The sequence below is a fragment of the Phoenix dactylifera genome, chromosome 4 (assembly GCF_009389715.1).
Source record: "Phoenix dactylifera cultivar Barhee BC4 chromosome 4, palm_55x_up_171113_PBpolish2nd_filt_p, whole genome shotgun sequence".
NCBI lineage: Eukaryota > Viridiplantae > Streptophyta > Magnoliopsida > Arecales > Arecaceae > Phoenix > Phoenix dactylifera.
In genome coordinates, this window is record NC_052395.1 from 9,479,700 (window position 1) to 9,600,803 (window position 121,104).

At 40.3% G+C, this 121,104-nt stretch overlaps 7 protein-coding genes, 1 long non-coding RNA gene and 1 other non-coding gene across 22 annotated transcripts; 4 read left to right on the forward strand and 5 right to left on the reverse strand.

The window, feature by feature from the left end:
• The first annotated feature begins 1,195 nt into the window (after positions 1 to 1,195).
• Positions 1,196 to 1,280, forward strand: TRNAY-GUA. Its single transcript is given in 2 exon segments — positions 1,196 to 1,232; positions 1,245 to 1,280. It is a non-coding gene; the product is annotated as a tRNA-Tyr (tRNA).
• A 3,696-nt stretch (positions 1,281 to 4,976) lies between these two features.
• LOC103706863 lies at positions 4,977 to 10,457 on the forward strand. 5 transcript variants are annotated; one of them, XM_039125501.1, is made up of 5 exons: positions 4,977 to 6,806; positions 6,940 to 6,996; positions 7,196 to 9,011; positions 9,352 to 9,481; positions 9,691 to 10,457. In XM_039125501.1, the coding sequence occupies exons 3-5, from the start codon at positions 7,350 to 7,352 to the stop codon at positions 10,344 to 10,346; spliced, it is 2,448 nt and encodes an 815-aa protein (XP_038981429.1). In that variant the 5' UTR covers positions 4,977 to 6,806; positions 6,940 to 6,996; positions 7,196 to 7,349; the 3' UTR covers positions 10,347 to 10,457. The 5 variants fall into 5 exon arrangements, with proteins under 5 accessions (XP_038981429.1, XP_008789339.2, XP_038981431.1 ...); XM_008791117.4 differs by having other exon boundaries at positions 4,977 to 6,706; XM_039125503.1 differs by having other exon boundaries at positions 4,977 to 6,706; positions 7,199 to 9,011.
• Positions 10,458 to 11,034: 577 nt separating this feature from the next.
• On the forward strand, positions 11,035 to 30,111 carry LOC103706904 (hydroxyphenylpyruvate reductase). Its single transcript, XM_039126188.1, is given in 7 exon segments — positions 11,035 to 11,212; positions 11,215 to 11,567; positions 29,308 to 29,474; positions 29,476 to 29,525; positions 29,528 to 29,700; positions 29,703 to 29,767; positions 29,769 to 30,111. Coding segments are annotated over 7 exon segments (1,068 nt in total). The 3' UTR covers positions 29,851 to 30,111.
• An 823-nt stretch (positions 30,112 to 30,934) lies between these two features.
• Positions 30,935 to 32,108, reverse strand: LOC120110461 (dynein light chain LC6, flagellar outer arm-like). The gene is made up of 2 exons (XM_039125505.1): positions 31,666 to 32,108; positions 30,935 to 31,476 (listed from the first exon to the last, which is right to left on the reverse strand). Exons 1-2 carry the CDS (start codon positions 31,801 to 31,803, stop codon positions 31,333 to 31,335), a joined length of 282 nt encoding a protein of 93 aa, XP_038981433.1. The 5' UTR covers positions 31,804 to 32,108; the 3' UTR covers positions 30,935 to 31,332.
• Positions 32,109 to 32,159: 51 nt separating this feature from the next.
• LOC120110462 lies at positions 32,160 to 35,624 on the forward strand. The gene is made up of 2 exons (XR_005511457.1): positions 32,160 to 32,326; positions 32,417 to 35,624. It is a non-coding gene; the product is annotated as an uncharacterized LOC120110462 (long non-coding RNA).
• LOC103706864 (shaggy-related protein kinase eta) lies at positions 35,339 to 43,803 on the reverse strand. 3 transcript variants are annotated; one of them, XM_008791118.4, is made up of 12 exons: positions 43,627 to 43,802; positions 42,293 to 42,379; positions 42,134 to 42,193; positions 41,771 to 42,043; positions 41,618 to 41,692; positions 41,464 to 41,520; positions 39,790 to 39,930; positions 39,616 to 39,666; positions 39,437 to 39,532; positions 38,207 to 38,290; positions 37,285 to 37,386; positions 35,339 to 35,903 (listed from the first exon to the last, which is right to left on the reverse strand). In XM_008791118.4, exons 1-12 carry the CDS (start codon positions 43,723 to 43,725, stop codon positions 35,808 to 35,810), a joined length of 1,221 nt encoding a protein of 406 aa, XP_008789340.2. In that variant the 5' UTR covers positions 43,726 to 43,802; the 3' UTR covers positions 35,339 to 35,807. The 3 variants fall into 3 exon arrangements, 2 of the variants coding, with proteins under 2 accessions (XP_008789340.2, XP_026660367.2); XR_604044.4 differs by having other exon boundaries at positions 35,366 to 35,903; positions 39,235 to 39,532; positions 43,627 to 43,803; XM_026804566.2 differs by lacking the exon at positions 37,285 to 37,386.
• A 7,628-nt stretch (positions 43,804 to 51,431) lies between these two features.
• Positions 51,432 to 55,478, reverse strand: LOC103706865 (probable serine/threonine-protein kinase PBL7). 2 transcript variants are annotated; one of them, XM_008791120.4, is made up of 6 exons: positions 55,187 to 55,478; positions 54,869 to 55,122; positions 54,621 to 54,756; positions 52,799 to 53,057; positions 52,513 to 52,645; positions 51,432 to 52,056 (listed from the first exon to the last, which is right to left on the reverse strand). In XM_008791120.4, exons 1-6 carry the CDS (start codon positions 55,332 to 55,334, stop codon positions 51,778 to 51,780), a joined length of 1,209 nt encoding a protein of 402 aa, XP_008789342.2. In that variant the 5' UTR covers positions 55,335 to 55,478; the 3' UTR covers positions 51,432 to 51,777. The 2 variants fall into 2 exon arrangements, with proteins under 2 accessions (XP_008789342.2, XP_008789341.2); XM_008791119.4 differs by having other exon boundaries at positions 54,869 to 55,125; positions 55,187 to 55,477.
• Positions 55,479 to 61,661: 6,183 nt separating this feature from the next.
• LOC103706866 (nucleobase-ascorbate transporter 2-like) lies at positions 61,662 to 87,199 on the reverse strand. 3 transcript variants are annotated; one of them, XM_008791121.4, is made up of 14 exons: positions 66,853 to 67,256; positions 66,655 to 66,752; positions 65,693 to 65,869; positions 65,446 to 65,546; positions 65,084 to 65,159; positions 63,887 to 63,946; positions 63,585 to 63,769; positions 63,397 to 63,493; positions 63,028 to 63,114; positions 62,874 to 62,932; positions 62,695 to 62,786; positions 62,523 to 62,600; positions 62,254 to 62,414; positions 61,662 to 62,039 (listed from the first exon to the last, which is right to left on the reverse strand). In XM_008791121.4, the coding sequence occupies exons 1-14, from the start codon at positions 66,941 to 66,943 to the stop codon at positions 61,827 to 61,829; spliced, it is 1,575 nt and encodes a 524-aa protein (XP_008789343.2). In that variant the 5' UTR covers positions 66,944 to 67,256; the 3' UTR covers positions 61,662 to 61,826. The 3 variants fall into 3 exon arrangements, with proteins under 3 accessions (XP_008789343.2, XP_026660370.2, XP_038981432.1); XM_039125504.1 differs by having other exon boundaries at positions 61,950 to 62,085; positions 66,853 to 67,260; XM_026804569.2 differs by lacking the exons at positions 66,655 to 66,752; positions 66,853 to 67,256 and adding an exon at positions 87,047 to 87,199.
• A 1,497-nt stretch (positions 87,200 to 88,696) lies between these two features.
• Positions 88,697 to 111,408, reverse strand: LOC103706867. Of its 5 annotated transcripts, none has more exons than XR_001879433.3 (9): positions 110,812 to 111,408; positions 110,516 to 110,576; positions 97,888 to 98,144; positions 96,477 to 96,687; positions 94,155 to 94,286; positions 93,905 to 94,001; positions 93,677 to 93,795; positions 89,771 to 89,864; positions 88,697 to 89,563 (listed from the first exon to the last, which is right to left on the reverse strand). XR_001879433.3 is itself a non-coding variant. In XM_008791124.4 (9 exons), exons 1-8 carry the CDS (start codon positions 111,268 to 111,270, stop codon positions 89,798 to 89,800), a joined length of 1,407 nt encoding a protein of 468 aa, XP_008789346.3. In that variant the 5' UTR covers positions 111,271 to 111,408; the 3' UTR covers positions 88,697 to 89,563; positions 89,771 to 89,797. The 5 variants fall into 5 exon arrangements, 2 of the variants coding, with proteins under 2 accessions (XP_008789346.3, XP_008789344.3); XM_008791124.4 differs by having other exon boundaries at positions 93,895 to 93,995; XM_008791122.4 differs by having other exon boundaries at positions 93,895 to 94,001.
• Between the last annotated feature and the right edge of the window lie 9,696 nt (positions 111,409 to 121,104).

The window sequence follows — 121,104 nt, forward strand, 5'->3', positions numbered from 1 at the left end:
TCAAATTTTGAATTTTGAATTTTGAATTCTAAATTTTAAATAGTAAAAATTTAAGATTGATCTTAGAGATCCAATTATTATTTCTGTCTATCTTTGTATCATCCTAGTTGTAATCTCTTGTACATTTTCAACTATAAATATATATGATGAGTACCTCATGAGGTACGTAGAAAAAGTTCTTCACAATATTTTTTTCTACATATTCTTATTTTTCTAAGGTTTGTAATGTAGCCAATAGCTTTGGTTAAATGTCATCATCTAATATCTCATATTTTTTTTTTATTTTTATTTTTGAGGAACTAATATCTCAAAACTTAGCTGGTTAATCCTTTCATTTTGGTGAAGAGGACAGCCGAGGCTCTGGTGGTTCCATCGGGTTAAATATTTAATGCTTCTTAAATTAAACGCTTAGTTGATTAAAAATTGGTGGATTCTTGATAGAACTTTGTTCTTTCACGTAATATATTGTTTCTCGACCGGAAAAGGATATTGAGAATGGCGGAATTCAGGATAGATATCTGAATCTAAAGTTTTTCTCAATCTTTGAGCTTAATGAATTCCTCCATCTGTGCCTCGGCATAAATCACATGTCAGTGGAGTTTAAAGAGAACTTTAGGGCTCGTTTGGTTCGCGGGAAAAGAAGGGGAGAAAGTGTGGTCAACGGAAAAGTAATGAGATGCCTCTTGTTTGGTTGGAGTTTTCAAAGGAGAGAGAAGGGAAAGTTGTATTCCCATGGGAATGTGATTCCCACATTTCATGGGAAAGTCTTTCCCATGAGAAATATGGGAAAGTTACTTTCCCATAAGGCGGGAATCACTCCATTTTTACTTTTTCCCAAAAAGTCCCTTCAGCATTAAAGAAGCATTAAAGAGGCATTAAAAACCTAATTTTTATTAAGGGCATAATAGGAATTATATATAACTTTCCTAGGAAAGTGGATGGCCAACCAAACATAAGCACCTTGGAAATTTGTCACTTTTCCATGGTCAACCAAACATGCCAAAAGTACTTTCCTAGGCATTCTCTTCCTAGAAATTTGTTTCCCAGGAATCATATTCCTAGAAATTTGTTTCCCAGATGCTTCCCGCGAGCCAAACGAGCCCTTAGTATTTTGAACAAAAAAAAGAAGGTAGAAGGCTTGGGATAGATTTGTAGCCATAGGCTTTATATTTTGCATTCTGTACCGAAATGTCAACCGACCTTAGCTCAGTTGGTAGAGCGGAGGACTGTAGTTGTGCAGATAAATCCTTAGGTCGCTGGTTCGAATCCGGCAGGTCGGAAATTTATTTTTTATTTTTTTTTTCTGGAATCTTAAAAAATAAACGACTTTCCAATTATATTGATATGAAGACTTCTTTTGCTCGCCAAACAGTAAAAACCTATGACTTTCCATAGCTCAGAATTTTTTTTTGATTTATGATACATAAATTATTTTCCATTCTGCTTGCATTGGTTATAGATTTTATTTCCTCCAATGAGTAAAAATCTATATTCTTAAAAAATAGATTACTTTCCATACTTGCGTTTTGTATTTTGGTATGCATAGGCCATGGAGATGTTCGTTATCCAAAAGTAAAAATCTTGTTTTCCTTTAAATAATTTAGTTGATAGAATACTTTTCTTTTCACTCCTTTTGTGCAAATAAAGTTTATTAAATGTTGCAGGTATTTTATCCTATGAAAGAATATTAGCACTCTCCAAGTTCTAGTTCTTAGGATTTTAGGTTTCTGAAGTTGTCTCATGAATATGGATTTATAGAGCTATGCTTGCTTGTTAAATGAATTTTTAGTAAGAAGAAGCTTGCTTATTGATTTTTTTAAAAAAATCAAGGACTAGGAGGGCCGAAAGGAAAATTTTCATTTAATTAGATTTTAAGAAAGCGAAAGGGAATGGAACTCATTCTTTGTGAAGGAAGAAAACATTGTTTTCTAGCTATCACAAAAGCACATTGCGCTTAATCTAATTGTAATCACTTGTACACAACCATTTATAACACAAGATGTCTATGAGGACTATTAATGGTAACATCGTCATTTTCAATCTCATTACAAAGCTTAGCATTATTCTTTTAGGGGCTTCAATTTTCATTGTAGTGTATGATGAATACAATACGGACTACCGAGTATTTCATGGTACGAAATATTTCTACAGAAATAAAGCTTTCACTGTAATTAAACCTAAATGGCTTAGTTTTATGCTGTCTCTTTTGGAGGTTTTGTCCTCTTGGTAACTTGGATGACCGTGGCAAGGTTTCAACAATATGATCATCTACTCCCTTCTATTTTTTTTTAATGGTTATAACGTCTATAATTTATATGAACATGGATTATTTTAGAATAAAATAATGACAATTATAAAGGCTATTTATTTCCATTATTAAAAGGAAAATGACAGTCTGCAATACAAATGGCTATATTTGCTGCCTAAATCATATTTGCCCAAATGAAAATAAAAATTTCAGCTAGTATCAAGAGTTGAGTCTAATTCATCTCTAATTAGTAATTCAACACCAGCTATTGAACCCTTTACCAATCCATCCAAATTTACCTTCAACATACCAAGGAGAGAAGGTAGCCAAGAAACTGCAAAAGGGTAATCTCCATGGTGACATAGTGCATCAGAACAGCTACTTTAGTGCCTTGTTCTAATGTAAAAAGATTTATTTCCTTGGACTTGAATTCATTGACATAGTCGGCAGCTCTTCATGATTAGTTGTTGCACAGACAACTATTTATTCTGAAAAAATCTCTCATTAAGACTATTAATCCATAGCATCCAATCTATATAAATCATAGCATAGTCTCCATCATTAATTGTTGTTGAAGAAAGATACTGCAGCAGCTGTGATAGCGAACTGAATTGACGATTAGATACATACTTGGTGTTTAAAGGCGCCCAAAAATCTTAAGCAAATCGACATCTTATCAAGACATGCTCAATGTTCTCTACTTCATAAAAACAAATCCCCCAAAAGTAGGATTCTTGAAAGCATAGACTTGCAAGGAACCTTCCCCAACTAAATTTTCACCTAAAGGTTTTCACTCTTAGTATTGCCCTGATTTTCTTGATCCAAGAAAAGCTTCCATTATTCTGTTGCTGGTATGCTGGATTAGAGATGATGTATACCTCCTTCAGACTTATATAGGTTGATTATTATGTCCCAACATAATTCATTGTTCCAATTCCCTTACAGAATAGGCACCTTAGAAAGTTTAGCATGGAACCACTATCAAAAACTGGAGGTGGTAGCCTGGTGGTATGGGGGCGATAATTCCATCCGAGTTGTCCGGTTTCAAAATGCGCAGATGTCAATTAAATTAGGGAGCCGGATACCCCACGTCCGGATGGCTCGGTGGCGGATATGCTTTCTTTCCATCTGTACCGAGATGGCACTAAGATGACGTACCCACACATGAGGCGGTGAGCCTAGTGGGGTGAACTCACGGGTCGGAAAAGGCACGCAAAACCTGCGACCTGTATCGAACATTCCCTGATGGAAGGGGGGCCCAGTAGTGGAGCTGCTATGCGGGTGGGCTGGTCCCTCCCCCTCCCCTCCTATTTTTTATCAAAAAAAAAAGGGAAAAAGGCCTAAGCAAAAAAAAAAAAAAAGCAGGCCTGATCTTAAAATCGGTTTGGATCTGAAACATTAAAAATAGGCCCAACCCAGCCCGGTCAAAATAATTATACAAATACTATATGTTAATAAATACACAACTCGTTTCTTTTCTATTGCTTAACCTGTTCAATCTATTTAAATTATTTGATTTATTAAAAACAAACATATATAAATACATACATAACCTGCTGCTTTCCGGGTCAATCCGACCTGCTGAATTTGTTCAACCTATTTAAATTTATTTAATTTATCAAAAATTCATATAACTTGTTTAATTTATTTAATTTGATTCCATCTATTTAATAAATAAATGGATGCGGATCACATCGAATTACTCATTGAATAAAGGCCGAGTTCGGATTTGAAATTTTAATCTTTTTGAGAAATAAATATTTTGATCCCAGCCTTATCCGGCCCGATCCAACAGGATCGGCCACCCCGGTCCGTCATAACGCACGCCAATGAACCGCATTACCATCATTTTTTGCCACGTCAATTTGGGGGCCAGGTTGATGATACATTTGGGGCCCATGAATAAGAATTACTACGGTGGCAGTTGGCCCGAAAGCTGTGTACGCTCGCATGAACCACAGTGCATGAAAGGCGTGGTATCCACGAAAGGTTAGCTAATACTTGTTGAAATGAAGCACATTTTGGAAATTAAGAGCTAAAATTAGGGGCTGAGGGAACCACGAATGGCTGCAATGCCCTTGCTAGGGCCTGCGATTAGCTTGTGTGGCCCCAAGCTTTTCTCGCACGCCACGCATTGCAAATTCAGATGTTATTCATGCTTACGTACCAGCCCTGACTACCATTGGTTCTATTAGAGATGCCCTGTGGTTGAGTTAGGTTCGGGTTTTATTGGACACAAATATGTACTCGTTAGAATTTTGGATCTAACTTTTTGTTCATGCCGATCGATTGAAGGATCAATTTGTGTCTATGTTAGGATAATAAATATAGATCGGATGGAGGTGGGCTTCGAAAACCTATCGAAAATCAAATGTTATATTTGAAGAGTTAATCAAGCTAAATAACCTATGCTTTACCACCAAGGTGGTAGCATAGTTGGAACGGAGCTTTGTTTCCAATGGAGTGACTGCGTTGATTAAATGTAGGAACCGGATACCCCCCGTCTGGTTTGCCCGTTGGAAGCGCACTGGTTCTTTAGTACTGAGGTGGTGCTGGAGTGATGTACTCATACGCAGGTTCGCTCGTGCTCATGGGGAGGGTATGAGAAATTTTCTAGCTGCATTGGACATTCTCTGGTGGAAGGAGGGCCAAATGGGGGCTGCTATGCGGGTGGGGTTAATCCCCCCCTCCCTTTCTTTTAGCAACCAAAAAAAAAAAAAAAACCTATGCTTTGAGAAATTTACAGACATCTAATACGAAAATAAATCATGGACAACAAGTATTTCATGGTTAACTATGTAATAAATTTTTTTTAAAAAGAAGAAAGATACTTTGCTTAAAATCAACTAGAAGGACCCGAAGATATTCTAATTATTTTTTTACTTTTTCAATTGAAAGAATACAAATAAATCATAGTACTCTAGTTTCAGCAACTTTTGCACTAAGTCGGATGAAAGGGGATGCAGCCTGATGAGAAGACTAATTAGCTTTAGTATTATATTTGCATAAGTTTTCTGATTTTTGTAAAACATAAGATGAAGAGAATGGCATGTTCAGGTTTCGAAGATCACTTGCAAATGGAGAAGCTGATTTTTTTTTCATAAAAAAAAAAAATACAAGACCGGTTGATTTCAAAAATTGACTGGTCAAATAAAAAAAAACTCTCATAAATTTTTTTTTTAAAAAAAATCAAGTCACATGATTTTCTTATTGTCTGGATGTTTTTTTGTCACTTCTTAAGAGTACCATATCGACATCCCTCTCATGCACAATGTTGAGAGGAAACATACGGTCCTTGGGGAATTCCACAAGAAAGACTTTTCATGGCAAAATGACATATTCCCATGGGGCTAACTTTTGCTAGGTCCTTTCCCTGGCAAGATGACATAATTCAGACATATCCAGCATTGAACTAGGTTGAAATTGGATAGAGAACTAAGATAGTGTTTGATTGCGAAGTAAGTCGGGGAATATCTCCGAGGAAGAGATATATCTCTCCGAATTCTTGCTGCACACCAAAAAAATTTGGGCTTAGATCATGATGCATGATATGATATTCCCTCACATGGTATAAACCTATCCCGGCAAAATGATAGAATAAACTTATATCACAACCATTTTATCCTTATCCACTTTATAAAAGAATACATTAATTGAATTTTGTGAGATAAAATCTCTTATGAAGGTAATTTGGTCTTTGAGATACAATCTATTACAAAGTTCAATATGCATTAAATGAAGCTTCTTCCCTTCATCTATTCCTTACGCTTATTTCTCCATCAAATAGCAAACCATGCCTACTGCAAAATAGAAAGATCCCTCCTACTTATTCTGCAACTAAACACCACTTAAGACTCAAAAGTCTGGACCCAAGGGTTTTGGTCTACCAGAAAGGAATATCTAAGTCGTGAGAACCCTAGAAGTTAGGTCCAGATTAACACAAATTAGACCACCTAACCAAACCATTCTGAGTCCAAGTTAACGATTCCTAAATTCTAAATTTCTAATTTATGAACTAAACCAAATGTGCTGTCTGAGCTCCGAGTACTATGGCCCACATGAAGGTTAGATAAAGAGCAAACAAACAAAAATCTACTGAGATCTGTTTTTTTTCATCATTCATGGCCTATTTGGCAGGGGGTTGTTGGCTTCCCCTGTGCGGTTTTACCCTTTCTTCTTGCCAAGATATACTGAGGGTGAGGTGTAGCAGTATTATATCTCATTGACCCACCAAATTAAATGAAGAGATTTGATGAGAGAAGACCAGCCAGGAAGCCAACCCTATTCGGTTCTCCTAGTGCACTGATTGCTGAAGAAGTCAATGCACCCCGTTTGTGGCTTCCTCACAGACTCCAAGGCATCCGGAATGGAGGTGAAGTCTTCAAGGGTGGAGGCGCAAAATTTTATTTGCCTTCTTGTTGCTCTCAAATCCTCTAGTTTTCTGCTTTAGAGTTGCAGGTAAGTCTCTTCTCCTTCAACTGATATTGATTGAAATATATCCTGTACTTTAATGCTGTCCAATGAGAGAATCAGGAAAAGTGTATTTTAATAAAGAAAGGTAGTGCAAAATTCCATTGCAGCATCTTTCATGAACAGTTCTTTCTTACTTCTCTCTTTTTTTTCTTTCCTTTTTTTAAAGTTTTGGCAGTAATTAACTCTTCAACTCCCTCTTCTTTCTTTATGTGAAGCAGATCCTCATGAGTAATCTCTTGTGAACCACGACTCTTCATGTGCTTTCGGAATTGCAGGTGAATCTGCTCTCCTCCACTGCGCTTTTGATGCTACTTGAAATGTATCTGTGCTCGAATGATGTTTAATTAAAGAAGCCTGGGAATGCATGTTGAGTCGAATATAATACTGAAATATTTAATCACATCCGGTAGTATTCTTCATCAGTATGTCACTTTTTATTTAGCTTTGACACCTAACTCTTTTCCTTTTCTGAAGGAGATCCTTGGGAGCAAAATCTCTTATGAAATCTGGCAACGAAGTTTTAGATTCCTGCAGTAGTGCTTTGTGAGTTCCAGAACCTGTACAGCTTTCATCCAGGACTAGCGCTTGGCTTGGGGAGTTGAATTTGACCTTGTAATTTTTTAAGGTCATGCTTTTGGACAATTTAAGATCAGTTGTTTCCAAATCTTTACGAAAGACTCTTCTGGTCGGCTGTGAGAATGGAAATGAAACAGTTGAATGTGGGATGACGAGAAAGTCCAAATCCACCTCTGCAGTTGCAGTGGATTGCCGAAGAGGCGATGAAGGCCTGGATCCGATCTCTTTTGGTGGCGGTACGGCGGCGGCCATGGCCTCCAAGAAAAGCACAGAATTGCAGTTACTGGAGGTATCCAGAGGAGCTCGTGAACTGACACAGATGATTGATTCATGGTCAAAGGTGCCGGATCTCGACAGGCGATCGAAAGAGATTGCAGAAGATATTGTGAGAGGTGCTTTGGATCTCCAGGAGTCGTTGATCATGCTTGAGAGAGTTGAAGAAGCCGCGAAGACGAAATCTCAGATAAAGGACAGAGGACGATCAGGCTTCATGGAAGAAAGAGGAGCTGTTGAAGAAGAAGAATTTCGCACTCAGTTAATGGGCTCCAGAAGATCTGAAATCGGCGGTTACAGCAACAGATTGCAGGAACAAAGACTCTGCTATGATCAGTCCTCGAGGAGTCTGGGTAACAAGTTAAAGAATGCGAGCAGAGACAGCATTTACGGACAAAATCTTCGGCCGATCTCTTCTGATGATGAAACAGCTTGTTCAAGTCGTTCATTGGGATACTCTGCAAGCAGCGGACTTGATGATGCTTGTTATGATGGAAGGGGAAAAGCAAAGAGCTCTCAGCCTGCGAAGGTGAAAGCACCAAACTTGATTGCAAAGCTTATGGGTTTGGATCAAGTTCCTTCAGCAGCTGTCCTTCCCATTAAGAGAGAAGATAAGAGTGACGAGAGCTCACTCTTAAATCCACCAAGACTTTCCTTCGATATCAAGGTGCCCAAGGCAGGGAGGGTGCCAATGATGGATCAGAATCCCAATCCAGAGAGAGAGACTCTACAGAATATCATCGAAACAGCGAAATCTAAAGAGCTCATGAAGAGTGATCATGACAAAGATTGCAGATTTCAATCGAGTTCTTCGAGTGCTTCGCAGTCGGAACTATATGGTGGAACTCCCTGCACACATGAACAAGTCCCGACAGTTATGATCATGAAACCTGTGCACTTGCCATGTCCGAAGAGAGGACAGGTTCAAAAGGATCCTCTTTCAGCTCCCATTTCTGTAAAGAAAGTAGCTCAATCGGTTAAGTTAGAACAACAAGAGATTGTTGCTGATAATGGTCCTCTTCTATCCAGAAAATCAGAAGGAAGCAAAGCAAGGAGATTAGAGAGGACAAAAGTGGGAGCATCTCAAAAGAGGAACACTCCGGCTTCTTTATGTCACAAGCAACAGAGAAGAGAACCAGTAAAAACACTCAAAAAAGCTTATGAGGGGCAAAAACCATGGTTAAATGGGATGCATGGTGGAGAGAAAAAGGATGTGAAAGCTATGGCGATTCCATTATCTCAGGCGAAAGCAACTACTAAAGCACCAATTAAGACCGATAAAAGACTGGCTGCCCCAAAGAATGCTTCGAGACCAGTAAATATACCAAGAAAGCCTACTATGGCATCCCCACAAAAACCCAAATCACAAAATTCCACTGCTCTTGCAACAGACGGCAAGACCACCAGAACAAAACCAGTCACGAACGGTATCAAGGCAATTGTGAGTATCTCCCTCTAGTTTTAAATGATTCTCGTCTCTACATTTCAGATACAACTACCTGCATGAGACCAAGAAGTGTTCAATGCTATACTTCAGTTAAATAATCAGAAGTTACAGATGGTTTGTTCCTAAAAAAGTAAAGCAATTCTACATGATGATTAATCTTTTGTTATATGAGCATGTGTATGCTCTAAAATTCTGAAAAATTGTTGTGTTTTTCAATTGCTGAATTAAACCTTGTAGCAAATAGCTAAGTAGTTTGTCAAATACTGAAACAGTTTCATCACTCTAGAAGATAATTAGCATAAATTGTGTGATGGCGTTATCTTGTTTTTTGTAGACTCCAAAGAGTAAAGCACATGATAAGGAAATCAATCCTTCCTACCGGTCGGATGATGCATCAACAAGGAGCAATTTGCCTGCTGATGACCCCCCTAAGCAGGAAGAGGAGACCAAGTCCTGCAGCAAAGGTAAACATCTGTCTAATTATGGACTCCTTTAGCGGATCGACTCCTGTTGGAATTAAGGGTTTCACACCCTTGCAAGACCTGATTAACCATTTCCATCTTGTAATCAACGTTTGTCATCAATGATATGCTTATTTCGAGCTTGGCAGTGGAAAATAACTAGAGGGAGTATCTTGGTGCTCTAAGACTTGATAATACTTGTTTGATTACAGATCACATAAGAAAAGACTGTAAAGTAATTTGTGAAGTCATGCCAAAAGCCAGCAAAGGTGGAAGAAGCTCTGGGACAACAGAAGCAGCAGCTATTCCGGTTTCCGATAACAAAACTGCTACCCAAAAAGCAGCTGGAATAGGAGATGAGCTGAAAAAATTTCTCCTGAGCAGCCGATCATTCCTTGTCCATGCAGAAGAACTCTTCGGTTTTGATGCTTATCGACCTTTATATGAACCAAGAAATGGCCTAGAAGATTTTGGGGCGAGAAATGAAAAGCTCTACTTTGGTTGTGCTGAGGAGCTAATGGCACGTAAAAGCAATCAGATAGAGCTCTCAAACCATCCAATGTCCAAGACCTGCTTATGTAGCCCTTCAGCGTATGCCTCTCTTGATCATTTGGTTGGGGACATCAGCAGTGGAATTGGCAAACTAAGTAAATATGGTGAAGTTGGCGATGATGTCACTTCCAAGGATGTTCTTTATATAAGATTGGAGAGAGATCTCAGATGCAAGGAATTGTTGTTAGATGCTATGTGGGATATTGGCTGGGGGAATAAGATTTGTCTGGAAGAGGCAGACCAAGTTGTAGTTCAAGTGGAGGAGCTCCTCTTAGATAGGCTTGTTGAGGAGGTTTCTGTGGATTTAGCATACTGAACTTCTTTAAATTTTTTTTCTCTCCTTTGTTTGTTTTTGTCCGGCAGACCAACCATGCCTAGGTGTATTGATGCATTGAAAATAAAATTGTTAATGATCAGCTCTGTAATAGCTACTGTCCTTCTGCTTTTTCGAATGTTTTATTTATTTTTAATTTTTTGGTATAACAGCTGCTCACTCTACCCTGATGTAGCAGCCAGCAGAATCAAGGGTGGCAATGTCACTCACTTTATTCTAAGATAATTAATATGTAATTTAACATGATCTTTGTAGGAAGACAAAACTTTTTTGAACACTTTCAATCTCTTTCTTTCATAGCCAATCCAAATGTATAATAGTTAAAAGTCATATTCACCCTAAGAAAATTTTCAATCTAATATAAGAATAGCATCACAATCTTATCCCAAAAAAATTGTATAGTAACATTATTGGTTTTTGCAAAAACTATTCTACCATATTGTATAACCCAAGTTTCAGCCTTCAAGTGGTGGCGGAGCTCTACACCCCCATGTTTTCATGTTCCTCCGGTCACATCTAATCCATGACTGCAAAATCGTAACCTTATTGAAGATCTTGTCCTGGAGAAATAATGCCCTAGATCTTGCCTGCCAGCTCAGCTACCCCAGCCTATAGATTCTATCTCCCGACCTACGCCGGCTTTACCCTCCATTTCGAGAAATCATTATCTATGCTAGATCTACCACATGGCAGCAATAATTTTTTTCTCTACTCGCAAGCACAGTTCAAAAAATTATTAGATGGATCGGATCGAGTGGGCACATGCACGGTGGATGGCGGAAAGAATTCTCACCGTAAACCTAAACCTAAGAGCTTGGTTCTGGGCGTCCTCCTGACACTCCCTATGAACCCTACCTGGAGTCGGAGCTCGACCGGCGGGGCCAACACTTCCGCCTCTGGGAGTCCCCACCGATCCTCTGGAAGGACTTCCTCCCGGCCAAGGCTCCGTCGATCCGGACGGTGGTGGGGAACGCAGCCGTCGGGACCGACGGAGAGACCATCGACGGGCTGCCGCGGCTGGAGATCATGGCCTCCTACAGCATCGGCCTCGACAAGGTGGACCTTGCCCGGTGCCGGGAGCAGGGGATCCGGGTGACATACAACCCCGATGTCCTCACCGACAACGCCGCCGACCTCGCCATCGGCCTCTCTGTCGCCTCCTTGAGGCGGCTCTGCGAGGCCGAACGCTACGTGGGCCTGGTCGTGGAAGGCCAAGGGGGGTTTACAAGCTCGCCTCTAGGGTTCGTAAAGACTCCGCCTTTCTTCAGTTCTTTAGTAGTTTTGATGCATTTTGCTTATTCTTTACGGCTCTCTCTTCCTTCTCTGTTCTCTGAGTTATTGATGCCCTGATTTAATTGTCTAAGATGTCCGTTGGTTGAATTATTGCAAGTTCTCAAGAAATTGTTGTTATTGTTTAGCATTCCAAAACGGGAACTTGTTATAATGTGTTATGAATTGGAACATAGGAGTATATATACTTTCGTTAATTTCTTCTTCTTCTGAGGAGTTTGCATATTCAGATTCTTCGTCAGAAGACGAATTCAACATTAGTTTTGCCAGTTGATTTTTCAACTGGTCATCAACTTGTAGCTTATTTATTTTCTTTCTCATTAAGCATCTATTAGCATAGTGCCCAAACCTACCATATTTATAACATTTTGGTTCATCTTTTATTACTCTTTTCTTCTTTTTCTTCTTGAGAGCATATTTCTCTCTTGGTTGTTGTTCAGTTCATAGCCTTGGGCCCAAGAGAGAGGCTACTGGTAGTACCTCGGGCCAGACTGTAGTAGGCAACTACTCTTTGTGAGGGTCATAGGCCAAGGCATAAGCGCTGGAGAAAGGTCTTGTTGAGCCAACCTCATGGGAGTAGGGAACTGAGCATAGCCATGGCTGGCTAAGCTGCTGGTGACAAAAGTATATGAAGGTATGATGTTCAGATCTTAAAAGTTTTTATTCTATGTTTTCTTTTCAATCATTAGACTAAAGATATTTAAAATGTCTTAAGCATCTCATCTCATGCCGATTATATGCTTTTAATGAGCAATGGTCCGTAGGAAGGCCGTGTTTGCCCGTTAATGCCGGACGGGCGAGAAAGAGCGTTTTAAGGCCGCTTCTGTGATGGACTTATTGATCAAAGGTCAGAGATAGCATTGTATTTGGCGAGATTGATAGGATCAAAAGACAACTCCTATGATAGGATAAGTATTTAGAGTCTAATGATTGGTAGATGATCATAAAATGAAAACATTTAAGATCAATAACATCATAACATCATATACTTAAGTCATCATTTAGCCAAACTCATGGAGACATCTTCCATAAGCTCTCGAGATAATAATCTTGTGAAAAATGCTCAATTAGTAGAATATCCGAAATCTACTGATGATACATATAATTGGACAATTCCAAAAATAATGCCTAATAAAATTTATCATATAAGATTTCTAGATTTCAGTTCTAAAATGGTTATAAAAACCATAGAATAGACGATCCAAATGGGTGGATCACCTCAAACTCTTAAATTATTAAGGAAAGAAGATATTGAAAAATATAAGAAAAAATATCAATTCTTACATATAGGAATGATTCAAGTAGCATTCAAGCCTTTAACTTTATTAGGGACAAATACTAGTCTCATGTCTATTATTAGAGATGGACGATGTAATGCTTTTAAGGAATCCCTAGCAGCAGTGGTAGAAACTAGTCTTTGCCAAAGACCAGTATATTTTAACTGTGTTCCAAACCTCAGTCTGTCATTAACAGACCAAAATTTGTATGAAGCATTAAAATTAAATGTAATCACTTCTAGATATGATTATATACCAGGATCCGAAGTTATAGCAGTAAGTTATAGAATACACTTCAAAGTTCTAAATACTTTAGCACTTAAAAATAGAATAGACACCCAAAAGGGTCAAACAACCTTGGTTTATACAAACCTAGGAACTACCTGTATTGCTACAAACAGATTAATTTCCTGGAATGAAATTAACTTTCCAGAGGTCTGGTCATTAGATAAAATTATCCCAACTCAGCCTATAATAAATAGGAATATAGACCAGATAATACAAATGACTGATGGATCAGTAGAAATCATGTTCAATAATTCCTCAAGAAAGGTAAAAATTTCTGAAATCACTAGATCACTATCAAGTAGAAACTTTGATAGATATGAAAACATTCCTAATACTAGGGCTTCAACTTCTAAAGAAAGAAGTAAAGAATTAAATGTGGTTGAAGAAATAAATATGAGTAAAAATAATATTCCATATGGAGTATACAAGGGTAAGGAATCTCCTACCTAATCAGATATGAGTTTTCATATTTAATGGATTATACACAAGGAAGTATAATCAGAAAAGCTCTTAACGAAGAGTTTCAGTCAGAAGGAAATAAATCTTTTAGTCTTTGGTATTATAATAAATTTTCTCTACTAGAGAAAATATATTATAAAGAAAAATATTATGAAGAACTAGAGGCATATTAAAAGATAGAATATTTTACCCCTTGGTTTTTAAAATTTTATGCAAATGAGAAAAATCAAGAAATATCAGTTATCCAGAAAACATGGACAACTGCACAGGATGAAATAATAAATTCACCCTTTCCTCTACAACAATTATTTAAACTCCAGACAACAGAATCAATGGCTTACTCTAATTTGAGTAAGATGGAACATGCTCATGTAACAATTAGAGAACTTAATACTCTAATTAGGGCACAAAATTACACGAATGCATACTTATACTGTGTAGGAACAAAATTAATGCAATTAGAGATAAAACTACTTGAGATGCATAATGACCTTGAAAGAGATATCCAGGCTTTGGCAAAAATTAGAGAAAAGCTTGAGGAAAAGAATAAAAAGACGGTAACTCCTGTTATTCAGCCCCCACCAGAAGTAAAAAACTTCAAATTAGAAAAACCTAATGAAAACTTCATAAAAAATTTAGAAGAAAAATTAAAAAGAATACATATCAGAGTAGTCAGTAGAAATTCTAGGACTAACCCTGATAGCAAAGAATTTGAGAAAAGTAGCTCATAAGACATACATGACATGGTTAAAACATTTAGTGAAAATCTTCAAATCGAATTTGATGATCAGAATAATAGAGAATCATCAGAAGAAGAAATACCAAACTTAGATAAGTTTGAAAGTCAATTAACAGAACTAAAAATCAATCCAATTAGGTATGAACCTAAACCATTAGAAAAATATTATTATAAAAGGCCTTCGTCATTAGATCTTCTGCATGAAGAAAAAGAACCTTTCCAGATTTCTTACTCTGGAAAACACATCTATGAATGGAACATATATGCAATGAGTGATAAACAAATCTTAGATGTGATACATAGAATGTTGATGTATTCAACTATATGCTATCAGAATGGTAATACTGATCATGAAATTGCCAAATTCATTACAATAGGTTTTGTAGGGCAATTAAGAGGTTGGTGTCAAGGTTATCTTAGTGATAATCAAACAAAAAAAATATTAGGTCACATAAAAATAATAAAATTAGAGCCGGATAGGCCAACCAGTAGTGGCGTCCCAGGAATAGACACTGAACAAGACGCAGTATATACACTGTGTGTTGCAATAATCCAACACTTTGTAGGAATAGAACTAAATAGAGGAGAAGAAATGAAAACCCTCCTCTTAAATTTAAGATGTCCAACTTTGACACATTTTGGATGGTATAAGGATACCTTCATGACCAGAGTAATGCAACTGGCAGATTCAAATAATGAAATATGGAAATCCAAATTTATAGGTGGACTGCCATATTTATTTGTTGAAAGAATTAGGAAAATCCTAAAGGATAGAAATGATGGAGTTTCTATCAATTATGATAATTTTACATATGGACAATTAATAGCAACATGTGTCCAAGAAGGTTTAACTTTATGTAATGATTTAAGGTTAAAAAGACAATTAAAGAAGCAAAGAATCACAGAAAAACACCAAGTAGGTGAATTCTGTCATCAATTTGCATATGATATGCAAGATAAGTCAGAAGGTTTAACTAAAAAGAAGAGAAAGTACAAAAAATATGTACACAAAACACCTATAAAAGAGTATAAATAATATAAAGATAAAAGATATCTACAAAGAAAATAACAACAAAGAGAGAAATATGCTCTCAAGAAGAAGAAGAAGAAGAAAAGAGTAATAAAAGATGGACCAAAATGTTATAAATGTGGTAGGTTTGGGCACTGTGCTAATAGATGCTCAATGAGAAAGAAAATAAATGAACTACAAGTTGATGACCAGTTGAAAAATCAATTGGCAAAACTAATGTTGAATTCGTCTTCTGAAGAAGAATCTGAATATGCAAACTCCTCCTCAGAAGAAGAAATTAATGAAATAGTTTCTTCAACTTCATCTGAATCTGAAACAGATCCAAGCCAGTGTCAATGCAACACTGCACAATGTAGTAAAGATTATTGAAAATCTTTAGTAAAAATGAAATCATTAAATGTCTTGACAACTAGTCAAGAAGAGAGATTAAAAATTTTAGACCATATTAGTGACAATCACATTAAAAAACAACTGTTAGAATTCTTAATAAAGAAGAACCCAAATAAATCATCTAGACTAATGCTACCTAGTCCAGGATATCAACTTAGTGAAGTAATAAATAGGTTTAAAATTCTTGAATAAAAGAGAAACCTGCTTCACTAACATATTTAAAATATGAAATAAATCAGTTAAAAATAGAAATATCAATGTTGAAACAACAAAATAGGCAATTTAGTGCTAGAATAACTAGCCTAGAAACTAGGAGAAAAGAGTCTAATGGATTTCATTTAGACCAAAAAGAAAAAGAAAAAAATCATAATCCAGGAAATAGATAGCTTTCCTGAATATCTGAATATATTAAACCAAGTAACATACCAAAAATGGTATATTGAAATCACCTTAGTAATAAATAAAATCTTTGTGCTATAAAATGCTATGGCACTAATAGACAGTGGTGCCGATTTAAATTGCATCCAAGAAGGGATAATCCCTACAACCTACTTTGAAAAAACAGTGCAGACATTAACAGTAGCTGGAGGTAATAAACTCACAATCAAATACAAAATACCAGAAGCATATATATGCAATCACGATGTTTGTATTAAAACATCTTTCATTCTAGTTAAAAATTTAACACAAAGTATCATTCTAGGAACTCCATTCCTTAATCATATAATGTCTATAACAAAAATAGATAATACTGAAATTTATTTAAGAAAACAAGAAAAACAATTAGTATTTCTATTCATAACAGACCCGCAGACAAAAATGATTAATGAAATTAAGGACATACTTATAAAATAGAAAAATCAATTAAACTTCTTAAAGAAGGAAGTAAACATCTATGATGTCAATGAAAAACTAAAGGAACCTCATAATCTAGAAAAGATAAGCTTATTTCAAACCAAAATAACGTTTTAGGACATTATATATCTCAAGGGAAAATAATTCCAATAGAAAGAATTATTGAATCTGCATCTAAATTTTTGGATGAAATAACAGATGCAAAACAACTTTAAAGATTTTTAGGAAGTTTAAACTATGTATCTGACTATTATAAAGACTTAGCAGAAGACACTACAATACTCTATGAGAGACTGAATAAAAATTCAGTTCCGTGGAGTAAACAGCACACCAATCAATCAAAGGTAAAATGCTTGCCTTGTCTATCATTAGCTAATTCTAATTGGTTTAAAATAGTCGAAACCGATGCATCAGACATTGGATTCGGAGGTATTTTAAAGCAATTGGACCCAGAACTCAATAAAGAGATTCTTGTGAGACATACTTCTGAAAAATGGAATCCCACTCAAAGGAAGTACTCATACTTTCAATAGTAAAATGCATTTTAAAATTTCAAACTGATTTGTTGAATCAGCAATTTCTGCTGAGCATTGACTATACTGCAGCAAAACAAATCATAGAAAAGGATGTTAAGAACTTAGTATCCAAGCAAATATTTGTTGGATGGCAAGCACAATTGTCTGTTTTTAATTTTAATATTGAATATCTTAAATATGAAGATAATTCTTTTTCTGATTTTCTAATTAGAGAATTTTTGCAGGGATGATTCCTCTAAGAGGAACATATGCTCGAGGAAGAAATTCTTCTCAAGAAATCAGGGGACGCAGTGCCAATGCACTTTCCATGAATACAACGAATTTGCTGTTTTATATGCAACAAGAAAGTTCACAAATGGTGGATCTTGCAACCCACCTCAATCAACAAAAACAAAAGGAGGTTGAACAACAACAAATTGCTGCAAGAGAAATCTTTGTTCATCATCATCATCGAAACTGACGATGAAAGAAGTGCTTTAAGAATCTACAATTGATACTTCATTCTTGCAAAATAGTTGCGAGCAAACAATTATGCACCTGGGTCAAAGTGACATTCAGCAAATGGATGATCCATGGTTCATACGTCAAAAATATTTTGACGAAAAAAGATATCCTTCAATGGATGGAAAGAATAGATAGATGATGGAGAAATTATTGCTCCTCTCTGATTTTGTGAAAATTAATCACAATTTTCATAATAATAATATGAATGATTATATTAATTATTGTAAAGTTACTATATGTAAGATCATTCAGCCGCATGAATGGAGACTCGACCCCAACAAGCCCAAGATGGTCAAAAAATATGATCACGTGGTCACAGCAACATACTGGGACTATGTGAATGCTTTCACTAACATGTTTTACTATAAAATCCCAAGAGAAAACACTCTTGGTTTCTGCAGGTACATCCAGACGTACTACTCAAGCCTGTTGCAGGCTGGTTCAACCAATGGTGGACATTCTTCGGCCCCGACATTAAAATATTACCAAAAGAATTAATTGATATGTTTGAAGAATAGGTGGACAATCATCCCACCATAAACAAAATGCTGGACGATCAGATATGTTCTAGCATGTATCCGATGTTCTACTTCATAGAGAACAGGATACCATGGATATGAAAGTGGACACTTTCCACTTGATTTGACAAGACTAATATTCTTGTGTTAAAAAGAAAAGCTCTCTACAAATGGTGGATTGGAATGCCGAAAGAAAAGTTAGATGGCATAATTATTACTATTAAGAATAATATTTCTTTTTACAAGGAGAAAAAAATATTTGGTTCTCCTCAGCAATCAAGCACCAGTGACGATAATTTCTTTGTCAGTAAACAAAAATTATACTGAAGATATCCAGATATCTCCGAAGAAGAAATTATGGCAAAATGCCTAGACAAGGTTAAGAAGGAATTCTTCGAAGCCTTTGAAGATCAGTCAATAAAAACTACTTCATCAAGACATTCATCTTCAAATACTCCTGAGGATGAAAGCAACAAATATGTATGTTTAGCCAGAGAATCCCAAGACCCATATGAACAAGAAATACAATCCACTCCAACAGAAGAAATGTGGCACACAGTTTTGGCCATGAGGCTCCGAAAAAGAGCAGTTAAATCTATTCTTGATAAGAAAAAAGGCAAGAAGCCAACAAGATCAGAGTAATCCACAAAGAATCTACTATTGCTGACAAGACACTTCACTTGCCAAAAGAAACTATAGCTGAAAAGAAAGCATTTACTTTTCATAATGGAGTTGTCTAATCATGCTGACAAAGAAAAGCATCAGAAGCAACTTCAGACTTCATCGGCAAGAAAGGAATCGCCTTTACAAAAGTGATGTCAAATCAAAACTTTATCAGCCAAAAGAATCTCCTTTCTACGAAGCAAAGCTGCTTTAAGTCATTTCAACTTTTATAAAGCATCTTTAGTCATTTCAACTTTTGTAAAAGTATTTTTAAGTTGTCTCATGACTGCCATTATGTTAGGCAGATAGTTTCGGACTTCAAAATGAATTGGAATCCAACTTATTATGTTTTGTCTATAAAAGGGAAGGACCTCACCCTTGTTGAGGCATCGGTTTTACATTTTGAGAAATAAACTCTTATATTTCTCCAATCTCTCAGCCTTAAGATCCTTATCTAGGTCCTCCGCAATTGCTGATTTGTTTTGCTGCAGTGCAGTCAATCCTCAGCAGAAATTGCTGATTCAACAAATCACTTTGAAATTTTAAAATACATTTTACTATTAAAAGCATTTCTTTTTTGATTGTTGAGTACTTCATTGAGTGGGATTCTATTTTCCTGAAGTATGTCTCACAAGAATCTCTTTATTAAGTTATGGGTCTAATTGCTTTAAAATACCTCCGAATCCAATGTCTGATGCATCAGTTTCGACTATTTTAAACCAATTAGAATTAGCTAATGATAGACAAGGCAAGCATTTTACCTTTGATCGGCCTTCGTACTCTTTATTCTGGCTTAGCTCAGTTCCCTACGCTCGTGAGGTTGGCTTAATAAGGCCTTTCCTCGGCGCTTATGCATTGGCCTATGACCCTCACAAAGAGTAGTTGCCTACTACAGTCTGGCTCGAGGTACTACCAACAGCTTAGCCAGCCATTCTGGCTTAGCTCAGTTCCCTACCCTCGTGAGGTTGGCCCAACAAGGCCCCAATTGCGGAGGACCTGGATAGACATCTTAAGGCGGAGAGATTGGAAAAATAGGAGAGTTTATTTCTCAAAATGTAAAATCAATGCCTCAACAAGGGTGAGGTTCTTCCCTTTTATAGACAAAACATAATAAGTTGGATTCCAATTTATTTTGGAGTCTGAAACTATCTGCCTAACATAGTGGCAGTCATGACATGACTTAAAGATACTTTTACAAAAGTTGAAATGACTAAAGATGCTTTACAAAAGTTGAAGTGACTTAAAGCAGCTTTGCATTGTAGAAAGAAGATTCTTTTGGCTGGTAAAGTTTTGATTTGACATCACTTTTGTGAAGGTGATTCCTTGCCGATGAATTCTGAAGTTGCTTCTGATGCTTTTCTTTGCCAGCATGATTAGACAACTCCTTTATGAAAAGTAGATGCTTTTTTTCTCGGCTGAGTTTTTTCTGGCAAGTGAACTGTCTTTTCAGCAATAGTAGATTCTTTGTGGATTACTCTGATCTTGTTGGCTCCTTGCCTTTTTTCTTATCAGGAATAGATTTAGTTGCTCCTTTTCGGGGCCTAGTGGCCAGAACTGTGTGCCACATTTCTTCTGTCGGAGTGGATTGTATTTCTTATTCATATGGATCTTGGAATTCTCCGGCTAAGCATAAATATTTGTTGCTTTCATCCTCAGGAGTATTTGAAGATGAATGTCTTGATGAAGTAGTTTTTATTGGCTGATCTTCAAAAGCTTCGAAGAATTTCTTGACCCTGTTTAGGCATTTTGCCATAATTTTTTCTTTAGAGATATTTAGTATCTTCTGCATAATTTTTGTTTACTGACATAAAGAAATTATCATCATTGGTGCTTGATTGCTAAGGAGAACCAAATACTTTTTTCTCCTTGTAGAGAGAAATATTATTCTTAATAGTAATAACTATGCCATCTAACTTTTCTTTTGGCATTCCAATCCACCATTTGTAGAGAGTTTTTCTTTTCAACACAGGAATATTATTCTTGTCAAATCCTGTGGAAAGTGTCTACTTCCATATCCATGGTATCTTGTTCTCTATGAAGTAGAACATCGGACACATGCTAAAACATATCTGATCGTCGAGCATTTTGTTTATGGTGGGAAGATTGTCCACCCATTCTTCAAACATATTAATTAATTTTTTTGGTAATATTTTAATGTCGGGGCTGAAGAATGTCCACCATTGGTTGAACCAGCCTGGAACAGGCTTGAGCAGTACGTCTGGATGTACCTGCAGAAATCAAGAGTGTCTTCTCTTGAGGTTTTCATAGTAAAACATGTTAGTGAAAGCATTCAAATAGTCCCAGTATGTTGCTGTGACCACGTGATCATATTTTTTGACCATCTTGGGCTTGTTGGGGTCGAGTCCCCATTCCTGCGGCTGAATGATCTTACATATAATACATTTACTATAATTAATGTAATCATTCATATTATTATTATGAAAATTGTGATTCTACAGAATTAGAGAGGAGCAATAATTTCACCATCATCTGTTTGTTGATCTTAGTTCTTTCCATCCATTGAAGGATATCCTTCTTCGTCAAAATATTTTTGACGTATGAATCATGGGTCATCCATTTGCTGAATGTCACTTGGACCCAGGTGCATAATTGTCTGCTCGTAACTATTTTGCAAGAATGAAGTGTCAATTGTAGATTCTTGAAGCATTTCTTTCATCGTCCGTTTCGATGATGATGATGAAGAGAGATTTTCTCTTGCAGCAATTTGCTGTTGTTCAAGCTCTTATTTTTGTTGATTGAGGTAGGTTGCAAGATCCATCATTTGTGGACTTTCTTGTTGTTGCATATAAAATAACAAATTCACTATATTCATGAAAAGTGCATTGGCACTGCATCCCCTGATTCCTCGAAAAGAATTTCTTCCTCGAGCATATGTTCCTCTTAGAGGAATCATTCCTGATTGGTGTGCTTTTTACTCCACGGAACTGGATTTTTATTCATTCTCTTATAGAGTATTGCAGTGTCTTCTGCTAGGTCTTTGTAATAGTTAGATACATAGTTTAAACTTCCTAAAAATTTTTGAAGTTGTTTTGTATTTGTTATTTCATCCGGAAATTTAGATGCAAATTCAATACTTCTTTCTATTGGAATTATTTTTCCTTGAGATATATAATGCCCTAAAAACCTTATTTTGGTTTTTGAAATAAGCCTATCTTTTCTAGATTATGAGGTTCCTTTAGTTTTTCATTGACATCATAGATGTTTACTTCTTTCTTTAAGAACTTTAATTGATTTTCCTTTTTTATGAGTATGTCCTAGATTTCATTAATCATTTTTGTCTACGGGTCTGTTATGAATAGGAATACTAATTGCTTTTCTTGTTTTCTTGAATAAATTCCAGTATTATCTATTTTTGTTATAGGCATTATATCATGAAGGATTGGAGTTCCTAGAATGATACTTTGTGTTAAATTTTTAACTAGGATGAAAGATGTTTTAATACAAACATCGTGATTGCATATATATGCTTCTGGTATTTTGTATTTGATTGTGAGTTTATTACCTCCGACTGCATTTAATGTCTATACTTTTTTTTTCAAAATAAGTTGTAGGGATTATTCCTTCTTGGATACAATTTAAGTCAGCACCACTATCTATTAGTGCCATAACATTTTCTAACACAAAGGTTTTATTTATTACTAAAGTGATTTCAATATACCATTTTTGGTACGTCACTTGGTTTAATATATTCAGATATTCAGGAAGGCTATCTGGTTCCTGAATTATATTTTTTTCTTTCTCTTTTTGATCTAAAGAAAATTCTTTAGACTCTTTTTTCCAAGTTTCTAGGCTAGTTATTCTAGCACTGAATTGCCTATTTTCTTGTTTTAACATTGATATTTCTATTTTTAATTGATTTATTTCGTATTTTAAATCTGTTACTGAACAGGTTTCTCTTTTATTCGAAAATTTTGAAACCTATTTATTACTTCACTAAGTTGATATCCTGGACTAGGCAGTACTAGTCTAGATGATTCCTTGTCATTTGGATTCTTTTCTAGTAAAAATTCTAATAGTTGTTTTTTGATATGATTGTCACTAACATGATCTAAAATTTTTAATATCTCTTCTTGACTAGTCGTCAAGACATTTAATGATTTAATTTTTACAAAAGATTTTCAGTAATCTTTACTACATTGTACAGTGTTGCATTGACACTGACTTGGATCTGTTTCAGATTCAGACGAAGTTGAAGAAACTATTTCATTAATTTCTTCTTCTGAGGAGGAGTTTGCATATTCAGATTCTTCTTCAGAAGACGAATTCAACATTAGGTTTGCCAATTGATTTTTCAACTGGTCATCAACTTGTAGTTCATTTATTTTCTTCCTTATTGAACATCTATTGGCATAGTGCCCAAACCTATCACATTTATAACATTTTGGTTCATTTTTAATTACTCTTTTCTTTTTCTTCTTTTTGAGAGCATACTTCTCTCTTTGCTGTTGTTTTCTTTGTAGATATCTTTTATCTTTATATTTTTATACTCTTTTCTAGGTTTTTTGTGTATATATTTTTCGTACTTTCTCTTCTTTTTAGTTAAACGTTCTGGTTTATCTTCATATCATATGCAAATTGATGACAAAATTCACCTCATTGGTGATTTTCTGTGATTCTTTGCTTCTTTAATTGTATTTTTAACCTTAAATCATTACATAAAGTTAAACCTTCTTGGACACATGTTGCTATTAATTGTCCATATGTAAAATTATCATAATTGATAGAAACTCCATCATTTCTATCCTTTAGGATTTTCCTAATTCTTTCAGCAAATAAATATGACAATCCATCTATAAATTTGGATTTTCATATTTCATTATTTGAATCTGCCAGTTGCATTACTCTGGTCATGAAGGTATCCTTATACCATCTAAAATGTATCGAAGTTGGACATCTTAAATTTAATAGGAGGGTTTTCATTCCTTCTCCTCTATTTAGTTCTATTCCTACAAAGTGTTGGATTATTGCAACACACAGTGTATATACTGCATCTTGTTCAGTGTCTATTCCTAGGACGCCACTACTAGTTGGCCTATCTGGCTCTACTTTTATTATTTTTTATGTGACCTAATATTTCTTTTCTTTGATTATCATTAAGATAACCTTGCCACCAATCTTTTAATTGCCCTACAAAATCTATGGCAATTTCATGATCAGTTTACCATTTTGATGGCATATAGTTGAATACATCAACATTCTGTGTATCACATCTAAAATTTGTTTATCATTCATTGCATCTATGTTCCATTCATAGATGTGTTTTCCAGAGTAAGAGTTCTGGAAAGGTTCTTTTTCTTCATGCAGAAGATCTAATGGCAAAGGCCTTTTATAATAATATTTTTCTAATGGTTTAGGTTCATACCTAATTGGATTGATTTTTAATTCTGTTAATTGACTTTCAAACTTATCTAAGCTTGGTATTTCTTCTTCTGATGATTCTCCATTATTCTGGTCATCAGATTCGATGAAGATTTTCACGAAATGTTTTAACCATTTCATATATGTCTTCTGAACTACTTTTCTTAGATTCTTCGCTATCCGGGTTAGTCCTAGAATTTCTACTGACTATGATATGTATTCCTTTTAAATTTTTTTCTAAAATTTTTATGAATTCTTCATTGGGTTTTTCTAATTTGAAGTTTTTGACTTCTGGTGGGGGTTGAATAACAGGAGTTATTATCTCTTTATTCTTTTTCTCGGGTTTTTCTCTAATTTTTGCTAAAGCCTGGATATCTCTTTCAAGGTCTTTATGCATTTCAAGTAATTTTATTTCTAATTGCATCAATTCTGTTCCTACACAGTATAAGTATGCATTTGTGTACTTTTGTGCCCTAATTAGAGTATTAAGTTCTCTATACATGAGCATGTTCCATCTTACTTAAATTAGAGTAAGCCATTGCTTCTATTGTCTGGAGTTTAAATAATTGTTGTGGAGGAAAGGGTGAATTTATTATTTCATCCTGTGCAGTTGTCCATGTTTTCTGGATAACCGATATTTCTTGTTTTTTCTCATTTGCATAAAATCTTAAAAACCAAGGGGTAAAATATTGTGTCTTCTGATATGCCTCTAGTTCTTCATAATATTTTTCTTTATAGTATTCTTTCTCTAGTGGAGAAAATTTATTATAATACCAAAGTCTAAAAGGTTTATTTCCTTCTGACTGAAACTCTTCATTAGGAGCTTTTCTGATTATACTTTCTTGTGTATAATCCATTAAATATGAAAACTCATATCTGATTGGGTAGGAGATTTCTTACCCTTGTATACTCCATATGGAATATTATTTTTACTCATATTTATTTCTTCAACCACATTTAATTCTTCACTTCTTTCTTTAGAAGTTGAAGCCCTAGTATTAGGAATGTTTTCATACCTATCAAAGTTTCTACTTTATAGTGATCTAGTGATTTTAGGGATTTTTACCTTTCTTGAGGAATTATTGAACATGATTTCTACCGACCCATCTGTCATTTGTATTATCTGGTCTATATTCCTATTTATTATAGGCTGAGTTGGGATAATTTCATCTAACGACCATACCTCTGGAAAGTTAATTTCATTCCATGAAATTAATCTATTTGTAGCAATACGGGTAGTTCCTAGGTTTGTATAAACCAAGGTTGTTTGACCCTTTTAGGTGTCTATTCTATTTTTAGGTGCTAAAGTATTTAGAACCTTGAAGTGTATTCCGTAGCTTATTGCTATAACTTCGGATCCTGGTATATAATCATATCCAGAAGTGATTACATTTAATTTTAATGCTTCATACAGATTTTGGTCTGTTAATGACAGACTAAGATTTGGACATAGTTAAAATATACTGGTCCTTGGCAGAGATTAGTTTTTACCACTACTGCTAGGAATTTCTTAAAAGCATTACATCATCCATCTCTAATAATAGACATGAGACTAGTATTTGTCCCTAATAAAGTTAAAGGCTTGAATGCTACTTGAATTATTCCTATACGTAGGAATTGATATTTTTTCTTATATTTTTCAATATCTTCTTTCCTTAATAATTTAAGAGTTTGAGGTGATCCATCCATTTGGATCATCTGTTCTATGGTGTTTATAACCATTTTAGAACTGAAATCTAGAAATCTTATATGATAAATTTGATTAAGCATTATTTTTGGAATTGTCCAATTATATGTATCATCAGTAGATTTCGGATATTCTACTAATTGAGCATTTTTTACAAGATTACTATCTCGAGAGCTTATGGAAGATGTCTCCATGAGTTTGGCTAAATGATGACTTAAGTATATGATGTTATGATGTTATTGATCTTAAATGTTTTCATTTTATGATCATCTACCAATCATTAGACTCTAAATACTTATCCTATCACAGGAGTTGTCTTTTGAGCCTATCAATCTCTGACCTTTGATCAATAAGTCCATCACAGAAGCGGCCTTAAAACGCTCTTTCTCGCCCTTCCGGCATTAACGGGCAAACACGGCCTTCCTACAGACCATTGCTCATTAAAAGCATATAATCGGCATGAGATGAGATGCTTAAGACATTTTAAATATCTTTAGTCTAATGATTGAAAAGAAAACATAGAATAAAAACTTTTAAGATCCGAACATCATACCTTCATATACTTTTGTCACCAGCAGCTTAGCCAGCCATTCTGGCTATGCTCAGTTCCCTACTCCCGTGAGGTCGGCTCAACAAGGCCTTTCTCCGGCACTTATGCCTTGGCCTATGACCCTCACAAAGAGTACTTGCCTACTACAGTCTGGCCCGAGGTACTACCAGTAGCCTCCCTCTTGGGTTCGGGGCTATGAACGGAACAACAACCACTTGGCTCTGATACCAATTGTGGAGAACCTGTATACCAATTGCAGGGACCCGTATACCAATTAAGATTATTTAGTAGCTCAACTGTATTCTGCCTCTGTGCTTAGGTTTTCTGCGCCCTGATTGAAGTGCTTTTCAGATGATTCTCTGTTATTTGCTTAAAAAAAATAGTTAGAAATTGATGATGGTCTTGACTCAGCTTTCCAAAATCATGACTTCTTGCTGGATCTCGTTGATTAGAGATTGATTGTAGCTTGAATGGGTTGCGAGTGCTGAACTTCTTGAATATGTTGCTCTTATTGCTGGAGCACATGTTTGTGTTGTCGTTACTGTGAGTCCTTGCTTGCCATCATGCGTCTTTACTATGTTCCTTTTCTTTCCTGGTCCTATCATTGTACAATTAAATGGCATGTTAACAACTACTGTTGAGTTTGTGAGCATATGGAAGTCTATGCGAATTGCATGGCATTTTTTTTCTGCTATCGTTGTCCTTATTAGGGTTTGCCACTGTATTGTTGATGGAAATTTAGATTTTCTGGAAAATATGATTGCCTAGAGAACATATTCCCAATTTTATTCTATAGTTCCATGGAAGTTCATGTCAGCTTCAGATGCTCCTATGACCTAGCAGGAGTAGTAGAGTTGATTTTGGTTGATCAAACTTGTTTGTGTTTACCAAATTGGCAAATTTTGCAATGACATACCAATTGAGCTTCTCTGGTGATGCATTTATGCCTAGGAATAGCTGAGGTTTATTGCAGTCATTATTATTGTTGTCAGTCAATATAATTAGTAGTAAGTTATTGCAATGGTGTTCTACATTAATAAGTTCCACAACGACTTTACATTGGTCATTGGAGTCTTAAGGGACAAGGTTTCCTTTGGCGTCCTTAACGGAGCTGTCTAACACACAGTGAGCCATGAGAATTGGAGGTAAAATGCTTTGAAACTTTTGAACCCACAAGATGGGGATGTGATTTTGGAAATTTAATATGAGAGACTAGAGAATGTAAAATGACTTAGAAAAAAGTCAAGAAGCATGAAACTTTATATCAGGATCTAGGTTATTGACAAAGGGACCAAGTCTAGATCCCCCTACCCCTTAAAAGAAAGAGGATTGGTTCAACATTATCAAAGTCTGCTTAGTCCAGTGGTAAGGTTTGAAAATAGAAAGTAATTAGCATGTTGATATCCTTGGATCATCTGAAAGTTGAGCACATAACATGGAGGTGGTTTATGGTGAGATTATGTGCAGATCTCTAGAACAATCATTTGGTTCTGCATTTCAGTAAACTGGGTTGGCTGATCTATTGTTCTAGAAAGGTATTTGTGCATCATTTAATCAAACAGAAAAACATCTCCAGCTCGTAGTTTAGTTATCCTAGATTTTGGTTTCTTTCAACCTTGTAGAAAAGTGATGATTCTATTGTTTTGATGTTTTTTTCCCTTTCTTCTTTGATTCATATTTTCTATTTTGATATTTTTGATTTTTATCAATACGTGGACCATTCTTCTGTAGTACCGTCGTTGTCTATTCGGTGTCTAAAATGGTAAGGGCAGATTAAATTATCTGTTTCTTGGTTGCATAGTAACAGAATAGTTTGCTTTATTTAACTCATAGATGAATCTTATGAAATTGAAAGGACTTTAGCTGCCTTATCAAATAAACTAAAAGCAGTTTCAAGGATGCCTCTGATCTATCTGAAGAGTTAATACTGATACAGTTAGATTCAAGTTTATCTTGTATAATTTCAATTATTTAATAAGAAACCATCCATTCATCTGATTCCAAGCAAATCTAGGAGAAATTCTCAGGATAAAAGAGGAACTTTTTTGATCTTTTTGCAGCTCTCCCTGGAGATATCCCTTGTATAAAACTATCAGAAGACATGCTGACTCATTTTGGCCCCCAGCAACCAACTTGTAGACATACTGACTCATTTTGTACGCAACATTCGAAAGATAAAGTTCTGGTTTCATTGATGAAAAAGAATAAAGAAGCCAATGTATGAAGAGGCTCAAATTCTTTGTTCATCACATACTAATTTGCTTCCCTCATATCGAAAGATCACAGTTGGCTTATGTACCAATGGGTGAAGAACCTTTAACAAAGTCTCTGAGAGCACAATGCTCAAGAGTCGTGGACGTCTTGAGCTTCAAATAAAATGTGGTTTTCAGAGAACAGATGGAAGTGGGGTACATAATCAAAGACTTCAGTGGTAGAAGTTTGTTGTATCCCCACATTAAGTAATACTACACGTTACTGGGATAACGTACATTTTTCATTTCTATGGTACCAGTTACAACTGGAAAATGTTGCGCAAATGCTGTTGGCTGGAGAATACATAGAAATCACAGCATGACTTCTTCCAGAAATATCTGGAGTCTCAGTATTTGGGTGTATATGGATTCTGGAGTTCACCTAAAATTGAAATTGCTGTTTCTGGAAATTATTACATGTCTGTAAGTTTTTGTTGATTTTATGCCTCTCCCCAAAACACGCAAAAGGGCAACTCCATGGCTGCAACTTTTTCTTTTCAAAATCTTTCGCCTTCCAGTTGGAGAGCTTGACAAGCTGATGATTTTTGGTTTTTCCTTGCATTTCAGTGGTAAAACTGTGGGCATTATTGGGCTTGGCAAGATTGGTGCAGCTGTCGCCGATAGGGCTGAAGCATTTGGCCGCCCTGTCTGCTACCACTCACGATCGAAAAAGCCAAACATAAACAAATACCACCCCCAGTGTTCTTGAGCTGGCAGCTGACTGCGATATTCTCGTTGTGGCTTGCCCACTGAGGAAACTCACCACATCATCAACCGCAAGGTGACCGATGCTTTGGGCCCCAAAGGCATGCTTGCAAACATTGGACGAGGTCCCCAGGTGTATGAGCCTGAGCTCATCTCAGCACTGGTTGAGGGCCGGCTCGGAGCAGCAGCTCTCAATGTATGCGGGCACGAGCCGCCCCGGTACCAGAGGAACTATTTGGGATGGAAAATGTGGTGTTGACACCTCATGTGGGAAGCACCACCTAAAGCAATGGCAGACTTGGTTCCAGGGAACTTGGAGGCGCATGTGCTGAATAAACCCTTGCTTCTAACTCCAGTCCTGTGATTCTATACAATGTAAGCGCAGAGAAATTGCTTTTGGTCATTACAAGATGGATTTTTCATCTGGATATCTGCAATATGGCAAGCCATTTATTTTCATGTCAATATCTTGTCAAATTTGTCTGTACATCTTCATTTCGTGAAATATCACTGTTCTTTTCTCAGTCAAATTGTCAATATGTATCCTTTTTTTTCATCACTTTTGGATTTGTGCAATGTTGACAAATTATTCATTTGGTGAAATATCAATTTTGCTTTCAATCAAGGTTTTGGTGCGTCCACTTCATTTAACTGAACTTGCCGTCTGCATCGTGATACTAAGAATGAAAATCACCCTTCAGCTAAAGCTTATGCAGAAGTTTTTCTTTACACTTAATGGATACTGACTGTAAAGAATTTTATTAGTAATAGTTACAAGTTATAAATGGATATAAACTGAAAGAGATGGAAGAGGAAAGAAGAAGACAGAGAAAGCATAACAGCATCTGCCCACTGAGCCAGATTACCTTGCCAACCTCGCTCTGCCCGAGCATGGCATTGACAGCGTCAGCCGGCTCCTTGACAAGGACCCTCCACGAAGCCGAGCTTCCTTCGTCCACTGCTTTCCTTCTCTTCTCCCTCCAAAGCTCCCTTGATTCCTTAGGAGTTGATGACTGAATCTTGAGCAAATGACCAATGTTTCCAAATGCCTTGCACTACCTTGCGAACAAGCAGCAAATGGCTCGCATTCTCCTCATTTTGAGCGCAGAAGACATATCTAGATGAGAGGCTCCAGTTACTATTCTCTAGCAACATCCGTAAAAGTCTCAGGCAACCTGATGCTACTTCGCAACAATGAAGGCGATCATCAAGGTTTTTCCTATTTTGTAACAAAGAAACTGAAAGAGCTATTAAATTTTGATGGACCCTAACCCAACCTTCGCCATTGGGAACAGCATTAAGCTAAAAACAACTTATTAGAACCACATTTCGCTAAAACTGCAGCATCCTAATTGCAAACAAACTGTTCGTCATACATAAAGATGATATGAACTCAAGCAGGACCCAAGGAGTCATACGATGTGCATTCAAATCAAGACCCTCTCAGCTGAATTGATTCGATCATTCTAAACATAGATTTGGAGTCCAGTAAATAGTAACAATGCCAGTTAAAACTGGGTCCGAAAAAGATGCAGATCAAATTACTTCATCGACAATAGCCAACATGGCTGACACAAACACTAGTACATACGACGGAAAGTTATCTACAAGTATGCGCGCAAGTTCCTTCCAACTTTTTACGAAAGACCGTATGGTATCCCGGTTCTTATTCTTCCATCTTCGTAGGCTCAAAAAAAATGCAGTTATTCACCTTCAGAAAAAGAAAGACGCAGCTGGTATGTGCTATATATGCTGCAACTCCTTTAAAGATGAGGAACTTGAGAGATTCCAAGCTGAAGTAGATGAAGGTCTTTTGCGCGTGGGTAAAGAAAGACCCAGGTATGTGCTATGCTGCAACTCCTTTAAAGATGAGGAACTTGAGAGATTCCAAGCTGAAGTAGATGAAGGTCCCTTGCGCGTGGGTAAAGAAGCAGCCGAAGCTTGATCCCACCACACACTGCCAGCAAGGCCCATATATCATGTCAAATTCCTGCAACCAAATATATATATATATATATATATATATATATATATATATATATATATATATATATATATATATATATATATATTGAGAAGAGAGAGGAATGCAACCGAGAAATTTGAAGGACATTAGGCATGAAGAGAAGAAGAAGATTGTAGATAAGAAGATGAATAAAAGGTGCTCATTATCTTATACCTTTTTGATGTGAGCCGCGATGCTTGTGCAGTCCGAGACATCGAAGAGGTCGAGAGCTTCCGAAGCGGAGGACATGGCTTGGAACTGCATCTCTATTGGCATATCGGTGTCTTGGATCGTTGCTTTCCCTTCTAACATCTTTTACCTTCTATTCTGTCTTGTATTCTTCTTTCTTTTCTTGCAGAGATATCAAAAGAATTTGGTGCCAGGAATTTTCTGAGTTGGAGCAGACTCATCTTTATAGCCGTTTCTTTTTCTTTTTCTTTTTCCATCCTCCACAAGGAGACAACAGTGTTGCGGATAATGGAGGTGAGGCAGGTATTAGTTGCCGGATCAGTTCAAGCAAACAAATAGATATTTCTAGATATTTCCTATTTATGGTACTTTGACTGCCTGGATACACTTCATCTTAAAAAAGGTTCTTCTGCCGTAAATCTAGGCAGGCCGCCCGACCTTAAATTCAAGCTCAAATCTAGCCAGCCCATGAGCACCAGGCCCATATTGACCTGGACCTCTCCACCCGAGTGCCTCCCAGCCGCATCCTTTTCATCTCTCTCTCTCGCTCACCTTCCCTGGCACCTTATCCCTTCTCTCTTCTCTTGCAATTCGCTCCTCTTTCTTTCATCTCTTCTCCTATTTCTTTTATATCCTGACATATTTGGTAAGCTAGATATCTCTTCTAACTCTCTCTTCCTCTCTTTTATGGTTTTGTTCCCATGAATCCAAGCCTCATATTAGTTTACATGAGCAGGGAGAAGAGAGCAGCACGCACTGGGCAAGAGAATTCGATTTCAAAGCTGGACATTACTCCTTCACTAGAATCACATCAACGCCGCCCAAACGTTGGTCGCCGACGCGTCCTCTTAATGGTTCAAGGGAGTTGTTTTTTTGGGTTCGTCCTCCCTGGATCAGATTCAGAGCATGCTTAGCCCAAGCATCTTCGTGGTACAGCCGTAAAAGAGAGAGAGAGAGAGAGAGAGAGATTAGACTATACGTTGGACTAAGTTATTCAATATATAAACATATATCTGTATACCTCGGCGAGAAAGAAACAAAGTCGTGGAAGCTACTATTCCTCCTATTAAAACCTCCCTAATGAGAAGTATGTTGGAAATGAATGCCATATTACGCGATGATTAACTAGAACACATGCATGAAACTAAAATAGGAAAATAACTAAAAAGAGTGCTAAAAAGTTGGATTTCCACAAACCAAACTCTAATACTATCAATTTAGTGCCTTATTGTAGATTTATGGTAGATTTGGGGAAAACCTAATTCTAGGTTTATGTTGCCATTACCTCTAGCGAGATTCTAATGATATAATTATATCCATGTAATATTCATATTATCATATAGCCTAAGATTTGGCCATAAGCAACGATAAATTAAAATATTTGCCACTAAGTTTCATAATTTTGGAAATTTATATGGTTGTTTATGATTTTTTGAGTCTTGCATGGAATTTTAAGGGTTAATTGGATTAAGGGAATAATGTGGATTTTAGTATGGTTTTTCGGCCTATTAAAGGGCTCTACGGGCTATGCTTTGATATTTGGACTGTTTGAGTTCACTAGGTGCTAAAGAGTATTGTGTTCGAGTAGAAAGAGTCTCTTGCTAGACTTCCTGTATTTGATAAGCAACCTAAACCTAACTAGAGTATTTTTAACTATATATTTCTAAAATATAAAATTATATTAATTTTATTGAAAAATATATTGGAAATGTATATTTTATTTTGTGAAATAGTTTTTTTGAGATAAATCGCATCTTTTTCAATTAAATGCTTAGATTTTCGGACCTTACTAATCCATATCATGCCAAGTTGGTATAGCATCAGAAAGGAGCATTGTTTGCACGAGATGTATGTCATCACTAGCACACATCCATGTCGACATTCTATGGTTGGCATGCGTTATGCTTAATATGACTCAGCACAATATTGTTAGCTTTTGGTAAATACAGAAACTAAAACTGTAACTTTTGTTCTGACCAAATATTCTTTGCATACATATAAAGATTAGATCTAACAAGAGAATATTATGATGTTGAAACTCCAGGATATCTTCAAAATTCATGCGCATGCATAGTTATAGTTTATTGTTATGTTTGCAAGGAAATAATACTGTTATTAGAAAACTTTGCACAAAGTCTTGAACTTTGTATTTTACTTTATAAATACTTTGAAAACTATGTATGTATGTCAAATGCATGTCAAATATCTGAAACTCTTTGGATTCTCGTTTATGATTTGATGATTTTATAAACTGTTGGAGCTATCATTGTAATTAGAAAATAAGAGGAAATTGTACTAATAAAATAATTTGATTTTGTATTTTTTTTTTGGACTCTCAGTTCGACTATGTTTACAGGACCTTCCGTTTACCCTTCTTTCTCCCTTTATCAGAGCACAAGGCATAGGAGATAATAGGTACTGATTGAGAGATGAGCCTAGAACAAGGTCCGAGACTTAGTTGGGCTCTAGATTCTGCTTCCATACTTCTGTTTTAGAATTATGGTTTTATAGAACTAGTTGGATCTCTTAAAAATGGTCATGCTGACTAATTTGTAGTTATATCATAAAGTTTACCTTGAGGTTATTTTGGGATGGGAGTGTAACCAATTCAAGTATCTAGTTAGTTTTGAAAAATTTTATCTTGCTTGTTTGACAGATTGTCGCCTTGCATGGTGGACCAGGTCCTACGCATGTCCGACGGGTTGCGACATGCCTTGGCACATGTTTTTCGGGTCAGAGGCGTGACATATAAAATCAAAATACAGCTCATTTTGACTCACCATCAAAGGATTACTGAAATATAGGTATGTCAGAGGTGGTTGTTTGTCTCTAAACAGTATGGTGATCATAACTCATGCTATTCTGGAAAAAAAAGAGCAGCATGTCTGGCTTTTCTGTGGTTGTTTGGTCAATGCATGCCTGTGACTGACCTTCCAAAATGTATGATGCCATTTCTGCATTTCTGTGTGATATATTCTCAAGTCATTTCTCTGAATACAGCTCCTTATCAAAACTTCAGACAATGCACATTTAATTTTAAAAACATCTGCTCCTTTCTATCCAACTTCAATCCCCATTTGCGAACAGTAGTTTTCGAGGAGCAGCCATCTGTGTTTGGGATGGTGAAAGGCAGCTTGAGACCTGTCAAAAACTACAAGCTTTGCAGCGCATCGAACATACAGGTGCTACTTTCCTAAACTACAAGACATGCAGTTTATGCGAGAAAAAAACTGAAACTTCTAGTCTTGATTGACATAATCTCTCTAGTGTTCCTGTATCAAAAAACAACAACACTGCTACCAGCGAGCAATAGTTTCACATTTTTTTCAGTACGATCTCCGACACAATGCTACCGCTACTGCTGTAAATTAGCATACAAAACTGCAGATGAAGCTTTATTAATCATGTTGATATGAAAGTCACCTATCACGTTGCTGCTGTTTCAGATGCCACAGGCTCAAGCTCAGAGCAGGTCTAGTTGCTTTAAATTTGGATTCCAAGACAATATTTTACAATCGCAGGAGTAACTACAACATAGTAGCCCATAAAACAGCAGTGGGCAGGCCAAAACCATGTATTATGTGGGAACGCAAATGTCCCACAAGAGACGCCGGTGCTAAATCGATTCCTCAGGTCATTCAAAGAGTCGGACAGTTCCATGAATTAGAGCATTACAGATAGTAAATTTCCAGCTCCATGGCTTCAAAACTCTGGATTTTGGTACATTACATGAAACAACAAGTTACAAGCCACATGCACTTACAACATGCACCAGCACTGAAAAATAAAATGAGAAACAAGACAATTGCTACAGTGTCCAACACAAACCAAACAACATTGCAAGGACTGCTCTCCTACCCCTCCACCATGCTTATCTCACTTCTGAACAGTCAGCATCAACAGTTAGCTTTCAGGTCACAACGACCCTTATACCATACAATATACAGAGCCTAAAACATTGGCTGGACGGTATGCTTAGAGCCACGCAAACAAACCAGCAACACTGCTTGTTTAGCTTCCATCTTGCGAACAATCTCACTTGCTAAACACTTTCCAGTGCATGAAAACCATTAAATCCCCCTCTTGCTTTTGATCATGGTATATAGTTCAAAATAGCTAAAAGCTTCTTATGTCCCTGCCGGGTGCAAGAAACTGAGACCTGATTGCCTCCTCACATGTTCCGGAATTAGCTTGTTAATGAGCTCGGGCGAGGAACCTGCCAACTGTAAACAAAGAAAAGGATATTGTTACTCCATTTTAGAACTTTGTTCTTCATTAATTTTTTTACCCATCTTAAATGGGAAAAAATTAGTGGAAAAAGAAACATAAGATGCCTTTTTACAATTATATTCTGGATGAAAAGCAGTGGATTTGGATGCTTTTGAACTATAATCGAATCAAAGTATGCTAACATAACATTAAAACTGTCCATTTCATAACACATTTTTTTTTCCTAGACAATTTACATGTTGCATACTCCTCTAATGCCTCCCTCTCTCGACCAAGCAGCCCCCATGAACCCTGCCACCCAGACTTTGCCACAGCCCTGCTCCTGATAGCCCCCCATCTTCCACAATCCTCGCCCAACAAGGCTCCTCCACCCTAATTCCATCCTCATCAAGCCCACATTCACCCATCTGCCATCAACGCCGCCACCCTGCCTTTGCTGCAGCTCCCCCATCCACCTCCATCCTAGCCCAGCAAGACCACCTCCACCCTGATTCCATCTTCACCCAGCCCACGTTCACCCCAACCGATCAGCTCCCTTCAACCTGCCACCCTGCCTTTGCTGCAGGCCCCACTCCTGACAGCCACCACATCAGCCTCAATCCTAGCCTTGTTAGACCTCCTCCACCCTTATCCCATCCTCACCAAGCCTACATCCAACCCAACCAATTGGTATAAAATCGACCCCTCCACCGGAACCCATCTTGGCCAAGCCCAATCACTACTTCCCAATCCACACCACCAACCTTATTCCCACCATCTTTCCCCATTGCTGCCACCTTCCCCTTCACCCTACTCCAATCCCCAAACCTGCCCAGAATGGCTCCACCCTCAGTTCTGCTATCATACCCTCCACCCAACCCAGCCCTATCCCCAAGCTACCAGAACCAACCCTAACTTTGAGAATCAGGTCAGGTATCTGGGCTGTGTTTGGGAAGCCATTGGCTGACCCAATAGGTTCTCAGGTCAGGTTGGGTCTGCTTAAAGAAAAAATGTCAAGTTAGGTTCAAATGGGATAACAAACCAACCTAATACCAACCACCACTCCGATTAGCTATTCCCTAAGTAACCATTTAGGCACTACAATAGGGTGAACTGTTGCCGTTTCTCCAAGCCAAACTAGTTGTTAGTCATACAGGGAGCAAAAGCACTTCCATAGTATCATCAATGTAAGTATAAATTTTAAAGACGAGTTCTGACCATAGCATATCAAAGGGCATAAACATTCACATGGAAAAGCAGATCTATGAACATAGCATTTATCAAAGGGAGAAAACATTCACGTGGAAAAGCAGATCCAAGACCATAGAATTTATCAAGGAGAGAAAACATCCACGAGGTAAAGCAGATCTTCTAAAAATTCAAAGAATGGCTTACTTCGTGTTTGAAGTTAAACAAAGGAGGAAGAGGGCGACCATTTGGCAATCGTGCATTAGGCTCTCGTAGTTCATCAAAGAAGGAATGGGCACATGCATCTAACTGCACACAAAAGAAAAAAAAAACAACAAAGGTGTGTAAAACAAAATTCAAAAATACATCTATAACAAAACACAAGCTTCACATATGTTCTTTTATAATGGCCATCCAAATACACGATCCAACAAAGTATCCAGGCCTCAAAGCCACCTGGCAATTCAACCAGCGAAGAGCAATCTCCTATCAAACTAGATCCACCAACCAAAAGCTACACCAAGAAAAACAGATGAAGCCCAAAATCTATCATGATTGCATGTCTAATTGTTAAGTAAAATTATTAATTGGAGAGAACAAAATGAAAGTAGAAATTACATCTTGGCCCCCATATTTTTGATGCTCCATTGAACCAATGACATCAGGTTTAGCACTCTCTAATTGCTGATTGTTTAAACATCAGAAGTATCATTAACACTAGTCCATTGGATTCATCCAGTCTATTCTAACCACCCCACCCCACCCCACTTCTCTCCCTCCATCCTCCATTTTGACCACAGCACAGCTGGCAGCAAAATTGGTATCATAGAGGAACATTTTGACTGCAAATATTGGGTGAAATTAACTGAGGTAAGCAGGCCAGATTCTTATATGTGAGGAGAAGAAAAGGTGTCAACCAACAAGAGACACATAACAAGTTATTGGCAAATAAAAAAAGCTCAAGGGCTTTTACAATTTGACTACATCTCACTACTGAATTGACAAGTATTAATACAGCATTGCTTATTCCGAATTGCTGAGTTCAAAACCAATTACACCTAGATAAGAAACTCGCTTGCTATAAGGTATCCACTAGATTGATCATTCAGGGAAGAGAGGGAAAACTTACTGCAGTGCAACGAAGACTTGGCGAGTATTGGAGAAGACGTGATGTAAGATCTATTGCTTCTGGAGGCATTCGCTTGTGGAATATCTGAAAAGCATACATTATTATAAAGATTCTGAACATACTCAAAAATTATATTTTGCATGAAACTAGAAGAGGCTATCTAAGCAAGTAGCACAAATGCCCATTAAAGAATCTCCTAAAAGAAATTTTAGGACAATACAGTCAGGATCTCAACAGAACAGGATCCCAAGCTACCCCTGCAAGTAGCCAGAATGCCAACTTATGCCCTCTGGTCAACATATCACTTATGAGTAGGTCACAAGCCAATGTTTCTATTCACTGAGCAAGGTTAATAGTTAAACTAGTAAATTTTCCCAATTGCATCTTGCCATACAGTCCAAAGGTACAGCATTCAAAGTTGATGGACTGAGGCCCTTTGGGTTTGCAAAAGAAAAGAGTCAGGCACAACAAATTTACTTCAGCCCACTAATTAAGGCCCATACCACTAGTTGGGCCGCAAATGGTGAGCCCTACATGGCATAAAGGTCAGGTCAGGTACCTGGATGTGCAAAGAAAATACTAACTAACTTGTAACATGCAACTATTCATGATCACAGTACAGTAGAAAAGAAAACAAGGCGTTTCATCAATGTTAAATTTACATGTTGTGACAGATTCTTGTGATTGGCTGTTTCTGTTATAGTTTTTATAAATTAGAGGCAATACCTCAAAGACAGAAATGTCGTTGTCAAGCAATTTAGTTATGAAACCAGAGATAGATGTATATGGACCCAATATTCCAGATTCAGCTTTGCATAAGTTAAACAATACAAGGATCTCACATGCCAAATTCCTTAGTTTATAGTTATCATATTTCAGAAGGAATGCAAAATCAATCTCTTTGGTTAGAACCTAAATGGAATTCTAGATGAACTATGCACATGACATCCACAGAATACAAGGGTTAATGGAGGTTCAATTATCTTAGACCTATCAACCAGGAATCAGAACCTTAACTTGTTGCATACCATGGTGGAATCACTCGCTGGTTACTTCAGGATGCTCCTTGAGAACAAGTCATCCAATAACACCCAGTATTAGTTATTCTCAGAATCAAATGATGATTATGGCGGTATGCCCAAGCACTCTATATATGTCATGAGCTCAAAATGATAAATCACATGAAAAATAAAAGTTACAACAAGACGAGATAAATCGAAAAAATTGGACCTTATGCCAGGGATGTGCTTTTATCTGTGGAAACCTAAACTCCGTGTAGTTAGGATTCATGCACCGAATCTCCTCCCGGGTTGGAGTTCCAAGAACCTGAAGAACAGCACTTTTGCTATAATAAAATATCAATTTTGCAAGATATACATATCAACTGACATGGACTGTAAAAGTAGTACCTTGATTATCTCAACAAGCTGATCAACAGCACTTTCTCCAGGAAACAATGGCTGGCAAACACATAGATGATGAGAAGGATAACTCTTGAATGTGAAAGATCACATCGAAGGTGTACTCAGGAACATTATCGAAGCATGAATATTGGTGAAATACAATGAAAAAAAACAACTGACCTGGCCAAGAAGTAACTCAGCAAGAACACAACCTGCTGACCATATATCAATTGATGTTGCGTATTCGGTTGCACCAAATATGAGCTCTGGAGCACGGTAATAACGAGAGCAGATGTATGATATGTTTGCTTCACCTTTAACCTGACATGAAAAATCAATTGGTAAAAATTAGGAAAAATATTAGAAACATGAGGAATGAGCTACAGAAAAGATGGAGGGAAAAAACAAAAAAGAAGATGTCAGAACTTCAGCAGAATATATACCACTTCTGCTGAAAAGGTAAGCAAACTTGCACCACATGATGCTTGCATGACCGAAAGAAACAAATATATGCAATAATGTCATGAAAAATCAAGATATTCATGCAATAATGTGCAGGTACTTTGACTAGAAAATCTATGTTTATCATCAATCAGTTTTTCTTGCTTGTTCATTTTCATTTATCTTTTCACTATTGTTTTTTATTCTTTGAGGCTCAAAATACCATATCATATTAATGCTTTTCTTATTGCTTTGAGGGAGGGAAGATGGTTCTGTAAAATAGACCCTTGGACTAGAAAATCTACGTTTATCATCAATCAGATTTTCTTGCTTGCCCATTTTCATTTATCTTTTCACCTTTGTTTCTTATTCTTTGAGGCTCAAAATACCATATCATATTAATGCTTTTCTTATTGCTTTGATGGAGGGAAGATGGTTCTGTAAAATAGACCCTCAGATTTCAAATCTTTGATAACATGTTGGATGCATTGATGCTGTATGGTACAACATGACACCGCCCAAGACCTCACACTACCAAATCATGAAGACATCCTCACGTGTCAGTATGCGGCGATTCATGAATAGGTGCCAGCCTAATGCCTTTTCCTTTTTTCTGGATGGATATCCATCATTCTGGTGCTACACAGTGCCAAATTTCCACATGCTTTTTATCACCAGATTTAACTTAACTTGAGTGCCAAATGTCCAAGCAACATTTCGCTGCAATAAAGGTTGGGCTAAGCCACAAAAATAAGGGAGGAATCCTAAGAAGACGTCTTTGCATATGGCATAATATCCATGCATTATAAAGCCATGGCCGTCACTTCAATTTTTCATGCTTGATTATATCCGTTTTCTTGGTAAAACATGGCTTGAATCAATGATTTGACTCATCAGCTTTCAATTAGGGTCCAATATGCATATGCATGAGTTAATTCTTTATACCATGCAGCCATGTTAAAGATCTCCATAATCTAATGGCCCGGTAATAGGTGGTTAAAAATTTTTCTCCCTCCACTTTCAGCTTAGGAATATTGCATACAATATAACAAACGATAAGTTGAGGCTTCTAAAACAAGAGTTGAAAAAAAAAATCTACAGGAACTACAATAACAATATCGAGCAAACTGGACCAAATGTTCAGTGGCAGTGATATCTTTATCTTCTATGGAGTAACATATATGACAATGTAACCAAACATGACAAAATACCAAAAGTAATTGGTCATTGTTACATAGCAATTATTGCACTACAAATTGATTATATTACCTAAGACTTTTAATATAATGAATTACAAGTACCACAAAAATTTGGACATGCCACAGAATAAAAAAAAGTTACAGGACTTGAAGTTACAGGTGTGGAGTAACGAATAAAACAAGTTACAGGTTTTATTTTAAGTCAACAATGTACCAGAACTTTTGCACTTCCAAAATCACAGAGCTTGACTTGGTGAGTAAGAGGATCCACCTGCACAGATGCCCACAGATGACAAGAGGGACTGGAAAGAAAAAAAATGCTTGACCAAGACAAGCGACTTCAGATATTGAGGTGATAAAAAGCATACCAACACATTTTGGGGCTTGACATCTCTGTGGCAAACTCCTGGAACAGTATGAATATAAGCTAAGCCCCTAAATAGCTGCAGAAGAATATCCAAGTAACTATCTCCATCTAGCCACCCAGACAAGATATAAAGAACAAAACCAACAAACAATACCTGATATGTATAAAGCTTCACATAGATGAGTGGCATCCTCTGGTTCACATTGCTATAGTGCCTCAGGACACGGTACAGGGTTTCTGGGACATATTCCATAACCAGATTGAGAAAGAGCTCATCTCTGCTCGTGGTGGAGAAGAAACAGTGCTTTAGAGATATCACGTTAGGATGATCCATTGCACGCATCAGTTGTAGCTCACGATTTTTGTATCTTCTGTCCTGTAAGACCTTCTTTATTGCAACTGTTTCCCCTGTTTCCAAGCATTTGGCCTGCCAGCAAGCAACCATACACATTAAGCCAGAGCATTAAATGATGCAATAATTCAAGAGGGAAACCCAACATCAAAGTTAGCATCAAACCTGAAAGACTATACCAAACGAACCAGTCCCCACAACCCGCTCTGCCATGTAACTAATGGTCTGCACCGGAAGTTGCAAAGACAACCATCTAATAGGTTAGAATATCTACTAGTATGCTCAGTTGACATTAACTTATACACCACTTCCATAATAGCCCACCTGCTTTGGTTCACCATTCTTGCCTCCAATGGTAGTGGAGATGATATGACCAGTTACTTGATCATTCCCCTCAACAACAGATGCTTGCTGCATCAAATAATTCACCAATAGTCTTATTTAAAGATGCTTATACTTCAATCTTAGAATGTAGGCAGACATACACAAGATGAGAGAAATTAGATATCTGTAACTAAAAATAGCAAGATCAGTGCAATCAAACTCCCACAACAGTACAAGTACAAACCATTGTACTGAAGTTAATTGCCAAAATCTAAGTGAAGCACTGATCAACAGTAGAATTGCTGGGTCACTGGTGTGCAGGGGGAGGAGAGCAGATGACCACCAAAAACTCGGATAAAATTGTCCAAAGAATCTGAAAAAAGAGGAAAGACATCCAAAGAAGGCATCAAATGCCTCGAGGGGTGCAGATCAGACAAGAAAAGAACAGATAAACGGTTAATAGAGAATAAAGTGCCGCCATCCTCATGAAGCAATTCAGAGATAGAGTGAACAGCAAGCAACGAGAGACATTTGATGTGAAAGGAAAGGGATCCAGAAGAAACCCTCGGAGAACATAAAAGAAGAATTTTTTGGCATTAGATCAAACATATAAAACTAGAATAATTACAGGACCAATGAAAGAAAGAGCCCTTAAGAACGATGGGAACCGAGATAAGCAGACACTCCCGAAACACAAGCTTAGACAATAGACGGATCCAGAAATTCCAAAATCTTACAAGCCCTAAAAGAAGCATTCGATGCAGTGCTTTAATAAAGGAGAATAAAAAGGGGAAATCAGAGCTTGATTATGCCTAAAAGAGGAAAGAAATTAAACAAAACAAAACACATCATAACACCTAGCAGATCCGAAAGAAGTGAACAGAACAGAAAACTTGCAGGATTTTGAAAATACAAAATCAGGGAAGAACCAGATTTACTTCAATAAAAAAGAAAAATCGAGATCAATCAGCAACAGCATCGAAGAGCAAAATAGAGGGGGGACGCGCCAGAATAGCCTGGATCCGTTAGCTAGAACCCGGGATTAAAAATTTCCCCAAGAATTACAATAAAAACGCCGAAAAATCCACTAAAGACGGCCAAAAACACAACTTCTTTAAGGAAAGAGCCATAAAAAAGGAAGTAATAACTCCAGACCCACACGGATCCAGCTTCAAGGACCAAGAAAACGCGATTTAGAAGGGGGAAAAGGGATCCTAGAACCCAATAATCGATGGCTCGAGAGAGGATAGAAGAGGGCCGCCAGAATCCGGCAGTGACGAAGGGAGAGAGAGAAAGAGAGAGGGAGAGGGAGAGGGAGTGGGAGACGTGGATACCTTGTCTTCGGCCATCTCCGGGCGGCGAGGAGCCGCGGCGAGGTTCAAGGCCTGGAGGTCGGGTTGGTGATGAGGTCCAAGCGGAGGCAGCGAGGCCATCTGAGACGACACGGCCAGCAATTGCTGTTCCTCGCTTCCATTTTCAACTGGTGAATTACCTCTTAACCATCCCCAAGAAAAAAATATTGTTGAAAAAAAAATAGCAAAAGGCTTTTTGCATGTAACCCCTTAACCAAATTTATATTTATAAACTGGACGCATTGTCCTACATGCCACGGCCTTGTCATGTGCGCCGTAAGTTTGCAACAAATCTTACTTTACCTTGCTCCTTCGATGCGTGTTGTTTGAACCTTCGTAGGTTACATGATTCCACAAGGAATTCAACTTTAGATTCTTGGATTGCCACGTGCCACTTAACAATTTCGAGTTGACAACGCGTTAATGGACTAAATTGGTAAAGTCAAAACGAGATACAGTGCGTTAATAGACTAAATTCGTAAAGTCAAAAGGAGATCTGGAGTCAAATCCTATCTTTACCATAATTTGGAGGACCAAGAATTTGTGGGAAAGACAATTCCTCATTGTATAACCTATTGCTTATAGACTTTATTTGGCAGATTAAACAAATAATAAAATCAAAGCTGTTTTGAGATTAGAAGGGCAAGCATCAAGTATTGTCTGCTTTTTTTTTTTTCTTATACCAATGTTGTTGTTTATCGCCGATGGCGTAGAAAAAACAATCAATAGACAGATTGAGCATGTGATGTTTTAGCTGCATGAGGACAGTTAATGAGCCTTCATCGACCAAACATAAAATTTGAACAGCTAAAGTTTAGCTCATTCGCATTCGATTTGCTCATTATCAATCAAATTTTGAATTGAGATCCAAGTGGATGGCTATTGATCATGTTGGCTTGCAAAATTGTGAGATGACTATACAAATTTTAGTTTTTGATACATGCGTGAGCAAGGCTTAGTTCTTACTTAGACTTTTAGACTATGTCTCTACCGCCACGAAAGTTTCATCATATATCTATTGATGTCATACCTACTATTTTCTAAGGAATGAAAGATGAGAATTATGAGATAAAATTTTCTCATTATAAAAAACAAAGATTATTACAGGTGACATCCAACTTCAAAAACTTCTCACCCTAAAATCACATCAATGCCTAATTACTTCATAACATTAACATATGCAGAGCCACATCTACAAAAACAATACCACAGGGCTAGCAAGGATGGTAGCCATGATTTTTCTCCCAACATGGTCACAAGGGGTGCATATTATTATCTTAAATTTTATTGTTAAAAAGTTACTACACAAAATGCACTGTGATGCTACTTGTTATTTATACAATGGAAATTCTCCATGCTTGAACTATACCATGAGGTTTGGCTATATTTTTTTTTTTTAATTTTTTATTTTTCTTTGGCTACAAAAGTAAGCCTCGAGAGAATTTCTATGCTTCTCGAAGTTACACATGTTGCATTTGTATGATGCTGATATATATTTTTTCTGGAAAATCTTTCATACTCTTCGGATGGAAGGAGACCTATATACAATTAGGGTAACTTTTCTAAATCCCTGTATTGAAGCATGCTCCTTCTCAACCCACCAAAAAGTACCCTATAAATTTTGATCCCCATCACAAAAACCAATAAACTCACTAAGCTACCTACCTTTTGCCTCTTAACACTTTGTTGAAGCTTGAAAATTTTTCAAGAAAAATTGCTTAATAATCTGGTATTGGTACTTAGGAGAAACAAAGCTTTGTTGCCATGTATCATGCAAGGATCGGTGCTTCCAAATCCGAGTCTTGTGTTAACCAACCACCTCATGCCCTGTCTCATTCGTTGCCATGGTTGGATTAGACCAGAGCTAATGGGATGGAACTGGGGAATTTGATGCAATGATTGATGAACTGCCTTCCCTTCAACCTTGACAATAGGATTTGGTTATAACTTCGAGTTCGTCACCTACTCTTAATGATGCCCATCATGGAGCCTAGGTGCATGCCAATGTACGTTAACGTGAAAACCCATGCCTTGGTGGAACCAATCACATGGCATGAAGGGTCATGTCATTCTCTACCCTTGCCTCAAAATTCCATGCGAGGCTTTTTTTTTTTTTTTTTTTCTTCAAAAGAGTTGCTTCTTACCACCGCGGTGGTAGCACGGTAGAAACAGAGCTTTGATTTTACCGAAGTGGCTTAGGTTCGAAATGCACGGACGTCGATTAAATATGGGGACCGGATGCTTCCCCACATGGAAATAGAACTGCCATGCTGGTGGAGCTCTGCCACAGATGGAAAAAGTATGAGTAAAAAATATTCTATCCGTATCGAACATTCTCTAATGGGAAGGAGGCCCAGTGAAAGTTGCTACATGAGTGAGGTTCCCCCTCTTCTCAACTTTTTTTTTTTAATTTTTTATCTAAAAAATTCATTTAGCTCGTAGAAAGGAAAAAATTGGAAAATATTTTATATTTGGTTGGAACTTTCAAAAAATATGAAAAATATTTTTTTCATAAAACTTAAATTCTTATATTCTATACAAAAAGCGTATAAAATATGAAAAAAATATGCTCAACTAAACATGATGCACTGTAATATATATATATATATATATATATATATATATATATATATATATATATATATATATATATATGTTACACACCGTACATTTAGACACGAGTTTTTTTTTTGGCGAGTTCATTATATACTGCATGTTTGGATATACCCAATAAAATCAGAAAACACAAGCTCACAGAGTGCCCAAAGCAACTCCTTCTCTTCTGACCACAAAGTATATCCTGAACGGTTAACCACATAAGCAGCCACCCAGTCGGCAGTTCCATTGGCCTCTTTAAATACATATTTAGCCTGAAAGCCCTCTATCGCTCCTCATCATCCAAATGTTTTGAAGAAAAAAGTGGTCCAAGCTTACATGGGTCTTCTAATCCAACTGATCACCGTGGCTGAGTTGTTTTTTGAACACGAGATCTTTCAAGAAAAAATATTTTAGTAAAAATTTCACGCGAGCAAAACAGTTCCAAAATCCCCACGAAACGAAAAATTAACGCGGTCAAACACGTGGCTCAAGGCGCCGTTGCCACCAGAAGCTTTTCTTTTCGCTACCACGAACTCCCAGTCCTCACGAAACCAATGCGCCGTGGGACCCACACGGAAAAGAAAGTGGGGCCCTTGCGGTGAAGGAAATTCTTTCCTTATCCATTCGAGTTCTCCTTTTGCACCCCGGTGTAAAACGGGCTTCGGTCATCGTCAATGTAACATTAACTTTAAATTTATGAAAAGATATGCCTTGAATTAATAAGTTTTATTTATTTATTTCAATTTAAATATGAGCGAGTCAAGTCTAACCCACCTTGTTTACTCTCTGGCTAAAAATCAAACTCAAATCAATATTCTAGCCAATTGCAAGTCAGTCGTCGACAATTCATTCTTTCTCCAACCATGTTCATGCTATAAAGGATTGAAAAAGAATGATTTCTTTCCACTTTTCTAAATTAAAGAACAGAAATTAGCAGAACATGCTAGTCCCACAAATCTTTGGGTCTACTAAGATATTAATTTGGTTAGCATCCAATATTAGGTGTTAAAATAATATAAAATTTTGGTTAATAATATGTGAATATCTTGTTCATGACCCATCAACTGGATCTTGAGATAACCCGGTCCTATTGAAATATATCAAAATCTCCATCCTTGTTGAGATGTGCCAACAACTTAGTTTATCTGCGTAATAGCCACCCACCAAAATAGTTAAAATATAGATACATTAGGGTCATATTTAATAGGCTAAAGTCCATGATGAACGAGCTAAGACGGGCCTCCTTGCTAAACCTAACTGGGCATGCTGTGCTACAAATAATAAAAATTATTTTTTTTTTCTCCAAATCATTTGTTGGTATCATAAAACAATCTTTACAATCTTCTAAGATCTTATGAGTAATAGAAAAGCGAACATTGCTACTGGTTAGATAGCAACGTATGTAGCGAATCTTCTTCTCTAATTTTTAATATTTTATTCTCTAATTTTTATGAATATATCTTTTTATTTAATTTAAATTATTTAATTTTAAAAAAACTGAAGTTTTCTATCAATAATATGGCTTAAAACTAAGAGGTCACGTAGAATTTATAGTGGCTGGGTTATTGTGATAATGTATTGGTAAAGCATTGATGATTGGATGTCAAGAGTAAAAGGTTAAGTGCGATGTGGCCGGGCCATCATGTGTTTTTTTTCTTTAATAAAGTACAACGGCAGTTCACACTCGTAGATCGGTGCAGCTAATAAAATTAAAAAAAATAATACAGAAGATGAGGCATCAACACATAGTCCTCCAGTGAAGTATCTACAATGATAGGCCGCGAATGAGACCATTCAATCAGCTGCACTGTTCACCGCTTTGTAGTTATGTTTGGAGGCCATTTTTATTCGAAAGTCAACGGGTATCATGGAGCAACTGACTGGACCCTCGTAGAGGACTGGATTTGCTTGGTGTAGCCCATCACGGGTTCACTTTCGAGATGGCACGGCTCATGATGAAGCTCATGCGCATTAGATTTGATGATCTCGGTAATGATGACAGTCGGATCTCGTTAAGTACGTGTCGGTCGGTACTTTGGCCGTTGACTTCCTATTAGAAGAATTTGATGAGAGAATGAGTGCCTCCAAATCCCAAATAAATCACGGAAGAAAGCACTACAAGATCTTGACGTGAAGCGCTGGGATAATAATTGCTAGAATCTGGCCTTTTTTTTCGGTACAACTCTTTTAGGGCTCGTTTGGTTCGCAAGAAAAGGAGGGAGGAAAGTGTGGTCAACGGGAAAGTAATGAAATGCCTCTTGTTTGGTTGGAGTTTTCAAAGGAGAGAGATGGGAAAGTTATATTCTCATGGGAATATGATTCCCACATTTCATGGGAAAGTCTTTCCCATGAGAAACATGAGAAAGTTACTTTCCCATGAGGTGGGAATCACTCCTTTTTTATTTTTTCCCAAAAAGACCCTTCAACATTAAAGAAGCATTAAAGAGGCATTAAAGAACTAATTTTTATTAAGGGCATAATAGGAATTATACATAATTTTCCTAGGAAAGTGGATGGTCAACCAAACATAAGCACTTTGGAAATTTGTCACTTTCCCATGGTTAACCAAACATGCTAAAAGTACTTTCCTAGGTATCCTCTTCCTAGGAATATGATTCCTGGGAATCATATTCCTAGGAGGGAAAATACTTCCCGCGAACCAAACGAGCCCTTAGAATCTGGCTCCGGTGATGAACTTGAACAGGCTTAACCTGGTCACTTCTAATTTATTCAGTTAGCTGTTTTCTGAGGGCAGTATTTCTTGAGAAGGAAAAAGAATTGACAGAAGAAGCTTGTTTGGTCGAGGATTAATCATTTCCATTTGGCCATAATAAGTAGATGAAAGAGACAATATTTATCCCTGCATGTTCTCCAAAGCCACCAAATAACGGCTAGCAGGATATCCACAAAATTTATTCTAACCATATCCAGGCTCATTTAAAATCTTATTATCCAAATCCATTTCAAATTTGATTAAAAATTTATTTTAAAATTTCCAATTTATTAGTACTTAGATTCATTTGATTAATCTTTATTTAGATTGAATTATTCAGGTCTGATGGGATCTGACCTAAATTTACAAAAAAAAAAAAAAAGAAGAGAGGAGAGATGGAGAAAAAGGTTTTTCCCCAACAATCCAAATATAACCAATATCAAGTAAAAATCAATAACGCAACTAATAATATATCAAACTAAAATCAATAATACATAGCATGTATGTATAATCGGGGTTGGAGTAGCAGAAACTTGAGTATGAAATTCTAAATTCGTTCCAAACCCCAATGAATTTTAATTTTAAATCTCCAACCCTTCTAAAGGTCCTGTTAGGATTTCGGACGGATTAGATACCCGAAAAAACTCGTCTAGCTGCCATCCTTAATTAATCATGGATTTGAGTTTATATAAATACTTTACTTGCTTTCTACAAATACAGTTCTAGATTACATAATCAATAAATCATAACATATAAAATACTATGAAAACGATTCATTAGGTTATGTGCATACCTTTAAAGCTTTTGAGGCCATCTGCATCATTCTACCATTGCAGTGACTAAACATGGGCAATTTTAGTGACAGATGAAGCAATTTTGCAGCCACTTCTACAGTAACATGGGCAATTCAAGTTTCTGCCGAGTAAAGAAAATTCCAGCATCACAATCAATAACCAATGAATCTTGGTAATAAGTGAATCAGCAAGGGGGAAAAAATCCAAGACTGCCTTATCATACGGGGCTTACCGATCAAAACTTGACCATTGATCAACTGTAATAAATAATAATAATATAAGATCAATCAATTTTTTGTTAATAATTTACACTGTGATACTTGGAAGCCTTATGTTTGGCCTCTCGTTACTTGTATAAGAGGTCTTATGTTTACGGTGGTTTACTGATGAAATTAATAATTTTTTTTGCATAAATACTTTCTTAAATATCAGATTTTGTATAAATACCCTTCCAAAATTAATATTTGCACATATACCCTCGTAAAACACTTGTTTTGCCATTCTAGCTTTTTTTTTTAAATTTTTATTTTTGCATATATACTCATGCTATCTAACGACGTTAAAAAATTAACGATTTCAAATTAAAATAACTAAAATATCCTTAATAGGTAGACATGCAAATAGATTGCGATCCCGATAGCAGAAAAAGAAGACGGAAACAATAGTATAATTTTAAAATTTTATTTTATTTTCAATTGATATAAATATGATTTTTCTTAACACCGTTATAACAACCATTATATTACGAACATTTGTACAATAATAGAGTTTTACGGGGGTATATGTGCAAATATCAATTTTGGAAGTGTATTCATGCAAAATCCGATATTTAAAAGGGCATCCATGCAAAAAAACTCAAATTAATATTTTAAAAAAAGTTATTAAAATGCAGGGTGCAATTTGCAAAATTAAGCATCCCAAAAGGAGAGATTTATATAAGAAACAGCTACTAATCATCATCGAAGAAAGAGAAAGTTATTGTTGAAAATAACTTCCAATAAGTTTGATAAATAGAGAAAGAAATACTATTTACCCTTTTTCCAACACATTTCGTTCGTACAAGTCAATTGTCTGGTATCTTGCAATCCTATGAAGTGCTTGATTTAACAATCCAAGTATAGGATTCCAGAATGTGAAACCTTTCTGGGCAATAAATAACATTATATCCATCAATAAATATGGTTCTAATTTTGCCCAGGAAGCAAAGATTCAATCTACTCTCATATGGACATTAAGTTGCCCAGAGCAAAGATTCAACATACTTCTACATAAATGTTCAGAAATCCACAGATTCAAACCATTCATATACGAAGATCAAAAGATCCCATAAAATGAATGGTCAAGCTTCTCATACATAGAATTACAGTGACTTGACCGACATCTTTATATCATCAACAAAACATCTTTAAGTCTCTAAGTCTCGCTTACAAGCAAAGGAATCAATTTACACCACCTTCCATGCAAGATTCAAGTGATAGAATTCACCAAGATTGAAGGAGCAGAGATGACTTCCTCCTCCCACTCATATTATGTCATAATCATTCTTAATCCAATCTACTTGCTATTTTTCTATTTCTTTTTAATTTTTTCCATACTAATCACTCAATTAATTTTTAAATCCTCTCACTTGAGGCACGAAAAAGAACCCAGCATCTATAAGCCATGATAGATCAGAGAAGATATTTAGACATGTGAAAACAACTATATATATACTCTAGGCAGATAATTTTCCAATAGGATTACATAGCTTAAGATCCTAGTTTAATTAGGCCATGGCTAATCATAAGACTGCCAACAGGCCAGCACTGAAAGGCTTCCATGTCTACAACAACACATGTCTCTCTCCTCCCTAAACAGTACAGCAAATATATCATAGTCAGGTTCACCCTAGAACATGAAGCTCCAAGATTGCCAAAATTTGATGCTGATATAGTCACAAAGAAAGATCATTGATATTGACTCGAGGATCTTGCGCCCACATGCATCATCTAAACTAACAAAATGCGGAAAGCCAGTTGGTGGAGAACTTCAGGATGCAGTAGCGATTTTACCGCATTCCGGCGCCACTGGAGACCGAGGGGATTGAAAATTGGAGCAGCTGCCTACTTTTGCAGTGGACTTGTGCTTGACGAGAGGGACCAGCGACTGGACAACATCTGCCATCAGGGGCCGGTAATCAGCCTCCGGTTGCACACACATGGCAGCAATGGCAGCAACCTGAATAACATCCTTCATAGAGCACTGTCCTTCCATTGCTGGATCTATAATCTGAACAACCTTGTCTCTGTCGGTCAGGCGAGGCAGAGCCTTTATAATTACCGGCAGAAGAATGAAATCCAACAATTAGAATACCAGGGAAAAATAATTTAAACGGGAAGGCTTTTTATATAAACATAGCAAAGAATGTAATTATATTGCAGAACATGCAACTGATATAACAAAATACGAAGCACAGCTTAAAAAGGATGGCTTCAGGGAATCCTGATGAAAAGATAGAAGTGCAGCTTACTAGACGATCCAAGCCATGAATAAGAAATCAGGATGATGGTGTGTTCTCTAAACACCTCAGAAACAAGAGATACAACACTTAGATGTTGCTTAGATTTCGTTGGTAATGATATCATTCAACTTAGATAATTTCCCAATAGCATGCTAAGAAGAGTCTTCTGTAGCTTAAAAGACATGCCTAGTTTGGCAAGCTGCAAGGAAAAAAGTGCTCACTACATTGTGACCACCAAACAGCACTGAATGTAGATTACCCACCCAAGACACAAGAACACCTTCCCCAGGAGGCTTGCTCATGTCAACTGGAACCCGGCCTGTAAGCAGCTCCAGAAGCACAACCCCATAGCTATACACATCTGATTTCGTTGTCAAATGCCCAGTTAAAGCATACCTGCAAGCAAAAAATAAGGAACACAAGTGAAAATACGCTTTTCTTCATCACTTGACTTTTGGAAGCTGCAACACATTTCTTGTCCAAGACAGGTAGAAAATTTATTAAAACATCATTTACAATAAGAAAAAGATGGACAGTTTCAGTATTTACTCTGGGGCAACATATCCTTGGGTGCCTAAAACTCGTGTGGAAACATGGCCTCCAGCTTTGTCAGATCCAAGTTTGGCCAAGCCAAAATCTGAAACTTTGGCATGAAAGTTTTTGTCCAAGAGGATGTTGCTACTCTTAAAATCCCTGTGAATTACAGGTGGAGAGACATGCTCATGCAGGTACTCCAAGCCTTTTGCAGCTTCAAGAGCTATTTTCATTCTTGTTTCCCAGTCTAACTTTGAAATACCACCACAAGAACCTGAATATCTAAATCATGTCAGTAAATTCAAATAGAAAGAAGATACCTACCATACCTCTAGTAACATTAGTTTAACATGCACAGCACAAGCCATTGTTCCATGCCCAGAGCAATTCTTTACAGAAAGGTCGACTACCAATCCGTGGGGTAAATTGATACCATATAGGAGCCTATATGCATATATTGCTTTTAGAATGGACTCGAAAAAGGTGTTCATATTGATGTAGAGTCCCCTAGCTGTTTGATCAGTTGGGTATCAACAACTAAGATCAGTTAGTTAATGAAGGGTTTCGAGGTCAACAATCATAGAAAGTGCATCCTGATCATTTCAGCAATATCCTGGAATCCAAAATTTAGTAAGGATAAATGTACCTCAGTGCTAGGCAGTTTTTCCAGTTCAAATGTATCATAAGTTGAATCTTTTAGCTGGTTTACCACAGTAACAACTTTGTATACTGCATTTATACATTATATTATTGTTGACATCACAAGTTTTAAGAAACCTGCAAGTTGGATTTCTGTAGTGTACATCCTCTATGATCCTCCCGTAGTACCATCTTAACTCAATGGTTATCCTATATCATGAACAAGACATGTTGATAGGGGGCAGCTTTTATTCATGTCATACATGCTTCATGGCGCTCATGGACATAAACATTTCAGCTCATCATCTTGGATCCAACACCATAGACTTCCCCTATCAAATTTCCCTCATTGATATTCATTACTCTCTGCTACCGCAGTTTTCTCCTCTTCTTGGACAAGACAGTTCATATAGAGGGAGGAAAAGGAAAAATTTAGAAAACAAGATGGGTAATGGAGATGTTGTAACATATACAAAAGGGCCCCGATCTCTTAAAGAGCAATAATACAATAGCCTATGGTCTTCACAAATAGCCGTGAAAAAAACAGGGTTAGCCGACTTCAGTATTCTGCCATCAGGGGGCTGCCATGTGACCTTCCCTCTTACTGCAATTGCTTGGGCGCCAACTCCATTTCTTTAGGATTGGCTTTGGGGCCTGTATGTTACTTTAGCATTTCTTTCAAACATATCCCTAAATGCCAGCGGAATGGTAAGCCATATGGATAAATGAGATCATGAAAGAATGAAACAGAAAAAACAGAAAGGATTTAGATTTCCGAAGCTACAAAGTTCAAAGATGGTTGCTTTTTTGGATCATACAGACCTCCGCACGAATTTACATGGATCATTAGATATGATTATATCTTTTTTACATATAAACGCGAGGCTCTGATAGCTTCTATGTTGAAAGGGCTCGGGAGGTTATTAACCATTCATCTCCTTGCCACATCTGATCAAATTTCAGCCACTATTCAAGGATCTTTCAATTTAGGATCTAAAAGGACACAGTATGGGTCTTTTTTTCTTTCTTGTTCGATTACAGGTCACAATATTGCGGCTCTAACAAGCACTTAGTCTTGCCACTGAGATCATCAAATCTGCGCTCTACACTACCCACGAAGACATTCAATTCAACAAGCAAGTCCCATCCCTTGACAAATTTATGAAGAATACAAACGAAGATTAGAACGCCAACATACCGCTGGCAGGATACAGATGTTCCTGCAGTCCGCCATTTGCCATGTACTCGTATACCAACAGCCGGTGGCCGCCATCAGAACAATACCCGATCAATGCCAGCAGATACGGCGACCGAAGCCGTGTAAGCAAGTCCACCTGCATCGCCATCTCAAGCGCATTCATTTCAAGATAACACAAATAATGACACAATAAATAGAATCCAATATGATCATCGGATTTGGAGGGAAAAAAAAAAAGAGGAAATGACCTCCATTTTGAACTCCTCCTCCCCCTGCTTCCCCGCCAGATCCATCAACTTCACGGCGATCTTTCTCCCGTCGGGAAGGACTCCCCTGTACACCGACCCGAAACTCCCGTGGCCAACCACATTCCCCTTCCCGAACCCGCTCGTCGCCGCGTGGAGCTGCTTGAAGCTGAACACCTGCACCCCTCTCTCCCCCACCACCACCTCTACCTCTCCGCCGCCGGCGCCGCCGATCGCCCTCTTCTCCTCATTCCCTTCTTCTGAAACAAGAACGGATCAAGACGAAGAGAAAAGGAAGGAGGGAGAAGGCATAAGACTTACTCTTGCGGCCCTTGCGATGCTTGGAGACCTTGGCGCGGATGTAGCAGTAGTAGCTCAAGGCGGCGAGGACGGAGGCCAGGGCGAGGACGGCGAAGACGACGATCACCACCAAGGCCACGCGCTCCTTCCTCGTCTCGTCGCCGTCCATCTCGTCTGGGCCCTCCCGGCGAATGGGGCACAACTCCTAACCCTAACCCTAACCTTAGTAGACCTCAGTGTGGGAGATGGCCCTGGGAGTGATGGAGAAAGAGAGTGAGAGAACAGTAGGGCGCAAGGGTACGAACTACGGGGGCAGTGATCGATGGGACGGAACAGAAAAAGGTTGAGGGGGGGACTGTCAGTCAAATTATTATATTTTTCTGTACTAATAAGTAAAATGCAAGGGACGGACGAGTGTTGCTATTACGAGGCCTCATTACGATACCAAAGCAAGTTCCTTGCCAGGTGGCATGATGTATTTAGTGGTACACCTTGGTTTTTCCACGACTTACCATTAGGCACGCGACACGTGGAAATAGAGAATCTTGGTACCTTATTGGGGCCGAAGAATAGAGACAAATCATTTGAACGTGAAAATGGTTTTAGGTTGTACTAAAAGAAAAAAAGCTTTTGGGACCGTGCGAACGGGGGAATCTTGGGATCTCTGAAAGAGATCGAATGGCTTCATTAAATCACAAAACACTGAATAAGACCAACGAATAGATGACAGGTAAGCAAAAGAGGAGAGAGGTACCTGATCCTGTCTGCGTTTTCCAGGTTCTCTGGCTTTATGATGGATGGAATGGGTGTGTGGTGTTTGGCGTAGGACAGGATGATTCTGACTTCGGGCCCATTGCTCGGGACTCGGTTCGTGGATGGCTTGATGATGATGAAACGATAAATTGGAGGAAGCGTTCGTCTTCTCCAGAGAGAGGTAAACATTCCGGTATTTTAGAGTAACTCTTTACTACTTTTTTTTTTTTTTTTTAATTTGGCTGATGTTTTAGAGAGGCTGGTTTAGTTCGCTGAAAAAAAAAACAGGAAAAATATGGTCAACAAAAAAATAATTAGAAGGGATTCCCATCATACCAGGTCAGTCACCTTGTTCGGATTACCTCAGATCATTGTCCTCTTTTACTTTCTACAGCTTCGAGCTCCAGCCACCATAGCCCATTCCGATTTGAGAAGCTGTGGTTGTCATACCCCCAGTCTTGGGAAGTAGTTAGGAGGGCCTGAGGCATGCTAGTGCAGGGAGATGCCATGCAGAGGGTGTCGCATAGATTGGAGCTCACTAAACGATGCCTTCGCAAATGGAACCAGGAGGTTGTGGGCAACATCTTCAGGAGACTTGAGGAGGTAGAGGGGTTGATTGTGGATCTCCAGGGGAGGGAGGATTGAGATGGAGAGCTTGAGGAGGAGGAGATGGCTGACATGCGTCGTCACTTGACCTCTCATCACTCGTTACTGCATCAGCAGAAGATTTTTTGGAGGCAGAAGTCGAGGGCACAGTGGGTCAAGGAGAGGGACCGAAATACCAGCTTCTTTCATCGATCGACGATCATCAGGAGGCAAAGGAATATGTACGATCATTGAGAGTTGGGGCGAGCCAGCGGGTGGAGGAGGACTCGGCAGTGAGACAGGTGATGTTTAACTTTTTTAGATCCAGATGGACGAAGGTAGGGGGGCCCTATGTGCTTGGTCAGCTCCCCAGGCCGGCAGCCAAAATTGAGGAGGCTGATAACAAAGCATTGATCCAGGACGAAGGTAGGAGGCGGTTTAGGCCTTAGCAGGGGACAAGGCTCCAGGACCGGATGGTTTTCCACCTTTTTTTTTCTTTCGGAGATATTGGAGTATTATTCGGATGTCAGTGGTGGAGGCAGTACAACTATACTTTAGTAGGGCGTGATGGCAGATGACTGGCAGGCTACTCACATCACTTTTGTCCCGAAGCGCCAGGATGCATCGGAGCCGGGCCATTACAGGCCTATTAGTTTGTGTACCACATTGTACAAGATAGTGGCAAGGCTTATGGTTGGGAGGATGAAGGCTTTGTTGCCTAGCATTATTAGTCAGGAGCAGGGTGCGTTTGTGGTTGGGAGAAGTATATCAGATAATATTTTGCTAACTCATGAGATGATGGGAGATTTACAGCGAGTCTCGAGAAGGCGTTGTTTGATTGCAGTAAAGCTGGACATGGAGCGTGCTTATGACCGGATCCGATGGGATTTTCTTAGACGGGCATTGGAGAGTTTTGGTTTCCATCAGATCTGGATTGACTGGGTTCTCGGCTGCGTGCAGGGGCCTAGCTTCTCCATTTTGATCAATGGTACGCCTTCGCCTTTCTTTCGAGTTATTATGGGGCTTCGTCAGGGCTATCCTTTGTCCCCATACATGTTCATCATCTGCTCTGATGTACTGTCCCGTGCTTTACATGTAGCATGCGAGAACCGGGAGTTGGCTGCTTACAGTCCAGCCCCGGGTGCTCGCCCTATTTCTCACTTACTTTTTGCAGATGATTGCCTACTACTGGCTAGGGCGAGGGTGAGGGACGCGCGAGCCCTCCAGAGGGTGTTGATGGAGTATTGTATGGCGTCCGGGCAGAGAATCAATCGCCAGAAGTCATCCATATACTTCAGTCCGAGCACGGAGCGGAGAGTCGGACGGGAGATCAAGGCAATATTGGAGATGCGGGAGCAAGAGGGAGCACTGGACTACCTTGGTGTCCCCATCACAGGGAGGAGGCTACGGATGGCGGAGTGCTCCATTTTGATGCAAAGGGTGCAGAGCAGGCTCGAGGGTTGGAGAGCCTCGTCACTCTCTATGATGGGCAGGTTGACGTTGGTCAGGTTGGTTCTCTGCTCCATGCCTGTTTATATTATGGCCCATACTAGTGTGCCGAAGACGGTGCTGGTGGGGATAGAGCGGCTTATGCATAGGTTCCTGTGGGGCTCCTCTGGGAGGGGCCACGGGGTACACTTGGTGGCCTGGGAGAGAGTATGCCTGCCTCTGAGGGAGGGTGGTTTGGGGGTGCAGTCACTGCTGGTGAGGCGGGAGGCACTCCTAGCGCGACGTGCAGTGTAGATTGTTCTGGAGTCACATGGACTTTGGTGCCAGGTCATGATAGCGAGATATCGGGCAGGCTCAGCTGGCGAGGTGGTGGGCGGCCGGAGGACATCTTTCATGTGGCGTGAGATAGGGAGGTATATGCCTACAGCTCTCGCACATACTAGGTGGTTGATTGGCGACAGACGGAGCATTGATGTGATAGAGGACCCTTGGGTGGATGCACTTCCGCTGAGGCTGTGGCCGACGATGATCAGCGGTGAAGGGCCTGCGGGGCTCCGAGTGCACAACCTCCTCATGCCTGGGGAGGCAGAGTGGGATGACGATAGGTTGGGCCAATTTTTTGGGGAGCACTTAGTAGAGCGGATTCGGGCTCTCCCCATCCCGGGATCGGTGGGTCCAGATGTTAGGGTATGGAGCACCACTTGTAGGGCCAGAGTCAGGGTTGGTGATGTCGCTCGGGCGCTTCAGCAGGAGTCAGACCTGGGTAGGGACTGTGGCTGGATATGGAGGTTTGGGCTATACCAGAGGGTTGCATTATTCCTCTGGAAGGTAGCCTGGGACCGTCTGCCGATGAGCTTGGAGCTAAGCCGACGTGGAGTTAGCATTCCTCCTATGTGCCAGTATTGTGAGGCAGATGAGTCAGTGGATCATGCACTATTCCAGTGTGTCTGGGCGAGGGGGACTTGGAGGTTGTCCAGGATTTCAGAGGCAGTTTGGAGCCGGAGGGATAGTTTTCTGGAGGAGGTCCGGTGTTGTTCCATCTCCCCCCAGATGAGGTTTGTGGTTATTAGGGCGTCCTGCATAGCTTATCAGGTATGGATGGCCAGGAACGTCCGAGTTTTTGGCGAGCCTAGCATGTCCCCACGGTTCGTGATGGAGCGGGTTCGGGCTTAGACAGTAGAGTTCCATTCTGTAGATCCGGATCATAGATCTTTGACAGCTCGGGATATCTGGGGCTCTCATACTGCTTCGGCAGCTTCTCATACGGTGTTCTTCACTTGGGAGCCCCCACCCCCAAGCTTCCTCAAGGTCAATTTTGATGGCTCAGTCTTGGATGGAGGCAGGAGGGGAGGAGCAAGTTTTGTTATCAGGGGCCCGAGCTCCAGCATAGTGGCAGCAGGGGGCTGTCAGATCTTCGACACCTCGATCCTAGGGGCAGAGCTGCGGGCGGCTTGGATGGTATTATGGTATGCACGACATGCATTCAGGCAAGCTCCATCCTCCTGGAGGGTGACTCAGCCACGGTGATTAGTTGGGTCCGGAAGGACCCTCACAGTGATGGAGGAGTTCATCCTTTACTCTGTGATATATGGTTGATGGTGAGGGAAGGGTTTACTTTTCAGGCTATGCATGTATATCGTGAGGCGAATGGGGCGGCAGACTGGGTGGCGGCGTATGTTGCGAGCCACTCAAGAGGCACCCTTTGGGTTGGTAGGGACGATGTGCCCGGTGCATTTTGGGACCTTTTGTTTGCAGACTCTGCTGGGTGTATTCGTACCCGAGTCGTATGAATTGCCTGTTTTTAGCCAAAAAAAAAGTAATTAGATGCCTCTTATTTAATTGGAGTTTTTAAAAAAGAGAGATGAAAAAGTTGTATTAATGGGAATATGATTCTCATATTTCATGAGAAAGTCTTTCCCATGAGAAACATGGAAAAATTATTTTCCATGAAACGGGAATCACTCCATTTTTATTTTTTCCCAAAAAGGCCCTTTAGCATTGAAAAAATATTAAAAAGGCATTAAATACCTAATTTTTATTAAGGGCATAATAGAAATTATACATAACTTTTTCAGGAAAGTGGATGGTCAACCAAACATAAGCACTTTGGAAATTTGATACTTTCCCATGGTCAACCAAACATGCCAAAAGTACTTTCCTAGGCATCCTCTTCCTGGAAATCTATTTTTCAGGAATTATGTTCCTAGAAGGAAAAATGCTTCCCGCGAACCAAACGAGCCCCAATCTCTAAATCCATACTCTACCCTTCAAGGATGTATATGGTTTGCGGTTGGAACCGGTATCAGAATTTGAATGAATTGAAATAGAAATTAAAATAGCCATATTGCCTGACCTGCTTGATTTGTGGGAATGAAATTAGAATAGAAATAAAATTTGAATATTAAAAAAGAATTAGAATTAGATTTGGAGAGATTGGGCACCCTATTTTCACTTTAAATTGATATAAAAATAAAACTCTCACGAACCAAATAGCTAGAATGGAAGTTATTTATTCCTATTTCTATTTTAGAACCCAACTTTTTCCAACCGGTCTCTCTTTATATATAACATGAATTGTTAGAAGCAAATCTTGATACATCATTTTTATGGTAGAGTACAAACAACTGATATGACATAATTAAACTTTTAAAATATTTAAATTTTATTTTACATATATTAAGATAATATTTACTGCTTAGAAAAAATATATGATGCATCTAAGCCTACTCAATAAAAAAACAAAATCTTCCTAATTTTTGCTGAACGCCTCCAGACAAGGTTCTTGCGTCTGTCTCATCTAATATAAATCATACATGCCAGACACTAAGTGAAAACTAGTGAAAAAATTTAATGTGAATAATTCATTGATCAAAAAGGTTCTAAACCTACTACTTATAATTACCTATAACCTAAAATACTCGTAGTAGTAGATTAGAAATAGAAAATCCCATCCCTCATATGTAGTGGTGATGGTGTTGCTATTTTTTTTTCTCATGAACTATAAATAATGTTCATGTTTATTACTGTCACTGCTTTAGTGCTTACTCCAGAGATAATTAATGTTATTCTGTTTATTGCTCTAGTGTCATTCCCAACTAGCTTGATCATTGCCAATGACCATAACCATAGTCCAATTTGTTGACAGACCAAGTTGATATTATATTCTTATCTCATAGTTGGTGTTCAAATTGAATTCTCCTGGTCCACTTTGATGAAGCTTTTTTTTTGTTTTTTTGGGTGCACCGGCAGCTCACACTAGTTTCAAATTGAATTCTCCTGGTCCACTTTGATGAAGCTTTTTTTTTGTTTTTTTGGGTGCACCGGCAGCTCACACTAGTCTCGTGTGAGCATGGCCAACTGAATCAAAAGACAAAATACTCCACAGCGGTGGAAAGACAGATATGCACCGAGTCCAAAAAGTCTCTCTAAAATAATAAGCAACAAAGAAGACGATCCAGTCAGCAGCTTTATTCGTTTCCGAAACACATGCACGGCCTGAAAAACATTGCACTCCTGCAGTAACCACCTAACGTCCTCTAAAAGTAGATGGTCGAAAGCCCTCAACCTCTCCTAAAGAATCCACTCAGATGAAGCTTTCAAAAAGAGAGCTCCTGTGGAGCTTTACAAGAGGTTTATCTCGGTGCATGGACTTTAAAGCTTTCCTCCCATTGTTTCCCTTAAAACACTGATAAGGCAAACCAATTGCAACTTAGAAAAAATAACCAGCTTTATTGCTCAACCGAATTTAAAATATACATACAATGACTAGACACCCACGCAAATATACCACACTAGAAATTTGGCTAGCATCTACCTGCATTGTATGTATCATCCTCTGCTCAACAATCTGAGTCACTTCATTAGATTTTATCCCTTAAGATGGAGGAAAGAAACGATTAAGGTTGAAGGGAAGAGTATAGAACTCCTCATTCCTGCTATCTCCCTCGAAAGTTCGAAATCTGACCCACCATGGCATGCCTCTATCTCTAGCCGTGTCCTTGAAATCGAGTGTGTTGTCGAGAAACACGGCTACGATCAATGCAACAGTTGGTGGAGATGAGAAGATTGTGTTGATATAGTCATTAAACTGCAACGCAATGCATGGCATTAGATAACAATTTAATCCAGCCAACCTACAGAAAATGTCAGGTTTGTATCAATGCAACAGTTGGCAGAGATGAGAAGATTGTGTCCATATAGTCATTAAATTGCAATGCTTGGCATGACGACATTAGGTAAAAATTAATGTCAAGTTTGTATGTGATTCGAGGGGAAATGAGAAAGAAGAGATGAATACGAACCCATCCAGCCCGAGTGTGGGCAGGACCATGCTGAGCGCTTGCGGTGTAGCGGAAGAAGTACTGGGGGATGGATAGGCCAAGGAAGATAGAGACGCCGGTGATGAAGAGGTTTCGCATGGAGTTCATGTTAGTGAACTGCAAGAAGGATAGCCCTATTGCCGCTGAGAAGACATAACAATTGCATGAGATTACAGTCATGTTAAGTTATAACAAAGGACACAAGGAAAATTCTTACACATGTGATGAAGACAAGAGGGAGGAGAACATACCAACAAGACCAAAGAGAACACACTGTACAGCAGCAAAGATTGTGAATGGAATAGAAGCAAACAAAGCTCCAAATTTCCCTGCGACAACAGTTTACCTTCAGAATGTTATCATAAGCCAAAACAATTGCTGAAATGATTTAAACCGTATCGTTTTGCAGGGAGCGCTGCTCACCCAACATAGAGAAAAATATCATGAAACCAGCTGATATTTGAATGACCCTGCGGCTTCCAACTCTTGTCGACCCGAGAAGCCCAACATTCTCCCTGTGTTTTTCTCAAATCATGTTGCAATAGTTGGTACAATCCTACAAATAAATAGTCTTTCATAAGTGATGAAGATGATGCACTTACACAGAAACAGTGGAGCCAGTCCCGGTGCCAAAAAGCCCATCTAGTAAGATACCAATACCCTGTTTGTTGAGATAAGCAACACCATCCATGTAAATAAATCCAAAGTCTATCCATCATCTCAACAATAGGATTTAGAGGAAATGATTACTCTCACCTGCAATCCAATGCCTCGGCTCAGAACATGAGCAGGAGGTGGTGTTGCACTTGCTAGCCGAGCTGCAGCTTTGTAAGCCCCGGTTGACTACACAAAACAGAAACATATCAACTTAATAGCGCATTAAGCATAGGTACAACAATTTAATCATGAAAAGCCTGAATTGCTTCTGCTGTTTTGCAAATGGCTGTTCACAAGCTCCTTGGCTCTGTACAAGACAACTAAGGAGTACTCTTTAGTGAAGGAGGAAGGGGAGAAAGAGGGTGAAATAAAAAGCACTTCACATGCTGCTCTATTTTGGTTTAGTCTGATAGAAAGTAAACTAGACGTGATCTAAATAAATGGATTTAGGAATCCAACATCACTTACCTCAATCAAGGACACTAAAACAGCAGCAATCATCCCAAAACAATGACCAGCATCGAAGCTTGGCGGACCCCATTGCAACGGATACGGGATCTTTATCCTGTAACTCAGCGATACTTGAATTTTTATATTTAGAAGAGATGAAGAATGACCACGGTCGGTAGGGATGAAGGTATTGCGAGTTGACTTACCAAGGAGCGGAGGAGATAAGGTTGGCACGGTCGGTACGGCAGTTGATCTGGGTGTGCAAGGGGCGGTGCCTGTATGCACCACTCACCGTGAGGATGTGAGCATAGACCCATATGATGGTGATTGAAATCAGGAGTGCAAATCTTTCCAGTACTGGCACGCGCTTTGCTTGCAGATGCTTCAGATACTAAAGGGAGGGGGAGAAGTGTTAATATGGCGATGTAAATGCAGAATGGTAGCAGAAGATGGTTTCGAGTTTCTTAACAAAGAGGTGGTGGTGATGGACTGATAGCAATTGGAGTACCTGGGAGAATGCAATGAACAAGATGAGCATGGGAACACCAATCTCCACACATCTCCCAACCTGATGATGCCATGAAGAATGTACCGAGTTAAAGGAACTTTTGCAGCAACATGCATTGAACTTATCTGTCACAGATTCTTTTTATTCTTTCTTTCTGCTGTTTCAGTGGAATATAAGGTCTGATAGTTTCATTTCCAAAGCAGGAAGAAATGGAAATGTTTTAATGCATTCTATAGAATCCTTCATGCATAGAAACATTTATAGGAATAGATATCTATAGTTGCTGATTGCAGAGATGACCATCAAATGTGCGCTTTACGCAGTTATAAAAATTACAAGAAAAGAAAAGAAAAGAAAAGAAAGGGGGCCAAAGATGCAGAGAACACATTAATTTGTAAAGTGCAATTTAAACAATTGATGATTTGAAATTTGTAAGATTCGTTAAGCATTAATTTTAAAAATACTTATAAGAACATGAAATTCTGAGTAGCTATGCAATTGAATGGAAAGCATTAAAAATTGATCAGATCTACGAATCATTCTAAAAATTTGCTGCATGTGGCAAGCAGTTGTCGCATGAGTAAGCAAATATATGCTTATATTTCAAAAACTATATTTATATGAAAATATAAGTATGGAAAAGTACCGGAACCATATTTATATTACCAAAAGAATAAAAAAGGAAAAAGAAAAAAAATCTTGTCTCTGTTTCTTTATGATTTACAATACAATAAACCTATCAAGCCAGAAGGGTAATGCCATGTCTTCTCTTACACTAGACATAATTGTTTGACTAAGTAAGAACATGATATCTACATGTGTAAGAGAATCGAAACCATCTAAATGTAATATTGCCAAAGTAGAAACCTAGCAAACTAAATGCTAATATTGTGCCTTCAATGACACTAGACATGCTAGTTTGATTTAGTAAGAACATAAGATCTAGGTATGCCCTCTACTCATTGATGCTCATAAGAGGCTAATCATGAAATCAAGCACTTGTGTTTAGCCTATAGTGATGCGACAATGTCTTGCAAACTTCAGAACTTGCATGCCCAGATCTAACGTTTCTTTAGTAAGTTAATTTGCATTTATTATTAATTTTATAAATTATATCTCAAATTTACAAGGAGTGCAGACACCAAACCTAACTAGCCATTGCACACAGAATATAAATAATGGCAACAGCAGTTATACCACGGGGAATCCTCTGTCAAAAAGCCCAAAACCCACCAGCGAGACCACCGGAACCATTCCCAACGGGCTAAAAAACCTGAGCCACACACAAACCCATCAATGAAGCCACATCAAACTATATATAAATTAAACTTGGATTGATGGCTTGCTGCTGCACCAAAAGATTCCAAACCTTCCATGTGGTGGACCCTTTCAAATAGACTACTACCAAAATTCTGATCTGGATGGCATGTAGGATTAGCTGGTCCAAGTAATGATTGACCTGATGGCTCCCATTAACATGGACCATGCTGTGGACCAGGCACAAAAAGAGAACCAAAACTACATCTAATAGCAAAGAAACAGGAAAGCAGAAGCTGCACCTGGAGAAAATACCCCACAACTGGCTGTAGCCAAGAATTATCTGAATGCTAGAAGAGACTATCAAGGCTCCTTGTATGGCTCTCATGGTCTCAAGAAACCTCTGCACACATGCAAACAAAGCAGCATTCAGAACCATCAGTAAAAACCAAATGGTTTCTTCTAGCACCGGAACAAGAGGAGGGCATTATTGAGAGTTAAAAGAGTACAATTTGGTACTGTCGAGAGCTAGGTAGCCAGTTCACTGACCTCATGGTCATCTGATATCTGAGTCAGGGATGAGTCATGAATTATGGAGATGATCGGGACCACGAATGCATAAGAACCACCGATAACAGTTGGAAGGCGTGTGCCGAATAGGGTTTGCAGCAATGTGTTTATGCCAGTCACAAATAGCAATGTCTGAACCACCCTGACCTTATCATCCTGCATTACCAATACACCTTGTGTCAAATGAGAACTAATTGCATATGGCACTGCTTGAGTCTTTTTGAAAGTGATATTGATCATAACAAAAAGATGTTAAGTCCAATTTGATAAGGGTAGATAGAGGCTAATAAATTATTATTATGACAATAATCATCAAAACTTTCCTAGTCTATCATCATGCTATGGTTTTCGAAAAATTCATTTTTTCATTGTTTCAGAATCCAAAGGATGACTGAGATTTTATACAGGTGACGAACATTTCTACCATGCATCATCATGTTTTGATCTTTAGATATTTGACCACAAATGCCCAGTTCTTAGAAATACAAACTCTAGCATACTATATCAGAAACAAAATTAGAATCGAGCAACATCCATCACCATGCATTCATATGGATACCGATTGCTCAAACAATGGCATTCCTTCTCTTGCTATAAGAAATCTCGACGTAACACAAGGAGACATTTTTAAATGAACAGAACAATGCTTCTAATGGCAATCGGTTTTTGGCACTATCAAAATCTCAAATGCTCTGCAAACTCGTTAGTGAAACAACTTCTGACTTAAAAGTATCCATAATCACATCCTTGTCTTATAAGGATTCACCGACTTTTTCCTTCTGAAAGATCCTCGATCAAATAAAAAACAAACGGATCAATCAAAGAATCTTATCTAATATATAAATATCGATCTTTTATTGAATGGAAAAGGACTAATAAAAATCAGTGCTGGTCCATTCCATATGAAAAGAGATAGGAAACATAGGGAAAAGAAATCTCACATCAGTGCCACCCATCAAAGGAACCAACAGAGTGGGAATCATCACCGCCGTTCCCAAAGCCAGTATATAATGCTGAAAGCCCAAAGCAATCGCTTCTCCTACAGCCCAAAACACACCCACAAACGATAATGTACTCAAACTTAGTTTTATATCGATCAGGGAGAAGAACTCGAATGGAAAAATCTGGACTTGACAGACCCCAAGATGGGTTGGAGTCGATGCAGTACTCGAAGCCCTGGAGTTGATCCATGGGCGGATGGCTGATCTCCTCCGGCTTGAAATCCGTCATCTTCTCCTAGACCACCAAAACCCCAAGCACCCAAGCCGAAGAACTCAATGAAAACGAGGGAAAAATCGGAACTTTTTTGGTTCTCCCGGGATATCCACCGTGGAACTTTCGTATCTCGACACCAAGATGGAATTTTGGCGAGGGATATACGCAGAAGGAATCAATCGCCAAAAGAGAAAAGAGAGAATTGGGATTAAAGCTGAGGAACTATCGCGAAAAGCTGAGAGGATTGGGATGAGGATGAGGAGGAGGAGGAGGAGGAGGAAAACTTGCCACCCACTCTCCCTCTTTCTCCCTTTATGCTCTCTTTTCCCTCTCTAGCTTTCTCTACCTCCTCCCCCTGGGATTTGGCCCGTTGGTATTTTTAGGACGGAAATGACCTTGGAGGCCGAAGCATTTGAGAGGTTTTAGCTCTTAAGGGATATAAAACAAAAGGAAGGGAGAGGAAAAGTTACCGTTGGGCGTCTCGTTCGTTGAATCGTTTCAGGGGGCGAAACAAACTCTGGCATTGTGTCATTTATGGAATCTCATCTGTAGTAAGTTTAGTGTTTGATTTCTACTAAATTCAAAAAAGTTAGAAGAGAGATGGAATTAGTTTTCCATTCAAAAGGATTAGCTTTTGGCTGGGCTTTGCTCCATTCACGTGGGACGCACCTTCAAGTGTGGATGCTATGATTCCAGGTATGGTACTAATGGGGTTAATTAGATAAGGGCACGAAAAATAAAAGCGGCAGCATGAAAGGTGTGATAAGAAATTTTTTTGACATTTTTAATTAGAAAATTTTGCCTGTAAATTTAAAATTAGCTCGAAGAAGAGATCTAGGTATCTTGTATCAACCATATTTCCTTGATGTGTATTTTTTAAAATGTATAGAGTCGGGTATAGAGTGATAGAGCACGTAAATTGATAATCAGGTAAGTTCAGAAAAACCTAGCTGTAGTTCATGGATGAGTGATAGGAACATGCTAGTTTCTAGTAGAATCGTTTTTTATTGTGAATCGAGGTTCAAATATTTTTAGAATAAATGAAAAATTATTTACTTTTGTGAAAAATAAAGGGTACAAATTTTTTTTCTTTTGTTTTACCGTCCACTCCACGTTGCATGTTAAGTGTTACTTTATTTGATTCAATGATAGGCCAATTCGAGATTTATGGAAAGAGTCGTCATCATACAAGCAAGCTTTTTGTTAATTTTTGATACTGCTCACTAAAGTCACATATAGCAAGATAAGATAAAAAAAAGTTGCCTAACAATGGATTGCTTCTTTTATTTGATTATCTTTTAGTGCGTTCACATCATTAATTATTTATATGCTTACAAATGACCATAAAGGCTACGCAAGCAGCCCCCCCCCCCCCCCCCCCCAACCTTTTTTTAAAGCAAAAAAAGAAAAAAAAACCATAAACCAATCTAAATCAAATTGTAGCCACTCATCTACTAATCTTGTATGATTTGAATGCAAGAAATATAACTCTCTCTATATCTTTTTTTATTCTTTTTTAAAAAAGTTCAATTGAAACGAATTAGTACATCACAAATGATCCAATTCTTTCATTCTTCACTACTTCCATCACATGACATCATACAGATAACACATGCCTCTTAGGCTCCCCCAGCTTTAATACATCTCAACTTTTTAAAACACATAAATAAATACTTCCACAGTCTCTAAACCACACTACCTGTTAACTATATTTAACAAATCCTAGAATAGAAAAAGAGACACTCGAACATTAACAATATATGCCTAAAGCACAACAACACCAACAATTAATAACCAATAAATAGTTGACTAGATTTGACTTAACCTAACTATAACTACTCCAAAATAACTGAACCAAAAAATGGACCGACCCAACACAATCTACTCCTCCTGCATCATTTAAATCTATATTTGTTGTGACAAAACCATCTCCAAATTTCTGCTTTCTAATAAATTTGAATAGGTAATAGCTATTACACTTAGTACCATATGGTCTGCCGAACCTATATTTGAATAGGCATGGGTCGATTCTATTTTTGGAAAATAACATAAATCGCTCGAAATCGGACGGTTCGGAGCAGAATTGGTGCAAACCGAACCGGTTTTGCACTCTCTTCCTCCTCTTTTAATATCTCAACGGGCTTGAAACATGATCCATGAAACTGGAATGAACTGCGCGGTTTATTCTGTACTGAACCGGTCAGCAAACCTTGTCTCCAAGTAATTCTGTAGTAGAGACACTCTAATTTAGACCTGTTGCTATGGATTAGATGGTCATACTATATTATATACCTTTGATATCAGCTGTTATTTTTTGGTAAGCATCCTATGAAATTTACTTTTATGATAGTTAACTATGTAATAACTAATGCGGCATTATCTTTTCACAATAATGGTGCAAGGAGGACCCATGTAAAATATCCTTTAAAGCCAAGGGGGGGCTTAAAATATTGCCCAATTCACGAGGTCCCCATATACCAAGGCCACTTTATACTCTTCTAATTTTGAAAGGCAGCAGCTTTTTCTCGGCGGTTCTACGAAAAAAGATGAGAAGATAGAAAGAGGTGAGTCAGCCTGGAAAAGAAGCCTGGACAGCGGTCGGTGGTCTGAGTCAGCGTCCACGTGCGAAGCAGCCGTGGATCTCCTAACGTCTACCTTCATCTCGGAAAAATATTAAGCTCACCTAAGAACGCACGAACCCAGTTCGCACCCTGTCACGGCCCAAGAGCCATAGTTCTGTGTGGGCCCCCATCATAAGTTTCAAACCTGTGGAGTTCTCCTGAATTTTTCCTCTTTTACTTAATTTCTTTCTATTTTCTCTTCTTTTTTTATTTGAAGTTAGAAAAACTACAAAAAAAAAAAAGAGAGTAAGAAATTGGCCTACGCTTTGCTTCACTACAAAGCAAGTCTCTAAGCTTCTTCCATGGAGACTCGACATGGTGCTGACACACATCCAAAGTCAGGGAGTCATGTTTCATAGGCAGCTGGTGCTTACACTGACCACTTTAGAAGACTGCTTCAAATTACGAATCTCATTGCAGGCAAATCAAAGTTTTACTTTGAGCCCTAAATGGTCGCCTGAGTTTGATTAATATTTGCTGACTAATCATGAGAAGAAGTTTAAAAAAGCATTTATAGTTCGAAGAAAAACACCTATCATTTTTTTTGATAATAGGGAGCATTAGTCGGACACGATAATTCCAATATCGCACTTTTCTGAATGTTATCAGTAATTCTTGAATAAGATAAATTGATGCTAGAAAAATGTTATAGTTTGAAGAAAAATGGCTATCATTTGTTTGATAATAGGGAGCATTAGTCGGACACGATTATTCCAATATCGCACTTCTCTGAATGTCGTGAGTAATCCTTGAATAAGATAAATTGGTGCTAGGAAAATATTTGCCATACTCTAACATGCATCTCCAGTTGTTGTAGTTCTCCTTTATTCGTAAGTGTTAGAAAGGCCATCCTCGAGTCTTGCTCTTTATTCCTGATGTTGTGCATTTTGGCTGGACCGTAAAATATGTGACTCGATGAAGTTCTCTTTACCATTTTTTATTAATATGTGAAAAGCCACTCTTCATACGGCGCGTTGGAAGTATATATAGAGCATGAATCCTAATTTGGGTATTAAGTCCAATGAAAATCATACCAGAAATAGACCTCACTAATAAAGAAATAGGCTACCATTTTTTTAACTACAAGAATAAAATATTTGGCTAAAATTGCATATTGTCTCTAATAGAAAAGTTATAGAAAATTCCGCAAAAATCTATAAATTAAATATTTGCTTGTTGAAATCTTTGGTTATGAATTTATTGGCTTCTATGAAGCTTGACATAGTCTAACTAATCATAGTACTTTCAGATTGCACCCCATGCTACATCATGAAAAATCTCTTTTTATTATTGGCCCCAAATAAAAAAATGCAAGGACAACATTGAAAAGGTGCACACCAAACAAACATGCCCTTCAATTGGGCCAAATAAATAAGGGAAGAGGAAGCCATGCAAGCCAAGTGATAAGTAGGTTTCTTCTTTGGAGGACCATCTTTCTCATAAAAAAAAAAAAAGGAGCAACATGCAAGAAACGGATTTGAGACAATAAGAGAGGTCGATTCCTACAAGTTTTCGGACTCCTTTAGCAAACATGATGCTAAGCAAATCGTGAATATTAATCATTTTAGGTAGGGCCGGCTCAACCCTTAGATGACTAAGGTAGTCACCTAAGGCCCCGACCCCCAAATGTATTTATTATAGTGAGTTCCAAGGTGAACATCCAAATGCATTGAGACCCCGAATGCATTTGAGGGCCTCAAATGTTATGTATCTTTATAGCTATAAATACATTAAGGCATCCAAATGCATTTATATTGGGACAAATCTCTTATCTAAAGAAATTTATTATTTTTTTTTCTTATTTATGCATTGAGGCCCCTAAATATATTTATGTTGGGGCCTTTGAGTTTACCTTAGGCCCCCAAATGCATTGAGCCACTCCTGGTTTCAGGTGTCATGAATCACACTCTTAAGTGACAATTTCATGCGCAAATAAACCATGTATACCAGGAAGGCAAAGCCGTGAAGGATAGCCTCCAAGGTGCTCGCATAGGTTTTGCTTATGTATGCTATTCATGCTTGCAAACCTCTGCTATTTAAGATCATCCTCTTTAAATTATTCTAGGCTTATTTTTATGAAAACACGTTTCAATAATTAATGTATATGTTGCTGGAAATTGGACCCGAGGGTGACCGCAGGTTGAGGAGAAGGAGCTCCGGCAGGTGGTGCGTCGACAGGCTGTGTCCTCCGGAGGACCTAAAAGAAGCTGGTGGCCGGGGTGTCCGGCGTCGGCCCTCCTATGCTTAAGTTAGAAGGAGGATTTTTTGGAGAAAGAGAGAGATAAATAGAGATAGAGGTCCCCTTTTTTTTATGGAAAAGATGATCCCTCCTTTTTATAAAAGAGGTGTACAAGTTACCTGTGACGTGACTGTGCGAATTAATGAGTTACCGTCATGATTGGACGTGATCGTGTGAATTAATGAGTTGTCGTGGATGATTGGACGAGATCGTGTGAATTAATGAGTTGCCCTGGATGGCCTGAGATTTTGGGCTGGCTTGAGGTCCATCGAGATCGTGCGCATTTAATCGTTAACAGTCGCTGGGGCAGAGATCGCGGGATTGGACCTCGGATGAGGAGGAGAGGGGCTTGATTTTCGGTGGAGTGGAGAGGTCTAATTCATACTTTGACTGGGTCTCCTTTGCGCTTGAGGTCGATCGGGCTTAGCTTAACTGAGAGTAAGGCCACAAGGCTGCAAGCTCTGAGGTCGGGCGTGCTGAGGTCGGGCATCTTGAGGTCGGACGTCTCGAGGTCGGGTGCCTCGAGGTCGGGCGCCTCGAAGGTCGCTGCCATTGTGCTCGTCATCACGTGCCGGCGCTGTATTCACATATTTTGGGCAATCCATTTTTCCTCCAACACTATCCCCCGACTTCCGAGTTCGAGCCGCTTATGAGCTTGGGCGAAGGAAGTAATTGTCTTTATCATGCCGGTGGGGTCAGACAGCTTTATATTGCTCCGCTGTTCTGTGCGCTTCGGGGCATCTTTAATGAGAGCACGAGGCGATGCCCTTTTGCTTTTCGAGGCAGTTTCAAGCTGTAGGTTCATGATGAGGCTCTGGGATCCGACGGGACGCCGCTCAGATTCTGCTTTTAAAGCGTCAATCCAAGTTGATACGCCGCTTCGATTTCCGAGACTGACACGTGGCATGATCTAGACGGGAAGCGCAGTTTAGCCTTGCCGATCTGGGCCGTTGGGAGGGTCTATATAAACCTCGTCCCGGCCCTGAAAGCTCCCATTTGGCCGCCGCAGCTTTTGTCCTCTTCTTCCACCTTCTTCTTCCGTTCTTTTCTTTCGTTGCTCAGTTCCCTTCGGCGGCGTTCCGAGGCATTTTCTAGCGATCGCCTTGATCCTTCGCTTTGGGCCGTCGGCATTCTCAGTGAAATCCACAGTAGGTCTCCTACCCACGATTACTCGAAGGGCCATCATTTTTCCTTTCTTCCTTCCTTCTTCTTTATTTTCTTCTATCTGGTGAGTACGGCAAAGTCAGGCGGTGCTTCATCTTCCGGTAGGGATCCTTCCCGTAGGGGGAAGGTCGCATCAGAGATGGGCCGTGGCCCAGATGGAGTCGGATCAAATTTGGCCGAGGAGGAATTGTATCTGATCCGGGCCCGGTTCTTTCCCCCAGCACGGGTTCCACTGGAGCCTGCGAGGTCGGAAGACCGGGTGACTAGACCTCCTCCAGGTCGGATCGGAGTATACGTAGAGACACTCTAGGCCGGATTGCAGTTCCCTCTACACGGGTTCGTGAACAAGCTCCTAGCGGCATACCAGCTCGTCCCAGCGCAGCTCGCTCCGAACTCGTGGAGGACCATTGTCGGCTTCTTATCCCTTTGCCTCGCACACGGGATACCGGCCTCGGTAAACGTCTTTCGCTAGTGTTTCATGCTAAAATCCAACCCAGCGGACAGAGAATGGCTTTACCTTGCCCTTCGGGGCGGTAGGCCGTTCTTCCGAGGTGCTCCTTCCTCCATTTGTGGATGGAAGGAGAAATTTTACTTCCTTTCTTTCAAGCGCATGTGGGAGTTCGACCCATCGTGGGGGCACCCCCGGCTCAGGACCATCAACACACCCCCCAAGCTTTTGGCGAATGAGCAGAGGATTCTCGATGCTCTTCGTAACCTCGGGGGAGACATCCTTCTGAACGACCTCTTGAGCGAGGAGGCCCTGGTAAACATTGGCCTGAGCTCGGCGTGCCCCGAGGGTAAGAGCGGTTGCACTGCTCCTCCCCTGTTTTGCCGTCCTTTGCTTTGCTCGTTTTCTTTTTCACTATCATTTTTGGTGCTAATCTGACACTTGAGCTCTTTCTCCTCTTCAGACGTTGCAGAGATGGTGACCAGCAACGCGGCCCTCTTCGCCAGGTACAAGAAGAGGGTAGCCGAGGCCGGCGGGGCTCGACCCGCCGAGGTGGGGGACCCTGAGGTCGGGACTTCCGAGTTCATCTAGAAGGAAGCTCCCCCTGCCGAGTGCACGAGCTCTTCCAGGGGCACGAGAGATCCTGCGGCCCCAACTTGCCCGACTCCCTTTTCTCAGCGACCTCACCAGGTCGTTTGCTTGCGGCGCTCGGGTCCTAAGCCGGGCAGCGGTCTCGGGGTCCCAAGCTCTTCTCTGCCGAGCTCAGCAAGGCCTGACCTTTCGAGCTCTTCAAGGGCCGATGTCCCGAGCTCGTCGAAGGCCAGGAGCCGCTTTGAGAGGAGGCCCTTTTACTCGGAGTGGTCGGTCTACGAGGACGACTTGGCCCTTCACGACAGCAATATTGCGTGTTAGGTGCTCCGTTGCGCGCCGTTCCCGGTTGACCAAGCCGAGTTCAAGGTTGCCGATATCGGCGGCCTTGTCGATCAAACCTACTGCTCCGCCATCCGGGTAAGTTAGCTTCTTGCTTTAACTTTCATATCCTTTTGAACTCTTGACCTTTGCTCACCCTCATTTTTCTCCAAAAATGCCTTAGGACTTAGGTTTTTTTGGCTTTTCTCTTTGTAAATGAGGTCGGCCATTGCTGCCATTGTACAGCTATGTGGGTCGGCCTTCAGATCAAACTTTGTACTCAGCCTTGGGGATTTTTAATAATGAAATGCATGCTTCCTCTAATTTCACTTCGTGTTTGAGTTGGCTTTTACTTGTGCAATCAACGAACTCCTGTCTTCGACTACCTGAATTGAACTCCGCGCATCCTTCGCTTCCACAGGTGATTCCGATATTTTTTGGTAAAATTCTGCTAAGTCCTTAGGCTCGGTTTCCGAAAAAATCCCGCTAAGTCTTTGGACTCGGCTTCCAGAAAAAATCTCGCTAAGTCTTTGGACTCGGACTTGATGTAATGTAAACCAGGGCTGAGCCGCCGTTCGGCCATCGGAGCTTGCGTGTTTCTTGACCTCGAACTTGGTTGAGGTGCTGTTAGGTGAGACCCGAGGTCGAAGGACACTGGGTTTGTGGCTAATGCGGCTGGGCGCCTCTGAGCTCGGTCGGGACATCACCAAGCAGAGCTTGAGGTCATCGTAGCAGGCCATCTCGAACTTGGTCGAGGAAGCCTGAGCTCGCGGTCGACTCTGCAACGCTTCCGAGATCGAGGGAGACTTGGCTCGTGGTCGACTCAGTGGGGCATATTGAGCTTGGTCGGATGAGCCTGAGCTCACGGTCGACTCTACGATGCTTCCCGAGCCCGAAGGAGACTTGGCTCGCGGTCGACTCAGCGGGGCATCCCAAGCTTTGTCTGGGGATCATGCGCGCGGTCGAGGGAGCCTGAGCTCGCGGTCGACTCTGCGATGCTTCAGGAGGTCGAGGAAGACTTGGCTCACGGTCGACTCAGCGGGGCATCCCGAGTTTTGTCAGGGGATCATGCGCGAGGTCGAGGGAGCCTGAGCTCGCGGTCGACTTTGTGATACTTTCCGAGGCCGAGAGAGACTTGGCTCGCGGTCGACTCAGTGGGGCATCCCGAGTTTTGTCGGGGGATCATGCGCGAGGTCGAAGGAGCCTGAGCTCGCGGTCGACTCTGCGATGCTTCCCGAGGCCGAGGGAGACTTGGCTCGCGGTCGACTTAGCGGGGCATCCCGAGCTTTGTCGGAGGATCATGCGCGAGGTCGAGGGAGCCTAAGCTCGAGGTCGACTCTGCGATGCTTCCCGAGGTTGAGGGAGACTTGGCTCACGGTCGACTCAGCGGGGCATCCCAAGCTTTATCGAAGGATCATGCGCGAGGTCGCCTGAGCTCGCGGTCGACTTTGCAATGCTTCCCGAGGCCGAGGGAGATTTGGCTCGCAGTCGACTCAGCGGGGCATTTCGAGCTTTGTCGGGGGATCATGCGTGAGGTCGAGGAAGCCTGAGCTCGCGGTCGACTCTGCGATGCTTTCCGAGGCCGAGGGAGACTTGGCTCGCGGTCACCTCAGCGGGACATCCCAAGCTTTGTCGCGGGATAATGCGCGAGGTCGAGGAAGGTTGAGCTCGCGGTCGACTCTGCGATGCTTTCCGAGGCCGAGGAAGACTTGGCTCGTGGTCAGCACAGCGGGGCATCCCGAGCTTTGTCGGAGAATCATGCGTGAGGTCGAGGGAGCCTGAGCTCGCGATCGCCTCTGCGATTCTTTCCGGGGCCGAGGGAGATTTGGCTCGCGGTCGACTCTGCGATGCTTTCCGAGGCCGAGGAAGACTTGGCTCGCGGTCGGCTCAGCAGGGCATCCCGAACTTGGTCGGAGCATCCCGAGCTTGGTCGAGGTCTTGTTGGAGATGGAGACCAAGCTCGAAGTTGACCGGTGAAGCATCCCGAGCTTGGTCGGGGCATCTCGAACTTGGACGAGGCATCCGAACTTGATCGGAGCCTTGTTATTGAGGGAGGCCGATCTTGAAGTTGACGTGGCGAAGCATCTCGAACTTTGTCGAGGATTGCCAGGTTCTCTCAAGGGCTTGAATCATCTTAGAGGCATCCTGGAGTCCGCAAGTAGATTAACATTAGAAGAAGTGTTGAATAATACTCTATTGGTTGTATTCTCAAATATGGGAGATCCCTGGGGGGGCTTTACTGATAATACATTCGGAGATTTTCGGAGTGCCAACTTCGGGGAATGGGGTTCCCTTCAAGGGACTCCAACTTGTACGGCAGCTGGACTCGAGCAACTTAGTATGGCCCCTTCCAGTTTGGGGCAAACTTTCCTTGCTCGGTAGGTTGAGAAGCTTCAGCTTTCCTCAGGACGAGATCTCCCACCTTGAAGAGCTTGACCTTTATCCTGGAGTTGTAGTACTGCGCCGCTTTCTGTTGATATCTTGCCATGCGGATTCGAGCAGTCTCCCTTGCTTCCTTGAGGAGATTCAAGTTATTTCTGAGCTAGGATGGGTTGGAGGCTGCATCATAGTTCTCCACCCTTAGTGACGGGAGCCCAATTTCAAAGGGGATGACGGCTTCTATTCCGTAAGCCAGGTTGAAGGGGGTTTCGTCGGTGGGGAGTCGGAATGTAGTTCTGTAGGCCAAGAGAACATTGTAAAGATCTTCAACCCATTGCCCTTTGGATCAATCGAGTCTGGCTTTGAGTCCCTAAAGGATGGTGCGATTTGTCACCTCGATTTTTCTGTTCGTTCGCGGATGAGCGACTGAGGTGAAACGATGGTCGATGCCGAGCTTGGAGCAGAACTTCCTGAAGCGGGCGTTGTCGAATTGGCGGCTGTTGTCGGATATGAGGACGCGGGGGAGCCCGTACCTGCAGATTATTGATTTCCAGACGAAGTCCCGCAATTTCGGCTCGGAGATTTGGGCTACCAGTTCAGCTTCAACCCACTTGGTAAAGTAGCCGATGGAGACAATGAGGAACTTTCTCTGTCCAGTGGCCTAGGAAAATGGATCCAAGATGTCGATCCCCCATTGAGCAAATGGTCAGGGGGTACTGATCGAGGTCAGTGGGACTGAGGGTTGGTACTGAATGTTGGCGTTTTACTGACACCGATCACACCTTTGGACGAAGTCCACGACGTCTTTTTGAAGTGTAGGCCAATAATATCCTTGGCGCAGAATCTTGTGGGCCAGGGCCCGGCCCCCTAGGTGGTTCCTACAGATCCCTTTATGGACCTCTCGCATGACATAATCCGCCTCTGAAGGACGGAGGCATCTGAGGAGGGGAGAGGTGAATAACCTGTGGTAGAGCTTGCCTTCGTGTAGGAGGTATCGAAAAGCTTGACGCTTGATCCGGCGGGCTTCGAGCTCATCATCGGGGAGGACTTCGCTTTGCAGGTAGTTGACGAGTGCATCCATCCAGCTCGGTTCAGTCTCGACGCAGAGGATTGCTTCAGGCTTCTCGATGCTGGGTGCTTGGAGGTACTCGAGCGTTGTGGTCTTCGGAAGCTCGCTCATGCGGGAGGTTGCCAGTTTTGATAGCTGGTCCGCCCTCGCGTTCTTCGCTCTGGGAATGTGCTGGATGTCGAAGGATCCTAGTGTGGAGGTGATGTCTCGTACCTTTTGGAGGTACCTCTGCATTGATGGCTCTCTCGCTTCGAAATTTTTCAAGATTTGGCATATGATCAGTTGGGAGTCGCTGAAGACCTTTAGGCTCTCGACCTTCAGCTCCTTTGCCAGCCTTCGCCCGGCGATGAGCGCCTCGTACTCCGCTTCATTGTTTGAGGCTGGGAACTCGAAGCGTAGGGCCTACTCTACAACTATCCCGTCCGGGCTAGTGAGGATGAGGCCCGCTCCGCTACCCCTCGAGGTCGAGGAGCCGTCCACATGTAGAACCCATGGTTGCCTCGGAGTCCTCTGTTGGTGTGGGCTCGGGCTCGGGATCATCCGGTAGAGTGCACTCTACGATAAAGTCAGCGAGCGCTTGGGCCTTGATTGCCGACCTTGGGCGGTATTCAAGGTCAAATTTTTCGAGCTCAACCGCCCACTTTGCGATTCTTCCCGCACGATCCGACTGCTGCAGGACTTGCTTTATAGGCTGGTCGGTCAATATGGCCACAGTGTGGGCCTGGAAGTAAGGTCGGAGCCTTCGAGCTGAGGTGAGCAGTGCATAGATTGTCTTCTCCAGCTTGGAGTATTAGGTCTCGGTGTCCCTCAGGACTCGACTCGGCTGGTGTAATATACTGGTCTTTGAGACTTATCTTCTTCTCCGATCAGAACCGAGCTTACCGCCACCAGGGAGACGGCTAGGTATAGATAAAGGAGCTCGCCTTACTGAGGCATTGTGAGCAATGGAGGAGAGGCAAGATGGCGTTTGAGCTCTTCAAAGGCTTGCTGCACTCTTCCGACCATAGGAAGTCCTTCGGCTTCTTGAGAATTTTGAAAAACGGGAGGCACCGTTCAGCCGACTAAGAGACAAACCTTCCTAAGGCCGCAACTCGTCCGGTGAGCCGTTGTACCTCCTTGACCGTCTTTGGTGGTACCATTTCTTGCAGTGCTCGGATCTTCTCGGGGTTCGCTTCAATTCTGCACTAGGTTACCACGAAACCGAGGAACTTATCCGAGGTAAATCCGAAGGAGCATTTGTGGGGTTAAGCTTCATTTGGTACTTTCTGAGAGTGGAGAACGCTTCATTGAGATCGGCGACGTGATGCTCTACCGTCTGGCTCTTCACCAGCATGTCGTCGACATAGACCTCCATGTTTCGACCTATCTGATCTTTAAAGACTTGACTGACCAGCCTTTGATATGTCGCTCTGGCATTTTTCAGTCCGAATGGCATCACTTTGTAGCAGTAGAGGCCCTTGTCTGTGATGAAGGTTGTCTTCTCCTCGTCCTCGGGCGCCATTCGGATCTGATTGTACCCCGAGAAGACGTCCATAAAGGTCAGCAGCTGGTGTCCCGAGGTGGATTCGACAAGCTGGTCAATCCTAGAAAGAAGAAATCTATCCTTTGGACAGGCCTTGTTCAGGTCGGTGTAATCCACGCACATGCGCCATTTTCCATTGGCTTTCTTCACAAGGACTACGTTGGTGAGCTAATCTGGGTAAGAGACTTCCTGGATGAAGCCGGCCTCGAGGAGCTTGTCGACCTCCTCGGTTGCAGCTCGCTGTCGTTCCGGTGCGAAACTCCATTTCTTCTGCCTTACGGGCTTGTAGGTTGGTCTCATCTAAAGTCGGTGGACCATGACCTCGGAATCTATTCCTAGCATATCCGTAGGTGACCAGACGAAGACATCCATGTTGGACTGGAGGAACTCAATCAATCGATCCTGCTCGCGAGGGCTCAGGTCGGAGCCAACCTACACGATCAGCTCCGGACAGTCTCTTTTCAAGGGGATTTGGATGAGGAGCTCACCAGGCTCTGCTCGTTCCCTCCTAGGCTCATCCCGTACCTCTAGGGTCTCGATGGGCAGCGCCTGATCCGAAGCTTGAGCTGACGCAACGGTTGATTGTTTTGCTCCGCTTGGCGTTTTGGCCGGTTGCTTTGCTTTGAGGGTCGCCATGTAGCATTGTTTGGCTGTCATCTGGTCCCCATGAACCTCGCCTACTCCTCGTTCGGTAGGAAATCGCACGAGCAGATGGTATGTCAAGACTACGGCTCAGAGAGCATTAAGTCCTGGTCGCCTAAGGATAGCTTTGTAGGCTAAGGCAGGCGGACCACGAAGAAGTCCGTCCTTACGGTGCTTTCTCGAGGGATGAGCCCGACAATAATAGGCAGGTTGATCACACCTTCAACTGGGACGGAATCTCCGGTGAACCCGACCAGCGGAGCATTCATTCTCCGGAGTTGGGTTTCTATCATCCTCATTCTTTGGAAAGCATCATAATACAAAATGTTCGCTGAGCTTCCATTATCAACCAAAATACGCTTTACATCAAATTTATTCATGACCATGGAGATGACCACAGTGTCATCATGAGGAGTCTCAACTCCTTTTAAGTTCTCGTCCGAGAACGAGATGGCTTTAGAGGTGCGTTGGAGCTTCGGAGGGGCTCTTCTCCCGGTCAATTCTTCAGCCGAGCTTCCTTCGGCCGGGCCTCTCCCTATAGTGTTGATGGTGCCAGCGATGGGCCTGTTGTCGTTTTGATCTTCAGGCGACGCAGCATTCTCTACCGGCCTCCTTTCATTACGTCGGTTCTGCACGAATCGGTTAAGCACCCCCGGCGAATGAGTGCCTCGATCTCGTCTCGGAGTCAGAAGCACTCCTCTGTGTCGTGTCCGTGGTCTCGGTGGAAGCGGCAATACTTTCTGGAGTGCTGCTGGGTTTCTGACTCCTGCATCGAGGGTGGAGGTCGGAAATAGTCTCGGCCCTCTATCTCCATGAGGATCTCTGCTCGGGGTGCATTGAGAGGTATATTTCCCGTACCTTCCTGGGGGCATCCATGGCCGAGGCGGGGATCTCCGCCGAGGCGAGGACCTCGATCGGGGCTGCGCTTGCTGGCGAGGAGGAGTCCTCAAACGAGGCAGGTTCTTCTCTCGGCGGGGAGATCGACTTCTCGGGCGATCGCGCTCCTCGCGGTGCCTTTTTTGTCTTTTTAAGGCCTGGGGCCTCCTCGGCCTTTGCATATTTTCGAGCTCGGGCCAGCATCTTGGTGAAGTCGGCGGAGAAATTCTTCTCGATGGAGAAGAGAAACCTGTAGGACCAAGCTCCTATCTTTAGCGCGGACATGGCGATTGACTGTTCGAGCTCGCAGACCTCCTAGGTTGCAGTGGTGAAACGGTCGATGTAGTCTTTAAGGACTCTCCGTCCTTCTACTTGATGTCGAGGAGAGAGTCCGACGTTCGCTGCTGGCGTCGGCTAACAGCAAACTGCCTGCCAAGTTGCTCGAAGGAGGACACAGAGCTCGGCTTTAGGCCTGAGAACCAGAGCCGAGCTGTTCCTCGAAGGGTTGCAGGAAAAGCCTTGCAGAGCACAACCTCCGAGGACCCCTGCAACGCCATAAGGGCTCGATAGCTCTCCAAGTGGTCCAGGGGGTCAGTGGTCCCGTTGTAAGGCTCTATCTGAGGCATTTTGAACCTCGGCGGGACTGATTCGTTCTCAATCTGGCGGAAGAAGGGTGACTTGGTAGTGAACTCAAAATCACCCTCACGCCTTACCTTCCGGTCCTGGAGTGCCTCGATCTGGCGCTCGAGTTTCTCTACCTTCTTATCGAGTTCTCCACCTTGGGAGATTGCCACGGTGGTCTTCACCGATACCGGTTGACCCGGGGCCGACTCGGCTTCCGAGAGTTGGGGTCTTTTATGCTGGTTCTTTCCTAGCGGCAACCTCCAGGGAGACTCTTGGGTTTAACCCTGGTAACAGCGCCATCCTTCCTAGTTGACCCTTGAAGAGTCATGGGGATCTTCAAGGGAGCCTTGGTACACCGATCCATCTGGAAGGAGCGCCGATCGGACCTGGATCTGTGGAGGTGGCACGGGAGAGGCCTCCACGCATTGCAGGCCTTGGACTGCCGCTGCCAGGGCCTGGACTTGCTGCACCAGTGTGTTGAACTGTTCCGGCTGGACTTGGAGGGTTGGATCCGCCGGAGGCCTTGGTGGTGAGTTCTGGACTGAGTGGCCAGGACTTGGCGCGTGACGCCGAGAGGTGTTGAAGGCTCCTTTACTCCTTAGCTTCATGGTCACGACTCAGTCCCTTCCTTTAGCACCAACTGTTGCTGTAAATTGGACCCGGGGGCGACCGCAGGCTGAGGGGAAGGACCTCCGGCAGGTGGTGCGTCGACAGGCTGCGTCCTCCGGGGGACCTGTAAGAAGCCGGTGGTCGGGGTGTCCGGCGCTGGCCCTCCGATGTTTAAATCAAAGGAAGGTTTTTTTTATGGAGAAAGAGAGAGATAGATAGAGATAGAGGTCCCCTTTTTTATGGAAAAGATGATCCCCCCATTTTATAAGAGGGGTGTACAAGTTATCTGTGACGTGACTGTGCGAATTAATAAGTTACCGTCATGATTGGATGTGATCGTGTGAATTAATGAGTTTCCGTGGATGATTGGACGAGATCGTGTGAATTAATGAGTTGCCGTGGATGGCCTGAGATTTTGGGCTGGCTGGAGGTCCGTTGAGATCGTGCACATTAATCGTTGACAGTCACTGGGGCGGAGATCGAGGGATTGGACCTCGGATGAGGAGGAGAGGGGCTTGATTTCCGGTGGAGTGGAGAGGTCTATTTCGTCCTTTGATTGGGTCTCTTTTGGGCTTGAGGTCGATCTGGCTCAGCTTAACTGAGAGTAAGGCCGCAAGGCTGCGAGTTCTGAGGTCGGTCGCACTGAGGTCGGGCGACTCGAAGGTCACTGTCGTTGTGCTCGTCATCATGTGCCGGCGATGTATTCACGCGTTTTGGGCAATCCATTTTTTTCCCAACAGTATCATTTTTCATTTACATGCAAGTGACACATGATTGCATGCAACATTCAAAGAAGAGCACGAACGTGACTAGAAGTCTAAACGATGGTGACAGTTCAAAAGCAATATAATTTTGTTATTCATCTGAAACAGATTGGTGCAAGGGAAACATGAACTGCAACGTAGTGATAGAAAATTTAGTTCCATGATAATCTAAAGATGGTTTCATCCATGCGTTGGGAACTTCCCACTTGTCATTCAAACACTTTGTTAATTTCCCCTTCAATAATCGAAGCCAGTTCATGACATATAAGTTACATGGAATTTTGGTTTATTATTATTATTATTATTTTCCTGTCGATCATATCTTATCCCCTCTTTTTCTACGAATCCAAAGAGTCTATTGAGCCACCAAAGTGGTACCACAGATGGAACAATACTTTGTTTCCACCGGGGTGGCCTAGGTGCGAAACGCGTGGGCGTCGATTAAATTTAGAAACCGGATGCCCCACGCCTGGATGCTTTCGGTGGAAGTACTACTGTTCTGCTGGTACCGACGTGGTGCTGCGGTGACGTACTCACACGTGGGTGAGGAATCCAGTGGGAAAAACCTACCGGTCGGGAGAGTACGCGGAAACTTGCGGCCTACATCGAACATTCTCTGGTGGAAGAGGAGCCTAGTGGGGGCTGCTACGCGGGTGAGGTTTCTTTGCCCCCCCTCTATTTTTTCATCGGAAAAAAAGGGTCTATTGAGTAGGGCCCCCCTCTTCCTTTTTTTTTTTTTTTTTTGCTGAAAGTGGGTGTTTCATACAGTGCGTGTACGAATACACCCAAGAAAGTCAAAATACAACAACTCACGGAGTGCTAACGGCAGCTCCTCCTCCCCTGACCAAAGGGTGTACCCTTCATTCTCGATTCTACGAGAATTTTTATGAAAGCGTTTCATTTGCTTCTCTTCCATGGAAGTTTCATTTTTCCAGAATGTATCCTAATTTTTGGCCTAATTCTTTTTCTGATGATCGATTCAACCTCTGATGCGCAGGTGCGTGGGAAGCACTTCATTCTTCAATTTATTCCCCCCTTTGAGGGGGGGTAACTCCGGAGTGAAAGAGGTAACTACGTCACCACTTTCACGTAGGAGTGGGAGGGGGGAGTTCGCCTAAGTAGTTATATCCCCCCTGAGTGGTGGGCTGCATGGGCCACCACCCAGTCAGCCGCCCCATTGGCTTCTCTGAATACATGCTTGGCCTGAAAGGCCCTCCCATCTCTCATCATCATCCCTATGTCATGGATCAAGGGGTGGTCTGTGTCGTCACCCCTCGACCCCCTCTGAATCCATCTGATAACCGTGGCCAAGTCGCCCTCCAGAATGATCGAACTGGCCTGCAGCACCACCCACGTATGACGCAGATCCGCCCAGGCAGCTCGCAACTCTGCCTCTGGAACCGACGTGTCAAACAACTGGCAGCCACCTGCTGCCACCACCCTGGATTGCGGGCCCCGTATGACAAAGCCTGTACCGCCCCGCGTACCGCCATCCAGTACCGACATGTCGAAATTGATCTTGAGGAAACTCGGGGGTGGGGGCTCCTAGGTGAAAAACATCAACTGAGGAGTTGTCGTAGCAAAAGGGGAGCCCCAGGTGTCCCGAGCTGTCAAAGGTCTATCTGAAGAAAGGGTGGGCTTGATCTCCGTGGCCTGTGCTCGAGCAAGCTCCGTAACAAATCTCGGTGACACCCTGCGCTCACCGAGAGTACGAGCGTTCCTTGCCAGCCAAATCTGATGTGTTGTGCAAGTCGCTCTAATGGCCTCCTGACAAGTCCTCGAACTGGCCAGCCACTGCCGTATCACCTGAAGGAACTATAGCCGCGCGCTCCGAGCCTCCTGCAGGATCCCGATCCACTGCCATGTCGACCTCGCCTATGTACATTGAAAAAGCACATGGTCCACCGACTTCTCAACTCCACACGTCCCACACACTGCGGGAATCCCCCAGCCATGCCTGCTCAGCACTGCTCTCGTCGGAAGGCGGTCCCAGAACACCTTCCATAAGAAGAGGGCTGCCCGCGGGTGGAGACCGGACCTCCATCCAAGTACAATCCGGCCCCCACTCATGCTCTGGTTGGATAATACGGGAGAGGTCTCCCAGCCTGACACTGACCCGGCTCGAGGTATCCCATACCCTAATATCTGGCCTTGCACATCTTGGTAACGGAAGGGATCAGATCCTTGCATCTAGGTGTACCCCGAATAGCTGTCGAAGTCTTGCATCATCCCACTCTGCTCCACATGCTACTAGAAGGTCGCAAACCCATAGCCCCTCTACTGCCTCTGTATCAAACATGGTCGGCCAACACCTCAGAGGAGGGGTGTCCACCCATGGCTCGCTGGTCACATCAATGCTCCGGCCGTCACCTATCAACCACCTGGTGTCTGCCAATGCAATCGGCATGTACCTCCCAATCTCACACCACATAAAAGAAACTCGGCAACCCCTCCGTGCCACCTTTAGGGCCCCTCGACCATATCTAGCTACCATCACCTAACTCTAGAGACTGTGTGGCTCAAGCATAAACCGAACCGCATGCCGAGTGATGAAAGCCTCGTGCCTCTCCATAAGGGACTGCACCCCCAGACCACCCTTGCTGGTAGGAAGGCAAACCTGCTCCCAAGCCACCAGATGCACTCCGTGGCCCCCACTATGTGACCCCCATAAGAAGCTCTGAAGAAGACGCTCGATCCTCAACAGGGTCGTCTTCGGCACCACAGTGTTAGCCATGAGATACATCGGTATGGATCCCAACACTGATCTAATCAAAATCAGTCTCCCCATTATGGATAGGGAAGACGCCCTCCATCCCTCCAACCTACTCTGAACCCACTGCACTAGGCCCGAGCACTCTACCACTCGTAGCCGCCGGCCAATGATGGGAACTCCCAGGTAGGTCAGCGTCCCCTCCTGCTCTGGTATCTGCAGTATCCCTCGAATCTCCTGTCGGACTCTAGTCTCCGTGCTGGGGCTGAAAGTGATAGCTGATTTCAGGAAGTTCACACTCTAGCCAGACGCCGCGCAGTAGTCTGCCACCACCCTACAAAGAACCCGTGCCTCAGCAACTCGTGCCCTGGTTAGGAGAAGGCAGTCATCAGCAAAAAATAAGTGGGAGAGAGGTCAGGCCCCTGGTGCTGGAATGTAGGCCTCCAGCTCCCGACTAGCGCAGATTCTCTGTAAAACGCGTGACAAAATATCAGCACAGATAATAAACAAATATGGGTATAAGGCACATCCCTGCCGCAACCCCAAGGTGGACTCCAAGAACGATGAAGGTGTGCCGTTGACCAAGATAGAAAACTTTGGCCTCCGGACGCACCCCATGACCCATCCAATCCACTGCCTGTGGAAATCGTACGCCTCTAGTATCCGTTGGAGAAAGCTCCACCTGATCCTGTCGTAAGCCCTCTCCATATTCAGCTTGACGGCCATCAAGCCGCACCGCTTCGGAGCTCTCTAGAGATCCTACATCATTTCTTGGGCCAACAAAACATTGTGTGAAATATTTCTACCAGCTACAAAGGCCCCCTGCTCATGGCTGATGATACCAGGCAAAAGGGGCTTCATCCTACCCACCATTATTCTCGCCACAACCTTATATAAGGTCGTGCACAAGCTAATGGGCCTAAAGTGACTAGACTCAGCCGCATCCTGATGCTTAGGTATAAGCGTGATGAAAGTAGCCTTCCAATCCTCAGGCATTGCTGCCTGGGTAAAGAAACACTGGATAGTCTCCACCACAGCTCGATGAATAATACCCCAATACTATCGAAAGAAGAAAAGAGGGAAACCGTCAGGTCTCGGGGCCTTGCCTGCTGCCAAGGCCCAGACTGCCTCCTGCACCTTCTATGCCAACATCGGTCGGATCAGGGATGCCCTCTCAACCCTCTTCCCATTTTCCTCCGACCTCTCAGAGTCTAGTGAAGGTGGGACCTGAAATGAAGGTTTAAACAACTAGGCCAGGTTTGGGGGTTCCAACGCGGTGCACACTCTCTTCGCCTATCCTGCCGGATGCATGAGATTTTACCAAACATGGCCTAAAAGAGAAGTTCATAATTTCTACCATGCTGCGTGAATACACTATTATTTAATCGTATGAATCGTGAGCGTCATCACAAGGTAGGTAGATTAGCATCGTTTTGGATGGAAGGCAGAGAAGGCAAAAGCATTTGGATAGCTGAGGTGTTTCGCATTTTGATTAGAGTACTTTGACCTAATGATGTTTGTAATAAAGGAAAAAGGGCCTACCTCGGAGGATATGATCCAGTGCCCACAAAAGCGGATTCTGGGAAGAGAAGCATGAAAGAAATTTCTGATCATGATAAGGTGAGGTGGGACCTCTTAGACATTCCACGTCCATCGGCTACAAGGTCACAAAAATGTTACCTGCACACTACCCAGAGAGATAATAAATAAATACATATATATAATAGAAGAATAACTAATTTTTCAAAAATAGAATGAAAAATAAATTTTAAGTGGAATATATCTCATTATTGATGGCCATTTTGGTCCAATATCTCATTAATATTATGAAAACATAAGTAACTAGTGTCAAGTACCCAAAAATATCAAGCCCTATTCCAAACTGCAGCAATCAAGTTTTGGGCTTCAGATAAATTTATACCTAAACCACTTCAACCGTTTTTATTATAATAACAAATGGATAATTTAAAGAAAAATAGAAAAACTATTTAGCTTAAGCCATTGATCTAATAAAGCCCTTATTAATTATGAAAAATAGCGCAATATTAGCCCTTTCAATCTCTTCTATCGTTGTGACATCAACTGGTACTCTAACCTTCCCAATCGCTTGTACAAAATAATAACATCCATAGCATGACAGCTATAAATTTAAAATAAATGGCAGCATATACTTTTATTTTGCATATCGCATAGTACCTATAGCAAAATAGCAGCTCACCTTAAGTTCATAAAATCATCCAACTAATAACATTAAATGTTATTTTAACATTAACATTAAAATTGATATTATTTTAATATTGAAGCAATATCGAATAATTAATGGTTTAATAGGATTGAATCTTTATTTTAACATTAAATGAGGTGAATTTTAGCACATGAGTTGAATCGAACATCGAATAATTCAAGACTTAAAATAGAAATTCAAAAAAATAATTGATTATGAGTATTCACATAGCAGCTATGGGAAAATCTGCTCCTAACCGGAGTAATTAAATTTCAAACTTCAGTTGAAATTATGGTGCATGCATGCTTTTTTTTTTTTTTTAATTTGGAATCCTTTTGTGCGTACAACCCACCCCCCCACCCCCCACCCCCCCCCCCCAAAAAAAAAAAAAAAAAAAACCATTTTTCTTATATATATATATATATATATATATTTTGAGCATACAAATTACTAAACAACTTATTTGAATCTAATTTAGTAAGATCAAATTTTATTCTTTATGTATGCATAGATTTTTTTTTTCCTGAATGGAACATTTTTGTCCTACACATCACTAAAATTTTTTTTTTGCTTGTGCATGCATGCATGAATTTCTATACCACTAGAGCATTCCAATCAAGAAAAGGTGGGGGCGGGACCTCTTGCTTTTCAATTATTTGAGAGATTCTCGACTGACCATTTGCTTAAGGGTTAAGCGTATCTTCACACAGTTGAGCAAAAAAGATTAGTTTGGGCAACCTACATTCTCTAACAACCTCAACATCGGTCTTAGATTTTTGGTCTCGGATCTCCTTGGTTATCGATTTGCCTTAATAAGATTGCAGTAAGGGAGAACCTCATAAATTGTATCAAAACATAGCAAAAACCTCAAAAATGTTGGAAATTTAAATATCACCCATCTTTGAAGGAGTCGACCACCAATTACATGAACTCAGCCCATGCTTGAACAAATGGCATTGACCTATAATGAAATCCGTAAAGCATCTCTTATCTTGAATCAACCAATCAGAGTTCTGACAAGGAGTAACAATAATTGAAAACAAAAGATAAGCATGAAGCGAAAAATAGTAGTTCGAAGCTGTCCCCAAGTTCCATTAGCAGGGGCCCAAAACATGATAAATTGCTAGGTAACATGTAATGGGTTTCTGCAGGTTTTTTTTCTTTATCTGACTTCTGTTTTAAACAGCATTTGAACATCTTTCTCGCACTGGTTCCCCTGAATCTTTATTCTCTGCCAATTAACCTGTAAAAGGTTCCTGCTGGCTTTCTTCTTCTTTTTTTTTTACGTTTATTTTAAGCAATAGTTCAACTTCTTTTTCCCACTAGTTCCCCTGCATGGTCATGCGCTGCTGATTAACCGGTATGCATCCCCATCTGGTGAATAACCAAATTGAACTGGCCTTGAAAATAAATTCCGGGGTTACCCAAATATCATGCCTTTTTTTCTTATTTTTTGGTACATGAAGCATCGTGCTCTCACTTGTGCCGAACGGGTGTCTTGAAAAGCTGTGCTCTCTCATTTGGGTCCAAAGAAAATAAAGAAAAATGAAGCTTTATAGCTTGTGCGGGCATCATATGCTGCAACGGCCATAATTGGCTATGCACCACAAACTACATGCTATATCAGCTTACAAGAATTATTATTATTATACTGGTTGACAGATATAGTTCTTGCAACTTACCAACAGCTTAGTTCATAGGCCTATCCCGCCAACCCAACTTTATCAACATTGTGCCTGGGAAAGATGCAAAACAAGATGAAACATCCGAGCATGGAAAAATTTTCCGAGTACATTCCAAAGTCAACTACCATGGTCCAGCCAGAAGGTTCTCTCCTGCAAAGAGAGTTTTAGTACTGCCTCAATAAGCTATGCTTAAGTAATGCTCGCATATATTTTAGAAGTGAAGAATATTGAAACTGGAGAGAGCAACTGAGCTGTACAAGATGACTTCATCTCAGTTGGATACCATTTTCATTAGCAAGGTATCAAAGTGACACTTTCTATAATGATACAGAACTGTCTGAATGAATAAAACTTAACTGAAGATCTCCATGAAATTCAAGCAGGTCACGATCGTTTGTCAAACTTTCTCTCACTCGATCTTTTTTCTTCAGCTTCTCTCCTCTTTTGTTGCCTGCAATTTATGATATGATAGCTTTCTTTTAGACGAAAAGAAAATTATCTAGAAGAGCAACATTCCCAGTTGCAATATTAAAACAACATGATGATTATAATTGTTCACAGCAAATTGCCTGTATTATTAAATGGTATGCAGAAAAGGTCCGTCAATCCTATAAGAACCTACAATCTTTTCTTTTTCAATATATAGGATCTAATCCATTCTGGGGCAAACAACCTGATATTACATTTTACTTACTGATGTCGGTGGATATTATGACCAAGGTACAAGAAGCCCATGACCCTAGTCAGAGCCTAAAGTGCAACCAAAATCTAGATGGTGAAACGTTAGAAATATTTCATCAATTCATTGAGTACTTTACACTTGCTGAGTGCAAAAAAGATTCTAAGAAGGGACACTAACACACACATGGTAGATCAGTTATAAATAAAATGTAATAACTGCAGTTACTGAATACCATTACTCATAACGGTGAAGTTCTCCATTGACATGTTCTCTAATTTGCCACATCAAGCATTTAAAAATGTTCCATTCTACAGGATCACCTTTGCACGGCTGTGCATGCTATGTACAATTTAAAGGAACTAAACTAGTGCTGTTTTCTTAATTCATGCAGCATGCGTTGTTTTGTTTGTCTCCGCATCGCTTTTTCCTGACAGAAGCTCAAACTTACATTTTACTTTGCTAAATCTGGTCCCATCCTCTTCCAATAGTCACTTAGAGAAGCAAACTTCAAACAATCCCCAGCTAGACATACCACTTGTGATCCTCATCAAGCTCAAATTCCTGTGAAGTCTCTGGCCACCCAATTCCCCCGCATCATACTTAACCCATCACTAATCCAAAAATTCTCCGACATGCCCTCATAAAGGAACCATGTACCGTACATTTGAAAAGGCATATGTAAAAGTCAAACCTAGAGCTGGTAAGGAGTATCGTATATTTGCCATAGTTTAGAAGAGGTTTTCCAACACCCACGCAAAAGCTAATTACCACTAAATAATATATAGCACATAAAAACAATAAATCAATCAAAAATGCACGGAATCTTCATGGATAATAGAACATGAAAAAGTCCAGCAAATGCATTCTAGAAAATCACTTAGCATCCTCACCTCAATTAATACACACTCTCCACTCAAAAGAAAAGTAGAAAATCACCTCAAATAAAGCAAGGATCATGTCACATAATTTGCATGCTATTTAATTCAATCATTATTCTTTCAGAATAAGTTGAAGGGGATAAATATAATATGGGAAAGAGCTTCATTCAGTCACCACACTAAAGTTCTTAACATTCTTCTAGAGTGCCTCCCCCGCCCCCCCAACCAATAAAAAAAAAAAAACCTTCTCTTGACGGAACCTAACTGAACCCACAACAGTTAGCCTCTCACTACAGCACCAAAGCAAAAGTAGGAGGAGGAGAAGATTAGCATGCAATGCAACCTTGGAGAGCATTCATAAGTCCAAGACTAAGTAGTATGACATCATAAATCATAACCATCAGATGCTATTAGGGATCACATCAGATTTTAAGTCCACTCTGCATCACCCAACCAAAGCATTCTTCAGTTTTGCTTTTATCTCTAGGCCTGCTCATATCCTTTATGGATTCCTAAATCCCTGTACAAATCCTAGGAGTGTCAACTGTCAAGTGGCTTTAGAGCCCCAGATAAACCATGCACCTCCTCTCTTTTCAAAAGTAGTACTGTACATCCACGCACCTCCTCACTTTTCATAAATAAAAGCATTATATATCCATACACCTCTCTTTTCTTAAGGGCTGCAATTTTCAAGCATCTTTTGTGTGATACGACACCATAGAACTCCCAGGTGCAGCCCTATGAATTTTCGTAATCCTTGGTCTGACACTCCAGTGACTCACTTGGAGCCATGCAGTGGATCAGGATGAGGAAGTGGAACAAGTCCTTGGACCCCTCCCTTCTGAATGTCAACCTTCACCTTTGGCCTTCCAATGTCTCTTCTTCATTTCCACTTTAATATATCCTCTCTTTCACTGATCACTGCTATAGAAACCTAGTGGAATGTGTAAGCCAATTAACACATAAATTAATAGGTAGCATGAGACTACCTACGGATTCTCATATAACCTCAAAGTTTCATTTTTTAGCCTCATTACCCCTTATCTCTTTTATTCCACTTCATTCTTTGTACTCCTTCACTTACGGCTGCTACTCTCAAACCATAGCTAAGCATTTGAACCTGACATACACCATCCCCATTACCACTGACCAGTTAGACATCTCTCCACCTAGAAACCACCTATTCCCTCCTCCCAACTGCTAACTCCACTTCCACCAAGCCGAAGTTGATTTGGTAAAATCTGGAACTAGTAAAAGTGATATTGGCTCCACAAAAAAAAGGGTGACTTTGGACGGAAAAGCTGGCATGGTTCTCCAAAGAAAAACTAGCAAGACATGCAATGGGAGAAATTATTAACCTTAGTTTGCTTTCATCATTCCCAAACAATGTTGAACCCTAAAAACAAGTTAACTTCACTACAAAACCCTGCAAATAGGTAAAAGTATGATGATTTAAATTTTAAGCACAGAAGGATGCCAAAAACAATTTTCCAATACTAATTAATTTTGTATTAGATCGGTGATATCACGGGAATCATAAGGTAAAAAAGAAACATAAAATAGCAAGAATATGAATACATATAATTGAGAGTGGAAAAAGAGCGGCCTACTGCATGAGACTCCTGCTATTGCAGGGTATACAGAGGATAAGATGTACGCAGGATTACCCCTACGAGCAGAGAGTCTATTTTCGTGTTTTGAACCATGACATGCAGGTTACTATGGAGCAATCTTACCATTGCGCCAAGGTTCCCCTCTATATGATTGGGAGCAACGTGTTGAAATTAATTCATTTGAATATAAAAGTGAAATAGGAACAAAATTAAATCTTCACATAAAAACCTCATAGAAGTCAGTTCTGAAGCTTTTAGATTAAAAAACATGGAGGATTTAGTGTAGACTGTGGTCAGACACTTGATTCTTGTTAGTCGTTTAATGGAATGATTGTCGCAAGGGATTCGTAAAGCACAATTCAAACATTTGGTACAAGGCTTGATGGTTACAATAGGGAATACATTAAGAATCTGTTTCTCGTATTAAGGTTTGAGAAGTGCAGGAGATAGAAAGGATGATACACACTCAAAACCATGGTCTGCCGTACCGGTCCGGCCTGGGACCGGTACCGGATCAGCGTGAAATCCGGTACCGGTAATTTATTGTTGAAGAACCGGTACGGGACCGGTTCGGACCGGTTCGGACTGGTACGCCACCGGTTCGGATCGGTACGGACCGGTACGCCACCGGTACGGACCGATACGGGACTGGTTTCGTACCGGTCCGGGACGCCACCGGTACGCCGACCGGTACCGGTACGGCGGACCTTGCTCAGAACCCTCACTATCATGATTTCATCAGTTCATTAATGTTCTAGAAATTTTTCAAGTTGATTAATATGCTACATGATGTTTAAATACATCCCTACTCAATTGACTAAACCCACATAATTTTTGAATATTGAAATATCAAGGACATATCATATAAGTTTAATGGTTGGAATCAATGGACCACAACAATAAACGTAGGATAATACCCGGCTCACGACTCAACCACCAGTTACCCCAGATGACAAACTAAGAAATTCATAAACATTAGCAAATTAATTTCATAGTCAACCCATTTTATATCGGTTTATGAGCATAACTAAACTTTTTATAACATCATCCACAAAGAAGAGAGTTGCAGCGTCGCACTAGTAAAACTTACGCAAATGCAGTGTATCCAGCACCAGCATTAGCAGTTGATAGATGTGCTGCATGCACACCAACTGTAGAAAGATTATCATGCCCTCCGGTATGCATTGGATTCTTTACATCACCATCAATCTAAAAGCAATAAAAAAAGGTAAACTCAATGTGATATTCTAAATTTCATCTCTAAACTAGAATATATGCGTGGCATCATGAATGTAAGCCAAATAAAACCTTATCCCACTTTGTTTTCTTGCTTTGTCTAATATCTTTTGTTATGGCATCTACAGCTTTTGGAACTGGCTGCACAACCCCAGTGGCAGCAGCTGAAACACCTGCAACTGACATTGAAGAGATAAACAATAAAGAAATTGCCAAATATGACTAGAACCAGCCTGATGTTAAAGCCTCCTATAACATGCAGACAGGCACCAAATACTTTACTAACAAAATCTGGTCTATCATTCACAAAAAAAACATAAAAAAATTGGTACCTGGGATCTGCATACTCATCTTCAATGCCGGAGCAACTGTTCCAGGTTGTGTGCCTCCTGCAACAAACTCAACTTTCTGACTTTTTTTCCTTTCCTGCTCCTTCCTTTCCACTTCACGCTTCATATCAGCCTCTTTTAGCAAAACAAGTTTGCTGTGAGAGATCATAATTTACAAGCAAGATAACCAACATTTGTAGTAATACATGCATGCACATCTCTTAACCATGATTACAAAGAGAGCAAGAGGCAGAAACAGTGATGGAAAAAAAATATGCAGCAAAATAGCATGCAAAGCTATATTCCAGATTGCAGCAAAACACATTTTCTAGCAAAAAGGCATTTTCCAGGAAACAAGAAAACATTTTCCAGTTACTCGATATCCTGACGAAGAAAAAAAGCAGAAACATCCAGAGAAGTTTCCCAAAACTTATAAGCCTTCGGAAATGATTTTAATTTGCTTTGGTTAAAGGGGAGAAAGAAACAAGCCTTCTAAGCAGGTTTGTTATGTCCCCTCATAGATTACATTCTAGTCACCATTGTTAATTCCTCCATAAGAAGCACTAATGTATCATTTCTTCCACCTTTTTCGCATAAAACTTCGACACCTATTTCTTAAACCGGCATTTATCAAGAAAGTAGACCTTGTAAGAAGGCCTGGAGACATGTTTCTGACATGCTTGAGAAACATTTAGGTGGTGCTTATTAGCTCATAGGTTCACTCAGTTTAGGTTCTTTAAACCATGGGGACAAATCATTAAAAGTATTATAGTAGAATCAAATCTCTGTTCAGGAGTGCTCTTACTTTATCAACTGGTAAGCTTCACTGGCTAATCAGACTCAGCCGGCAGTAAATCATTTACTTTATCAAATGGTAAGCTCCATAATGCATCTGAAAGATGGGACAAAAGTGAGGCACGCCAAATTGAAGAGAAAGAAAACAGTTTCTTCCTGACCATCAATTAATGCCACATCGATCCCTCTCGCTAGGGGCTTCACGATCACAAGCACTTAGTTCATGCCTAGCACAATCTGCAAAGACAACTATGATCAAGAAGAAGTAACAATGATACAATATGACTCAAGCTCAATGTAGTGAGTCAGTGGAGCAACTTCCATAGCCAAGTAAATCCTGCTAGGCCTCTTTTCTTTCTCCGAGTTTAACACAAGAAAAGACAGGCCTCAATACTCTCTTTGGTTGGGTTTGGATATCCCTAGACTTGACCTGAGGCATAGAAACCCTATCTCCAATTCTTTTTAGTAACAATGACATAACAGACAGAAATGACTCCGCATCAATGTAGTGAGTCAGTGGAGCTACTTATATAGCCAACCAAATCCCCCTGGGCCTCTTTTCTGTATCCAAGTTTAACACAAGAAGGGTCAGGCATGAATACTCGGTTTCCTTTGGATATCCCTTTTCTTGACCTGAGGCATAGAATCCCTACATCCAATTCTTGTCATCCCTGCTGAATGTTGGCCCACTTCTCCACCTCCACTAGCTTCATGCCACTTTACAATAGATTGTCTCATCCCCTCCCATCATTGTCACGCCATACTCTCAACCATGACTTAGGTCACTTCTTTCTCGACTGGTTTTGCCAACAGTTTGGTCTCGCTGAATAATTCAACGGAAACAAAAGAAGACCTTTTTCTCTTGTTGAACATTTTGTCCTTCTTGCCAGTTATCGAGCTAAAATTGCAGTTCGCACTTCAGCATGTTATACAAGTGATTAACATATGACAAAATTCTAAAGAATCACATATTACCCTAGTGTTTCCCATGTGTTTTTCCTGACTTTTATTACTCCTAAAATTTTATGATATTTCCCAATATGTTTCCACTCTCATTTTTCATATTTTATTTGAAAGCCATATCTATTCAAGTAGTTAACTGCATATCTCCTAACCTGCTAGAATAAACTCATCACCCAATGCCACATTCATAAAATAGATCAAAATCATCCAGGAGTTTTTTTTTTTTGGTAAAGACGCATCAGTTAGCTAACAGTAGGAAATATGTGGATCAATAGCCTACTTAAAAATTATCTCAAATCCTATATCTGACACCATAGTTATCTGTTCTAGTTATCAACATTTCAAAATTATAACAAAGAAAAAGTTTATAATGAATGTAATGACTATATTTGACACCCTAGGAATAGAAGTTTGTTTGGTCAGGGATCAAATACTTGCAAATACTAATATGCACATCAAAAAACACTAAGAACAACATAAAATACTCAATCACTTAATCACAGGCTTCAGAAAATGCGTAAGAACTTCATCTTAAATCAAAGGATAGACAAAGGAACTGTTATTGACCTATTTCATCATAGTAGTCGCTTTTGTCATACCCATGAGGGTCAAACACATCTTTACTCAAGCAAGTCCCTATCTGATCTATATCTTGATATCTCACAGCATGCTGCAAGAAGTCAGGATTTCGGTAATCCTTTCTATTACGCAAATCAGCATTGAAACTTTTCCCAGCCCTCTTATATGCAAGAAACTTGTTTATCTTTTCCTGAAATAACTGCAGAAAAAAAAAGAGCGAAAATGAGAAATAAGGGATGAAACTAAAAAATCTTATCAGCAATAGGTTACAGACAAGGAGAAGATTCTGTAAATAATGCATAAAGTATTGTAGCATTGTATTTACTTTATCCTTCGACCTTGATCGACAGAAAGGTTTTTGTGAAAGAGCCTTTTCTAAAACATAGGGCATAAAATAGTAATCATTTCAAGAACTTCGAAGAGGACATGAAAAGTTAGCACTATATGGATGTCTAGAACATATATACAAACATTCATAATGATAACTATGAGAAGACTATCAATTTCAAAGATATGCTCTTGACAGTTGCTTTTTCCACCACTTCCATTTTACTGCTGTTTGTTTTGGCAACCAGAGATAGATTGAACAACAGATCATGATCCTGTAAAGTGAAAACCTTTGTATTCAAAAAAATAACAAGCTAGCAGTAGAAAAAGAAGGGTAACTCAACATTAGTTTCTTTCAAGTAGTTGGTAAGTCCAGGTTGAAAAATGATTAGCCCTTCTTGTGAATTATAGGGAGAAAGAAGATTTTTGAAATCTACGCTCATCAAGTCCCAAAAATCTGATTTCTAATAACCACTCTCTCTCTAAGTCTGCCAACTCTACCAAATAAACATGAGGATGAGAGCAAACAGATATGAAGGGCCTTGGTGCAGATATGGCGTCAGGAAAGAAGTGGTGGCAACTTGAAGGGCACGAACAGATGGTGTCATAGTCTTTGCAAATTATAATCACTTGCAAGTAGAAAACCATAATGTTAAGATGTTAAGAATGCACATATGTGAAAAGATATAACGTTAAGCAACATGGAACAAAAATGGAGCACATCAAGAAGCAGCTATACAAATGAAAAGTTGCATGATGTAATATTAATACAATAAGCAAGTATTACTTATTTGACATTTTTTTTATTATCGATTTTATAAGAGATCTCCGAAAAGAATAGACATCACCATGATACAGAACAAAATCTAAGAAACTATAAAATACTAGACCCATATAATACAGGTCATAGAGTATAGAATGCTTTATGATACTAAACTATTTTAGAATGTAATATAGTTTCTAAAATCAAACTGCTTTAGACTATTTTTCTTGTATATATAACTGCGAAATAAATGCTAAATAAAAGCAATCTGAAGAAACTAAGAGATTATTGCCAGAAAAAGAAAAGGACCTGCAACTCTTCAGTGCATTTTGTTGTCACGGGTGGAGGAAGGAACTTATTCAATGGGTCATCCTTTTGCGTTTCCATAGAATCTGCAGCAGCTTCCTCAACCGGAGCTACTTCAGGCTCTGCAACACTAAATTCCATTGCCACACTGATTTCATTTTTGGACTGCTCAGGTAAGTCAGAAGACTGAGGAGGTTCTTGTTGGGTGTTTGGTGTTAAAATATGAACAGTTCCTGGTGGGGTCCTCTCCTCAAGGTTTCCTACAAAAACCAATAAACCAGAGAACTAAAAATGAGAACTGAGCAATAAGCATCTGCTGTCAAAATTGAGAAAAAGTATATCAAGATGACAACACCTAAAATGACATATTTCTCTAAAGCCTTTAAGGCAGCATCATGGTCATTAATGCAAAATACAAGAAAGATGTGACAGATTATAATGTCACTTATTTGTAAACATTTTCTTGAAACAATATGGATGATTGGAATGTAAAAAAGGTTTATTTTAAAAGGATTGATGTGTATAGTAGACAAATTGGACCTTTTAGTTCATAGTGATCCTCAAAGCTTAAGGCAGCATTTGGTTGCAGAATAAATTTTGAGGGAATGAGGAATAGCTATCCAAATAATGTAGAAGGTATTGGACTTAAGGTAGCAGTTGTTGCATTTTGTTGGTGGAATTAGTGGAAGAGGATATCCTACCATGATGCTATTTGGTTGGCAGAACAAGTTGAGGGAATAAAGGGATTTTTATGTTGTACGGACAAAATTAACCCTCTTTGGTTGTTGGAAAATGGATTAGAGGCTCCATCTTGCGGAAGTTTGAAACCCTCCAAATCACGAATCCCCACATCCAATCCCCGTGACCTGACGAGGTGTTTCTCTCTATGCAAAATTGCCATTTACAAAATATGAAAAAATTGCTAAGTATGGAAAATGATTAATGTTTGGCATGTACTAAAAGGTGCATCATCATCAAGTCTACACAAGACATATGCCATGCCAAGCGCCAAAAAGGAAAGAATAACAATGCTGGCTGCACGCCAATCCTGGAAAAAACACCCAAAGGTTGGTCTGTTTACCATATGGCCATCCTATGGCATCCTTATATAATAACCACAAGTCAGAACCGAAATTTGTTTATCAGCACAAGCATCCAAAACTTTTTTCATCCAAAATTCCATCATCAAACCCACAGGCATCCCAAATTTGGTGGTCAAACACAAAAATGACAAAAAATAAAACCAAGTGACAAAAATAAAACCAAGAGACAAATCCGAGAATTACTGAGAAAAATCAAGCCCATCAAGCAACCACTATTGGGGGAACATAAAATCAATATAGGCTGACAGAGAATGATTGTCTAGGCCTTATCACAAGCATGGTGATGGTAATGTCATGGAGGGAGGTGCCGGACTAGGGAATGGCACATTACACTTTTGAGGAAGCATGGGATGTCGTGTAGGTGGAGCTCAGGAAGAGTATAGAGATGGTGCTGAGGTGGGGCTAACAAAACATGGGAGGCCATTGCCAAGGTAATGAACAGCCAGAGAAGAGCCAATCAATCTCAAGGTCAACCCAAACAACACGGTCGAGCACAGTAGAGTAGCTCGCTGGCCATGATCATTAACCGGTTAAGGATATCAAGAGGGGAAGTTTAGATGGAGGAGAGATAGGGGGAGATGCAGGAGGCGAGAAAGGGGAAAGTGATGGAGGCTACCAGACATATTAATGGTCCGAGGACTTTCTAGAAAGGGCAAAATCAGAATATTTTTTTTGCCCAATTCCACGAAATAATCCAATTCGATCACCCACCCCACCTAGAATGGGATTATGATGCACATTGAAGGGATAGCCCCTCCCACAGCAATAACAAGGAATAACTCTGTTCTACCCATCCAAAAAGGCCCTTTAGCAGAATAGAGAAGGGAGTAGGGGATCATCCCCCCTACTCCCATCCAACATTGCTTAAGAGCCTCCATAAAGAAGTTTTATGTGACACTAAAGTGGTGAAGAACAATCTTAAGCTTGTGATTCAACTGAATGGCTTATCAGAAATCAATACTTCTTCCTATCCATTCAACATAATTTGATTATTTGAAGAATAGTGTAATAAATTTTATGATAAGAAAATATATGTTGGAATAAATAGGACATAAATAAAGGACTTACTACCAGGGGAATCACAAGTAATCCGGAAAATCTAGCTCTCCGAAAAGTCCCAAAAGAATTATATATCAAGGTTGAGCAGAAATGTTTGTTAATTAAGTCTTATTGAGAATAAAGCTGGGGTGATAAATCTAGGCAACAAAATCTTTTGGTTAAGGGAGTTAAATTTTCATAAAATGTTCTAAGCAAATCAAAAAAAAAAAAATCTTCGAAATTACCATTAGTGCTGATGTCTTTCCAGGTATTATATATTCAAAAAAACTGAATAATAGGAACACTGGAAGGTAAACAGATAAATTTATGAACCTTTGAAATATCAGGTCTTGGTACTAATAAAGACTGCCTATTAGTAAGGACCAAACATGGAAGATTTCCATCAATGGATTAAATCGTTACCTGATCAAACAATCACCAGAATCCAATGAGATGAACTTTAGTCATTAATGGAAAGATACTCAAGTCTAAAACTTCTTGTAGTTTTCTATGTTAATCAATTAATATGATCAGACTCGTAAACCCATTCTACATGATGCACCTTGAAAATGACCTTTCTTCCTTCTCTGATATATTCTCCTAGCCCTTTGCTTGGACTTACTATTTTCATTGAAAAAACTCCATCGTAAACCATAAAACTCCACCTTAAACCCTTCCAATCCAAGTAAATGCCTCATCTTTATTTCTTAACTTCAACGCCAACTTTCATTGGATTTCAGGTAGTTACCTCAATGATAATTTAGCCTCTTGTGTATAATACCAACCTGTAAGGTATGCTACCTTGTAAATTTTTGGTAATTAACTTAGGTCCATAGTTTAAGTTAACTTCACAATTTGAAAGAATATTAACACTCAAAACAGATCCTATTCTATCCCAAAATATGCATCTGTTTAATATGATTACGATGGATCTAAATAAGCCATCTAAAAATCCACAAAAGCCTGTCATTAGAGAAGCATAGTGATTTCAATCATTTCAACAAAATGAATTTGGTTCAACTAAAACTTCAAAATTTTAGACCTTAAACTTATCAAACCTGTCTACAGAAGAAGATATTGAGCTTTAGGCAGATTCTTGCAAGGTTTTACATCCCGACAGGATTTTGGGTGTCGTGGCCGTCCCAGCTCATTCCTATGAGAAAACAGGACTGGGACATGGTTAGGACTCCAAAACTTGTCCATGCAGGAAAAGAAGAAGAAAAAAGGAAAAAAAAGGAAGGAACGAAAGATGAAGAAAAGGAAAAGAGAAAGGAGAGAAAGGAAGGGAGAAGAAAAGGAATGAAAGGAAGGAAAGAAGGAAGAAAGGAGAGAGATAAGAAGAAAAAGGAAAGAAAGAATGAAGCAAAGGAAGGGATAAGAAAAAGAAAGAGGAAGAGGAAAAAGGAAAGAAAGGAAGGTGAGGAAAAAGGGTGGAAAGAAGGAAGAAAGGAAATAACGAAAAAAAAGGAAAGAAATGGAAAGAAGAAGGGGAGAGAGACGGAGGGTACCTACTCGACTCTTGATTGGAACTATCGCCAAGATGAGATGGGATAGTGGGGCATCCCGTTCCACAGATAAACTGAGACACCCCCCATCCCATGTGATTTAAAATCTGGATTCTTGCGCTATTTTTCATGATGAATCATCCTTCTTTTAGTGGGTCCCTTCGTCAACTTTGTGGACACCTTTGAGCCCCTCTTCCACTTTCCAGCCTCCTGCTTGTTGATCCTAAGTCATCATCATCTTCATTACCACATTCACGATACCTATTTCTTCAAAAATCACCTTTACGAATTTTTCATTGTTTGTCATTTTGTTCTAAAAGTTAGTTACGCCATACTCTCAGTATTTTGGGTGTTAAAAATTCATGTCATCATGCAAATTTCAGCGTTAAGGTTCTTGCTTATGCTTTGGTCAGATCCTGCATGTGGTGTCCATCCTTTCTTCTAACTTGGAGTTTTAGCCTGCATTCTATGGATAACACTTGGTTTATAGCTTGCTTTGGGTATGAGGCTTGTCTAGGGATAGAAATAAGCTTAGGCCAGCTCAAAGCTTGTCAGGTCGTGTTGGCTTTGTGCTGGCCAGGGAAAGTTTGAGTCTGGCTCGAGCCTCAAACCCAAAGCCCAAAAGAGTTTAGGGCTAGGTTCGAGCATAGCCTTCACCCAACCGAAAGCCAAAAAGTTATAAATGAATACAAGAAAATATTTTTTCCTTTAATTTAGTCATCCATCAAATGATGATAGATGGCCAAAAAACTATTCCCTGGACACAAATTCCCAGCTACAATTCCTCTTATACCTCTCTTTTACTACCACTCCGTTTTCACATCTTTCCTATTCTCTATACTCTCTGGCGCCTCCAACACCATCGAAGTCATCCCACCATCAACACCCCAATGTCAAGTCGCCCATCCTCCTCATACCCTCCAATGATCCCAACAACTCTGTCTCTATTGCTGATGATAAAGAGCCTTGCTCAAAAGACCCCTCCTTCCCCATCGATACGTGCTCGAGTCAGATACGCATCGAGCACTTAGGATACTTATGAAGTTTTTTTATAGCCATTTTTAAGGTTGGAAGAGAGTTGATATTAGGAGTGAACGTTTGTTCTTTTTAGAGATTGATCAAGAATATAGGTATTAAAATAATTTTGTAAAATAATACTTTTCTTATGTTCTCAAGTTAATTGGGATGTATGAATGAAAAACATGCATATTGAAAGATCTTAACAAACAACATCTTTTCAATATTTTTTAATTTTCAAACAATAATTTATAAATATATAATTTAGTTAGAATTGTATTTTATCATGTGTATCTCCATATCTCCCTTCTCTCTTGTCAAATCAAACACCTGGAAATCTATCCATGCAACATGTAGGCTCATATGTGGCACATCCAAAGGAAAACGAGCTCAAAATTCAGTTTCTGCAAGGCTGAGGTCGACTCATGGAAAGCTGGGGTCGACCCATGAAGAGCTGGGGTCGACCCCAGTGAAGGAAGGGTCGACCCCAGGAAGTCACAGGGAGACGACAGAGAGTTGTTTTCTGTCGTCTCAGGAAGGGGTCGACCCCAGTGAAGGAGGGGTCGACCCCTGTCTATGAGGGGTCGACCCCCGATCTGCAGGGGTCGACTCCAACGCCGTGCCAGGCGTGCCATTCAGTCAATGACAGAAATTTTTATTCTTTGACTGGCTTAGGAACTTCATGATTTATGTTCCTAAGAGTCTAAGTCATTCTTGGGCTAGGTTTAGACTCAAGGGAAGAGAGCATGTAAGTCATGGACTTGGGTTGAGTGCTTTCAAATGTGGCTTAGGGGGAGATTGAGTTGGCTTGGGATTAGACTAAAATTGAGAGCCTATATAAAAGCTTGATGTAATCAGTTTTATGGTTACCACTTGTATTATTTCCTGGAGAAATAAGAGCCGCCAGAAAACTTTCTCTCACGTTCTCTCTTCTCTTCCTCTTTTTCTTCATGAAAATCCTAGTTTGTGATTGTTATTCTTCATCTCTTCTTCCTTCTTTCCCCATGCGGCCTGACCCTAGGTTAGCGGATATCAGGGATCCACAAGCTTCCGCACAGCGCCAATAATTGGTATCAGAGTGAGGTTTTGGCGTAGGAAAGAAGAAATGAAGGAAATGCATCAAGAGGAAAGCAGTCCGCTTATCTCCCTTCAAGGTGATTTCTCAAATCAGATTTGTGTTTATTTGTAATTGTGGTCTGGCCAACCATGAACAATAACATGAAGGAGGAAATGAGAAGTTTAATGGAAAGGGAAGCTTCTCTATGTGGAAGGTCCGGGTGGAGGATCTCTTGGTGCAGAACTATCTGGATTCAGCCTTGGAGGACAGGCCGGAGGGTATGACAGATAAGAAATGGTTTTCTTTTGAGAAAAGGGCTTGCGCTGCCATCAGAGGATGCTTGGCGGATTCAGCCTTGTACAGCGTCCTAGAGGAGAAGATACCCAAGGGATTATGGACAAAGTTGCATACCATGTAGATGGGGAAGAATATGTGCAACAAGTTGATGTTGAAGAAACAATTGTACAGCCTTCGGATGCATAAAGGTGGAGATATTGTTCTTCATATTCAGAGGTTTGACTATGTTTGCAATGACTTGCAGACCCTTAGGGTGAAGATGGAAGAGGAGGATAGATCTCTACTCTTGCTTTGCTCGCTTCCAGGTTCTTATGATCCTTTGGTTACTACTTTGCTGTATGGGAAGGAGACGCTGAATTATGAAGACATAATTTCTGTGCTAAGGTCCAATGAGCAAAGAGAAAGATTGACAAAGGATGGAGTACCTCAGGAAGGTCTTACTGTCGGAGAAAAGGCCTGGGAGAGGGAAGGAACGGAGCAAGCAAAGGGGACGATCAAAGTCCAAGAAAGGCAAGAAAGAGTTCAGATGCTACAAGTGCAATGAAGCAGGACACTTGAAGTGGAATTGTCCGCTTTGGAAGAAGCTTTAGAGAGAGAAGAATGGCAAGGATTCAGTCAGTGTTGTGGCTGATTTCAAGGTGGAGGATGACCTTTTGGTAATTTCGGATGATCATAGGAACAATACGGATATCTAGACAATAGATTCAACCTGCTCTCATCACTACACACCAAATCGGTCTTGGTTTACTACATACACCAAAATCGATGAGGGGAGTGTGACATTAGGAGATAATCATCCTTGCAAGGTGGCCGGCATTGGGACCATCAAGGTGAGGATGTTTGATGAGATGGTGCGGACTCTTACTAATGTAAAGCATGTCCCGGATCTGAAAAAGAATCTAGTGTCAATTGGCTACTTGGAGAAGAACGGTTATAGCTTTAGTTGCCGTTCCAAGAGTGGTATTTTGAATATATCCACAGGAGCCATAGTTGTGATGAAGGGGAGGAGGTTCGAGAATAATTTGTACAGGATGGAAGGGTCCGTGGTGTGTGGGGGATCCGAAACAGCAGCAGTGGCACAGGGCCAGCAGGAAGCATATCATTTGTGGCATTACCGCTTGGGCCACATGGAAGATCGTGGTATGAAAATGCTGAGCAAAGATGGACTGATATCAGATCTGGATGGAGGAGTTCCAGAGGTGTGTGAGCCTTGCCAGTTGGGAAAGCAACACAGGGTGAACTTTGCTACCAGTACTACACGCAGCGGTGGTCCTCTGGAGATAGTGCACACGGATGTTTGGGGACCGGCCCTGGTCAGCCAAAAATGGGGCAACGTATTTTCTAACCCTTATTGATGACTTTTCAAGGAGAATTTGGGTGTACTTCTTGAGAAAAAAGTCAGAGGTCTTCTCTAAGTTCAAAGCCTGGAGGGCAGAGGTAGAGAAAGAGAAGGAATGCTACGTGAAGTGTGTGCGGTCCGACAATGGTGGCGAATTCACAAGTAAGGAGTTTATGAAATTTTGTGAAAATTATGGGATCAAGAGGCAATTTTCAGTGAGGAAGACTCCTCAACAGAATGGGGTGGCCGAAAGGATGAACAGGACTCTCATGGAGAAAGCTAGATGTATGAGATTGTAGGCAGGGCTTTCCAAGGTGTTTTGGGTGGACACAGTAGACAGCCTGCTACTTGGTGAATCGATCTCCTCATACAAAGCTAGATGGGAGGATTCCAGAGGAGCTATAGTTTGGAAAGAAGGTGGAGGTTGGCCATCTTAGAGTATTTGGGTGCACGGCATTTGTGCACATTGATCCCAGTGAGCGGAGCAAGTTGGATGCCAAGTCACGAAAGATGGTGTTCATAGGATATCCGCGTGGAGTCAAGGGTTATCGGCTATGGGATCCCTTGGAGAAGAAGACTACTATCAGTAGGGATGTGGTCTTTGATGAGAATTCAGTCCTAAAGATGCAAAGGATGAAAGAAGAGCGGGGGGAGAACCAACCAGACAGGGTTGGACAGCTAACTTCTTATTCAGTTTTACCTTTTGCAGGTGCAACAGAAGGACATGAAATTCAGGTGGAGCACCAGTCAGAGGTGCCTCCACATGTGGAGAGGAGCGAGATGCTAACTCGGAGACGAGATGTGCAAAGGAAGGAACAAGATCCCAGCAGAAGCATCGAAGTCGCACTGCACAAGCCTAAGCGGATTGTGACGCAGCCGGAGAGATATGGCTTTGGCGAAACCATGTCTTATGCATTGGTTGCTGTAAATGGAGACTCGGAGACTTATGAGGAGGCATTGGCACGCCAGGATAGCGATAGGTGGGTCCAAGCTATGGCAGAGGAGATGCAGTCTCTTCAAAAAAATCAGACTTGGCGATTGGTGCAGTTGCCAAGTGGAAAGAAGCCCATTGGATGCAAGTGGATGTTCCAATGCAAGAAAGGACTTTCAGATAGAGAAGGCATCAGATACAAGGCCAGGTTAGTGGCTAAAAAATACTCTCAGAAGGAGGGCATTGATTATAATGAAATATTCTCCCCAGTTGTTCGACATACTTCTATTCGGATGTTGTTGAGCATTGTTGCCATCCAGGATTTGGAGTTGGAGCAAATGGATGTTAAAACAGCCTTCCTCCATGGGAATTTGGAGGAGAAGAATTATATGAAGCAGCCAAAGGGGTTTGGTGAGCCAGGATCAGAAGGAAAGGTCTGTTTGCTGCAGAGATCACTCTATGGGTTGAAGCAATCATCAAGGCAATGGTACTTGCAGTTCGACACATATGTGAGGAGCATTGGCATGACCAAATGTGAGTATGACCCTTGTGTCTATGTGAAGACTCTTGAGGATGAGTCTAGATTATATCTACTCTTGTATGTAGATAACATGCTGATTGCTTGCAAGAGTAGAGAAATTGTGGAAGACTTAAAGGTAGCCTTATCTCGAAAATTTGAGATGAAGGATTTGGGTCCGACCACGAAGATTCTAGGCATGGAGATTCTCAAGGATAGAACCAAGAAGGTGCTACATTTATCTCAGGAAGGTTACATCAGAAAGGTATTGCGGAGATATGGCATGGATGGAGCGAAACCGGCGGCATTACCAATAGCCAGTCATATCAGTCTTTCGAAGACAATGTTGCCACAGGCTGAGGTGGAAGCTGAGGAGATGAAAAGCATTCCATATGCTTCAGGAGTTGGGAGTTTGATGTATGCCATGGTCTGTTGTAGACCAGATCTTGCACATGCAGTTAGCCAAGTCAGCAGGTTCATGGCTAACCCTAGCAAGGAGCATTGGAAAGCACTGAAAGGTGTTTTTAGATACTTGGTGGGCACAGTTGGAGTTGATATTTGCTATGGACAGGAAGGTAGCAAGGAGAAGAATTCCAACATGACCAAGAAGAACCAGAGCTGAATGATTGGTTTTGTGGATGCTGATTATGGAGGAGACATGAACACACGGCGTTCTACCATAGATTATGTGTTTTGTTTGAACGAAGGTCCAGTGTCATGGAGATCAAGCTTGCAACCAATCACGGCATTGTCTACAATGGAAGCGGAGTATACTGCAATCACAGAAGCTGCCAAGGAAGCTCTATGGTTGAAAGGATTGGCATTGAAAATGGAATTTGCACAGGAGGCTCTCAGGGTGCATTGTGATAGTCAGAGTGCATTATGTTTGGTTCAGAACTCGGTCTATCATGCGAGGACCAAACATATTGACATCAGGTACCATAGGATTAGGGAGTTGGTGGAAGAACGTGAAGTGGAGCTAGCCAAAGTTCATACGAAGGAGAACCTGGCAGATGCACTGACCAAGACTCTTCCAAGGGATGGCTTCCCTAGGTGTGTGACGCTGATGGGATTGATGGACCAGGAGAAGCTTACAGAGGCTTTAGAGCGCTAAGGTGGAGAGGCTCATGTGTGGCGCATCCAAAAAAAACCAGCTCAAAATTCAATTTCTGTAAGGCTGGAGTCGACTCATGGAAAGCTGGGGTCGACCCCAATGAAGGGTCGACCCCAGAAAGTCACAAGGAGAGGACAGAGAGCTGTTTTCTGTCATCACAGGAAGGGGTCGACCCCTAAGTCAGAAGGAGAGGAGAGAGAGCTGTTTTCTGTCGTCTCAGGAAGCGGTCGACCCCTGTCTGTGAGGGGTCGACCCCTGAAGTACTGGGGTCGACCTCTAATCTGCAGGGGTCGACTCCAACGCCGTGCCAGACGTGCCATTCAATCAATGACGAAATTTTTTTGTCTTTGACTGGCTTAGGAACTTCATAATTTATATTCCTAAGGGTTTAAGTCATTCTTGGGCTAGGTTTAGAATCAAAGGAAGAGAGCATATAAGTCATGGACTTGGGTTGAGTGCTTTCTAATGTGGCGTAGGGGGAGATTGAGTTGGCTTGGGATTAGACTAAAATTGAGAGCCTATATAAAGGCTTGATGTAATCAGTTTTAGGGCTATCACTTGTATTAGTTTCTGGAGAAATAAGAGCCGCCAGAAAACTTTCTCCCATGTTCTCTCTTCTCTTCCTCTTCTTCTCCACGAAAACCCTAGTTTGTGATTGTGATTCTTCATCTCTTCTTCCTTCTTTCCCCACGCGGCCTGACGCCCTAGGGGACGCCCTAGGTTAGCGGATATCAGGGATGCACAAGCTTCCGCACAGCGCCAATACAACATTGCCTTCTCGACCATCAATTTCAACACATCTACCTTCCCTCTACCATGGACAGTGTCAAGGACTAACACCCCAACAAACCCCCCTTCCCATCACATCCACTGTCATTCCAAATCCCTCCACCGCTACATCTCCTATTGACGACCCATCCCTCGTTCCATGATCCATTCTCTCAAGCAACCACTCAAGGTTCGTTTGGTTCGCGGGAAAAGAAGGGAGAAAGTATGGTCAACGGAAAAGTAATGAGATGCCACTTGTTTGGTTGAAGTTTTCAAAGGAGAGAGACGGAAAAGTTGTATTTCCATGAAAATATGATTCCCACATTTCATGAAAAAGTCTTTCTCATGAGAAATATGGGAAAGTTACTTTCCCATGAGGCGAGAATCACTCCATTTTTATTTTTTCCCAAAAAGACCCTTCAGCATTGAAGAAGCATTAAAGAGGCATTAAAAACCTAATTTTTATTAAGAGCATAATAGGAATTATACATAACTTTTCCAGGAAAGTGGATGGCCAACCAAACATAAACACTTTGGAAATTTGTCACTTTTCCATGGTCAACCAAACATGCCAAAAGTATTTTCCTAGGCATCCTTTTCCTAAGAATTTGTTTTCTAGGAATCATATTCCTATGAGGAAAAATGCTTCCCGCGAACCAAACGAGCCCTCAAGGATCAAAAACTTCTCAAGTCCTCGTCATATCCACCAGGTGTGGGGAGTAGAGTTGATGTCTTTGATCAAGCCCATTTGGGTTTTGGGCCAAACTAGGTTCCGAGTTTAGGCTAGAGTTTTCATAAAATTTGAGTCAGGTTCAAGCAAGAGGTAGCCTGGCTCGAGCCCAACCTATTTCCAACCCTAAGTCTATCTTAGAAAAAGATAATATGCAAATGCATGAAGTCATGAACTATAGCATTATGCACACAACAAATTACGCCTTCCCCATGAGGTGTGAGTAATGCAAGTACTTGTATTCATGTGATACTAGAAAGATATAGTACAGTAACTCTATTCCAAAACATGGATCCTCCTTGCTTTACAACCCATTTTCCATTTTACTAATTGCAACCCTCATAACCACCATTGAACCCATGGTATATCAGAATAATATGGCATAATAATTCCAACACTTTACCCTAAGTCTTGCATCCCATTCCAAAACCCACATCCTCCTTTGCTTCCTTGTTTTAATAGATAGTGACTCCACAAGACATAACCACCAAGATTACCTCCTCACTATTTCATATTATTTCAACTCTAGCCTTCACCCCCATTAAAAGGGCATAGAAAGGCAAAGTATGTGCAAAAATAGGAGAGCACCTCCTTAAAGAGCAAATTCCCTCAAACAAATAAAATAATTCTTTCCTTGGACACATGCAAGCCATACTTCCTTCCACTCTCGACAACTAGCTCTACCCACACAGAAGGAAAGGACAAATATAACAACTCATTTGTTGCATCCAAAACTTTCATCACTGGAAAACCATAAACTTTTTTATATTTTTTAATTGGATCAAATATATTTGCAATAACAAGGATTTCTGAAACTTCACTGATTACAGCCTCACTTCAGGTTCGCAATCAGTTCCTTGTTTCATAGTCAAAATTCAAACACTTACATCAAATACGACAAAAGAAACCTTATATACAACAGCATCATAATTTCCTGTAGTAAAATTCACTTATTGATGGTAACTTTTCACTTCTAGGAGAGCAATAAAGATAAATTTTGCAGTTCCACTAAAAAAACAGATACAGACTGAATGATTTTATGGTATATTTATGATGCGATGATATTCAACTGAATGCTCATATAGCTAATTTCAGTTGTGCAAAGCTCATCATGCACAGAAAATTTATCGAATTCATCTCTTTCAAAAATAGTTTTTGATAATTTACAAACAAAGAGGCGTATTTAAGTGTGGAAAAGATAAAGCAAGGGTTCACCATTGGAAACCTGAAGCTCTGCGCCCATCACAACACGGCCACTGCTCAGTATCTCTCCCTCCTGCCACATCCCACAGTTTTCAATTATCAGGAAGCTGCAATCGACAATATAATGAATCCACCACAACTAAAAAATTTCAAAGAAGAAATCAAATCCATCAGAAGAAAAAAAAACCAACTATTTCTGCCCAGTCCCCGAGGCAACTGCAGTAAGATTGCAATAAGAACCTCAATATCCCCAAATTATCAAAATCTTGCCTTATAAACAAACAAATCAAGAACCGAACCAAGATTACCTCAGGTTCGGGAGACAAGGCGTTCTCATCGTGGGCGTAATCCACTATGACCAGCGACCCTCTCCTCATCCTCTGCGCACCCACAGGATCGGAAAAAGAAGTCGGCGGCGGCACCGGCGGAGGCGGAGAAGGAGAAGTCAAGGGAAAGGGCGAAGACTGCTGAAACAGACGGAACGGCGGCGGCGTAGGGCTCCGGGCGACAGGGCTCTTTAGGGTTTTGTAATCCGCGCCTTCGTCGGGAAAGAAAGGAGATCGAGCGCCTAGGGAGGGAGAAGAGCTCTCTATGGCAGGATACGAGGGCGGGGAGATGCCGTTGTTCTTCGATCCGCCGTCGGCGTCGGCGTCGGCGTCGGCGCGGCCGCCGGCTCCGGCGTGGGCCTCGGGCTCCTGTTCCTCGTCGTCCTCCTCCTCATCGTTGTACATGGAGAGAAGAGCGATGCCTCCGGCCTCCGCCGCCATGATCGCTGCTCCGAGATCGCGGGGTTTCTACAGGACCTTGTGGGGGTAGACGGAGGGCGGGCGGCGGATGGGCGACAAGAACCGAAACGCGGCGAGTTCTGGTAAACGATATGGATGCGATCTGATCCAAAGAGTGCAAATCTTGCAAGGCAGTAGATTGAATTTGAGTCTCGTTCCCACTGGTACCTACCGACCACCGAGGCCGACCAGGATTCTTGGGCCGACCCTATTGAAACTTCTGGGGATCCTGCCTGGATTCTTGGGCCGACCAGTTGAAATTTCTGGGGATCCTGGGCTCGGCCCACTTTCATCTTTTTGCGCGCCGTAGGGATTTCTATGAAAAAATTGTCATGTTTTTGTTTTTCCCATTATCAATCAGGACTTCACATGGTTTTTGGATTTCTTGGAATTAAGAGTACATCTCCAAATCATTTAAATTTAAAATTAGAAAATGGATTTGTTAAAAGATATGGATTTCTTCAAATCAAGAGAGTATATCCAAACCATTTAAATCTAAAATTAGAGAACGGATTTGTAGTATTCAAAATTAATAATAATTTGTATAGTTGGCAAAGAAAAAGATAGGAAATCGAACATATTATTTGATATTTATTAACAAATATTATTCGTAAAATATTTTTCATTTAATGTTTATGAAAAACTAAAGGTATTTTACTTGGTAAATTTGATTGACAAAATCTAATCTCGATTTAGGATATTATATAAACTAGCTGTTGACTTTCTGGTATATCAAATATACATTATAGTTGCATAAATCATAGGTTTGGATCAACTAAAGAACCAAGCTAGATCAAAACTTATGAGTTAGTTCTAAAGAGGATTAAATTGGTTTTGGTTCTGATTTTGCAAAACCTGATTGGATCAATTCAGATCTAGGTTAGGGTCAGCTAATTCAACCCAACCTAAATCAATCCATCTATATAATATCGATCATATTCAATAAATATATACTGATTTATATCATAAACATATGTAGTATATAAATATATATATATATATAGCACTATATTTAATTCAATACATCTTTATGCTTATATTAAACATTTGAATGATGATCACTCTCGTGTATCCTCTCTTTGCTGAATAACTTTGCAGTTTCTCTCTTAACTTTTTGGTACTCATTAGACAAATTTCTAGATAACTTGATATATATCGAATTTGCTGCCATTTGTTAGTTTTTAATATATTTTTTAATAAATTGATACTTTATTTGCTGTTTGAAACAAAAAATGGATACTCAAGAATCGATCTAATCTTGATTGCATTATGTTAGGTTGGGCCGGTTCTGCCATTCATTGGTTTGGATTCAATTCAAAAAATCGAGAATCGACTAAGATTAGGTCAATTTTCTATTTGATCTCTAATGCAAACCAACTTAACTCATGCACAACCCAATAATGTCGAACAAACTTCTTTCGAGATAAAGCGACTACCATCGGAAATTTTTATTTTTTTTTCAGAAAAAGATGGAATAGATTAGTGAGCTTCATGAGGGCACTTCTTTACACTAAGATACTAGGTAATAAAGATATACATCATTGAAATACTCTCTTTGATGTCTATATATGCAAATTACTTGGTCATATATGAATACTCTAGGAGCCTTGATTGGTTAAAAATTTTATATCGTAAACGGGATCATTTTATTATTTTTTCATATTTCATTGAAAATAAGATTATAGTAAAATTATAATATGATGATCTACGTTGTTGAATTTCTATTAGCTTAGTATGGTAGAATTATCTCCTCCTCCTTCATCTCTCCATTTTTTTTGTCAGAGCACTGATAAGTTGTTTTTTTTCCGCGATTTCATATTTTGTTTTAAGATAATCAATGTTCTAAAATCTGGCTAGACTAGTTGAACAAGTTGAATCATCGTTGACCCTATGTGCTATCTAAATTACCCTAAAAACTAGATCCTTCCAAAAAGTGTGATATTTTAATAAAGGTGTCAAAACTAGCAGTTAAACCATCTTTTTTTGCTCGAACCACTCCACATTCGAGCTAACTTGCCATTTTTTTATATCTATTAATTTTAGTTTAGTTTAGAATTGATACTATGATTTAGGGTTTTCTCCTTTGCCATGATGCAATTTGGGATTCTCTCCTCACCTACAAGGATTGATGATCCCTCCCACTTCCTCGACGATGAATGATGGCCGGTGATTGGCCATCAGCAAGTCCAAACAACACCAGATATCAGCAAAGGAAGCACACTCTCTCACTCTACCAATCCCCACCCAGTTCCCATCACACATCTCTTTAACTCCTTGAAAAAAAAAGGGTAAGTCTTAGCTTGGACATTCGAGTTTACCGTTGAACAAATTCTTATCGCCAATCTACTTGAAGCAGCTTTATTCACCAATACAATCATTGGTTCATAATATACAATTGGCTACAAGAAAACCCAATTCAATTTAATGATAGTTTAAAATTTGCTTTTGTATTTATAATAATATATAACATGATATATTTTTTATAGTAAAATCATGATACTTGTTTAGCAGTTTTCATTTTCGAAAACTTGAATGGTGCTAATAGGAAGTCATGCATTATTAATTTATTACAGTGTCGCATGAATAATAGATTTTGCAGAATAATTGTAAAAAATGCCAAGATTTTTTTAGTCGTATACCCTCTTTATGTATATATAACTACAAATTGAATCTAATTTTTATTTAAATAATTAAAAATCATATTATTGACATTGCATATCAATAACTTAGTTAGAGAGTGCCATATGGACAATGTTAGATGAAATAATAGCAAATGAAATTTGTGTGACCCTTGCTGAGCTGGATAGAATTCAGCTATGAAAAAACCTATTTCTGAAGGGACAAGTTAAAGAGGTAGAATTCGACCATCATGCTAAGGAGCATATCTGCAAGATCAAGACTTGATTGTGATCAATCATAATATAAGGCATATGAAGTTAGATGGCTGATAGGAGTAATAGACTGAGATGATCGAATTGGTCTCCAGGTTATTCTAAGCGCCAAAGACCACATTATAAGTCAAATATGGCGAATCATATTGAATGAGCCAAAATTGGTAGGATACAGATGTAGGCCGAATAGTTTGTGCAGAGTAACTATGCTAATGGACGCACATAGTGGGAGGACAACTGACGTCGGTTACTAAAGCCATCAAAAATGGAGCCCAAACATGAGTAGCAATCATTGGAGTGGACAATTATAATATTTTAATATCAATAAGTAGAATTATGCTCTCTAAGAAAATCTTTGACAATCCAATATCAATATACTTGGCTTGGCTTACCAATAGCTTTTTATCTGAAAAGTAATGCTAATACAACTTATATCTCTACTACCAAAGCTTAGGTTACAACTCTATCCCCATCTGAATCTATCCTTTTCGAACGATTGTTTGATGATGGCAAAAAATTTTAAAGGTCAATACATCTGGACCTATGCTACTCTTGTATCTTTCTTTTAATCACTATTTTTCTAATCGCTTTAATGCTGGTGGCATGCTCGCACATCTATATATCCCGCCATTTGACTTATGCCAATAAGCTCATTGGTACGTCAGTCTCTTAGATGGCATGAAAGAAACTTCGTGTAAACATAATATTATTTTTAAGTAATAAATATACTTCTCATGTCATTATGATGCCACTTTGCCGTTTTGGTTGATCGTGTGGTTAAATTAGTGATTAGTATTCTGGTTGAATTGGTGACCCGTGACCAAGTTTTTTCTGGTTTGATCAACGAACCGAATTATAAAACATTGATGATAGTATCATAATGGCACTTCAATATTTAATAAGACATCTCAAGGAAGCAGTGAATGTGAAACCTGAGAAGTTACCATAGCGAGAAATTGAAAGAAAATTCTTGGTGGTGATGAATAGTTATTCTATTTACTTCATGATGATTTATGTTGCTATTGATTGAAATATAGAACTTCGGTTAGAGTTAAGATAAAGATGATTAAATTGATCCTTGCAATTATAGAGATATAAAACCAAAGTGCTTATCCATTTACTGCTATTTTTAGATATAGTATAGGTGTTCAACGAAAGTTTGAAATTCTGAAAGCTAAAACAAATTTATTTAAGATTACTATCCTACTTCTATATTTGTTTAAACTCTCATTTTTAAAGTTCGTAATTTAAATATATGGTTCGTTGTTCTTTTAGCCTAAATGTGCTCGAGAGAGCAATCCCATCACAAATGTTACCTAATTTTCATGTGCAATGCATGTGCACTTTACTGGTTATGTATATCTTGAATTATGCAACATACTAGGTTGAAAACATGTCTATAGCAGTTGACCTAAAAATCTCTTTTAGTTCGATGAAGTTCAATAAGTAAATGAGACCTACAATCAAAAGGAGATTTATCATGTCCATGCTGCATGACACGTCAAGGAAATTTATGTTCACTAGTTCAAGGAACATACATACATACATATATGTATGTATGTGTATATATGTATAGATATATGTATATATGCACATACATACATACAGAAAGAAGATAGATTATGCTCCATTTTGAATGGATCTGAAAGCAAATCTGATTGCATCTAGAGCCATCTAATCCTACACTAATCCTAAAGCAATAAGAGCCCTAGTTAACAAGTTAACGAGAATCGTTAAGAGGGAAAAAAGAACTAATAGGATGGGATGCATTGCTCAGATCCACGCCTGTCCCTTGGTATGTAGCTCACACACTCTCCCCCTCTCTCCATTACAATAGCGCCACGTTTCAAAAAAAAGTTTCATTAATTATTCGGACCTATGTTTCTAATATTTATGTGATGTTACTATTTAGTATGACAAACTAGATATTTATCTTAGAGGGTTCATGTTTATTCTTTAGGTATTTCTGTTTATTTTTGGATGAGAGCGTAGAAAGGTAGAAAGGACCCTCGCATGTTTTTGCTTATCTGTAGCTCATTTGTATGTACTCCCATTAAGTTTGTAGTTATTCTATATTATTTTGCATTTACTACATTTGAAATTTATGTTTATCTTCTGTCCTTGCTGTTTATCGTGAGCCTTGACCTAACCAAGAGTGGAGGGGTCCAAGTTGCTATTTATTTTTGTGGTAGTTGTGTTTATCAACACAAAGTAGATGTTTATCCTTGAAAGATACAATAAAATCTAGAATGGTTCCCTCACCAATCTGTGAAGTTTTGGATCTCATTATATTAACAGATATTGGTTACATGATAAGTATGCAGATCCCATAACAATCTCTATTAGATAATGTTTGTTACCATAACAACTTCTATCAGATCCCATAACTTAGTAGCAATATCTTCTAGTTTAATTGATTAATAGGTTAGAGTCTTCTGGTTCTGCTGGATGAGCTTTATTCTTTACACGCCCCTACAAGTTCAATGGTGGAGGAACAACGTTGAGCTTGGATCTTATGCAAAAAAATCTGGTGGAAACAATCGGCTTGGTAAGAACATCGGCTAGCTGATCCTTGCTTGAAGAACCGAACTTTGAGATCACATCGAGCAACTTTCTCTCATACAAAGTGAAAGTCAATTTCCACATGCTTCATTCGGGCATGAAAGACGGGGTTAGCAGTAACATAAGTTGCTCCAATGTTGTCACACCATAAAACTGGTGAGGAGGGGAGAAAAACACCAAGTTCCTTGAGAAGTTTTTGAAGCCAGGTAATCTCCGCCATGGTGTGGGCAAGGGCCATATACTCAGTTTCAGTACTAGAATGAGCAACATTGGTCTGCTTCTTAAAACTCTAAGAGATGAGATTGGGCCCTAAAAAGATAGAGTATCCATAGGTGGATTTTCTATCATCTGGACAACCGGCCCAGTCTGCGTCAAAATAAGCATGCAAGGTAAAAATTTTGCTAGGCCGAATGTAAATGCCATAATCAATTGTGTGCTTCAGATAACGGAGAATGCGCTTGATGGCGGTCCAGTGGGCCTCAGTAGGATTATGCATGAACTGACAAACCTTATTGATAGCGTAGGAAATATCAGGCCTTGTGAGTGATAAATACTGAAGAGCACCGACAGTATTGCGATAGATACTAGGATCTACACAAGAGGGTCCAATGAATTGTTGTGCCTGGCCAGATGCCATGGGAGATGAGATGGGATTAGCATGAAGCATGCTGGCCTTCTTTAAGAGATTAATAATATACCTATGTTGAGTGAGGTGGAGGCTCTGAGAAGTCCGATGGGCCTCAACCCCAAGCTTAATCTAGAATGGTTCCCTCACCAATCTATGAGGTTTTGGATCTTATTATATAAACATATATTGGTTACATGATAAGTATGCAAATCCCATAACAACCTCTGTTAGATAATGTTTGTTGCCATAACAACTTCTATCAGATCCCATATGTTGCCCAAGGAGACAACCCAAGAGGGGGGGGGGGGGGTGAATTGGGTTTGGATTAATTATTGACAAATTAAAACTTGATTAGTAAATAATTAAATCTAATGCAAGCAGGTTAATTAAGCTACTTGATGAGGAGATTGGAAGAGACAAATAGCCAATGCAAACACAAGAAAATTTTATAGTGGTTCGGAGCCAACCCTTGCTCCTACGTCCACTCCCCAAGCTTCACTTGGGAGTTCACTATAATCCCTTGGATTACAGCCGGTTGTTTTACAAGATCACAACCTAACTTGTTGTTTTTGCGAGATCACAACGAACTCGGTCGGTTTTCATAGGCTCACGGACTAGAACCACCCGATTGTTTTTCCGGAATTACAATCAAACCCTTACACCGTTGGTTTTTCCTTTGGCTCACCAACAAACCTTACAACCCTTGATTCAATCTCCTGATTGAATCAAGTAAGAAAAATAGTTTGAGAAAAGATATAAGAAAAGCTTCTTAAAAAGCAAATATGAATCAATATGAATAGAGTAAAGTTAGAAGCCCTCAAACAGATTTCGGAAGAGGAAGAAAGGGCTTCTCGAACTCTGAGTCTCCTCTTTGAGTGCACTGAAAATTTGATGTCAGAAGAAGAGCCTTGAATACGAAGGAAAAACTTCTAGGAATGAATTGAATGCGTTTCTTCCTTCTTTTGCTTGTCTTTTCTCTCAATGGACTCTTGGTAGTTGGAAATGCCTTAATGCACAGATGGAGTAACTCTCTTCTTGTCTACTACTATTTACTCTGGCAATTTAAACAGTTCCTTTTGAAAAATAGCTGTTAGACACTGATTTGTAGCCGTTCTGCACAGTCTGCACCTCCTGACAATGTATCCGTTGGGGTCGGAGTCGACTCGTTCGATCTGGAGTCGACTCGACTGTTGCTGGAGTCGATTCATGCTTTACTGGAGACTACTCGCCCACTGTTCAGGATTTGAATTAAAATGCTGTCTCGACCTGGAGTCGACTCGGTCCAATCCTGGAGTCGACTCGCTAAGATCTAGAGATGACTCGGCATTTTGGAGACGGCTCATTCTCAGGATTTCAGAGATCTATTTTTCTGCATTTCTCTCTCGAGTCGACACGGATCCTCTTGGAGTCGACTCGGCTCTTGGAGTCCGAAAAACCGATCATCTGTCTATTGATCTGAGCTGCCTCGGAGTCGACTCGCACTTTGTTGGGGTCGACTCGGCTGACTTGGGGTTGACTCTGAAATTCTCGGAGTCGACTCGTTCACAGGATCACTGAGTTTGGTTCTCTGCCTTTTAGTCTGTTTTCCTTTGAGAGTCGACTCTGGCATGATTAGGAGTCGACTCGCCAAACGTTGGAGTCGACTCGCATCCTTCTGGAGTCGACTCGGAAACAGGGTCTAGAAAATATCTCTCTGTCTTTCTGTCTGTTACTCCTTGGAGTCGACTCGGATCTGTAGAGAGTCGATTCGTCAAGCTCAGAGTCGACTCGAAACCTTCTGGAGTCGACTCGCTGACATGGTCTGAAAATCATCTTTCTGTTCTCAGTCGGAGTCGACTCGTAGAGTATCGGAGTCGACTCGAGCTGGTGCCAGAAACTCTGAACCATTTGGAGTCGACTCGTAATCTTCCGGAGTCGACTCGAGAATCAGCCCTTGGTTCAAATAGGATTCAATACTTGTCCAACTTATTTTGAATCAAAGCTTGAGGCGCTTAATTGAAAATATACAAATATATGTCTGAAATACTAGATTGAATTCATTAGTATAACATAAGATATACTCAAATGCTTTGAGCTCATCAAAATCAAATAGAGGTTTAATCAATCACTCCACACCATAGCCTAGCAGCAATATCTTCTGGTTTAAATGATTAACAGGTTGGAGTCTTTTGGTTATGCTGGATGAGCTTTATCCTTTACAATCCTGAAGACTTTGTGTTTATCATAAGAAAGTTAGTGTTTATTCTTTAGATGTTTATGTTTATTTGGTAGAGGAGTATAGGTTTTCATTTTATGGTCAGTTTTTCTTTACTCTTAGAAATTAATAAAGTGGGTCCTACTAATTAACAAGGTTGCTAGTTTGTAGGGGAGTGTTTTTTTTTTTTAAAAAAAATGATAGCATGGAGGTATGAGCAAGAACATGGACAACAATTTCGAAGGTGATCAGATTTGCTTCTAAATCCATTCGATATATAGAATAAAGATAAAGAGAGAGATGATGCAATCTTGTAAGGGGCATTGGATTAACATGTATAATAACTTGTCCATTCTTATTCTAGAAAAAAGGAAAACAATTTTACAATCTAGTATCTTAACCCATCAATTTAGATATTTTGCCAAATAACTTGAAGTAAAATGAGCATCTTGGCCCTAAAAAACACCTTGATTTCATGTAAAACATTCATTTCAATGATGCATGCACCCATTAAGCATTATTCTTTCCTTTTTTTATAATCATACTTATCTCCAATAATTATTCTATTGCAACAAAAGAAAAACCACATTACACGGCATAACAACATCTAAAATGCCGTTTCAATACGTAATATAACACCTAAAAATGTGATACACTCCTATAAAAATTGTCTTCTTGCACTCTTTTGACCTCTTTAATGGTCATTGTCGCATAGCCAGATGGCAATCCTTTTGTGCCAGCAATACGACAACCCAAATGCTTTCGATTACAAATCTGTAAAGCAAGTACACTTAGAAGGACAATTATAGTGCCAGTGGATCCAGCTAGATGCAGATGCCTGTCACATACGATGAAAGTACAAAACGTATTCTTAAAGTTCTAAAAATATTATTCTATTGGTGCTGGAGCCTGGCGTCGATTTAAAAAATATAAATAAATTAAAGAAATAAGAAAATTAAAACTGCGGCTTCCCAATTACCGGCCTTGCATTTTGAAGCGCACCGACCCTTTCGGCACAGGAGTGGCGAGGAACCTCCTTCGCGCGGCGATTTTGGGTCACGTGGCAGCCACTAAGGATGCCGCTTGAGTGCTCAAGCGAGGGGGGCGGGAGGAAGGTTGAGCACCCATTTTTAAAGAACATATTTCCTTGTTGGTCAGATCACTAATTATTTTTTTTTAATTTATATAATTTTTTTTATAGTGATGTAGCTGAGTGTGCTCATGCAAGAGCAATGCGAGTAGCCGATGTATCAAAAAAATACCGCTTTTGCTGTTTACCACCAATCAGCTGCTCTGTTGTCCCATGGGTCTTGGTTTGCTGAGGGAGGAAAAAAAGGGATCGAATCCCATCACCCACCTTGTAATACGCTGGTACACTAATCTCCAGCTGTACGGCATAAAGATGCTAGCATCCTACGGTCCGCGATGCCGACCCGCAGATCATCCATCTCTCGATCAACACATCGGCACCAAAAAGTCGTGTCCACACCGGGTTGGTCATCAGTTGGCCATCGAGGACCGACATCATTGCAATGGAGCAT

Coding starts and splice junctions, on each gene's coding strand:
- LOC103706866 (XM_008791121.4), bottom strand. CDS start 66,943: ATGACGGATTTCAAGCCGGAGGAGATCAGCCATCCGCCCATGGATCAA. Junction 62,787..62,873: donor ACTGGCTCCACTGTTTCTGT/GTAAGTGCATCA, acceptor AGAAAAACACAG/GGAGAATGTTGGGCTTCTCG. Junction 62,040..62,253: donor CCCACACTCGGGCTGGATGG/GTTCGTATTCAT, acceptor ATTGCGTTGCAG/TTTAATGACTATATCAACAC.
- LOC120110461 (XM_039125505.1), bottom strand. CDS start 31,803: ATGTTAGAAGGGAAAGCAACGATCCAAGACACCGATATGCCAATAGAG. Junction 31,477..31,665: donor TCGCGGCTCACATCAAAAAG/GTATAAGATAAT, acceptor ATTTGGTTGCAG/GAATTTGACATGATATATGG.
- LOC103706864 (XM_008791118.4), bottom strand. CDS start 43,725: ATGGCCTCGCTGCCTCCGCTTGGACCTCATCACCAACCCGACCTCCAG. Junction 39,533..39,615: donor AGCTTGTTGAGATAATCAAG/GTACTACTTTTA, acceptor GCTGTTCTTCAG/GTTCTTGGAACTCCAACCCG. Junction 38,291..39,436: donor AAGCACATCCCTGGCATAAG/GTCCAATTTTTT, acceptor TATGCTTTTCAG/ATATTCCACAAGCGAATGCC.
- LOC103706865 (XM_008791119.4), bottom strand. CDS start 55,334: ATGGACGGCGACGAGACGAGGAAGGAGCGCGTGGCCTTGGTGGTGATC. Junction 54,757..54,868: donor AGGAGGAGTTCAAAATGGAG/GTCATTTCCTCT, acceptor ATGGCGATGCAG/GTGGACTTGCTTACACGGCT. Junction 53,058..54,620: donor ACATCTGTATCCTGCCAGCG/GTATGTTGGCGT, acceptor TTAGATATTCAG/GTTCTTGTGGTGGTATTTCA.
- LOC103706867 (XM_008791122.4), bottom strand. CDS start 111,270: ATGGCGGCGGAGGCCGGAGGCATCGCTCTTCTCTCCATGTACAACGAT. Junction 110,577..110,811: donor CCTTGTCTCCCGAACCTGAG/GTAATCTTGGTT, acceptor GGGATGTGGCAG/GAGGGAGAGATACTGAGCAG. Junction 93,796..93,894: donor AGAAAACAAAGTGGGATAAG/GTTTTATTTGGC, acceptor TATTGCTTTTAG/ATTGATGGTGATGTAAAGAA.
- LOC103706863 (XM_039125500.1), top strand. CDS start 7,350: ATGCTTTTGGACAATTTAAGATCAGTTGTTTCCAAATCTTTACGAAAG. Junction 9,012..9,351: donor CGAACGGTATCAAGGCAATT/GTGAGTATCTCC, acceptor TGTTTTTTGTAG/ACTCCAAAGAGTAAAGCACA. Junction 9,482..9,690: donor GACCAAGTCCTGCAGCAAAG/GTAAACATCTGT, acceptor GTTTGATTACAG/ATCACATAAGAAAAGACTGT.